General features: G+C 40.1%; 3 protein-coding genes and 1 long non-coding RNA gene across 4 annotated transcripts; 2 read left to right on the top strand and 2 right to left on the bottom strand.

The window, feature by feature from the left end:
* The first annotated feature begins 27,635 nt into the window (after positions 1–27,635).
* On the top strand, positions 27,636–103,125 carry clybl (citrate lyase beta like). Its single transcript, XM_047370838.1, has 8 exons — positions 27,636–27,731; positions 69,956–70,169; positions 87,639–87,827; positions 93,460–93,561; positions 94,455–94,548; positions 96,188–96,355; positions 100,298–100,422; positions 101,555–103,125. The coding sequence occupies exons 1-8, from the start codon at positions 27,652–27,654 to the stop codon at positions 101,648–101,650; spliced, it is 1,068 nt and encodes a 355-aa protein (XP_047226794.1). The 5' UTR covers positions 27,636–27,651; the 3' UTR covers positions 101,651–103,125.
* On the bottom strand, positions 98,180–108,476 carry LOC124871492. The gene is made up of 4 exons (XR_007039028.1): positions 108,347–108,476; positions 106,679–106,801; positions 105,249–105,318; positions 98,180–98,502 (listed from the first exon to the last, which is right to left on the bottom strand). It is a non-coding gene; the product is annotated as an uncharacterized LOC124871492 (long non-coding RNA).
* A 14,899-nt stretch (positions 108,477–123,375) lies between these two features.
* Positions 123,376–127,733, bottom strand: zic5 (zic family member 5 (odd-paired homolog, Drosophila)). Its single transcript, XM_047370836.1, has 2 exons — positions 126,332–127,733; positions 123,376–125,031 (listed from the first exon to the last, which is right to left on the bottom strand). The coding sequence occupies exons 1-2, from the start codon at positions 127,371–127,373 to the stop codon at positions 124,583–124,585; spliced, it is 1,491 nt and encodes a 496-aa protein (XP_047226792.1). The 5' UTR covers positions 127,374–127,733; the 3' UTR covers positions 123,376–124,582.
* A 4,147-nt stretch (positions 127,734–131,880) lies between these two features.
* zic2a (zic family member 2 (odd-paired homolog, Drosophila), a) lies at positions 131,881–135,852 on the top strand. Its single transcript, XM_047370837.1, has 3 exons — positions 131,881–133,348; positions 134,446–134,609; positions 134,775–135,852. Exons 1-3 carry the CDS (start codon positions 132,370–132,372, stop codon positions 134,967–134,969), a joined length of 1,338 nt encoding a protein of 445 aa, XP_047226793.1. The 5' UTR covers positions 131,881–132,369; the 3' UTR covers positions 134,970–135,852.
* Positions 135,853–144,179: the final 8,327 nt, after the last annotated feature.

The raw sequence follows: 144,179 nt of genomic DNA, 5'->3' as shown, positions 1-144,179 counted from the left end.
TATCCTCAAAACATGCTTGTAGTCTATCTAACTGGTTGGGCTCATCAGGATTTATGAATAAGTAAAGCTGAGTATAATCAGCGTAACAGTGAAAATGTATCCCATGCTGCCTAATAATTTGACCTATAAGAAGCATATATATATAGTAAAGAGAATTGGCCCAAGTACTGAGCCCTGTGGTACTCCACAATTAACCCTGGAGTTTAAAGATGATTTATCATTTACATGAACAAACTGGAATCTGTCAGACAGATAAGATTTAAACCAGCTGTCTGTAATTTTTCAAGTCATCTCGATCAAGCGAAGGTTTCTTAAGTAAAGGTTTAATTACAGCTAACTTAAAAGCCTGTGGTACATATCCATTTACTAAAGATAGATTAATCATATCTAAAATGGGACTGGTAATCAGAGGGAACACTTCCTTAAATAATTTGGTTGGGATTGGGTCTAACATACAAGTTGAAGGTTTAGATTAAGCTAATATTTCTGATAACTCAGGAAGCTTCACAGGATCAAAACAGTCAAACACAAATCAGGTTCTGCAGTTATTTCCAATGTTGTCTCACTTGCTGAGGATGAAGTAATCATCTTCGGGAGTATGTCAAAGATTTTATTTTTAATAGAATCAATTTTATTTAAGAAGAATCCCATAAAGTCATGGCTGCTAAGAGCTAAGGGAATGGATGGCTCAACAGAGTTATGACTCTGTGTAAGTTTAGCAACTGTACTAAAGAGAAACCTAGGATTATTCTTGTTCTCTTCTATTAATGATGAGAAATAAGCTGTTCTAGCTTGGCAAAGTGCCTTTTTGTACAACAGTAGGCTATTTTTCCAGATTAAGTAGGAATCCTCTAGGTGTGTAGAGCGCCATTTTCTCTCCAATTTTCTAACATTATGCTTTAAAGTACGCAGCTCTGAATTAAACCAAGGAGCTAGCCTCCTATTAATGATTACCTTCTTTTTCAAGGGGGCTGCATTGTCTAATGCATCATGCAATGATGAAGAAACACTATGAACAAAATAATCAATTTGTGAAGGGGCAGAAACAGAATTATTGCCCTCCACTGTGCTTTTCAGTGATAATGAGGAAATTAAAAGTGGAACAGATTCTTTAAAGGTTGTTACAACATCGCCTGATAATGATCTACTATAATGAAATTTTCTTTCAGGTGTGGAGTACTCGGTTAAATTAAACTCAAAGGTTATTAAGAAATGGTCAGACAGGACAGGGTTATGAGAGAATATTGTTATGTCTTTACACTCAATGCCATATGTCAGCACAAGGTCCAGAGAATGAAGACAAAGGTGGGTAGGTTTGTTAATGTTTGATCAAAGCCAATTGAGTCTAAGATAGCATTAAACGCTATATTTAGGCTATCACTTTCAGTATCTACATGAATGTTAAATTCCCCCACTATAATAACTTTATCTGTATTTAACACTAAATCAGATAAAAGGTCTGAAAACTGATCTAAAAATTGAGAGTAAGGGCCTGGTGGACGGTACAAAACAACAAACAGAAGAGGTTTTATTGCTTTGCAATTTGGATGAGGAAAACTAAGGATTAAATATTCAAAAGAGTTGTAGCTATTGATTGGTCTGGGGCTAATCAATAAATCCGACTGAAAGATGGTTGCTACTCCTCCTCCTCGCCCAGTAATTTGAGGAATGTGAAAATTTTAATAATTAGTAGGAGTTGACTCATTTATAGTAACATAATCCTCTTGCTGCAGCCAGGTTTCTGTTAGGCAAAGTAAATCAATCTGATTGTCACAAATCAGGTCACTAACTAGCAATGTCTTTGAAGAGAGAGATCTTATGTTCAGTAAGACACATTTAATTGTTTTATTTTTCTTTTCGGTCTGAGTTGTGTTTATTTTTATTAGATTTTCCTGATTTCCTCCTTTTAGATTATTTTTTAATCTATTTAATTTTGGCCGTGGGCGAGACACTGTCTTAATAGGGTAATGGGTGGGTAGCAGTACAGAAGCTGCAGAGAGGAGTGTTAAACTACGACCCTGCTTCCTGGTCTGAACCCTGGGTTGTCAGAGTTTTGGAGAACTAATAAATTCGGCCAGATTCCTAGAAAGAAGAGCAGCTCCATCCAAAGTGGGATGGATGCCGTCTCTCCGGATCAGACCAGGTTTTCCCCAAAATGTTCGCCAGTTATCAATGTAACCCACATTGTTTTCTGGACACCACCTAGACAGCCAGTGGTTGAATGACAGCATGCGGCTAAACATGTCGTCACTGGTCCGATCGGGGAGGGGACCAGAGAAAATTACGGAGTCCGACATTGTTTTGGCAAATTTACACACCGAAGCAACACTAACTTTGGTGACCTCCGATTGACGTAACCGGGTGTCATTACCGCCAGCGTGAATAACAATCTTACTGTATTTGCGCTTATCCTTGGCCAGCAGTTTGAGGTATGATTTGATGTCGCCCGTTCTGGCCCCTGGCAGACATTTGACTATGGTCGCTGGTGTCTCTAGAGGCACGTTTCTGACTATGGAGCTGCCAATTACCAGGGTTGGCTTCTCAGCGGGTGTGTCGCTGAGCGGGGAAAATCTGTTAGAAACACAGACGGTTTGGTGGTGACCTGTGGGCTGGGATCTAGGACTATGCTTTCTACGTACCGTCACCCAGCCGGCCTGAGGCCCCGGCTGCGCGGGCTCTGCTGGAGGACTGCTACGGGGAGCTACCCTCGGTGGCTCCGCGCTGGCTAAGGGGCCTCGGCTTTCTGCTGGTTTTTCAACAGCGCGGAGCCGGGCCTCCAATTCCGACACCCTCACCTCCAAAGCTACAAAAATGCTACATTTATTACACGTCCCATTATCACTAAAGGAGGCAGAGGAGTAACTGAACATCTGACTCAGAGAGCAGGAGAGAGGAAAAGACTCAGAGAGAGAAACAGCAGAACGGGTAGCCATGGTGGAGCTAACGTAAGCTAGCGACCCCTTACCACTACTAGAAAAACCGTGTAAACACAGAGAGTCCCCAAACGTTAAAAGTAGAAACAGAAAGTAAGTGTTTTAACGTGCTTATGTATTGGAACAAGTAAGAGATATCACAGTAGAGAGAAATCAGATCAAACGAGAGAGCTTCACACACCAAACAATTCACCAACAGCGAAAACAGGAAGTGACGTTACCCAGAGCAACAGAGCATCCAATCAGGTCCAGCCAGTAACTGTTGCAGTTACTGTTAAGGTTTTTTCTAACTATCAAAAACAACTAAAAACTCCTAATAAAAATCAATCTATAAACAGCAAAGTCCTAAATATATCTTAGTTTTAGCTACTAATAATAATGCATTTATATTTCCACACTACTAATAATAAGGCATTTATATTTCCACAGTCTCTATGTCTCCAGGTCCTCGCCGCCGTCACCGGCTGATCAGGCCTCTGAGTAGCGGGTCCTGGACTCCTCCTGAACTTTATGCCTGCACGGGACGACCTCCTGGTCGCCCGCCTGAACTCTGTGCCCGCACGGGTCGACCTCGTGGTCGCCTGCCTGAACTCTGTGCCCGCACAGGTCGACTTCATGGTTGCCCGCCTGAACTCTGTTCCCGTACGGGACGACCTCATGGTTGCCCACCTGAACTTTGTGCCTGCTCGGGACGGCCTCATGGACACCCGCCTGAACTTTATTTTTGTTTCATTAAAAACACTCAGTGAAAAAGGAAGAAGTGCTGGAAACGAAAGGTTTGACTTGAGAGACATGAAACAGGATGGATACGTAGGCTGGGAGGCAGGCGCAGACGAAGACCAGAGGGACCGATGACTGAGTCGATAGTGTAGGGGCCAATGAAACGAGGAGACAGTTTTTTGGACATAGCCTTCAAAGGGATGTCTCAGGAGGACAACCAAACCTTTAGGCCAGGATGGTACGTCGGAGCAGGCCGCCATCTGAGGTCAGCATACTTCTTATTCTGGTCTGCTGTACGAAGGAGATCTCTGGTAGCATTTCCCCAGATATGTTTACAACGGCGTATGTAGTGCCGAACGGATGCTACGGCTATGTTCTTTTCATCTGCGGGGAATAGGGGAGGTTGATAACCAATAGATACCTCAAAAGGAGAGAGGCCAGTTGCAGATGAGATTTGTGAGTTGACTGCATATTCGACCCAGGGGAGATAAATACACCAATCAAGAGGTTCAGATGCGGTCATGCATCTGAGGATGGACTCCATCTGTTGGTTCATGCGTTCTGTCTGTCCATTTGAATGTGGGTGGTACCCAGACGTCAGGGAAACTTTGGCTCCAAGGGCCAAACAAAACTGTTTCCAAACACGAGAGATAAATTGGGGGCCTCGATCTGACAAAATGTCCTGATGTATGCCATGAAGGCGAAAAACATGCTGAACCAACAGCTGGGCAGTTTGGAAAGCAGAAGGAATTTTTTTCAGTGGTACAAGGTGGCAGGACTTAGAAAAACGGTCAACAATTGTAAGGATGACCGTATTTCCCTTAGAAATAGGTAAACCAGTTACAAAGTCAAGGGCTATGTGAGACCAAGGGCGTTTGGGTGTACTGAGAGGCTGGAGTAACCCATAGGGAGGCTGGTTGACCGATTTATGTCTGGCACAGACTGAACAAGCCTACTCTTTTAACATCCTTGTGAAGGGATGGCCACCAAAATCGCCTGGAAATGAGTGAGATGGTTCTGCTAACCCCTGGGTGACCTGAGAATTTGGCTGTATGAAACCAGCGGATGAGCCTAAATCTAACAGAGGTATGAACATACTTCCTGTTGGGAGGACCAGTATCTGGGTTCGTTTCGTTGGGCATTGTCTATAAGGTCCTCCCTGTGTTGAGCTAGAGAGGTGAGTCCTAACTGAACTCCGTACTAATCGGGATCTTTTTCTTTCCCTCATTCGGTTATCTAATTTGACGGCTAACTTGATTAACCCATTCAAGGTCTTAGGCTCGTCGACTAATGCTAACTCATCCTTTAATGGTTCATTTAAGGACTGGAAGAAAGCGGCTCTAAGAGCGCATTCATTCCATCCAGAAGCTGCAGCCAGGGTGCGAAAATCTATGGAGAACTTAGCTACTGACTGGTCTCTCTGTTTAATAGACCATAAACTTTGAGCGTTGGCGGTTAAGTCTTTCTCACTGGAGAAAATCTGTCGAAACTCCTCAAACTCGGAAAATGTGCAACCAAAATCCAAACAGTTTTAAAAACGGGCCTCTGCCCATCTTAAGGCTTTTCCAGAGAGTAACCCTAGTACAAAAGAAATATTAACACAATCATGTGGAAAGGATTGTGGGGAGCGATTGAAAACTAGAGTGCATTGGGGAAGGAAACCCTTACAATCTTCTTTCTCACCAGACAATTTTTCAAGATTCGGGGAAGTGACCACACGTGAGTGCGGTAGTTGCTGAGAAACCGGAGAGGCTGAAGCACCCTCTACTGCCGGGGCGGAGAAATTACTCAAGGTGTGCTGAAACAAGGAGGCTAGTTGTTCGATCTGCTGATTGGTCTGTTTCTGTTGTTCAAAAAGAGAACGGAGGGAAGAATCATGAGTTATGATTTGGTGTTGTTGTTCAGATAGAGTTCTCCTGAACGCTTCTGCTGGGTCAGGTTGGCCAGAGTGTTCTGTCATAATGTTTTTAACGGAGTTGACCCACATGCAGAAAGCAATTCAGGAGACAGAGTTTTACGGTGAAGTGTTTATTTACAGAGCAGTGTAGTGAACAAGGAAACTGGAACCGGGATACCAACCGTAAAACTAAACAGGATGGTAAGCAGGGAAAACTCAGGGTCAAAACTAATGAACAATAATTCTGCAATTACTGGGTTGATGGAATGATCCGCCAGAGGGTGGAGAGCAGAGAGACCAAATGGTTGTTTACCCGTGAGACAGATGATGGTGGATAATGGTGTGCCAGGATGATAAGTTGGAACAGGGGTTTCAGATGTAGGTGCAGTAGAAGGAGGAGGGTGGACAGGGTTCTTGAATGGAGATCCAAGGAGTGAAGAATTCAGGAGGCTGCCAACCTGTGTGGTCCAACGAGGTAACGAGAGGCTTGAGTCTTTGTTCATGGAGCTGGATCGCTTCTTTCCAGAAGTGGTTAATCCAGGCAGAGTTCCACGCAGAAGGCAAGGTCAGATTCAGGTAATCCACTAAGGGGAACACTCTAGCAGTGAGTTGCTGGCAGCCTCCTCCTTATATACTCCTCAGCAGGTAATCAAGGGAATAGAGAACACCTGTCACCTCTCCTCCAGGTTCCACGCCATCTAGGGGCTAAGCACAGTAAAAACACCAAACAAACAGACAATGCACAGATCCTGACACCATGAAACACACTAAGAGCTACTAACCACAAATGTAGAGTGGGTCAATGACTAATTCAGGGAGTCACAAAAGAAAAACCAGGACACCACCTCGCTTGCCTCAGTTAAGGTCAAAGATTACAATTAAACAATAATAAAGAGAAGAGAGAGAAGTTACATTCCTGAAAGGGTTTCAAGGCAAAAACAAAAAAAACAACCTTCTGCTGATCAAAAAGAACACAAAGACCAGTCTGAGATTTCCCCCAAAAAATCCTAATGATTCCCAAGACTTTTAGGAGAATATTTTGTAAATTTACAAATGCGTTACTTTTGGGAAGGTGTGTGGCTAACTACATCTGGCATAAAACACAGCATTTCAGAAATGGAACTTCATCCCTTTAGTCAAAAATGGTGGTGGTAGCATGATGGTCTGCGGATGGTTTACTGCCTCCGGACCTAGAAGACTGGCCATTATTGATAGACACATGAAGTCTTCCCTTTAGCAGAAATTCCTGAAGGATAATGATGGCATTTACACTCACCGGCCACTTTATTAGGTACACCTGTCCAACTGCTCGTTAACGCAAATTTCTAATCAGCCAATCACATGGCAGCAACTTAATGCATTTAGGCATGTAGACATGGTCAAGATGATCTGCTGCAGTTCAAACCGAGCATCAGAATGGGGAAGAAAGGTGATTTAAGTGACTTTGAACGTGGCATGGTTGTTGGTGCCAGACGGGCTGGTCTGAGTTTCAGAAACTGCTGATCTTCTGGGATTTTCACATACTACCATCTCTAGGGTTTACAGAGAATGGTCCGAAAAAGAGAAAATGAAAGCATGGATCCATCCTGCCTTGTATCAACGGTTCAGGCTGGTGGTGGTGGTGTAATGGTGTGGGGGATATTATCTTGGCACACTTTGGGCCCCTTAGTACCAATTGAGCATCGTGTCAACACCACAGCCTACCTGAGTATTTTTGATCACCATGTCCATCCCTTTATGACCACAGTGTACCCATCTTCTGATGGTTACTTCCAGCAGGATAACGCGCCATGTCATAAAGCACGAATCATCTCAGACTGGTTTCTTGAACATGACAATGAGTTCACTGTACTCAAATGGCCTCCACAGTCACCAGAACTCAATCCAATAGAGCACCTTTGGTATGTGGTGGAATGGGAGATTCGCATCATGGATGTGCAGCTGACTAATCTGCAGCATCTGTGTGATGCTATCATGTCAATATGCCGCAAAGGATTAAGGCAGTTCTAAAGGCAAAAGGGGGTCCAACCTGGTAATAGCAAGGTGTACCTAATAAAGTGGCCGTGAGTGTAGTTTGTGACCGTAAGCTGAAGTGCACCCTGTGGGTTGATTTGGATTAATTTTTACCTTCATTAAATAAAATCATTTGGAAAATGCATTTGGTATTTATTGAGATTATCCTTGTTATTAAAAATGTGGAAAGGTGACAAAGCACTGAAAACAAGAAGCACTTTTTTACATCACTGTATGTCAGTTTTTACAGTGTCCTTTTCTGTTACTACTACTACTACTACTGCTACCTTTTCTCCTCACATTTGACCAAAGACTTTCTCCACTATGTTGTCAGCTAACAGCAGTGTTATAGTAGAAGCCTTCAGTACAGTATCTCATCGCGTGTCCTCACTAAAAAACGTCACGTAGGTATAATTCAAAAGGATGGCTGCTGGATCAGCAAAAGGTCACTAATTGTCACTAGTCAAATGCAGTTATAATACAGCTCACTTAGGTCACGGCTAAACACTCCATGCAGACGGTGTCACCTACAGGTTAGGAGTCTGCTGCATTTAAGGCTTGCATTTCATGCTCCATTAATTCTGTGCCCAGAGTTAAACATCTCATACCAAGTGAACAGGGCAGTGGAAAAGGACAGGACAGCCGTCTGTTGGGGCCCCACCAGGTGTTCTGAAGGGTCTCTGAGTGTTAAAAGCTGCAAAATCCTAGGAAGACATGGAAAGGATTAGATAATTGTTCCTTCTCATGCATGGTCTCAGTTGCTGCAGTTACATGACTAATTGTGCAACAGTCATACAACTGACTTCGGTTTGAAAGAAAAAAAAACTAAAACCTGCTTAAATGCATGATTACAATCTGCTGGAATAAATGGAAAGCTGCTTTGAATTATTTTTGCGCATGCATTTTGCTTCCTGAGAAGTTGCCTTCGGAAGCGTGTAGTGAAGTGTTTTGCAGTTTTCTGGGTTGATGGCTGTTTGACATGAAAGGTCTCAGGAAATTGAAAGTGACGACTCAGCATGGAACGCGCATGGAAGTCACTTCTCAGAAATGTGACCTTTTTCTGGATGTTAAGTCAGGGGTGGGCTAAAAAAAAGCGGAGGGGGGAGAAGGGTAGAGTAGAGGGGAACAAACTGATTTGAAGAGAGTTATACAATAGTGAATGGCACGGTTCAAGCCCATAAAAGAACACCCCGGAAGGCATATCGTTTTAAAGGCACCCTCATGTTGGAAAGGAGACCAGTGGTGTGTTGCTGAGGCAAACTGGGAATGACTTCTGGTGTCCACAACATGTGTAGAATAACCAGCATGGTTCCACCAACCAGTGCCTAACCAGATCTGGAGTGTTTTTCTGCTGCCAAAATGAATTCTGTAAGAAGTCCACCGAACAGCCCCACCCCCCACCCCCATCCTCCTCACCACCACCACACGTACACTTCAACTTTAGGGTCAGTTCATCACACTAACTTAGGTACTCTTGCTGTCCAAGATGCTAGATGTCCAGCTACTAAGTAAAAACAATACTGAACAATATGAACACATTCTAAGTGCAGGTGCAGCTCTGTACATTTAATTAAAAGGTTTGTTTATTTTAGAAATTCAATTTAAAATATGAAATTTATATTATGTGGTTTCACACTACAAAGAGGGATATTTTTCAGGCATGTATTTCTGTTAGATTTGATTATTAGGGAATAAAGTTAAAGAAAACCAGATACAGAATGGTTTTGGCAATGATATGGCCTACACAATTATTAGGGAGACTACTTACCCTCTACAAGAAGGGTTAGCCACAATGGGTTATTGTCAAAGAAGATGACTATTCACAGAGTGCTGTATCTAAAGAATATAATAAAACATTTAGTTGAAGGAAAAAGTGTGACCCTTAGAGGCTTGTGAGGCAAAGCCCATTCAGGAATTTGGGAAGATTCACTTGGTGATGATGCTGGAAGTTGTCATAGTTTCAACAGCCACCCACACAGACGCTTCCAGGACATGATTTACAGCAATGCCATCCCTTGCGTTAACCCAGTGCTAAGCCAAGGACAGTGTCAGTAGCAACTTATTAAGGTAAAGGAAAAAAAGGTCTGAACTGTTGCTCTAAAAATCTGTATGGAGATGCTGCTTTCATGTTCCAGCCTGACCTGGCACTTGCCTACAGTGCCACAGTACCAAGACCTGCATTAATAACCATGATATAACTGCACTGAGTGGCCAGCAAACTGGTCTGACCTAAACACCAGATAATCTATTGGATATTGTCAAGAGGAAGATGAGAGACACCAGGGCAACAATGCAGACAAGCTATTAAGTCAACACCTCAGCAGAGCCCCAGGGTGATCTCCTCCATGCTATATTGATGCAGTAATTTATGTAAAAAGAGGCCAGACCACATACTTAGTACATATTCTGTATAGTACATGAAAAAAGGTTTTTTATAGTCTTAGGTCAGTCAGTGAGTCATTTTCTATACCACTTCTTCCATAGTGGGTCGCGGGGAAGCTGGTGCCTATCTCCAGCAGTTTATGGGTGGGAGGCGGGGTACACCCTGGATAGGTCGCCAGTCCATCGCAGGGCAACACACAAACAACCATGCATAGTCTTAGGTAATAATCTCATTTTCTGATAAATTAAATTTGGGGTTTTAAATAGCTATCAGCCCCAGTAATCAGAATACGGCCACATTCAGTTACAATCATACAATTAGCCACTAGAGGGGGAGCAATCATTACAAATCACAGAAGAATTCAAGGAGTGCTAAAGACCAAACTATATATGAGCATACCGATAACAATGTCATTCCTTTTTTTCCATCAGCTCATCTAGTAGTGATGTGTATTTGTTTTTTTGTTAATTGTGTTGCGTGCTTGTGTGTGTTTCCGTGTGATGCATCTATGTGCGTGTGTATGTATGTAGACTGTTGGACATACCGCAGGGGACTCCTGCATTGTCAGGGGACCTCATGTGGCTCATGTCTGGTCTCATCATCACCACCCCACCCATCCCACCACCCTGCACCCCTACACATCAGCCGCCACCGCCTGCCCTGCTCAGACCCGTCTGCTGTTTCAATGCATTCGCGTGAATCCTCCCTGTTCACACTTTGCTTCGTGTTTGTCACCCTAATCACTGATGAACTGTTTTTTTGTTTTTCACCAGATACTTTCTATGTTCCTTTCCTGAGCCTTAAGTTTATCATAGGTAAGATAAAAGGAGGAACAATGTGTTTATGGTAATTTTAACACTACAGTTTGTTGCTGCAGACCTTTTAAAAATGTCCACAATGCTTCCTACTTCATCCTGAGATAATCTTGATTTAGGATGTCACTGTTTTGACACCAGCTCTGATTGTTAAAAACACACACACACACAGACACACACACACACACACACACACACCAGGTCTCTATGGCTGGAGCAGTTTGAACTGCTCAACACTTCACACCCATCAACATTCACAAAAGGCCACCTTTCTAACTTCTTGGTACATCTACTCATCAGGTTTAAATTTCTAATTAGCTTCCACATTTATTGGGGACTTTACTTGTGCACAACAAAGAATGCTAAGGTCAAAAATAGAAAAAATGGAGAGTCTCCTTAGCTTTTTTGGACAAGCTACTGAAAAAGTAACGTGTTCTGAAATTTGAAGACCAGTTTCTGTATTTCTGTATTTCAGTTCCACTCCTGAACATAATCATTTGGGGAAACAACATGCAACAACATTTCTTTAATATGCAAAATTGTTCGTGTGCTAAACTTCTAAAATGATCAACAAGATTTCCTGCATAATAGTCATACAATCAACGTCACATTCATAGGCATCACTGGTAAAGACATTTCAACCTAAAAAAAACCTCACAAATGACAGAAACACAGAGATGGCAATTAGAGAAGTTTATTAGCTGATGCTTGTTTTCTTTTGGCGTTCGGACCCCGGTGGAAGACATGGATGCTGATAATAACATAAGCTTGAATGAACATCTTAGGGTTAGAATTAGAGAAGTCTTCCCCCTAGGATGCTTATACTGATGGTGGAGTGGAGGCCCAAGGAGATCAGGAAGTCGGAAGGAGCTCAAAGCCTGATGGTGGAGATGGGGTGGAGGAGGGTCGAAGCTCAGCTGAAGAGCAGGAGATTCTGCATATGCAGGTCTTTTAAAGTAAAGCCTTGAGGGATGATTGGCTGAAGAGGAATGAGGACCAGAACCCTGATTGGTTGGAGCGGAGAACATGCTGGAGTAGTTAGATGGAGCCGGAAGTGGAGGTGAGTCTTCCAAGTTGAATTTCTGAACTCCATGTAAAAAGCTTTGAAGTAATGGTATTATTTTTTGCAAAAGCACAGTAACAAAATGAAAAGACATTTGTCTCTGTTCTAACCATAGAGATTGTATTGTCTTCCTCAACTTTCTTACTGGGCATGATGGCAAGATAAACTTGTTTTCTTGTTTGGCTTCATTTGTCATAGTTCCTGTTGTTTTAAACTTTTTATTATTCCTCTGACTGTAGGTATGGTCAAGCTGAATATTTAGTTTTAAATATTACTTAAAAATCAACACATATCAGCCTTATTTGAAAAGCCTGCTCTCTTTATGTTTCTTTAGACTGACTAAGAGAAATTGGCCTATTTGTGGAAGCATGTGCATACCGAGGAAAACAGAAACTCCTGCATAATTATTTTTAAAGCTTCTAGACACACATACGCAAAGCAGTAAAGTATAATAAAAAAAATTATAGTAAAATGGTATTTTATATGAATTGTTAAGGGTGTTGCAGCCCCAGCAATGATTGCTTGACCTTACTTCTTTTTCATTGAATAAATGTCTACAATTTCGAGGTTGGGGTTTTAAAAATGTTCAGTGTGAGTTTTGCTATTGCAATAGAAGTTTAATTTATTTTAGGTCTTTTTAAAGATTTTTACCAGGCCAAAATAATGTTTTAAAAACATTGCAATATAAATTAAATAAAAAATGTCCTTATTAATTTGGCTGATTACGCTGCATTATTCTGAGTTATAGTGAAAAGGCCTCAGTACAGAAATAATGCATTCCAAAGAAAGATAACTGACTTATGCATCATATTATGTCATCAAAATAATGTTTCCTCAGCCCCACTGTGTGCAGGACATAAGAAAATATACAAAACAAAATAGGAAAAAACACAATTTATATGATGGAGAGAATATGGTTTGTAAGGAATGTAGGGGGATGTGAGGATTGTACAGAATGAGCACAAATTAAGACTTTATGAACAATTTTAAATTTGAAATGATCTGCATTATTGTTAATATACCCAAATTACTGTCCAGATTCAGATAAAATCGGCTAACTATATACACAAACTTGTAGGAAAAATGTAGAAAAAATCCTTTCCTATAGGCTCTGCATTTTCAGACCAATTTTAGCTCATTCCCCTCCTCTCTTGCCAGCTACAGAGCAGCATGACTGGGAATTCAGTGATGAGCTCAGCATGACCAGTTCAGGATCTGAAATCTGTTCACAGGAGATTGTACAAAACCGTCTTCTAGTTTTGGTGAAGTTTGAGGTGTTGTTTTTTTCTTCTTTACTCTTGATGTTCTTAAAAAAAATCAGAAAGGCAGCTGAGCAGCACCATCTTCAGGATTTGCTTTGACATAGTGTTTAAAGCCTTGAATTCCGATTTAGTTACGTTTCTGTCTTTTGCTTGACTCATATTTTTTTTATAGTTTCTATTGAAGTTAATCTTCAGCTTAGCCTGGGTTTGGGATTTTCTGTTATGCCCACTTTGAGTCAGAAAATCTCAATCTGTATTACGTGAAAAAACACATCATGACACACTCTATTTACATTCATATTTTTAAAATCCCCAAAGAAAAGGACATCCTTAAAAGCAATCTTTACAGATGTAACCTCATTCACATAGGGTCACATAAATATTGTGTAGTATCTGTTCCTCCTTCTGGTATCTGTTCCTCTTTACTGGTGTTATGCCATCATGCATTTTACTGGCACCAGCCAGTTTCTCAGTTTCTGAAGGAAAGAAAAGTGGTTTTAGACCACAATCTTTGCTCTGGCAGTTTTTCGCGCCATCTGACGCAGTGCACATATTTTGGATGTCATGTCTGCTGTTGTATTATTGTTTCTTATTCACCAGGCAAGGACTAATTATTTCAACAGCTCTCTTCACTGGGGAGCAGACTGACAGTTGCCATCATTGAAGTGATCAGTCTGTTTAGTGCGCTGGGCCCAGGCTTATTTGATGTATATTAACAATAATTGCTGCCATCGCCATAATGATGTTTAGTAAACCTTTGTGTTAGTTTCCAGGAGGATGCCCAAGAGGAATTTCTCTGCTACTCAGTTCGCAAAGACGCCTTCAGAGTCAGGGCAGATGGGAGGACTGCTTTCTTCTGTAGATCAGTGGAAAAAAACAACCTAATCATCATTACAACCTTCTCACAACTCACAGTGTTTCTTTCTTCTTCTTTCATGTATTAGCTAAAAACGTTGTGGCATTTGTTTCTTTCACAAAAGGAAATTTGATTTGGTGGACAAAGAGGTTATCGTGAGTAAGTTAGTAGAGTTAATAAATGGGCTGTAAAAATGTGTCTTATGCTGAAAAGTATTTACCTGCTTACAGATTTATACTGTTTTTGCCTTTTTGACACATTTAAGTATTACAGATCATCAAACATAGGAAAAAAAAATATCCCAAAACAAAGCTGCCTTATCTGAAAATATCACTTAGCCTTCCCAGCCTGCAACGTCTTAAATCATGAATTAGTCACACGTAGGTCTAACTGTTGCCTGACCTGTGCCAATCAAACAACATAAACAGGACTTGTCTCAAAAAACGAAGTAGGCTAGAAAACACATCATGCCCCAATCTAAAGAAACTAATAAACAGATATCTGTCACTCTTGAAATGGTTACAAAGTCATTTATAAGGCTTTGGTACTCCAGCAATCTATCATAAGAGGCATTATCCACAAATGGATAAAATATGAAACAGCAGTGAACCTTCCCATGAGTGGCCTACCTAAATTACACCTAGAGCACACTGACGACTGATCCAGGACATCACAAACGAACCCAAAGCCTTGGAAATGGCTTTGTAACCCTTTCCAGATTGATAGAGGTCATTGACCTCTTGAATTCTTCAGATCGGGGCATGATGTGTTGATTTTGAGATCTTTTAGCCTACTTCGTGTTGCCAAAGTGATTTCTGGGTTGTGACTACTGAAACTGAGACAAAAAATGAAGTTAATTACAGTTAATGGGTAATTATAGTTTGAAATATGGCCAGGTTGATTTGGACAGATTCCCCTTAATAAATAAAATCATCATTTCAAAAAAACCTTTTTTACTAAAGTTAATTTTGTGTGGTTTGAAAGTTTGTTTGCTGATCTGTGAGATTTAAGTGTGACAAAATGCAAAAACAGAAAACATCTGTAAGGGGTTCCTTTTTCATAGCAATACACATCTTATTCTTTTAAATCTTTCTATAAAGAAGATAACATAGGGTTCATAACATGGGGTCAGACAGAATACAAATGATAAGTTGAAGAAAAAGGTGCCTAAATGTAAAATCCAATATTCGTTTGTTTACTATTTACAAAATGTGAACCCTAATTACTAAGGTTATCAGTATGAATGTTACATGATAATGCTACATTACAAGATATAAGATAAAACAGAGAATTTCTTTTTTAATATTATATTCAAACATGTATTTGGGCTGTTAACTAAGAGCAAAAGTTGGAAATTAGGGCTATTACTCACTGATTTATTCGCAAGCAGTGACAGTGTTCGCGAAAGGTTAAATATATGACCATATTTACAGATCTTTCAAACCATAAAGGTTTTCCTTAGTGTCTACAACAAGTGAACCTGTCAACCTGTCTAGCTTGAATTCAAGTTCTTTTTGAGGCCCAAAGGCCAGCAGGGTTGCAAAGTTGACCGTGAACAAGCTATTCTACTTTCCTTTCAGTGAGGTTAGGCCAGGCTTCATGTTTTGTTCAAAGCCAAACACAGAAAAAAATCAAACACTCACTGATCTATAAAGAGAAAGTTATAGTCTGCAAGAAATGTTTCCCAGCTCAGACACAAACAGCAATAGTAATTAATTCAGCTTTAAATAGTCTGCTAACATCACTATGAACGTTTTACTTTGTATGCGAAGCATATATCAACTTGTAACGCAGGACAAAGGGGGCCTTAAGAAAACGCTTCTACCTCTGGTCCTGAGAACAAACTATGTGGACTGATTAAACCAAGCCTTAAAGACCAATAAAATCATTTTAACCTTTACTTCTCATCAACAACACTTATCTGCCACATTTTGTTCCTATTTTTGTAAGACAAAAGGCACAGCTCAACAATTTGCAGCTGCTGCCACTGAGTTCGATTCACTTACTAAACCACAATTTGTGAGTTTCTTTCCAATCTGGCAAACACTGAGGTGGGCAGCGTCTCAACTTCCAGCATCGAGCAGCGATTCCAGCAGGTTTTTCTTTTTTTTGAATCTGCCAGATTCTACAAGTGAATGAGAGGCAGATGTGCAGTGACAGCACCACGCTCATTAGGCCGAATCAGTGTCACATTGCGACAAGCGGCCAACTTGAGGCTTCTCTCGTCAGTCAGTTGCTGCTTCACTCCATTCGACCAACACCAGCTTGGACTCTCCCACAACTAATTTGACATCATTAACTGTTCTGGTTTTCCACTTTGGTCTGAAACAGAAACTTTAAGATCAGGTTTAGAGATGGGGGGCATTGGCAAAGCAATTAAGTTTACAATACCCCACCTGTTTTCACTTGATTGTCAATATGAACTCATTCTTGACTTTCAATTTTGACCCACATGCTCTCCCTGACACTGAGCATTCTCAATCCCAGCTGCATGGTCAGTTTCATCTCCTACAGGGCAGCATCCCCTGGCCGAAGTGTTTATATCTATTTCAGTCCAGTTGAGACCAGACCAAGCCGCTGCTGTGGCTCCAGAGAATTCCCCGTCCAACAATTACTGTTGGTTCTACCATGCTCATATGCTTTAGTATCTCCTGTGTCCAAACTGCTTAGCATCTGACGGGTCGCTCGGAGCCATTAAAGGCCAGTTCGCAATTATAGATGTGTGGCTGCTGGACACCAAAACAGATGTGCTTTGATCTATTTATGGCGGGGTGGAGCGGCTGGGGTAGGGTGGGGGAGGTTGGGTCATTACGGCCTACTTGCATGCGTGGGTCAAATCTTGCAGCTCTGATAGTCCTTGTCTTTCAGTTCGCTTGACATGCACTTGTGGATTATAATAAGCAAAACTTTAGTGGTTTATGTACATACGGAGGAACACTATCAGCAGCTGCTCTGTGTGTCTCTGTGTGTGTATGTGTTCACAATCTTGCCCACACACAAAAATGCATAAGCTCGCGAAAATATTCACACCTCTTGAACTTTTCCACACAATAAAAGAACAGATAAAAAGTATCTTATGCTACTGCCAACACCAACTATTTTGATACCTTTAAATAAAATCCAGACCAGCATTTGCCTTCAAAAATCACCTAATTGGTGAATAAACTCCATCTGTGTGTAATTTATTATAAATATCTGGGCTCAGAGGCGGATTTTGATATGGTCTATTTCGCCAGTTGCCCACAGTGGCATGAGAAAAGAGGCACATGAGCATCAGATGAAAAAAACTTATCTGTAAGTTCTTTCACCAAACAGTTTTCTACTGCTTTATACGTGCATAGTAAGTGGGAGGTTTGCTTCCCGGGGTGTTGCCGTCCCCTGATTGCTGCTAAAAACAGTGAGACTAGCTTCTATGCTTTGTGCAGGGCTGGACAGCATTTATACCAACAACAGGATCATTTTGTTTAAATTTATTTGAAGCAAAGGTGGCAAAGGAAGAGAGTCGTCCAGGGTACCATTCATTTGAGAACCACCACTGTGTGGCCTACATGCAAAGTGGTAGGTGTGGTGGAAAACTAGCACTGCCCATCACTATGAACACCATGTCCATTTTAAAACATGGTGGTATTGGTATCATGATGGTCACTGTTGATGAGGAGATGGATGAAGCTAAATACAGGGAAATCTCAGAAAAAAATAAAATACATTTCACATTTGTTCTGTTGTTCAAAATTTTGTAAAAAAAAAATGCAGAAACAATTTAGGCAGAATACTTAAGGGGCAGCACGTTAGCACAGTTGGTAGCACTGTTGCCTTGCAGCAAGAAGGTCCTGGATTCAATTCTTGGCCAGGGAACGTTCTGCATGGAGTTTGCGGGAACCACAAGAAATGTGGTGAAAACTCCACACATCAAAATTCAGGCAAAAGTGTTGCACTAAATAAAAGGGAACTAATTCAAGCCCCATCTGTTTAACCATCAAAACACACCAAAGGGCAAAATAGTTAGTGTTCTGGCGCATTCTTAACGCCTTGTCTCCTTTTTTCCTTCTTTTGCAGATTAAAGTGCCTTGGGTGGTGAAAAATGGAAAACAAATGTTCTGTTGACAGCTTTCTTATGCCTAGGGTGTGTTAGTATTTATATCATAAAGGTGCCAACACATTCTGGTTTTACAGGCTGACCACTGCTGTGGGGAAGACGCAAGGGGGATGGGGGATTGGGGGGGGGGGGGGGGGGTGTCTCATTTTGGTAATTACGCATTAATAGGCCTGTGACAAATTAGCTAACAACTAAGTCTGCTGTGGCATTCCTTTTTATTTTAAAATAATTTATTATTTACAGGAGTAAGATACCAATGAATGAAACTTGCTGATCCTAGGTTTGGTCCATAGTGTTACCATATTGCAGGTACTGTTGAAGTTGCAGAGTTCAACATTCAGACTCAACAAAGCTGCCAATTTTTGAGGATGCTTGAAGTGAGACAGAGGTACAGGTGGATTCAGTATTTTAAAAACATAGAGCTGAGCAACCTGGGTAGTCAATGCTTTGTGGTTTACTTTAAGAGACAGACTAATGATGCTGTAAAGTTGCATATCAATATTTACTCTCTAACACAGGCCTAATGTAGAAAGTGTACTCTGAATACTGTGAACTGATGGCTGTGATGCAAACACATGTGGAAAACATCATCCTGAAATATTAGGTGTCTTGCTCATGACTGATGGAAGCATACGGACGTGGAAAGTCTGGCACCCTGTCTCCCTTTTAACATGGCTAAAACCAGGAAGTTAACTTTTGGACACAGGGAATTGTAGGACAAATTAACACTTGGCTTGTCTCGTTAATAATAGTTAGCCCTGTAATTAACCACAACAATTAACAAATCCTACTGGCTTTAATGGTGGCAGCTGGAACACGATTAAGGTGGATAAGACATATTATTTTTCAAGACCAAAGTAAAATAGCAAAATACTTTCAATTGTTTGACATTTATTGCTAGCCTTTGGTTTTATGCTTGTTCAAGCTAGTCAGTTGAGTCAATCTTTGATAGCAGCAGTAACACCTTGGACGAAATGTGGCATAAGTGGCAAAAAAAGTCATGCAAACACCAAGTCCTCAGCTTGCTATAGAACATTACTGTACTATCACAGGCAAAGTGCATAGAAAAAGCCTGTCCTTGACTTTGTCCTATAAGCACGCCTGTCCTGAGGTGAAACGTGTGTACACAGCTTTAGGCCTTCTCTGATGTAAATGTTTCTCATTGCAGCAGTGTTGTGTTACAAGGCCACTATCCCATTGGGCTCAGTGTCAGTGCACCAAAGCACCATGAGAACATTGTTAAACAAGCTCATATCCTGAAACCTATAAATCTCATCACTGTTGTGATTTTTCTATTCTTTTTTTGTTTTGCTTTCTATATTGTTTTGTTGGAAATAATCAGGATGAAACCACCATAGGAAAATAATTTATTTATTGCCAAATTACACACATGGTCAGTGAAATATGCAAAATCAAATCCCCAATAAAAAAAAGACCAGGAAGTTAATTTTCAGAGCTCTGGCTCTTTCTGCTCATTAATTTAGTTAAATGAAGTGAAAGAGGGAGAATCAGAGTGAACCAAGCAGGGAGAAAAAAAAACCTTAAAAGCATTTCCTGTGACTTGACTAGCATGCAGAGATGTCTCGATACATGTTTTCTCCTTTAGATTTTCTTGTCTTATTCTACACTAATACTTTCATGCTGTCATATTTTTCTTATCCTTATAAACTTTTTCAAATGTTCTTTGTTGCACTGCCCTTTTCCTCCCTGCCTGTTTTGATTGTTGTGTCAGTAACCTGGCGGCAGACTGGGTCAAGGGGCACAGTCTGATCTTGAGGTCCACCAGCCTTGGGCTGTGAAGGCTAATGCCTCCCGACACACTCAGCTCCATCAGTCCTAGCAGCATCATTTTAGTAATGCAGAAGTCATCAGGGCCCGGGATTGCGTGAGGGCTTTGAACTGGAAACCCAAACAGCCTTAACTCCATTGAAATCCTGTTGAAGAATACAAAAATTAATGAATGGATTAGGCTGGTGCTTTGTCTCATTGAAAGACAATATTTCAGAAGAAATCTCTCAAAGAAAATGAGTCATTGGATTTTAGAAAAAAATTAAGAACTAATTTTGAAATCTGCAAATTCCAGTTCAAAGGCCAAAGTTTAATCTGAAGCGCTGGGCCTCTTTAACTGGTGTGCTGGTCTTATCCAACCAGACTCCGCTTCTTTTATGGGCACTCAAGTGAATTGTTGCTTAACCCGCGCAGTGACCCTGCCACATGCTATCTGCACCCTTCTACACCCGATGCACTGCTACACTATTCTCCTCGTGGGCAAGGGTTTTGCTGTGCATCAGACACAGCCACTCGCTTGCAAAGGGGAAATCCATGAATCTCGTGTTAGGGCAGAGGAAAACAGCCAGCCGCAGTGCTTACTCATCTGTTAAAAACAGAGTGATCTGCAAAGTTTGTACGAGAGGGTTTTTGACGGTGCCCTGCTGCTTTGTCAGCGCAGCACATGCTGCAGGCACTGGCATCCCCTATTGCCTTCCAGGTCATTGGCCAGGCTCAGCGGGGGGTGGGCTTCTAGCCCCATGAATCGTCCCTGATTCACAGCTGGATCCGTAACAAGGTATCATAGCAAATGAGTCGGTAAAACATCACTGGTTTGAAGAGCATGAAAAATTGTCATGATATCATTTGTAATTCCTGATTTAGGTCGCAGTTAGTGGAGAGAGACAGAAAATGAGAAGGAAAAGGCAGAGTAATGAATGGTTTTTTTATTCCACTTTGCCATCTACACCCATCTGTGCTTCTTCTTGCCACAACCCTACAGCCTGAATCCAAACAGAAAGGGCAGGGAGGGAGGTGCGTCTAAACTAATGTAAAGAGGCAATACTTATATCATGATTCTCAGCCAAATGGCTTATAGGTGTTGCCCTTATAAGATGAGATCTTCATGACACACTGTCCAATTTCAAATGTGAATTTTTCTCCTCACTGCTCTTGACTCCTGAGCAGTCATGGTGTGTCAGATTGGGTTCATCTTGGTGCGTTGCGGTGAAGCCCGTGATGTTTGGAAAGGTTGTCTGGGGTAAATTAGGAAAGAAGTTTGTCACATGTTGTCATGTCTTGGAGACATGGCTACTACTGAGCCTGTCATTCTAGGAATGATAGTTTTGCACAGTTCTTCTCTTTATTCAAGAAGCCATATTAGACTTTATTGGTTATTGTTTTGTTGTTATATGTGCTTTAAATGCTCAAAATAAAAGACAATAGACTGCCTATCATTTCTTTGTAAAAAAGGTTTATTTCTATAATGTTCGTTTTTATTGAATTCATACAGTTGCTTTCAAAATAATTCACATCTCTATAACTTTTTTGCTTTTTTGCATTGCTTATGTGAGAGACCATTACAAAGTACCGAGTAATAATAAAGTGAATTGAGAATTATACATTGTTTTCCACAGCAAAGAGGTCAGAGATGAAGTTGTACAGAAATTTGAAGACGTATTAGATTTTTGAAATTTCAGCCTTAAAGCATGATGGTGGCAGCATCATGCTGTTGGGAAGCTTTTCTTAAGTAGGGGCGTGAGAGATGGTCAGAGGTGATGGGAAGATGGATGGAGCTAATATAAAGACATGGCTGAACACCTTAAGGCTTCAAAACACTTGAGACTGGGGTGTTAGTTCACCTTTTTGGACAAAGACCCTAAACATACAGCCAAAGCTACAATAAGTGTTAAAGTGTTACAATGTAACACTCAAAGTCTTCCACTTTGTAATTTTGTGCTACTTTGTGCTTATCTATCGAATAACAGACATTGACATTTCTGGTTGTAATGTGACAAATTGTGAAAAGGTTCAAGTGGTATTAATACTCTTCCAAAGCACTGCAGGTCAGAATAAATATTAAATAAACAAATGATTAGAAAATAATTTATACATTTTGCCTACAATTGCATTTTGCAATGTCATCAAAATATCAAACCTGTATGATGCAATAAATCCAGCCTTATGATCTTTAATCTTTTCATGTTCAGAGTACAATTTGCTGTGAGGCTATATGCGGGATTCATGGAGGTGAAGAATGGACAAACATCAGTTCTCTCTAAAACCACAATGGAGACCTTGGATCTAAATGTCATGGTTTCATAAAGGATACACTGACATTTGTGTGATGGGATTTAGCCATGGGTTAATATAGCCATTGCTGGCACACTGCATTGATGTCCATCTCACTTAGGCTGTGAAGTCTATCTCACCATTTTTTTTTTGGTGCCCTCACAGAGGTTCTGTTCAAAGGGCTGAATTGGCTTCTGTGTCGGTTTTAAACCAATTATTTTATCAGAAAAAAAAGCTTGTTTGATATGTAGGTTTGTTTTATATGATGTTAATGTGCCTCAGGAGCTGTTCAGATCATTCTTTTTTGGGGGGCGGGGGTGGGAGAGGTTGGTGGGGGGCTGCTGGGGTGGGTTGGGGGGGTAACAGGCGATCAGCATCAAAATCAGAGCCATGTAAATCTAATCAATTATACAGTTTTTTCAGATAAAATGTTGGTAAATCAAAACACATTTTCCAAAAGTCACAGTATAATGAGAAATTTAAATTGTTTATTATAAATGCCAGGGTGAGGTGGTGTCTTGCCATCCATAAATTTTGTTATCCTTTCATATTCTTTTTATCTCTGACTACAGCTTTGGCACTCGCTCAAGATTTTTAATGAACTCAGACTTCTGAGGCATCAAGGCCTAGTGATGCATTGTACATTTGGATGGGGGGACTACAGAGGGGGGCAAAGGCAAAAAAGCTTACTCTTTTGACATAATATTTTATATTCTGTTGCCTTTTGGGGGGTCATTAGGTGATTGCGATGTAAAACAACATAACTGACTGACAAGAATAAACATGTATTCAGCATATATCTCAAATTAACTGCCAGTCTGATGAGCCTGTGAGCAGGCCCGTGTGTATGTGCATGTGTCTAGGGTTGACTTGGATCAAATAATTTTCTGTGCTTCACGAGGATACAGAGGACCCCCCCGCTCTGGCGCGACCTGGTGTCGACTGCTTTTCTCGGGCTCAGAGGTTCCTAGGGGAGACCAGAATGGAAGTTGAGCATCTTGCTGTGATCCAAAGAAAGTGTGCCAAATGCTATCAAAACTGGATTAGTGCACAACAATTGTGTTCAATGAACAGAAGGGGGAGGGAAAGAAGTAGTTTCCAAGTAACCCATGGATGGAATTCTCCTTCTTTGATGCATTTTTCTTTATCTCATGCAAAAGTTGATTTGAACCCTTCCTCACTTTATTTATTTGTGCAAATATCCTCATGACACCAAGATTTTGTTTAGATTTACTTCATAAAAATCATCAGTAAAAGTTTAAATTTATTTTTTGCTTTAACCTGGAATGATATAAATTTATAAGAAACTATCATGCTTTGCCATGTTTTCTGGTATCAAGAAATACAAGGAACACCTGAAACATATATAAGTATATAAATATAAAATACATATATAAAATCCACAACCCCCATTCTGAAATGTTGCTGCACACTGGCTGACCAGCTGGCTGAAAGGGGGACACTATCCTTCTCCCTTTCATAAAAGAAAGACAAATTAGGCAGTATGAATATCTTGTCAAGTCTAAATATTAAATATTAAGCTAACACTGCTTTAAAATGACGATAGGCAAGGAACAAACAGAATGTCTGATAAATTAGCAACTGCAGGCTCTATAAGAGCAGATAGTGCAAGTAATTAGTCAATTAAAATAATCTTGTAGTGTTTGTGTTATTCTAAAAATACCAGAACTGCAAAAAGGGATAATACGCAGTCTTATAAAATTGCCTACATAAAAAGTTATGTATTGAATGATTTCTCCGAAGTCTATGTTTTTTTTTTTTTAACCTAGTCCTGTCCGGCAGAGTAACACTCAGAATTGTTGTCTGAGTGACAAGAAGATGCCAAAAAGACTTACTTTCACAAGTGGAGCATTGAAGCTAATGCCTTAATGCCCCGCTTGATATTTATAAAAGAAACTTTAGTAGGCTTTGGGATTATTTCAATTGTTACGTACATGGAGACAAAAACGAAAAGGAAAAAATAAGAAGGACGAAAGACACAGGTGGGGCAAAAAGGAAAAAGGGATAGGAAAAGAATGGAGGAGAGAAATAATGATGAAGAGATTATAAGATAACACCCTGCTTGCTTCTACACCTGCAGAAACATACATAATAACAGCTGTTTTTACCAAAAGTGCATGGAACATGGTGCAAGATGTAATTAAATGCGGTTCAATATAGAGCATTAGTATATCTGTTAACACCTGAATCTAAACACCTGTGGGTCTGAGTGTGAGCGCGCTTGTGTATACAAGGTTTGTCCATAAAAATATGCGATAGCGAGTGTAAGGAGCAACAGACCTGCCCCATGGACCTGGGACAGATACGGAGGAGATCCGAGCCATAGACATCCAAAGGCCCCCTAGAGCACAGGAACCCCAGGAGAACCATTGCGGGACTACCACACCCCCCCAGAGAAGAGCAGGGGAGAATCCCAGGGGAACCACCCAGCAGCCACAGTGCAGAAGCCCCATGGAGCTGCAGCGATGAGCCCACAGGCCCCCGGCAGCCGTCTACGCCAGAGCAGATCCAGCCATGGACCCAGAGACCCGAGACCCCGGGACATATCACTCTCCAAGCAGAGGCCCGACAGAGCCCAGGGGTCCAGGCCCCAGCAAGCAGCCACCAGGAGTGAGCCAGCACAAAGCAAAGCACTCAGCCCTGGACACAGAGAACCACAAGTACACCAATGGGCAGAGACACCAACCACCGCCAGTCCCCAACGACCGCCACCAAGAGCCGCCACAGGATGAAACAATGCCAACCCCCCAATGAATTCTGATCTGAACCCCATGAGCTCCAACATGAATTTCCCCACAGGGCCACCCCAAACCAGGACACAGATATCAAACACATGCCCCCGAACCCAAACGCCATGAATCCCCTCCCCACAGGGGCACACCCCACAGGTGACATCCATCCCCGAAAAGCTGACGTAGCCAGACTCACACAGTGCAAGCTCCACACACAGACCCGCTCCAAGCAACCCCGCCGCATCCTGTTCCCCACCACACAGCGCGCCGCGACAGCAAGGCAAGGGCCCCGTGCAACGCCACCCCAGCCTCTGCCCACAAGCGCCATAGGGCAGACGCCACCAAGCACTGTGCCCACAATGGAACTCCCGACCCCACACCAAGACGGGACAAACTCACCCAGCAAGAGGTCCCTGGTCAGCGGGGCCGGTGTCCCCCACCACACCTCCTACACAAACACACCACATCACCACCACTGCAACGATAGCCCAGAGAGAAACATTATCCAGCTCAGCTCTACCATCGCCACTCAGCCAATTCAAATGCCTAGTCTTTGTACCTTAACGAAAACAACAAAAAATATTTTAGAGATCCATCCATCCACCAGCAACATGCTAGATAATGTTATACAGTTATATATACATAGCCCTGACGTCTGTGGTCATGAAATCCTTTGAGCGGCTGGTGTTGAAGCACCTGAAAGACATCACAGGCCCCCTGCTGGACCCCCTGCAATTTGCTTACCGAGCAAACAGGTCGGCAGATGATGCTGTTAACTTAGGTCTACACTTCATCCTGCAACACCTCGACTGTCCAGGGACGTACGCCAGGATCCTGTTTGTAGACTTCAGCTCGGCCTTCAACACCATCATACTAGACATCCTCCACCAGAAGCTCACCCAGCTCAACGTCCCAGCCTCCACCTGTCAGTGGATCAACAGCTTCCTGACGGACCGACAGCAGCAGGTGAGACTGGGGAGCATCTTCTCCCGATCCAGATCAATAAGTACTGGTGCCCCCAGGGGTGTGTTCTATCCCCAATCCTCTTCTCCCTGTACACAAATGACTGCACCTCATCGGACTCGTCCGTGAAACTCCTTAAGTTTGCAGATGACACCACTGTCATTGGACTGATCCAGGACGGTGATGAGTCTGCATACAGACAGCAGGTGGATTGGCTGGTCCACTGGTGCAGTCAGAACTACCTTGAACTGAACCCACTCAAGACTGTGGAAATGGTGGTGGACTTTCAGAGAACACCACCCCCATACACCCCCCTCACCATCCTCAACAACACTATCGGCCGTGGACCACTTCAGGTTCTTAGGAACAACCATCTCTGAGGACCTGAGATGGTCTTCACACATAGACACTGTTCGAAAGAAGGCCCAGCAGAGACTGTACTTCCTGAGGCAACTCAAGAAGTTCAACCTTCCACAGGAGCTGCTGGTCATCTTCTATACTGGCATCATTCAGTCTGTCTTGTCTTCATCCATCTCAGTGTGGTTTGGCTCATCCACAAAACAGGACAGGTCCAGACTGCAACGAATAATCAGGGCTGACCTTCCCTCCATCCAGGACTTATACAGGTCTAGGGTCAGTAAAAGAGCTGCTAAAATCTCTGCAGACCCCACACACCCTGCACATAAACTGTTTAGAGTTTTACCTTCAGGCCGCCGCTACAGAGCACTGTTCACTAAAACCAGCCGCCACATAGACAGTTTCTTCCCCCAGGCTGTTTCTCTGTTGAACATTCAATAAAGTACAAAACAACACCATACAGATGTTGCAAATGCACCTTTTTATTATATATATGTGTATATTGTACATTGTAAATTTGTATATTCTTTAATGCAAAAACAGAACAAAAGAGCAAAGTGTATGTATGAACTTGGCAATAAAGCTGATTCTGATTCTGATATATATATATATATATATATATATATATATATATGCGCCATGTCATGATACTATTATAGTTTTTACTTTTTTATTGTTTATTATATTTATTGTTTAAAAATGATAAAATGACAATATATCTAAAGATTTAATTAATTACTGGCAATATCAACAGTTTTTTTATTTTCTTTTATAGTTTTCATTTGTGACAATAAAACACTGTTTTTGTATGCATGACAATCATGTCCATTTGGACAGCTATTTACGTTAAAATTAATTATTTTTTATATAAAATAACTGATTTCCCTAAGTTCTGAAAATGAAAAAAATAATCTAATAAAATGTAACTGGTCTTTCAGTCTGAATGCTTTACATTAAGTCAGTCACCACGCCTTTGCAAAATCAGGCCACAAAAATTGCCCTTGAACGTCATCTGAAGTCATTTCAAGCCAATCCCCTGAAGACCTCATCACAGGAAATCCTGTGTGTCATTTGTGCACAACACCAGGACCTGGCTGATGGTGGTGGTAGTAATTCACCACTGCTGTGAGAGATAACTCCTGGGGTGACATGCCTTGTCCACAAATATCTGAGCAGTTTAAAAAATATATATTTTCCGGGTTTATCTCAGGGCAAAGCAGACAAAGAGAAGGAGACCAATTTATAAGATAAATAAGATATACATTGCCCCATAACTTTTAAATGTCTTGATTTACTGTATTTATTTTAGAACACAACCATTATTAAATGCTTCCTCTTAACAGTCTGTGGCTGCCAGCGAGCTCTGTAGTTCTTCTCTATTTACCGCACCATGTGCTCGGTGAAGTCTAAGCCCCGCCCCTCTTCTTACTTTGTCCAATTACATGACTAATGCAGCACGCGGGGAGTACCCTTTGAGGCCAATGGCTGCATTCTGTCTAATACGTCACAGGAAAAACATGGCGGCGCACATTGTCAGAGCTGGGAGACGTCTTGCTCCGCAGTAAGTCTGTTTCTGAATGTTTACATACTGCTCTTTATGCTACGTGTAGGAGATCACACTGACAACATTTCTGGCTCTTATTATGTGACGCTAGCAGCGGTCGTTTGAATGTTACTTGCTTTGTTCGCTCCGTAGAAGTGTAGAGTAGGGTTGAACTTGATTTAACAATGGCTACAAAGGTTTTGTAGCAAACATTGGAAAACGTTGCGCTACAACTCATACATTTTGTGAAATGATTTGTGTGTGTGTGTGTCTCAAACTAAAACAAGGTCAACACCATTAAAAAAAACAAGCTGGAGAAAATATGTTGCAATACTCAACTTTGGCCATGGTAATATTTAACAGGTTTATTGTGTGAGATAAACAAGTAGCAACATAAATGTCATCACTGTGAGACTTTATAATTCAGTGACTAATATGTTTGCAGAGGTGGGGAGAGCAGCCATCAATTGCACTTAAATAAGAGGAGCACTACTTCCACATATTTTTACACAAGTAGAAGTAAAAAGTAGTCATTCAAATCGTACTCAAGTAAGAGTAAACAGGTATTTGGCCGAACGTTTACTCAAGTACTGAGTAATTGATCATAACATCTCATTTAATTCGTGAAAAATATGTTATCCGACAGACAAAAGTATATAACCGTGTAAATTCTGGTATTTTAAGGATTAAAATAAAAATAAATAAATAATACAAATAAATAAGGCAGTTGAATTTTTGCAGACAAATTTCTGCAGGTGAATTTGTGCATTTGAAATCTTTCAGGTGAATTCTAAGTACAAAATTTAAGTACAAAAAAAAATAACACATAATTGCACAGGATAAAAATTCGGCATTATAAATTCAATGTCTAAAAAATGTCTGATTCTAATGAGACTATTTTACTTCCATACATATACAGTGCCTTGCGAAATAACTTGGCTCCCTTGAACTTTTCAACCTCTTGCCACATTTCAGGCTTCAAACATAAAGATATAAAATTCAAATTTTTTGTGAAGAATCAACAACAAGTGGGACAAAATCATGAAGTGGAATGAAATTTATTGGATGCGCCAAACGTTTTTTAACAAATAAAAAACTGAAAAGTAGGGCGTGCAATATTATTCGGCCCCCTTCCATTAATACTTTGTAGCGCCACCATTTGCTGCAATTACAGCTGCAAGTCGCTAGGGGTATGTCTCTATCAGTTTTGCACATTGAGAGAACAATTCTCTCTTTTGTGTCGTGTGAGGAGTGACCTTAAGGCTTCAACTCTAATTACAACAACCTGCGTGTGTTTTAATATTCTAGAGGTGGTCCTGGTATGGTCAGCTACATTGTGACATGTGGGTCTAATTGTGGGTGCATACATTTCCAGAGGCACAAAACTGACTGTCTCACTAAATTAAAGTGTGAAGCTCCTTTCACACCAGTCTGGTAGGTCTATCTATGAGTGTTTAGCAGTGTTCTTGCACTGTGTCACCCAAAGAGGTTGCAAAATACCATTATTCTCTCCTTAATTAGTCATCTTCTTTTAACTTGGCACTTCATACTTTCTGAGAGTGTATGATATGAAGTTGGATCAACTTGTTAAGATATTTTCATTTCCAGACGTGCACTACAGTTTTCCCTTAAGCAGAAAACTTTAGAAAGGGGGTTCACGCAAAATGTTGCCATGCATTTCTAAGAGCCAGTAGTTCAGTGATTAAATGCAGACCTCTCAGAAGGAATGCGTGTGTTTGTTTTATGGACAGCCTAGAGCTCTCGTCGCAGCGTTGGCGGCAGACTGCTCTTTGTCACAAACACCCTCCTGTCAAAGATGCAACAGCATCCTGGAGGAAGCATTGGCTGCCACTATGAAGTCGACAAGTGATGAAAGTAGCCTAGAGGTTGTCAATTAAGAAAGCCGAGGCCTGGACCTTATAAGTTAATGGGCAGTTTCCCCTCTCAGGGCCTGCCAGTGCTTTATAGAACAGCCTATAAAAAGCCTAAGTGTAATGCACCCCTATAACGTTTTCAATTAAGAGAAGGCGTAAAGCGGTGCAGACACTTGGTATTCATGCTACAATGGTAATGCAGCGGCATTGGGCTCAAACTGGTAGGCGAATTTTCGATCACCCTTGTTGTTTTAAGTGGCGGCTACTGTGCAGAATTTTACGTTGATGGCACTTCATGCTGACTGGAAGCTTTATAGACTTTCTGGTGTCTTTTCATCAAAATTTTTTAGCTTTGTCAAATGGATGCTCAGCTTAAAGCTTAAAAGCTATGTCCTCTCCAGAGATCAATCTTAGGATATATTTGTAATGTTTATACCGTGGTAACGTAGTTAATAAGTCATTATAAATTCATCAGTAAGTTTATGGTAATATCCGTCATGGTAATAGTATGGTAATCTTTATAGGTACACTACAGAAAATTGATTGTTGGTATTTTGCTACTTCCATACAATAAAAAACTCTTTTTAAACACTATTAACTCCTGTTTAACCAAACTACCCTTTAACCATCTGGCGGTCCCTGTGGCCGAGATTTTCTTGGCTTCCGGTAGAAAAATAAATGAGTGTTGAATAAACACCCGGGTGTTGACACCTCATTTCCTCATTGATTGGTGGTGGAAGCTGGGCTTAAGGTGTGTGGCCATAATCCAATTAAACAAGAAAACAACCACTGGGACTTTGTAACCAAATTCTGCAGCAAGTTGGCCAAATAACTTTAACCCTTGTGTCTTCTTGACTATCATGCTGTTTATTCTTTAATGGTTTGTGCAGCTTGCAAACATGTATTAGCTTTTGTTTGTTTGTTTCTTTCTTTCTTTCTTGAAGCCAAACCTTAGAGGTCTTTTCTTCCTTTTACAATTAAATCAAATTTTGAGCAAACTAATTAATAAACTGGCCCATTACCCGCTGTCGACCCAGCTAAGCTTGGCTTCAAAATCCGTTACAGAGCATTAAGTTAACACATGTTGCTGTGCAAAAACAAAGTCCCAGCGATTGGTGTGGCAACCAGCTGAGTAAACAGGGCTGAGACAGCAAGAAAGGAGGCCTACACTTGTCCCAGCACCAGCTAAGGTGGATACATGAGGCCAGCAGATGGATATGGTAACCTGTATCCCACAGAAGAAGAAAGGGAACAAAAACAACTAAAAACGAGCGCTTCTCCTGGAACTCTAGCGCCTTTGATCAACAGCACATCTTTGGGCCGCGGTGTAGGACTTCTTACGACCCCGGAGAGCACATGGAGCTGCATCTGTATAAACATGGCGAGGGAGGAATGTGTGAACAATTGCAACAGAAGAATTTTGTTCTCGAAACATGGGGTGGACTTGGCTAACGAGTGGTTTATGTGGTTAAGGATTTGAACATGGGGGTTGGATCAAATGAGGAGCTGGGGAAACAGTTTCTGTTTTTAATGGCAACACAAGTGGGAAACCTATGTTTTTGCTTATAGATGTGAGCCAGTATGAGCTCTGGGATTAAGTTATCATTTTTAAGAATTATGCAATGTTTTGTTATGTTTTTATTGCATGTATCAATTTATTCAAACGACTGACTCTTTATGCCTTTACAAATTGTTGGTAGGTTAGAATTGGTGGAGTTTAAGTAGGCAATGTTTAAAGGTAACTGTTAAAGCAGATGTGATTAATTTGACCAATTTAGCGATCAGATTAGTGAATCGAATGCTAAATATTTCTGATTCTGTCCTGTCCTTTGCCCTAGTTTGTTTTAGGATTCTGACAGCCACGCTCTTTTCTTATTGCCATGTGGATGATGGGTAGTTTTAGGACGATGAGGGGTACTTTACCCAGAATTTCCTGTCTGATACACAGAACACTAATGAGAGGCCTTTTTTATAGCTAAGTATTTAACCAAGCTCAGCATGGTACGTATGTTCATGTGTGGCTTTTTTAAATGTGTGTGTGTGTGTGTGTGTGTGTTTTGTTGTTCCATTTGCTATTATACCCTAAGCATGTTAAATGTGTGTGTTTGGCGAGGTTATGTCTAATGCATTTCTCCAAGGCTGCAGTTCTTATTTGGACCCCTTGGTGTCAGTGTTGTCAGTAGGCCTTTGGATGAGAAGTAGGTGGGCAGATTATTTTTTATCAAAAGCTTCATCTTATCAGTATCTTGAATTCAATAATTGGTCAAGGAAACATTACTATATCTCAAAGTACTTTTCCATATGCACCTCCTGTTGAGAACAAGTTTTAGTAATGTCAGTAAATAATGCTCTTAATACTGGAACTTGAAGCTGGATGCATTATTATACACTTTACCTAAATTAATCCAATAGAAATACACTGAAACAAGCAAAAAAAGTTGATAAGTGTTTTAGTTACTTTTATTACTTTAAACATATTCAGATGTTTTTGTTGTTTAATAATTAGACTGGAAACCATTTAATTATTTAGGTCTTTCATTAATTGCATGATTGTACGCTTCACATTCATTGAATGAGCATTTGCTAATATAATTCTAAATTGATGATCAGTGTGTATGTTTTTAAAATGAAGCCCTGAAGCTGACTGCTAAGTGATGAAATAAAATAATTTATTTCCACCACAAGTTATGTTATGGACTTTCTCAGTGTGTGTATAATTTGCAGAAATTTGCAAATCTGTCCAGCAGACCTGGACAGATTTGCCTCTTTGGCTCTATGTTATCCATAAAGCTGGTGTGTTATACTATACTATACTATACTATACTATACTATACTATACTATACTATACTATACTATACTATACTATACTATACTATACTATACTATACTATACTATACTGTACTGTACTATACTATACTATACCGTACTATACTATACCGTACTGTACTATACTATACTATACTATACTATACTATACTATACTATACTATACTATACTATACTGTGCTAGATTATACTGTTCTATACTATACTGTACCGTACTATACTATACCGTACTATACTATACTGTACTATACTATACTGTACTGTACTATACTGTACTGTACTATACTATACCGTACTATACTATACACTGCACTATAAAATCACCATAATTAGCTACATTTACATCAGTTCTTATCTATCTATCTATCTATCTATCTATCTATCTATCTATCTATCTATCTATCTATCTATCTATCTATCTATCTATCTATCTATCTATCTATCTATCTATCTATCTATCTATCTATCTATCTATCTATCTATCTATCTATCTATCTATCTATCTATCTATCTATCTATCTATCTATCTATCTATCTATCTATCTATCTATCTATCTATCTATCTATCTATCTATCTATCTATCATCTATCTTCTAATGTATATTTTTTTTTTAAATTTTTTGCTCTGTTAAAGAAAAAAAAAAATTTCAGATATTTTAACAAAACCTCTGAAGCCATGTCAGTAGTTTGAGATCATGAAAGCATCTGGCTGGTTCTCTCTGCATGCAGAGGTAGAACATTCTTGGCATGGACAAAGCATAGCTTAAGATTCTCCCAGAACAGTCGTTTTCTCTTTGACATCCTTTACGATTTCCTCCCGATCATTAACCTCTTCAGGCCGCGATTGAAGGTACAAGTTGACGGTTGGGACAACACTGAGTGAGACAGATGTAGGACAACTTGTAAAATTAGCACCTTTGTCATTATGGTTTCTAGTATGCAAAGCAATAGTTGCCATGCACAAAGTAGGCAGCTATATTGTAGGTTTTATTAATGTGTTTTCTAAGTCTACACAAATACACCTAAAACAAGTTTTTTTTAAATTTCCATTTCCATTCCACTTTTATTTATTTTTTTACAATAAACTCATTTGCATGAGTTTATTGTAGGTCAAAAATGAGGTCAAAAATGCAAATAAGAAAAAAAAAAGTTTGTTTTGCAAAGTATTTGTTGGTGTGTACAGGACCTAAATGCCCTAAAGACTCGGTCCAGGAAGATTAGCAGTTGGTAGTGTTACATCTTCAAAATAAGCTGCAAAGAATGAGGGTAAAGGCCTCAAATGGACATCAAGTTATGAAGTAATTGATGTGAGATCCCTGTGATTGAGACCACAGAGAACAATGGAAATTGAGATTCTTTTATATTCCAATGTTATAATCTTTGGAAGAGTTCAGGTATCTGACCTTTCTGCATTCATAATTAATGGGATTTTCAGACATTACATTTACATTTTGCTTGCTTACAAAGCTTTCCTCTCCTTTAAAATATAGCTACATATTATATCAAATCTCAATTATTATCTCAGTATACATGTGCAGTTTTGCAGTGGCAAAGGACTGCTTGGATCCAATATTTGTGAGGCTTTTATATTTCATGTGCAATGCATTCTGGCTCTTCATGCCTGGAAAACCTGGAACAGATTTTAATGACTGCAATGCTGATGTTCACGGAAACTGATGGGGTCACTGTGAAAAAGAAAAGAAAGAGAGATTTCGGTTCATCACTGCGCTGTATGACAATATCGGAGTTGCATTTTTTTGTAAAATTTTGCAGCCCTACTTTAAAACATCCCTTAGAATGATTTAATCAACTTTTCTCATTTCCCTGCTTCTTCTAAATGTAATAAAAAAAATTCTGTTGAAGTTTTGCTGTTTTTTTTTAATGAAAACAATCAATTTGTTCTTTAGTTCTAAGAAACAACTATACAATTAACAAAAAATGTAATTCATCCTCATTTATGATAACTAAATAAGGTTTTTTGATTGGAATTATTCTTCCCTTCCCACCATTTAGATAATATCTTGAGTAGTTTTTTGGTAGAAAAGCAACAGACTTTGTAGATAAGGCGAAGGTTAGTATAAAATTCTCACAGTATTGAAGCCTTGAGTAAAAATACCACAGTTTTGCGGTATTTACATGAAGTTCAAAATAAAAATACATGTTCAACATGATTTTATTTATAACAGAGAATCAACAATTATTCTTACTGCTGCACAAATACTGACAGATATTGATCATTACAGTTATAAAAATGTTAACATTTGTTATTTTGATCTTGATGCATAGACTTAAGCAGAAATATAGGATAAAGACTGGGTAATTTGCCAGCTGCTTAACAGACATGCTGTTGTTAGCTTGCCAACTGTAGCTTCAAAACAATGTTACCTTGGTAAGAGTGTGGGGTGATTCTCATTTTAGGGCGTTCTTACTCCTAGAGTTCATTTGCTTTGGCCCGAATCAGTTGAGAAGTTTAACTTGTAACTTTTTCCCGGGATTCGGTTCCTTTTGACACAAAGGAAACACCAGGTGACCCAAAACCTGACACTACAAACCACTTGAGAACCTTCAGTCACTGTTGGTCGGATATGCCCGGGGTGGGAGAACCAAATGTAAGTACAGGAAGCAGATGCTGTTTTCTGAGCTAGTCGAAAACATGGAGAATTTAATTACATCATAAGTGTGATTAAATGATTCGCTATACCTAATAATTTTGAGAGGACATCTTAACTTTGCATAGGGCTTTATGCTTTACGAAAATAATGCACATTTTTTGTTTATTAGTTTGTTAACTGCATCCCACAATGCGTATCAGGTCACAGGAAGGTGTTTGGATCAAGCTTGCTGCGTTCACCTGCTAGCTGTGTTGGGTTGAGGTCAGCTCACATTCACACCAGCTCCTCCAAGGGGTCTTGAGACGGTTGTTTTGGTCCAGACCCTAGTGCGATTGCTGTGTTCACATCTACACAAATGAACCGCACCTAGAGGGGAAACGAACCAGAGTTTGCTTTAAACAAACTAAACACGTAAGGTGTGAAAACTCCTTTAGTTTCTATCCAATGACTGTCCTTGTTTTTTGTTTCCAGATAGCTGAATTTGTTGTTCTTGTAAGCGAGGGTAAAGTGTAGTAGCCTTCCTTCAGCCAGCTTACTGGCAGTGCACAGCAAAGGCATACTGGTAATGGGCTGTTGGTGAATTTGTCTCAGTTTTTATACCAAACATGAAGAAGTTCTGTAATATCTGAGGGACGTTGTAGCTGTTCTCCTGTACTGACCAGCAGTATTATGGCTCCAAAAGCCTCCTGTGAAAAGAGGTCAGACATGATGTGTCTTTCTGAACCAACAAAAGAATAAAATACCATTTCTGATTTGTCTGGACAAAGTGCAATAGCTGGCTACTTTGTTTTGCTATTTTGCTGAATTTGGGACTTGTTTATAACTTCTCATCTTGGCGCTGGCTGCAGACAGGCAGCCTCCTGTTAGCGCTGCACTTCATTAGAACCAGGTTTCAGTGGTACCACACACATTCAAACAGCAGGGCCATCTCCCTAGCATCAAAGGCTGTTTTATACAAAGGGCTGTGTCTGTGTCTGTCCTCCCATCAGTGTTTGCTAATGATGCATGCTGCACACATTTTTAACTTAGACACCCTCGCTCTCCCCGTCATTCATTCAATATACTCACAGTCCAAACGTCTGAAACCATTTCTCTCTCTTTTTTATCTCTTTTGGTTTCTCCCCCCTTCTGCCATTTTGTGGTGTTTGTTTGGCTGCTGGGTTTTGTTTGTTTATTGTTTCCAGATGGCAGACACAGACTTCATTTGTGTGGCTTTCAAGTTTCCCAGAGAGTGTTTTTACTGCCTTGGCTTGAGCGCTTATCCTGTTTCCTCTCGCGGGCTTTATGATGGGCCCTTTTTAAATGTAGCAACTGGAAACAACTGTCAAATCCAGTCTGCGTTTGGGAGAGCAGGAGAAAGTGTCCCTCTTTTTGGGCTCTCTCCGGCTAACCTTGTTTTGTTACTGATACAGCAGTTTATGCTCAGATGATGATGCTTTTTCCCACTTTGCACACCATGATCCCTCAGAGAAATTAAACTCATGAATAAGCAGTCTTTTTTAAGACTCTTAAATTCCTCTTTAAATACTGTCTATTTCTTTACTCCAGTTCTGCAAAATTCATTGGTTTTTTTTTGGTTTTTTTTTCTCAAGCCATGGCTATGTTAATCTGGGCATCATTAAGGTCTATGACATCACGTATTTACAGGAATCCAGGAGGGCAACTGGCCCAGTAAACGTGGGGGAGGACCAGTGCACGTCTTTACTCATCGGATGCGGTTTTTAGATGGCGCACTAATCAAAGCTTTATAAAACCCACCCCTCCTCCTTAAGGAGGCCGTTTCTCCTGGCCGCCACTGATGAGTGATTAGTCCGGCATTCCAACCTGCCTAATCTCATTTCTGACACTGATTTTTAACTCAGAGCACCAGTCGTCATGGTCATTAATGTGTTGAGCCAAACATGGAAAACTGGTCACTGAAAGGAAAAATAAACAGCTTCTTATTTTTGAAAGGGACTACCATAAATAGGTGTCGCTTTTTCATAGTTTGCTTGGAAAAAACGCGCTGTCATGTTTCTCTGTGTCTGTAAAAGGAAGAAAGAAGCAGTTCCTCAAGTTATGATGCCAATGGTAGCATAGTCATGATGGTGACCTGTTTGTGACCCCACACTAAGGGATCTGAGCTAAAGTGTGAGGGGATAGGACTTTAATGTCCACGTAATCACTGGGGTTTGTGTTTTACCACCACTGAGTGCCTGGCTGGTCGGCTAATCTCATCAGGGTTTGGGCTCTGGTGCTGGGGTGAGGGAGAGGACAGCCTAGCATGACCCACATCTCCGTGCCAGGACGGTTACAACTCTCCAAGCTCTGCTGTGGCAGTTCCGCTGAGAGTTTACTACAAGGCCAATTGCCAGGGTGTTTACTACTGAACAGTCTGGCTCACCGAGATAATGCCCGTGCTAATGCTCTCTGAGGACGCTCACTGTCTCAGACAGTCTGATTTTTAACATTTCAGATCATTTTTTTCATATGGCTTAGATGGGCAGTTTAAAGTTTTGGAAAAGAAAACCAACAAAACGCTAAGGAACATACCTGAAGTTCGTGATTTTGTCAAGACAGAAATGCTGTTTAAGTAAAAAAAAGAAAAAAAAAGCCAATGAGAAGTTAAGTCTAATTTCTTGTGAACAATTATAAAATCTTCAGTTTTAAAATTTTTTAAAACATTTGCACCTATTTGTACAGTAGTTGTTTACAATTTGACTTATATTTCAGCAGTTGTTTAACATATAAGCTTTTAAATGGCTATTTATGAACTGATTGTTAACGGTTTGCAGAATTAACAACAGCTTGTGGTCGTGACCTCTGCAGTCAGTCCACATTTGGACCAAAACGGGTTTTTTTTCATTCGTCATTGGTTGAGTGGTTGTAAGTTGTTTTAATAAGCTAAACTGTGCGTTTTATTTGCATTTGATGTAATAGACCACCATAGAGTAGCGTATAATTGTTAAGTGGAAGCAAAGTATGTTTTTAAAAAAAAAAGTTAAAAATAAAATCTGGAAAGTCAGACCCATTTGTTCTGATACCCAAAATTAGGTACAGCCCAACCAGTTGCCTTCAGGGGCCGCATGATTAATAAATAAAGTCTACATGTATTTAATTTAATCTCCTCATAAATGCAGCTGCTCTGTGAAGGCCTCAGATGTTTGTTACATTAGTGAACTAACAGCATAATGAAGAACCAAGTAACACAGCAGACAGGTCAAAGATAAAGTTATGAAGAAGTTTAATGCTGCGTTAAGTTATGACACAATGTCCAAAGCTTTGAAAATCTCACATATAGGGCTGTTTAAATGATCAGTCATCTGAAAATTAGAGCCATGTAGGGGACACAGCAAAGGTGTGGAAGAAGGTGCTCTTTTGACCAAAATTTTGCTCTACATGCAAAATGCAAACTGTAGTAGAAAACTAAGACTGCACATTTCACCAGGAGGAAACATGGTGCTGGCAGCAACATGCTGTGGGGATGGAGGGATCGGGACGCTTTTCAGAATTGCTGAGAATGTAGATGGAGCTAAATATGTTCCAGCAGGCCAGCAACTCTAAACATTCAGCCAGAGTAACATTGGGAAGGTTAAGCTCTCTCCATCTAATCTGACTGAGCTTGGGCAAAACATATCTGTCTTTAGATGTTTATAACTGAGCCATAAGCCATTCCCCAAATAACTTGCAGCTTTAATGGAAGCGAAAGGCGGTTCTACCAAATATTTACTCATGGGGGCTGAATACAATGTCAGCCACATATCTTTCTTTTGTAAAGAAATTATGTTGAAAATCATACATCATTTTTCTTCCATGTCACAGTTATGAACTACTCTTTTGTCCATCCTAATAAAATCCCAATCACACACATTGAATTTTGTGGTTGTTTTGCACAAAAAGTGACAAAGTTCCTCATATGAATACTTTTACAATACATTGTAGTGTCACATTACTCCTGATTGCGACAGCTCAATTAAAATAATGCAACGCTGTATGGAGGACATGTACTGAGTGCTTGCATTGTAATCTCTCTCAAGTGCCAGTAATTCCCATTAGCAGTCAGGGAGTCTCACTAAGGTGGGGTTTATGTTGAATTTTACAGAAGAGCATGCTGCGTTTAGATGTCTCATAAACTTTCAGCTCATGTATCTGTTACAAATTGTTGGCTGGATTGTAATTCATCTTTCTTTAGCAGAGGCACCACCATAATCAGTAATAGGAGACTGTTTGATTTTCGTGCCATGAATGTCAAAACTAGGAGATGAAATGGCGGCTGCTTGCTCACTCTTATACATGCAGATATGTAACTTTAATTTTACAGTATGCTGTAATTGATCAGACTTTTAATCTTGTAATTTCTGAGGCTGGTGGAGCCGTAGAAATACAGGAAATAAGCAATAACAACAGGTTTAAAAGGATGTTAAAATGTGGGGTTGTTTGGGCTTTTCTATCCCAAAATACCCTGATTTATATGTGTTGGTGAACTTATACCATTTCACCTACGAAGGCTCTGACAACTGATGGCATTTCCCCTGCCTCAATTTACCATCCAACCAAAACAAACACATGGACCCATGTCCTCCAGCACACACTCACACAGGAACAACACTAGCAGCTGTTTGCTTACTAACGGATATTTCTGTGGCATTTCAATCCCCTCAAATCTATGCTTTTGCATGTATGCTGTTAAAGCAGTTTCTTTTCATGCAAGTGATTAAGAGTTTCCTGTTTTGATGAGAAAACATTTGGTTTTCTGTTTTATTTCTGGTAAAATTATGTTGCAAAAATGGTGACTGCAGCAGCCCTTTTAGACCTTTTATTGATGTCTCAACTGCTTTGCTGGGCTTCTGTCCACAGAATAGTCAAATATATCAAAAGTAATCACAGTAAAATGGTCTTACAAATCACCAACAATCATCAACTTGAGGTCCGACAGATACTTTCCAATAGCTGCCTAGTATTATTTCTCAGAGATTGCGAGGGAAACTGGATATTTAAGAATCAGACGCAGGCTTTGATCTCTGCTAATAATTAAAGCAATAATCTTGCATATCCATCTGCGAACACCTGTTCAGATCAAAGAAACCATTAAGGATTCAAAATTCTCACCCCAGCATAATTACCGCCTGGTGGCTGATGTGGCAATAAATGAGTGCTTATTATCTCCTTTGCTTTTCTTAACTCTGCCCACAGACTGATGTACATCTGGAAAGGTGATATAAGATTAGCTTTAATACTTACTGATCATGGGTGCAGAATGGCTTTAAAAATTGTAACGTCAGCTTGACTGCCCACAGAAATCTGGTCAGTGTTATGTTCTTGTTAATATTTGAAACGAAAAGAAGTTGTGAGAGGGGAAAAATGTACAAAATTGGAATTTATGACCAGACCGCGAGAGTAGTCTTTGTTCTTGGAAGAAACAATAATATATGCTGCTTCATGGTTTATTGGGGGTTCATCAAATTCAAAGTAGCTTCTATCATCAGTGTTTCTCCCCCTAAATTGCTCACAATTGCCTTATCTGTTTAGCTGCTAACCTGTTATGAGAACATTTATTTATTCAATAGATTAAAAACATAACTTTGCTCTGTGATGTTAAAAACTTGAACACAGTCGCAGACATACAAACACAAGCAGCATGACAGGTTTTTTCATCTTTGATGTACAGGAACTGACAAACAAACTCCCTCCTATGAAAAGATTACAAAAAACTACAATAAAAGAATTTGTTCACAAGAGGTGGTCCATGTTCCCTGTGTTTGAAATAAAGTCTGTTATGAATTAGTAGTTTATACTTTGATCTTCTAGATGTAGGACCAATACCAATCTTTATAACAGAACCCATTTAAAGATGCCTCGCAAGTTGAGGAAAAGCATTTGCTACTGGAACATATTAAGGGGGAATGGTACATGATGGACAAAATCAGATGGCAGTTTGACCACAAACAAATTGCCGTGCCTTTTAGTCTCATCTTCGCCGATGCGGCACTTCCACAGGCTTTTGTCCTCCGTTTAAGGCACAGCTGTCAGGGTAGGTGCTATTCTCGCTCCTCGCCCGAAAACCTCAGGCCACGCGCCACTGCTCCCCAAACACTAAATAGGAGCATTAGACACACTGTGTTAAGGGCGGCTGGTGTTTGGGTTGTGGCTTTGGGTGCTTGTCTTGTCTTATGGCCAGAGACGTGCATTATCACAAGGACACTCTCACAGCTGCTCGCCACACTACAGAAGTTATTCTCTGCTCCGTGCCCCTCTATTAGGAAACAGATTGTAGTAAATGTCCATTGTCCTGCTGCTCACTTCTGTCGCGTGTCTTGGTTATTGACTTCTATTCAATGGTTTCAGGTTTTCCTGCTTGACAGATCTGCACAGGGTAAATGCCCACAAGGTCTATCTACTCATATGCAGTGTTGCAGCTTTGATTACGCACCACTGGCATCACACCTCAGCAGGGTATAAGCAAACAGGAAAATTAATTCACAGCTAAATGCTATTATATTCAGTCTGAGGGGGAAGGAAGAGGGAAAGTCAAACACAGATTTGCACCAGTGAATAGGCCTAGCATTAAAAATGGGGGAGGGAATGCAGGCAGTAAAGGTAGCGTGCAAATCCAATGAGCTTACACAACCAATTTAGCCATAACAACATGATCACTAACATGTAAAGTAAGTGCTGAAAAGCTGTATCCTGAAGTTAGCATGTCTCAACATCAACCTTAATATTTAGCAGATGATCTCAAATCCACTTGGCAGCAGTGCTGCCCAGCTTCAACCTCTGGCATCGCATGAACAGGCAGCCTGTTTCAGCAGCCATCACTCAGCCCAAAGTTTTTATTGGCCGTAAGCTGAGGACTTAGAGACGCGGGATGCGCGCTGGCATTGATCGTCACAACCAGAGGAGAAGGTACAAACTCGTCATCCCATCCATCATTATGGGGAAATGCGAGATCCCTTCCCAACAGAGTGAATGAATTGGCTGTACTTACCCGGCTTTAGAGAGGCAACAGAAAGAGCAACTTAATTATCCTGACTAAGATGTGTCTATCGCGCAAACAAACATAAACATGGACCGTTTTGATTTTCTCCGGGCCGACACAACCAAGGAGAGCGATAAAAAGAGAGGAGGGGGTCTGCCAGTGTTTGTGAATGATAGATGGTGTAGCTCTGGGCATTTAACTACCAAAAAGACACTGCGGTAAGGACATTGACCTGTTAGCATGAAGCCATATTATCTACAGTGGGAGTTATCGCGATAATGGTGCATTCCTCCCCCGATACCCCTCTGCTAATGCTGCAGTAGCCTGCGATGTTTTCCACACTGTTACCACCAGAGACAATAAAATGCTGGACTTATTGTATCCCAAATACCAAGGAGGTATACAGTTTATCGTCTCTCCCTCCCCTTCGGAGCTCAGATTACAACCTGGTTAATCTCTGGCCTGTGGATAAACCCTTTCTACACAGAGAACCAGCTGCGACATACATAGTAAAGAGATGGTCCGAGGAGACTGCAGAAGCTCTGACGCACTGTTTCAGCTCCACTGTGTGGAAAGAGCTCTGTGCTCCTCATGGGAAGGACATTGACAGCATCACAGACTGCATCACGGACTACATTAACTTCTGGATAGACTTTACTGTGCCTCTAATGACGGTATGGTGTTTCTCCAATAACAAGCCCTGAATCAACCCAGAAATAAAGGCTTTCCTCAAGGAGAAGAAGAGAGCCTTTAGATCAGGAAACAAGGAGGAGCCAAGAGCTGTGCAGAAGGAACTGAGAAGAGCGATCAGGGATGAAAAAAACATCTACATGAAGAAGGTGGGGCACCAGCTGCAGCAGAACAACATCAGTGGGGGTTGAAAGAGCCAAACAATTTCAGGTCACATACCAAATGCCCTGGGTGTAAGAGATTGATGGTGGGAGAATGATCTGAACTAGTTTTTCAACAGGCTTGATCAGACACCCACCCTTCCGCCAGCCCAGTCTCCCCTGCTGCAAACCCGCTTATCTTCGGCCTAGCATCAGTGTGGATAATGCCATCATCTACCCCTTGCACCAAGCTCTGACTGACATGGAGAAGCCTGGAATCACAGGGAGTTGTGAGGAGTGGACCAACTCCTGTCCCAGTTGATACAGGAATACCTCACTTGCCTCCCAAAGTATTTGAGGATACGGGGCTGTGTCTCTGACAGGCTGGTCTGCTGTACAGGGGTCCTGCAAGAAACTGTCCTGGCACCGTTTCTGTTCACTCTTTACACTGCAGACTCCATCAAATGTTCTCTGATGACTCTACCACAGAAAGCCTCATCACAGTGTACAGACAGTAGACACAGGACTTTGTGGACTAGTGCCAGTGGAACCACCTCCTAATTAACGCAGGAAAAACCAGGGAGCTGGTGGTCCATTTCCGCAGACACAGACCCATCACATTGACACAATTGAGCATCAGTGGAACTGACATTGAGATAGTGGACTCTTATAAGTACCTGGGTGTTCCCCTTAACAATAAACTGGACTAGAGTCAAAACACTGACTCTTTACAGGAAGAGTCAGAGCAGATTCTCCCTGCTAGGAGACTGAGATCTATTTGAGCGCAGGGGCCTTTAGTGTGTAGTATGATGCAGTAGTTTATCTACTGCTAAGAGGAAGCAGATAACTCATCAGAAAGGCTGCATATGTCCTAGGATGCCCTCTTGTCTGCAGTAGGTGGGAGACAGAAAGACTAGCAAAAATAACATCACTGTTGAACAATGTCTCCCACCCCATGTATGAAGCTGGAGAGCTCCTTCAGTGACAGACTGCTACATCCTAGGTGCACAAAGGAGTGTTATTGCAGATCCCTCCTCCCAGCAGCTGTTAGACTATATAACCATCACTGCTCTCAACAAACTCAATAAGTGTTTAAATCCCTGCTGTATTTTGCACAGTTTTCCAATTTCTTGTAAATAGTCATTTGTTGTTTTTTATACACAAATATAGATTCATGTTTTGTACAAATGTCTTTTATATATATATATTATATATATATATATATATATATTATGTCTTTTATATATATATAATATATATATATATATATATATATATATATTATATATATTTACCTTTGTGTGTATCTGCATGCTTTCATTTGCCTTTCACTGTGCTGCTGGTACACCTGAATTTCCTCATTGTGGGACAATAATTGATAATTCTATTCTATCCTAACTAACTGAATGTAAGGGAACCTGCTAAAATAACTTAAAAATGGTTTCAGGAACATACAATAAATGTTTCTCTCTAAGCACCGGGTGCCCAAGGACACCTTTTCTTAGGGACATTTCAGGTTGGCCACCCTTTGCCTTTATTTAGCCCAGACAATTTTACTTTTCGACCCGTAGGTCCTGCCCAAATTGAGCTTGACTGACACTTTCCGATCACTCAGGACGCATCTTGCCAGATGTGAGCTCTTGTCTTCAACTTTATTTGATATTTTTAACAGGGGTGGGATCTGAGAGCATCTGCAGAGAGTGAGCCTAATTTACAGAGTTGACTCCACAATCTACTGGTTCATAAGATTCTTTTCTTACTGTTCCAGTGTCTCCTAAACCAGGACAATCTCAAATTCTTTGTACATGCCTGGAATGATTAGAGATATTTTGACTGTTAAAGGGTTAGCCACTGAGCACAAAGAGGGTGGGGATAAAAATATCGGTAATTGGTGTTGGTAAAATCCGAATTTATGGAGATTCAAGTGCAATTGTATTGATCAATCTGAAATTAGAAAGTTTGCAGAAAATGTTTGTCATGCATGTTCAGACATTTTTCTTTTAAAACCATCCACCAACTTAGTTCAACATTGACAAGTCTGTTATTTAACCTTTTGAGTACTTTGAATCATCAGGTTTTCAGAGAAATAACATCATCCTATCAGTTTATTTGGTTGAGGGTTTTTTTTTTAGCTGATTTGACTTTCAGCTGCAGCTATTGCATCATTTTGGATATTCTGATATGAAGTTAAGCATGAAAGTACTTGGGCATGACTTTGAGCAATGCAAATAGAATGGCCCCCAATGGTTTGGTATGCACCCAGCTGGCATTTAAAAGGTGATAATTGGAAAATGCAAGATGAAGTCATAGTCGAAGTGGGGACTTTGTGTAAAACAGAATTAGCCATAGAGAATAGAATAAAAAGGGACAGGAAGACATGTACAAGGGGATATGAAAAGAAAAGATCAAAACCCTACATTTTACATTTTGATCTTCTGTGTTGTAGTACAAAACTGCACACAAGCAATGGAATCCTTATTACTTTCCCTTAGTTTAGGCAAAAAACATTCTTTAGAAGCTCTTGCACATTATATGACCAAGTTGAATCTCTTTTTCTCTGAGAGTGAAGAACAGCGATAAGAAAAAGTCAAATTGTAATGTCAGCGCCATGGTGTTTTCTTAACATTCTGGAAAACTTTACGTCTTTAGATATAACATGTCTTCCTAATGTGTCAAAATTATGAAAAGTTTAAAAGCTTTTGAAATTTATTCAAACCACTACTTTATGAAATGCAAAATTGTGTAGGAATATCCAATATCAATTTACCCAAATCTGGGTTGAGGCTGATGCTTATCTCCAGGAGTCAGTGGGCAAGGGTTTTCAACAGAGATCAATGAAAGACTGGAGTTAGTGGTGCTTTTAAAAATGTGCCCTCTAAATTACACTTCCAAGTCAAAAGTCTAGACATTGTCTGCACTCCTTGGTGTGTGTTTTGTTAAAACTAATAAAAATGGAGGGTTAAAGTGGACCCGCTATACCTCTGATACACCAAGGGAGGTTATGAGAGTCAAAACATTTCTCATGTGTAAGGATAAGCTATGAAACAGTCATGCCAAAATGGCTTTAAAGGAAAGAGAAGATCAACATATATTGTATTTGTTGTTCTCAAATTAGATTTATAGCAAGCCACATGTCCAAGGAGGCTTGTTCCTTAAATAATCTACTTGATTTATCCAACTAGTTGAGATTGCACATATATGAATTAGGGCTGTCAAAATAATCGATATTTTGATACTAGAAGAATGAATTCTTGAATTATTACTAATTTCAAAATCGATATAATATATTGATATGATATAAACCGATCAATTTTAATTTGCCCAAATTGTCACACTTCTTCTGGCAGCGGCACTGCAATAACAGAGCTATTCAGCACCTCCCCTCCATACGGTGGATCACCTGACAAAAATAATTAGATGCAGCTGGAAATTTTAAATTCTGTTAAGATGGCAAGTACATCCTGAAAAAAACATATGCTAATATTGTTATCTGACAAGGGAAAAACAACAGCATTGTTCTGAGGTACTTTCCCTATGAGCAAGATGGACAGGAAACAAACAAAATTCTGAAGGATACCATATGCTAGCTACAAGCTAATGCTACTTCACTGATGTTTGGGAGCCACTTATAAAGGTCAGTAAAGAACCTATATCCACAACAGTGAAGTAGTAAACCTCCCAGACAACATAAGTTAACGCTATCTGTTTAAATATTAACTTCATGGACAGTCCAATGACGGCTACAGTGCACCAATGCACTTCTCTGTCGGTCTGAGCTCCCCCATGAAGAGTTGCTTCCCACATGCCGAGTTTGAACCACACAATGCTATACCATGCGTTGCTCTAATCTCGCAATGCTCCATCCTACTGCAGTACGAATTAACTCAGGAATATATTAATAAGCTGACGGCTCAGTTGGCTGCTAAATAGTAAAGCACCGAAAAAAAATCAATGCCCCGACCCCTCCTGTTGCTAATGAAATAACACATGGTGGAGCCAGTCGGAAGCTGACAATTTAGATGCATTCACACCGTCCGCTGGTCCACTTGCTTGGTCAGGACCAAGGGCGGACTTTGTTTGTTTGGTGTGGTTTTCGTTCACATTGTACTTTTTGCAAGTGAACTGTAAACAAAGCCACGCGTGTGACAAGTATTGCTTCCATTGGACAGAAATTACTAGGCCGGGACAGAGAACAGACCCGGAAATGGAGGAAAACTATCATAGGAGTAATGCTCCTATGATAGGAATTTCCTGGTGTGAATACACCATAAATGTTACAGTGTATTCACACCAGGAAAGTCCTTTGGTCCGGTTGTTTGGTCCGGACCAAAAGCTAACTTTATTTTTTTCATTTGGTGCGGTTTGTTTTCACATTGTACTTTTTGCAAGTGAACTATTACTTTTAAACAAAGCCACACGGGTGACGATCATTGTTCCCATTGGACAGAAATGACGGGGGCGGGGCACAGCACAGACCTGGAAATTTAGGAAAACATCTGTAGACGTGCTGCGTGCAGCACCTCTGATCTGCATATTTATGTCGTTATTACAGCTGCAATATTATTGTGAGAGTCAAGAGCAGCTCATTCAACACAGACTTTGAGACGTTCCATTTATAATGTTGGAACCCCGTCGGAGAATGCGTGCTTGAACGCCGACGTTCTCTACGTGCCTTGTCCCACAACAAGCCAGTAGCGTTGCTAAGCAACACACAGTTTATCAGGTATGATTACCTTACAACACACACCTTTGCTACCGGCTACGGTGGCTTTTTATGTCCAAAGAGACGTATGCTTTTTGTAGTTGGTTCGGAACAGGGCTGGTTTGTATTCAGACCATAAGCGAACCGCACCAGAGTCCGTTTGGAAGCGGACCGAGACCACCTCAAAAAGTGGGTCTCGGTCCGGTTGTTTGGTCCGGACTAGGTTTCGCTTGAGTGTATTCACACCTGCACAAAAGGTCCGGACCAAGGGGGGAAACGAACTCTGGTCCGTTTAAAGCGGACCAAAAGTGGCAAGTGTGAATGCACCCTTACATAATAAAGGACTGCTAAAGTAAGGACATTTAACTACTATTGCTGCTAGTAGCAACCATCTTATATGCAGACGTCGGGAATGTTCATGTTGCTCCGACTTTCCGACTAGTAATTCCGACTTGGGGAGGCGTTTCAGTTCAAATTTCCTACTCAGAGGTCAGAAATTCTGACTTCCGAGTAAAAATGGAAAGCAGCATTATTACAGCTGCAAAATTGTTATGTCAAGAGCAGCTCAGTCAATGCAGGTTTTGCAATGTTCTATTTCAAATTTTGGGACAGCGTCATTGAATCTGTGCTGTAAGTCGAAGGAGACACTGTGCCCTCCATGCCCTGGTCCACAGCAATCTGGCAGCAGTGTTGCTAAGCAAAGATGCAGATCAGGTATGACTTCAATGCATTCAATATTAACACATACAGTAGCTACGGTGGCTCATTAAGTCCAAAAAGGCATATGTTTCCTGTAGTTTGGTTGGATCGAGGTCGGTCCATATTCACATCAGAAGCGAGCTGCACCATAGTCTGTTTTGAAGCAGAGACCACTTCAAAAAGTGGGCCCCGGCTTGTTGTTTGGTCTGGACCAGGTTCGTGTTACTGTATTCAAGCCTGCACAAAAGGTCTGGACCAAGCACAAAAACGAACTCTGGTCCGTTTAAAGCGGACCAAACGTGGAAATTTATTTGTATCGACATCAAATGCCCCTTTTCCACTGGCTCGATTTGGCCCGAGTCGGCCCCACTCGGCTCGCTTCGCAAGCATTTCCATTACTGTTATTTCGGTACCGGTACCTACTTAGCAGGACTAAGCGAGGCCGAGTCGGTACTGTACGTGACGTGAAAAATGGCTGCTCACTGATTGGCCGTGGGCGCGGCCAGCCGTAAGCGTCAACCAGTGTAAAAAAACAACCGTAATTTTCAAACGTGCATTCAAGGGAGAGAGAGAAACATATGATGGAATGCGGACAGTTATCAGGAAAAGCCACCCCTTGGAGCAACGACAAGGTGCAAGCTTTTCTGGTGATCATAGGAGACTGCAGTATTCAGCGGCAGCTGGATGGGACAACAAGAAATGAAAAGGTGTTTGCTGATGTAGCCGATCAAATTGCCTGCCAAGGTTTTTACCGCACATCGCGGCAGTGCTTCATTCGCGGTCATGCAGCACGACACATGATGCTCTAAAGCCGCGCCTCCAAGAGGTGTTCCCTTCAGCGGAGTGAAAGCGGGTCTATGGAAATGCCACACAACGTGCGGAGCCCTGCGGAGCTGTTCCGGGCTGGCCAAATTGAGCCAGCGGAAAGGGGGCAAAATTGACAGTCAATGTAACCCTAAAGCACTGAGTGGCACACTATAGATAAGCAATTATTTAAATAATTGCACGACTGAATCAAAGGTACATTCGTAAATAACGGATATTAAAACTTATACTAAGGGTAATCTTGTCTACTGTTTTGCAAAAGAGCAAAAATGATACTTTTAAATAATATATTTTTTCTAAAGCAGGGCTGAATTGTCCACTAATGATTGGTTAGGAAGATAATACATTGTCATATTGTAATTAATCATATTTTTTGTTCTCAACTAGAATAAACCATGGTCCTTTAAAAAATGTTGCTGCTGCACCAAAAGGGCATCAAGTATTTTTCTTAGTATCAGTATCAAAATTTTGGTATCGTGACATCCCTGTGGATATGCAAATTGTTAAAGTGGTTGGGGCAAGGGGCTCTGCACACCGTTGCCTTGCAGCAAGAAGGTTGTTGGTTAAAATCCCTGCTGGGTGGTTTGATGTGTGGAATTTGCATGACCTCTACACGTAGTTTTTTTGTTGTTTTTTTTTATGTACTCCGACTTCCTTCTACGGCCCAAACACATGAATACCAGGTTAATTGGTCTCTGTAAATCGCTGTTTGGTGTGAGTTATGTGTACATGGTTTTTTGCCCCTTTTTGTTGCCCTGCGATGGACTAGCAACCTGTCCATCATGTATCAAGTCTCTTGTCCATTGCCTGCTAGAGATGGGCTCTAGCCTGGTGCCATCCCAACCCACTTGACAACCTGTCTATGGTGAATAGATTCTTAGAAAAAGATCCAGTCAGGCAAGAATTTTCTAATAAAATGCACTTTTGACCTGGGCAATTCAGAGCCTCTCCACAAAAGCATATATTTAGTCAGTTTCTTACAGTAGAGCACACAGCAAAAAACACCAAACAAATAAAAAACATTTTGAATAGCTGCTTGATCATTTTAGGTTGGGTGCCATTTTGCCTATATTTACATGCACAAAAATATACTTTACTGGCATACAATCCCTAAATTCATCAAAGAGCATGTCCTATCGTTGAAGCTCTTTTGAATTTTAATTTTCTTTTTGGGTTTTTACACTCCCACAGAAAGTTTAATGGTGTGTGATTTAAAAAAAAAATGTTTTTATTTATTGTGTTGCTGCGTATGCTGTGTAATATCAATATTAAAAATATGCATTTAAAGATGTCAAAAAGTGCCCAGTAATTTTAGGAAGGATTTTTAAATTGTTACTTATGGTACATACTTTATTCCACCAAACTACCTTAACTGCTCTTGAAATCTCATCTTTACTAAATTAGACTTCTGAGAGAACTTTGAAATGCATGCACCTACCAATTTATTAAATCTGACACAGCATTCCTTCACTTGTCAGGAAGGAAGTTAAGTAGGAAGGTCAAGAGGCCTATACAGGAGCTCTTCCCTTTACAAGCCAAAATTCAAAGCATTTCTACACTTTACTCCGTGTGTTAGCCTGACCTAGTGTAAGCTTTTGCATCCGGTCTCTATTTCTGTGTTCTTTTCCAAGGGAATGTGACAGTGATAAGACTCTTTTGAAGTTCAGCTTTACTACAAAGGGGGAAGGGAGGGGTGTTGGTAGAGGAGGGCTACCCTGCAACCACCTGCTAAACTGTCCAGAAACCTAAAATTCCACTTTTGCTACGAGATTGACATTTAAGGTCTTTGGATGTTGTGAAAGTATAAAAGAGAAGCCTACTGTCTCTGTAACGTCTATAGAAATGTTCACTTCAACAGTTTGAGTCACTCTTTGATCATTAGGCTTCAGTCCAGTCAAAACAGTCTGCAGCACGACACCCATCATGCCCTGTGTCAATCAGCAGGCATTTCCAGTAACAATATGCCAACACCCATTCTGTGCTGTTCAGGAAAGGGTTTGTGAACTTCAAATGGAATCTTCTTAATGACGTCCTGTACGTGATATCTTCCCTGCTCGTTAAATGTGTTGCAGTAATGGACCAGTTTTTTGCACTGTTATTTGGCAGGCAGTGACATGGTTAGATTGAAGTAGACCTGACCTTACAGAGTGTTGTAGCCCCAGAAACAACCCTGAACAGCTCCAAAGAAAGTACTGGTCATGAATTTGCTGAACTGATCAGGATAAAGGCAATAATGAGAGGAGTGCTGCTCTTTTAAACATCCTCGATAATCTGCATACGCCACAAAGGCTGACTAAACTAACTGTAACCACTTCAGTTTAATTTATTGTTCTCGGTGTTTTGGGCTCACAAGTCCATAATAACACAACAACCTGCTCAGCACTTAGAATTGAGCTTAATTTAGAATTGGGCTTAACCATATTAAATTGAGTCCATTTCCATTGGCTGTGATTCTAATCCCCTCTTCAGCCTGTTGATTTTTATGAAATATGAAAATGTTTGACGCCTGATTAAACTCAAAACTCTTAAGCAGCCTATAGATGGTAGGATGTATTTACTGGAGTCACAAAAACACATTTCCATGCAGAAGATGATGAGGTGATTAGGGAAAATGACTTTTATTTATCAATTGTTAAAGCAGATAGAAAGAGGTTCAGAGGGGTACATGTCAATACAAATGATGCAGAGAATTCCCATGTCAGACAGATCCTTTTTAAAAATGTATGCATGAAAAGTCCAAAACTGTAAGTACATTAAATCACAAAGAGCCGAAATGACCAGCACCAGATCCATCTCTGTGTTCCAGGATGCTTGTGTAAAAAGGACCCCAGTAAATAATTTGTCTATTGCCTGCTAAAATAAAGATTTTTTTTTTTTTCTGAAAATATAATTTGAAATTACTCTAGTGTCTTTGTTTCCATATATTATAGAAACCCATTATTCTTATGTGTTCCTAAAATGAGTTGGTGCAAAACAAAAATTCAAAAGGGACTTTGAGCAAAGTTTCCATGATCCTCCCAGTAAGGGAAGGAACCCACCCACACCCCACCCTTAGTGGAGCAACAGGGCAACGCAGGGGCTCGCTTTTTCCCTATCACTTTCCACACTGTGGTTGGGTTTGTGTTTTTGTTTCTGAGTGTTTCATCTATTCACACTCTACAACTGTTAATGTTGCACTTCTGCACCACCACGAGACTGATGTATGACAACTTATACCGATTTTGATGATCACATAGTGCTGCTTAAAAATGTAATGTTTAATTATATCAAATTACTAGGAAAAACGGCAGGGGTGCATGCAATGTTTCTGTCAAAGTGTCTGCATTTTTTAATTTAATTATAAATATTTTAAGAAAAGTTAAAAAGCTATTCCCATGCATTTGTTTTTAAGAGAAGAAAGTCATGTCCAAATAGGAAGTACCGTTTAGGTTTGTATAATGTTTTAATTGTTAAAGCAAAAGAACCAGCTGGATTTGGAGCTCTAGGTATTTCTAAAATGCAAGACAAACAAGTTAGTAACTGAAATTTGTAAATAATGCTACCACTGTGTATGAAAAAAAGGTCTAGAGAGTAAATGTTTTGTGTGTTATTGCTGTGGCTTGTCAAGTATGAGTATTGATGACAGCTTTGGTTATTTATGAAAGCTTTCTAACAATAATACATGCAAGACGCTTCAAAAAAGCTGTCTGACTGGGCGAAAGATGAAATCAGCTGTAGACAAGCCCTGAATCAATCCTCTTGTCAGATTTAGGAGTGTGAAATAAACTTCAGCTTTTAATCAACCATTTTAAAGTCCCTGGATGATTTGTATTCTTGTATGCATTTTATTTGTAAAACAATTCTGATTTGGAGCAATTTTAAAACCCATGAAATGCTGCAAGTGTTTGCTGAGCTCCTTCTCTTTCATGGCTGTGTTATGCAGAAAGATGGAACAGAAATTCTCTTCATGAGGCTCACAACACCCGCCGAACCCAGACACTGACAATCTCACAGTTCTACTGCAGCTTCCTCCATGCATTACTGCTTTTTCTGCAGGAAATGTGCTGCTCATTTCATGATGAGGCGATCTGATGTGGACAAACTACTATATAAGATTTAAACAGACTTTGCATTAGTTAATTAACAAATTATTTGTGTTACATATGGAACCATCCAACATGTATGAAAACTGTCAACCTACATAGTATACTGCAGTTTTAAAAAATTCAAAATACCATAAAGATTAGGAAAAATCTAGATATTGCAGTTAAGGGTTACTGGAAAATGCCAAAGCCAAACTTATTAATACTGGGGCCCACAGACTGACTAGAGGGGCTTTCAGCTTACAGTCGCCTTTATGTGGACTTTGCAGAGTGACTGGGAGTTTCTATGGGGGGTGCTGGCCTATATAATACTTCCTTGGTTTTGGCAGTCAGATTTTGAAGAAACTTCCTGGTGTGTCAGGATCAGTCAGGCCTAAGCCAGTCTTAATTAAAGGCTTGGGGCTGGGCAGAAGTTGAGGGCAAAAGGCATCCCTGTTGGGTAAAAGAATGAAGCATCTGTCATTATAACACTATAGGGAGCATCAGCTTTATTACCTCAAATTCCTCCTTAAAGTGCCTGCCCATTCAGTACTGACACACAGGAATGGTGATTTATCTATATCTTTTCTTGCACTTTTTGATTACCAGTTTTTGCTAAAAATTGTTTTATAAAAACAAGGTAGGCTCTTATTTTAAAACATATATTTAGGTTCACACTCAGGAGATTTCCTTAACTTGAAAAAAGAAAATTCACAAAGAAGATTATTGCACCACCTTATGATCCTTCCTAATTTGTAAAACCTTTCTTTGGTAATTTTTAAAACTCACAATGAGACATGTGAGCATCGTAGTACATTTTAAACAGATACATAGTAAATTGCATTTAATTGCAATAAACATTTGGACTTTCCAATTTGAATTAACTTTGCAAGCACATGTAGTTATTGTGTTCAACCACTTGGGGGCAGAGGTAACTTACTTGGAAAGGTGTGAGGTAGATTTAGGCTGGAGTGTGACTGTTTTGGTTTCGGTTTATTAATTAAATGGAATATGATCCAAAACTTCCCCCTATGCTTGTTTATGACTCACACACCACAAGAGAGAAAACAGGACAAATGTCACAGATGTCCTGTTTTTGTTTTTGTCCAAACCTCAGTCAGATAACACCTCATCATGTTTTGGTCTTCTGAGGGGATCTTTGCAGTTCACCCGTCAGCCAGATTTCTTTTCCCCAGGTCTGAGGAAGGATTGGGCTGTGGTTTAAGTCGGGCTTGAGTGTGTGTAAAATCACAGTTGACACAGTGCATTTCACATGGCAGGCCAAATATTTAAATGATCTCATCTTAGTTATATTATCAGTTGTGCACATGTCCATCACAGAATCAAATCCTGGAATAAATAGTTACATTTGTCAAGTAGTGTTTTTGGCCGTTTAGCCATGGCAGTAAATTTCCTTTTCTTAATTTACAAAGTTAGTAAATGCTTTACATCTTAACCTACCAACAAATTCCCGTACACCTGCAGAGGCTACCAGTAGAGATGCACTGGTCAGAGTTTTAGGCTGATACCAATTTCCAATTTTCTTTTTCGTTCTGACCTGCTGATTCTCATTTTGACCTATTCCGATTTTTATTCTGAAGGAATATGGCACATAATAGAAAATAAAATGCAGCAGGTTCTTTGATAGAAATCCAACAGAAAATTATCCCGGTTCATACATAAAAGCACATATCCCTTTTATTAGATTTTTATAAAACTAAATAAAACATAAATCAAAGTACATGTTGTTGATTGATACATTTTTACACAAATAAATGCTGGGAGTTCTTAGTTTTGAAAAATTGAGTGAATAGGTGGGGGAAAAAAATCTTATTTTGCAGTATTTGGCCTACTAATAAGTGCCGATCGAGGAAAACTTGTCAGAATCCAATCTCTAGCCGACTGGTTAATACATCCCTATGTAGCAGCCATTATTCTTATGTATTATTCATTGCAGTAGCTTTCTTGACAAAAATGGATATGCTCATAAACCCTTAAGAATGCAGCCATAATTGTTTTACATACACTCATCTTACAGCAACCTTATCCACTGTGTCAATTTGAGGCAGTGCTATTTATGAGCAGTGCGAAGTGTTCTCACCTGCAGAACTAATGCTGCTAATGCATTCATATCAAGGAGGGTTATGTAACAGCGTTGAGATGGAAAGTGCAGCCACCTTGCCAGTCATAATGCATTCAGGCTCCACGGTGTCAGATGGCCCCGGTGATCCAGGGGGCTCAAGATGGCATCGCTGTTCAGCGGTCTGGATATGTGTGTCTGGGCAGGCGCGAATATGCGTCTGCGTTGCCGTGTTTGTTAAGATTAGCCCAGGATATGTGCGTCCATATGGTTGGCGACACATTTGAGTCTGTCTGGCCTCGTGCCAAATGTGTGTAATGATTATATTGTGTTTGTTCATATGTGTTACTGTTTTAACATTGAAGCCTTGCCAACCTTATGTGTGGTTTTTGTTGTGGAGTTTTGTGTCCAAGTAGGCGCCATTAGGCCATATGACCGGTGTGGGATCATATGACATACACTTTATCCCTCTGCATCTTGTTGGGGGGGATGAATTTGTTGATCCGTGAGAGAGTGTCAGGAGGAGATGGTCCATTGCATGCTGGTTTCTTTGGTTTGCCATTGTTTGAGAGGCTGCTTAAAAGTAAACACCAGTCAATCCTCTCCAGCTCCCTGTCTCTTCCTCTCTCCCCCTGACACAGAATCAGTGACATGAGTTGTGCGGCGGGCTTTCCGCCTCTCATCTGCCTCTTCTCTCCAGTGCACTGTAATCCTGACACTGAAACCCACCCCTCAGAGAACAAGTGTCAACATTCGAAATGAGTGTGCAGTCCCCCCCCCCCAGGTTAGAGAGTGCTAATGCTGATTGAGGTGGCAATTAACTAAACACTGATCACAGTGATTGTTCTTGTGCTGCTGCCTCACAGCCTTGTTAAAGAGATACGCAACCAATCTCAACATGGCTGGGACTGCGCACATGACAGATAAGCACACATAGGGAAATTTACCTTTGTGAAGCTATAGTGTAAGCTTGCTCACCAGATGTTCTGCAAACCCTCTCTGCTGTATATTTGACTTGCTAATATCAGCAGGCTGTTTATAGTTTTTGTTGAAGCTTTAATCTTTAACAGACCTTTCATCATTTATATGTAGAATAATGCTTACTCCTCATATTTAAACAAAAGATAAATCTTTATTCCAAGCGTACCAAGCAAATCCTTTGGAAACAAGAATGGGGTTTTTACCCAAGGGAACGGAATGGGCCGCTACTCTGAATTCACAGCACACTGTTAAATGCATATTTGCTAATGCACCCCTGGTTGACCAGGCTGACTATTAAAAAATAAGTAAAGATGTTTGTTTTGGAGATACAACCTGAAGTATTGACCATGTTGCTACCCCCGCTGTCAGGCTGTGGAACAAGCTAAAGATATTTGCATGAAATAAATGAGAATTTCTCTCATGCACAACCCTGCTGTGGCCAAAGGTTTACTGTCACATATCCATGCTCCATCTGGCTCATTCCTAATGTTCGCATTACACGATCACTGCTTATGCATTGCTATAAGTAATCTTTGTCAAAAAGCTCTATTTTTTGTCATTTCACTCATTACATTCATTTAATCAATTTATATTGCAGTACTTCACAGCATATCTTATTCCAGGGCACTTTACATGAAAGGCATTTTATTTTTAATTATATAGAATCCAGATCAGTTCGAATTAGTTTCAAATACTTCTTATCCCATTAAACCAGGAGTAATTTCAATGGGAAAGAAAAACAAAGAGAGTACACAAAGTTAATGGCAGTAATAGTTTCATCCTTGGCTCTGACAATGAAAGATGCTCAACTTAACACAGAAGCGCAGGACCAGCAGATCCTTCTACAGAGAGATAGTACAGAAAGAAAGGAAAGTTACTGCAATAATTTAAAATAATGCTAAAATGAACAGAAGCTACATGATATGTAGGGTAGATTTTTGACAATGATTAGGATAGAGCTGTCAAAACAATTAAAGGTAGACAGTGGTGCCTTTTCTGCTATGTTCTTTAGTTAACAAAAAGTTTAAGGGGTCAAGTGCCTTGTATTCTTAGTATGCACGTGGTAGCTTGGGAACAACGGATTTCCACGAGAAAGATGTTGTTCTGCCAACATTTTCCCTGCCCCTCCACTACCAGCACAAGCCCCTCACCCCACAGCCCAGGGCCGTGACGCTGCATGGCCGGCATAATGAAGCCATATAAGCCTGTTATTTGCTGCTTTACGGCTTGTTTTATGAAGGTGAGTTGACAAGCAGCTCCCAGAATGGTTCCTGCCACTTTAACACACAGCATTACCAAGAGAAAAGGAGCGGTGAGGAGGGAGGGCAGGGCAGGCTGGAGAATGTGCCGAGGCCTTTATGTTGTCCCTGCCAGGGCTTTGATGGGTAGAGGTCTGGCTGCAGGCTATCTCTGGGACATTTTATGTCTTCCACCTTTTGTCACCACAACATTATTGACGTTTGACCTATGTTACTGTTCCCACCTCCTTTTCACTAATCAATTCCCACATCGATCCATTAATCAGACAGGGTGATGGCCAGTGAAAGGGCCCACGGGTATGTGTGAAGAATCGTGGGATAGGCCTCGGGCTGCTTCAGAGGAGGGCGTTTATTTGTAGTGACCTGTTAGGATTGTGACTCAACAAGTGATCATGGCCTTTATTTTAAAGCTAAGAAAATGGCCTTGCAGAAAGATGCATTTTTTTTCTCATTTACAGTTGAAATCTTTTTACCTATATTAATGTTAGGAATATTTGTTTTTACAATTTTATGCTAGTGCTTAATATTTAAAGTTATGGCAAGCCAAAGGTATTTACAAGTATTTAAGCAGATAAATACTTGTTAAACACAAAATATTTAGTTCTGGTAATAGCAAAATATTCCTAATATATAGCAATATTAAGCTACATTGAGCTAGAAATCAATCTGCAGGATGAATATATGACCCTTCTATTAAATGATTTAGGCAACAGAGCCACTGCACTACAACAGGAAAACACACCTTACATGGCCACAGAAGGAGTTGTTATACCACTCACAGAACCAGCTGAATATCTTTGAGCTTGGCTGATGAAAACATCTAGGCTTAAACAACAGTGCAAATTGGCTAGGAGTCTCTCAGGCAGGCAGGGTGTCAGTTCTGGCCCAGGTCATTGGACGGCTGGTTGGTTTCGGTCTCTGGATCACAGGATTCTGAAGGTAATGAGGGTAAACTCCCCTAAATAATTTGCTAATGACAGATGCGCAATCAATAAAATACAAATCTTGAGGAAAATTTAAGTAAAATAGTAGGATGTAGTGTAACGAACATTGCAAAAATACAAACAAACTTTATCCCAACCGGGTCTCAAAAGGTTAATCAGTCCTCGCTGACCCAGTTGGGAAAAAATCTTTCTTGATAGTTTCTAAAGTTCAGTCTAAAGTTCGAAGTTGTCATGAGGAAGTGATCACCCAATCAGAGATGGACTTGGAGAAATATAAGACCTATATCAAGTTAGACAGCCACAGAAAAGTGGATGGTACTATCATTTTTCCAAATCTCCTTCTGTATACTCAAGGGAAATATATCTAAGTTGTAAAAACTGCAAGCAATCTTTCACTGTAACCAAACTATTTCCTTAGCTGGGCTGTTTCTGCATACAGAGTTGCAAACATGCAACTATTCAGTTGGATAAAAGACAGGTTCATATTTATGATTTGACACCATTAACAAGCAATATTAAAAGTTATTTTTCTGCACCATTTAAAATTTTTCAGTTTCTAAATTAGCAAAATAAGAAGATTTATATAAGAAGGACTGACTTGTATTAGTTGTTTTGAGCATAACTAATGGGGTTATTTGGCTTGCCATATTTTTAGACCTCGGGATACCACCTCAGTGGAATGAGACATTATTTTCACTAGACCAGTGGTTATCAACCCCTGGTCCTAAGGACCCACAGTCCTTCACGTTAGACAGACAGACAGACAGACAGACAGACAGACAGACAGACAGACAGACAGACAGACAGACAGACAGACAGACAGACAGACAGACAGACAGGCAGGCAGGCAGGCAGGCAGGCAGGCAGGCAGGCAGGCAGGCAGGCAGGCAGGCAGGCAGGCAGACAGGCAGGCAGGCAGGCAGGCAGGCAGACAGACAGACAGACAGACAGACAGACAGACAGAGACTTTCCCAGTGGAGAAGTCATCAGGGTGTAAATTGCTATAAGGAATGTTTTTAGAAAATCCTTAACTATATCTTGTAAGCTACTGGCTTTAATATCAGCAACAGTGGATCACTAGAACAAGGATGCTCTTTGAGTGAGAGAAAACATTTTTGTTCGTCTGACTGTTTCCATGGAGTTTGGGCAGAAGCATAATTGTGCCTAGGCCACAAACAGAAATGGCTCAGACACACAGACGTCCAGCAAATCAAAACGGAAACTGCAGGAGCGGAACCCGCCGTCCTTTGATTAGTCTTGGTTGGGATTTGGTTTGGTGTGTGCAGACTAAAGGCATCACCCCATCCCTTCTCTACTCTTGCCAAGTTGTTTGCCAAAATGGCGAAAGATTTTGGAAAGAAAAGTTTGACAGTTAAAAGCTGTGGGCTGCTTTTTGCCCACCCGCTCCTCAGTTTGACCGGGGTCCAGCCCACAATCACTCAGCTCTTGTGGGTTTAGTGAATTGAGAAGACACTTCTTGTGTAGATTTTTCAATTCTTCAACATGTCATTTGGCTGGGAGTGTTATTGTCCTCTGCCTCTTTTTTCCCTGCTCCTTCTGCTGAGACGAGTTGTGTCATCCCCTCGTGATCAGCACTTTTGTTGCCTTTGTTTTTGGCCCTACCTCTGAAGTCCATCTTGTCTTTTATGTGGCTGCCTTTCATGCATAAGGGAACAGTTGTGGCCTGTTGTGGGGCTGTTCCACTGCATTTCCACCAGTGGGGTTTCCTTTCATTCATTTCAAACAACTACAATAGGCTCTGAGGGCCTAAATGACCAATGTGGAGTGCACAATTCTTCAGAGTCTGCTCATTTTGTTTTGCCAGAGTCAATAAAAATGCTAAGTTGAAAGCTAACCCCCTTATGCCCTCTTGGAATAGAGTGGCTGGCTTGACCTTTCAAAGGCCCCTCTTTATTAACTTTTAATGATGAATTCATTTTGTTTTTGCTTTAAACTTTAGCTGAAGATTAGTATTCTCCACACATTTGGTGTTGAATTTTGATTAATTTTCTTTACAACACAGAACTGAATGTAGCTGCAGTCATAAAAAGACACAGTAGCATTTGGCCTTTTGCATTGTGACTTTTACCTTTCCTGTGATTCAGATTAAGACGTATTTATTCTTCAAAGAAAGGAGTGGGTTCAACTGATTTCATGCGAAAGAATGAAAAAAGGGAAGAAAAAGATGGCTTTGACAGAGGCCTTGCATTAAAGCATTGTATGCCAATTTGTGAGCTGGGATTACAGGTAGACTTTGGCTGGTGAAGATAACTGCCATGCCTTCAACCTTATTGTATAGATTAAGGCCTAAAACCTGAACTAATGAGACTGGAAAGAAGAGAGAGGACATGGATTGGAGGATAAGGAAAGGGCTTAGTTGATTGTAAGGGCCATTGTTGCTAGATTTGGCTTGCTGAGAACAGTGTATGACTATTTGTATAATTTGAGTAAGTAGAACGAAATTTCAAACAAAAGGAAAATAGCCAGATTTGGGTGTCAGGAGCTTGCATGATCATTTTTATCATGTTACAATTCAGGCAGGGAGCCAGTTATTGGTACCAAGGCATACCTTGTATTAAAAAAAAAAGTGGTTTCTAAACCATTGACATACTCCACTGAATGTTTTTTTTTTTCACTTTAGAGTAATTTTTTTGCAGACCTGGGCTATTTAAGGCCTCTAAGCCACAGTCAGGCCTTATGATTTTCCAGACTGATCTGCAGCGGTCAATGGAAAAACCAGAAATTTAAAATTCATTAAAGTATTAATTCCACATTCTAATCCAAATACACTGCTTTATTTAAAAAAGAAAAACAACATTTTTTACTTTGAAGGCGAATGTGTCCCTGCTTTGGCACTTGTATTAAAAACCTCATATTTGTGCCAACGTCAGCCTATATTAAAAAGACATACTGACTAATTTTCGACTATGATGATTATTGCTTACATTGGGTAGAGTCTCGCTGCATTAGATGCCAACACCTACACAGATGATAGTGGCTAAAGAGTCATAGAGAGTGTTGATGGAAAAAACATCACAATCAAGTTTCCTCATATAATGCAGCCCTACTTCTAAGTAGGCTACTTATTGACTTAATTCAAATGTAAAGTTGCTCCTTTTGAGGAGAACAAATTAGTGTTCTGATGGATTACGACTTGAATTAACAGTGCTGGACTAAACGTTGAAGTACAAGAACCTGCAAATCTTTTTTTTTTCTTTGTTTTTTCTAGGAAGAGAATAATACTAAGATTGTATTATTTAAGTTTTCAGTAATGCATGTCGCATTTTATTGTTCTGTTGCAATGACTACTGTTACCAGCAGCCAATAAAAATCATATACGCATTTTTGAAGTTATTGAGATCTGGCCTTCCAGGACCATACCTACTCTTGTTGCCGTATGGGGAAATAAACTGCTGGAGCTGTTTTAATAAGATGCCAGAGAAAGTGCTTTGATGACCAGAGTTTTCTCTGGATGTATGAAGCATTGACATACCGCTACCCCTCCCTCACCTGTTGCTGTGCACCACTGGCTAGCTTGCTGGAAGAGGGCTACTACATTCGCTTACAAGAGAGACAAACTCAGCTGTATAAAAACATTTCTTAATCTGGTAAACACAAATTTTCATGAGGTGGAAACTAAAACTGCTGTTGGTAATCTACAAATCCCATGATGGTTGAGCGCCCCCTCCCTAACCTAACTAATTAACCAGCTAATATCAGCCTGTTAGACTCCCAGTTTTTTCCTTTTTAAAGAGAGCTGAAGTGCCAATATGATAGAAGAATCACCACAACAAGTGCTGGATAGCTAACATTCTTATAATCGGTATATTATCATTGCTGAAATGGTAAGAACTGTTGCTTTTCTGTTTTAAATTAAAGCGAACTTATCGTGCTATGCAGTTTTTTGTTGTAAATGTTTGTGTGAATCCCAGCCCATACCTAATAGTAACACAAATAAACACCATCTAATGTTATGGAGGCGCTCATGTTTATAGGTCTGAGCAAAATTTGTTTTTGTTGTAATATTTTGTTAAAAAATACAGGTCTAGCAGTTCATTAATAAAAATGTAGCATATCCGGCATGCTATTGTCTCTTCTGCTTCTCCCACTGTAAAGAGCCTAGCCATTGTAAACACTACAGCCTCCAGCTGGTCTAATCTGGAGGGGAATGGATTGCTCACCCCGGGCTTCCAACTTGCTGGAGGGCAAGCAACGGAAGCAGGGGGCAAAGAAGTAGAAAAGAAGTGTTTGATTCTGTCCTCTGGCCTGTCTTGGATGTCTCTGGTTAATTTTTCAACATTTCCATACCATCACTTGTGTTTTCAGTTCTGAGGCAGTGTAGTGAAAGGGGGTGGGGGAGCTGAGGAAGAGACATACACATTACACCATCATGCTGGGAGGTGGAGCAGATGTGGGGGAATGTTTCAGCTTTCTTTTTTGCAGTAAAAAGCAAAGTATCAGACAGGCAGGTAGACGTGTAGCTTGGTAAATATTGATGACTTCTTGACCATTTTATTTCCTCCCTGCTGACAGCTTTCTGTGAACGCGGGGCTTGTTGGTGCTTCAGAAACATCGATTTCCTCCCTGTTCTTTATTCATCTTTTAATCTTTCACCAAATTTAATCTGGATTCTTAAGCACCACAGACCACCGAGCGGGGTACATGCATTAAGAAGAACCTTATTATTGTGGGGTGGAAACACAGATCTTTAATTTTTAGCATTTTAGACACAGCTTCTGCCTGCACCGCCATGCTGGAGATAATTGTGAAAATCTACATATTGAGAGGGAGGCTGTCTTGAGAGTCTGTTTTCGAGTGGGCCTCTTGTTATCTGCAGTAATTCATGTAGTTGGATGAATATTAGCACCTGAATTAGGCGATTATGCTGCCATGTAGACTCTAGGAGAGTTACAAGAAATAGTGTTCTTCATGTCATGATAATAAAGCAATTACTACAAGCTGTCTATAATACAAAATCATAATAGAAAATCATTATAATCAGTGGCTGGGATCTTTATAGTGCGATGCATTAATTATGAATTTTGAAAATCTGGCTCAGCATACATCAAGACTATTCCAGGTAAATTCTAATTTATACATTTTGACATTAACCTCTCTCGAACCATTACTACCCCAGAAGTATTTTTGACATCTCAGTAAACGAGCAGAAACAGTCAACAGTCTTCATGGTACTGTGCAATAGTTGCAACTGGCCTAAGCTAATGTTTAGCAGTTGGATCTGGCATGATTTGGCACGAGATACTCAGGGTATGATCAGGGTTTCTGGAATTTCATTTGGGAATTTTTTAGTTCTGGTTAAGTAAAGAAAGAAACATGCTTTATGGAGACCGTCCTTCTGTGATTTATTCTTTCATTCATTAATTCCTTTTTTCTTTCCTTCCTCTGTCCTTCCTTTCTTTCTTCCTTCCTTCATTTGTTCTTTTCTTCCCTCTTTCCTTACTTTTGTTCGATTGTTCCTTCATCCGTTCCATTCTTCCCTCAATGTATCCTTCCTTTCTTGCCGGCTTTATTCCTGCTGCTGCACAATACATTGATTATTACAGCTATAGTAATGATGTCTATAACATCATGATGTCTATAACAATATGTATTGTTAATTTGATTTCAATGCATCAGCTTAAGCTAAATGTTTGAATAAACACATGCTAAATTTCATAGTTTTCAAGTAAACATGCCTATTCAGTAGAATAGGTGTGTTTGATAATATGGGTTTTACTACTGTGTACACTCGGGGAATGACTACCTGATGTTAGCCGGTTAAGCTGATGAGTAAATGGATTTGAGAGTCAGCCTGCAGTCATTTACATGTCAGACATGTTACTTGTAGCTTACCAGGTGTAGTGTGGCTTCGATAAGATTGATGGGTGGCACTCATTTATTGCCCACGCCATAACTGGTCTAATGACTGCTAATAGTTCCAAATAACAACATTTGACTTTGTTGTAGGTGAGGGAAAAGTATGGAAGCCTTCTTGTAGTTATGTGCATCGACAAGAGGAGGAGAAAACTCCAGTCACTGAGGCACTTTTACTCACATCTCATTAAAAGCCATTTAAACTGTAGGAACAGTGTGTTGTTATACTTTTGTTGTTTTGAACCAGTTACAATATAACACATTAAAAAATCTATTCTTAGTTTAAGAAGACTGGGACTTTTAAGAACCGTAGTAAATATTGCAGTTTTGTTGATGTTGTTCACCATAATTCTTCTTATTCAAACAGATACAACACCCTGCAGTCTGTGAAGATAATTAAACATTGCTAGTTTTACTTATAGCTTTGCAGTAATTAAAATAAGTACATCCTAATTTCCAGTTTGCTTTTATTAAGTCAGGGCCATCTCTACATGTATTTGCCAGTTGGAAATTCCTCCTCATTATCTTCTTTTTTGAAATAACTAAGTCTGTCAATACTCTCAACTGCAGACTTTCAAACTGATATAAATCATTTTCCGAGCTGCTTTTTAATAGTATTGACAGCTCAGGATTAAATGGTGAGTATTTTCAAACATAAGAAGTTTGATATAATTAACTGGTATGAGATAAGATACACAGTCCAGTTATGTGTGTTGTAAGGTGGATGTCTTGTACCCAGGCTGTACAGATATGTTGCAACAAGAGTGTCAGATCATCAGAGGCATTTCTGCTGTACTGAAGATCAGTTGGTCGTTTGTTACCTGGGAACCACTCATCCTGTGTTGAATTTTTACCACCATCCTCCTCCATTTTCTGTGGCGCTTTGTCTGCTGCGGTCTGTCTGTTAATAAGAACCAGTCCCTTCCAGCAATAAATAACCCCACTAACTATACAGCTACATCTGATCTCAGACTAGTAAACATTGCCACTGCGGCCAGATCGAACCACTTTACAGCTGCAGTACAGCCACACAGCCCCGTGTTATGATAACCTGTGATGTAAAAAAAAAAAAAAAAAGGAAGCAAATAATAAGATAAGGCACCTCTGAAACGAGTCCTGGGGTCTCCCCGACTCTACTCACCTACTGGAGAGAAGAACTGCATACCTTCTAGGGCTCCTTATCAGTTTCCATTCACACTTCTGATAGGATCATTGAAGTGATAAAACAGCTGACCAGCAGTTGGTTTACAAGTCAAAATTGTGTTGAATTACCTCCCTCACATATAGTTTTTAGGAAGCATGAACTTTTATCATGATCCATGTTTGTGTTTTGTTTCCTTTTTATAGATTAATGTTATATTTGTCCGTTACAAACCTTTACCAACATTTAAACAGTTTAATTGTCAAATATTTTTCTAGAAAGTCATTGTGAGTAAATGATAGAAAACCAACATATAAACTCTATGTTTATATTTCTGATAACCTAGAAAATTTCAGCCAGATGGTATTATGTAAACACTCTCTGTACATTTTAGAAGCGCCATGGTCACGTTATGGCTCATTCCAAATGCATGCAGTGTTGCAAGGTAGATTGTGTTTGGGAGGCTTGTTTGTAGTATTGCCTCTATTAAAGAAGAGGGGTAATGAGACCTTGCATGACATCTCATAATAGTTTACTCTTCATTGTCAAATTCAAGTCTGTCTCGCAAAGTGGTCTCCATTTGCTGTCAGCCCCTGACTTTTTGTTGAAATAAATGTAAGCTATTTTAAATTCCAGATTTTAAGGTGAGTCCTTGAAGTTTGACACCATGTTTAAGACTCTTTTAAAGTAGGAAAGGAAGTAGTTATTGAGCTGCCCTGTTGTGATGACCAAGTCAGTAAGTAAGGCTGCTCATGGGGCTTGCCAAAAACAAAAGCATTAAGCATACAGTATCTGACACATTTTAAATTGTTATTGCTGCAGCTTGTTGGGTATCCAATAGAAAAAAAAAATGGTAACAGAGTGACAAACAAGATTTTAAGCGTTTGTAATATGTAACTGGCTAACCATTAGTGGCTAGCAATGTTAAAGTTATCATCTGATTAATAGCTTCCCATCAGTGCCAAACTAAAGGGCTGTTTAACTGATTTTATTTTATTTTATCTTTTGAAGAACCTGGGCTTCATTTGATGATTTGTAATTCATACTCTAAAATATTTAAATCTGAACTTGAAATGGAACTGGAAAAATGTACACCAAAACAGTTTTACATTAGTGAATCTGCTTTTGAACACAAACAAGCTATAAATTTTTTATGCTTTTTGGCATTAGCACCACCATTGAAGAAAATATAAAACCTTAAAATATGGATGAGTCAAATCTGGGCAAGATTATTCTACCCTGATTACCAACTCATTGAATCACAGTTTGTTATTTGTGAAATATCTATTTTTGAGAAAACCCTAAACAAAACCAAAACAAAAGTTAGTCATGATGGGCTTTTGGGGTGATATGCAGGGCCATTGTTTCTCCAAACATGGTGTATACAATGACATCAAAACAGTTACATTTTGGAATCATCTGACCAGACTATAGTCTCCCAGTATTTAATTGGCTAGTCCAATTCCCCTGCAACTAACCTCAAACAGGTTTCATTATGATTTTTCTTCACCAGTGGAGTCTTGAGCAGTAAACGTGCAAAGAGGCTCTTGCGGTTTAGTGCATTAGTTTAGTGCATTATTTGTTGTTTTCAAGCGAAAACTTTAACCTGCCATTTGCAGGTCTCTCTGGAGCTCCGTGAGTGCTCCTGGCTCTTGGACAACTCATTTGATTATTCCTTGGACTCTTCTGTCAGAAATCTTATGAGGTTGGCAGTGGCTGGTTTATGGTGAAATTATGTTTTTCCACTGCCAGGTTATAGCTCCAGTGGTGCTCACTGGAACATCCAGATGTTTAGAAATGAAGCTGTAGCCATTGCCATTAGTGTGCTTTCCAATAGTAAGACTTTCTTGAGACAATGTCTCTGCTTTTATCACCACTCTGTGCAATACTGTGGTAATAAGAAATATTTTTATAGGCCACCTTTTATTTTTAAACCAGTCAATATTCAATTGTGCTAGCAGCTGGAATACTTTATAAATGCTGACAGATTTCAATTGCTCTATTGACTTTCTTTGCATCATGTGTTGTTCTATAGATCTTCAACATGTTATTCAAAATTTTTACCCATCACTTCATTTGCAAATTAATTCCCTTTCCTTGTATGTGTAGATCACTTGAGTTGTTGAAGACATCTGGTATGAATTCTAAGTCAATTAGAAATATTTAAGCTAAACAAATGTGTTTAATACATATTTTACCTGTAGTATAGATTATTATTTTTTGTGATTTATTTGTCTAATAGCTTGCATGGTTTTGTCCAAAGTCTATTGTCTCATCTTTGTTGCTTTTCCCCAAGCATTTGGTGGGTAGGCTTTATGCCTGGAAGCACTGAAGTGCTTGAAGCATTCTAAATTGGTTCTAACTGCCTGCTCCAACTGCAACATCTCTGTGTAGATTAGGCTTTATTGGGTCTGGAGGGCATGGGGAGGCGTAGTTGACAGGATTAAGTGGCTATTGAAATCACTTAAGCTCCTTTAGAGAGCAAAAGACAAGAAAAGAGAATAACTCAGCCCCCTTATTTAACATATAGCCCTTCTCGTGCTCACTTTCTTCTACCCAGCTCAGATAAAGAGGGGCACTATCTACCACTAAGAACCCTGTGAGGCCTTCTCATATTCAGAGAGTTATTGGCTGGAGATACTGTTTGCCACTGTAATTAGGTATATCTGATGCTTAACGTGCATTTATTTATCAGGCCCGTTGTTAAAGATCTAGATTGCTTGAGAAAATAACACAGTTGTATGGCTTTGTTTGTGCACATCATGTTATGGAAGCAAATATTGTGTTACATATTTCAAAAACTGAGAGAATTTAGTATGGATGTAGTAATAATGATGACCATATTAAAACCAGAAAATAAAAGCAATAATAAGCTGTTCAGAAGTAACATCAGTAACTGAATATGTCTTTTGTTTTGTTGTCAAGAGCCAAGCCTTGAAAACCAACATTTCCGTGTACTATATGATACTGTAATTACTTGTTACTGTTGGATACCAGCCTCTAAAGACGTCTAATTCGTTCCTAAAAAGTTTGCAAGTCAACATCTCCTCATTACTTTAAAAACAGCTTATGGCAAATTTCCACTGTAACCAAGAAGAGGTGATCTGCAAAGGAAAAGTCTAAGAAACATATGAAACTTATATTACTACTAAAAGGGACAAAGAAGAAAAAAAACTGAAACACTAATAACTAATAAAATAACAGTTCAGCATAGATTATGTATGTGGTAAACCCAGGTGTGTTATGATTAATTTGGAATAAGGCCAAATTAGGTCTAATGCTAACAACCAGCCAAACAACCAGTCTATAATGCAAACAAAAAGGGAGAGTAAAATAAAATAAAACGTAATGCTTAAAAATCACTCCCTAAAATAGAAATCAATAAAATTTTGGATATTTGATTCTTGAGGCTGTGTTACTGAGCCATCACAGTGAACAACCGACTACCAACAAAACCCAAGTATGGACTCACAAGATGGCGGGCAGATTTAAAGCGTGGTGATGTCACAGTCGGAACAAGCAGCTCAGGGTTAGCATTGCAGAGCTTTAGCGTTAGGAGGCATAATAAACAACAATCATCTTGCCTGTTTCTAGCACTATGCTGACTGGGTAAATCTAACACATGAACATGCTTTGACCTAAACACCTTGTATCCAAGACACCTGAATCAAATAACTAAATTACCTACTCAACAAACCATCAACTTCTACAGAAGCTGTGTTGAAGCTGCGACACATCTAAAAGTTGCAGGACTATGACCCTTAAAGACTTCAGTTTGACATCTGTGATCTAAGCCATTCCTTTGTATCTGTGGTCATTGCACTGCAGGGTTGTTGCAATGCAGGAAGGTGAACCTCCGCCCCAGTCTCACGTTTTTTGTAGGCTCCATCTATTTCCCATCAACTTTGACCAGCTTTCCTGCATCGTGCTGTGGAACAGCCGTCCCACAGCATGATGCTGCCACCAGAGTGTTTCACTTTGGGACATGTGTGCTCAAGGTGATGTGCAGTGTTTTCCCCATACAAAGTGTTTTGCATGGAGATCAAAATTTCCTACCTTTGGTATCTTCTGACTAGAGTCTGCGACATGTTTGTTGTGTCAAGTGTATACCTTATGACAAACTGCAAGCAAAACATCCTATGCCTTTCTTTCAACAATGGCTTTCCTTTTGCCACTTTTATATAACACCATATTTGTAGAGTCAACAACTAATAGTTGTACCGTGGACAGATTTTCCCACCTGATCTGTGGATTTCTGCTGCTCCTCCAAAGTTATCATGGGCCTCTTAATTGCTTCTCCGAATAATGCTCTCCTTCCCTGACCTTACAGTTTATGTGGACAGCCATGTCTTGGTAGATATGCCGTTTTCATTTTCTGGTGATGGATTGAATGGTGCTCTGTGATGTTCAGAACATTGTTTTAAAATCTATCTAAAAATCTAATCTTTGTGGTTGTAACATGATGAAATCCAGAACACTTTATGCCTGATTTTGCTTTAAGTGTGCACTATTCAAAAAGGTATGCACATGCCCATGTGCCAGTGTGCACTTACGTTTGTATATATCTGTGTTGACAGGAAGAACGGCTGGCTCCTGCCTGCAGTCTGGCAGTTGTATACTCAAGCATGCTGTCATCACCATCAGTCTCCAGGCTCCTCGCTGCGCTACATCCCCCGTAGGGCAGTTCTCTACTGCCCGGGCAATGATGAACGAAAATTGAAGAAACTAGCCTTGCTGGATGTTGACTGCGCCGTGTTAGACTGTGAGGATGGCGTGGCCCTCACCAAAAAGGTACACAAATGCTCCTATTGTGCCTTGCATACATGAAAATCAGCTTTCTAGGGGAACACACAAACACGCTTTGTTTTGTGATCCTGGCTGATTTTAATTCCACCTCCCTCTGCCAGACAGGTGCTTGCTCTTAATCACTGAAAGGAAAACTACCTAAGTGAGATGTTTAAACGAGCACATTTCACCAAGCCCTGGGTGCCCCCCCCCCCATCAGCCTTTTAAAGCAAGGTGACCACATCCCACTGAGTGAGCAGTGGGAAAGCACCAGATGCAGCAGGTTAAAAGCCTCCTCCTCCTGCCCACTCAACCGCCCCATTGGCCCGGCTGAACTGCCCATGAAATCGTGATTGGAGCGCAGGATAAAGAGAGAGCCCAGGCAAAAAGTTAAACAACAAAGGTTTTTAAGTCATGATAATAAAGATGATTGATATGGCTGGAGGCTGTTCCTGTAGTAGACAAAGACAATAAGCTGATGGCCTGTGTGACTGACAGACCAGAAACTGTGACCCTGCACTCGTACTGGTGGATCTCAGAGTTTCTGTCTTTATAATGTGTTGAAGGGGGGAATGTGGAGAAGAATGCAGCACAAAAGGCACCATGCAGGCTAGTGGAAAAACTCTGTAGCTTGACTCTTGCCAAACATGTTCAGCTCCAAACTCCCTTTTTCTCATATCAACCCACACAGCCAAATACTGTATATCTGACTGAATTTGATGCAATTATTGTGTATTTTGAAAAAGATGTGAATCATTCTTTTCCCTCCTTTTTGTTTATTTTTTTATTCTTTTAAAAAGCCTTATTTTATTTCAGCAATTAGCTGGTGGGTTGCACTTGTCATCCTGGTATGTGCTGTTATGATTGAAGACAAAAATTACATTAGCTACTGGATAGAACCATTCCTTTAAAATGAAAAATAATGTTCCTCAGCAGGCTTACTACTTTTTCTTCCACATGCAGCACTCTGAGTAATGCACATCAAAATACCAACAATAACTTCAGGAAAATTGCATTCTATGTTGGTGGTTTTTCTGCCTAATAATCCCATTACTTCCTCCTTTTCTCATTTTTAAACATCAGTACAGCAAACGTTGGTCATCACGTTGCTCTACAACATGTTAGCTTTCCTCTCAGAGTGGAATGCTTCTAGGCTAAGGTACGTTGTCTTTGTTGTGCTATAATTTGCTCAATAAATAAATTTGCCCTCCCCGCTGCCTTTCTTTCAATCGTTTCACGTTATTGACATCTTTTTTATTCTGGAAGTATTCGATATCAGTAGTTGTTAGTGTATAGCTTTTCCTAAAATCAGTACCGTGTTTGTGCTTCATATTTGTTGTCAGAGATTTACATTTCGAGACATTTATCTTTCTTAGGCAGTACATCTTTGCTGAAGATTTGTGGAGCATTTACAGGCAGGAAACAGTTGCCACTTTTCACATTTTCTTCATTTTGACACTTGTGAAATATTTGGTTTGTAGCCATTCATTATTTTTTCAAATATTTATGGTTAAAAAAGTGACTTGAAAAGTCAATTAAGGCAAATATAAAATTTTAGAGCCAGAACACCAAAACAAATTTTAAACATAAATACAACAAATAAGCCGTTTCATTGTTTTTGAAAGCAGTTAATGAATTTTAAAATGTACTTTTCTCACCTAAAAATGGATTATACATTTCAACTGGAACTGCAGGGCGCAACTGTGATTTTGGTACATCCCCGGGGTTATCCTCACACACAAGCTTATATTATTTGTCCAGGGTTGTGTATTGGCTCCCACTTTGTGATCTCGTACCTTGAACCTGTTGTATTTATATGGTCCTGTGAGCTTCACCTGCAGTGCTTCCAGAAATTATTCACACCCGTTTACCTTTCTACATTTCCACACATTTACATCATGTAGATACTGTTTTACCTGTCAAATGTGTATTTTTTTTGCATAAATGACAATATATTGCATAAAAGACAGTTAGCCTTGTTTTGTTGTGTTTTGGCACCTCAGTGACACATCCAAAATCTTCTAGCCAGGTTAAAGCAACCATGTCAGGAACCACTGTAGTTTCTGAATCCATCATTTACCCCCTACTGTTTTCACTGTATTGTATTAAAAAGTACTTCCTGGTTGGAATATAGTACTTTCTCATTTCCCTTGGACCTTCACGATTGATCTTTGTGGTGGGAGGGTACTAAATATCTCTATTTGAAAGAATATTCTCAGCCTTATGTTTCAGTCTTCCCTCTTTAAACTCATCTACATGTTTTCTGTTAACTTTAACTGTAATAGACTTAAAATCAAAGAATTTGGGTTTTGTCCATCTGTGGAGAAAAAGGGAGCTAATCCCCCAATCAAAATATTTTCGTTGGGTTTTTAAGCTGTTATGGCAGATTTGTAGCATTTATGCTACAAGACCACAAAAACCAGTATCCCCCAAGAATGTGGATAGTTAAGATGCTTTCTGTTTGAAAGAAATTATGACGTTTTGCTACTGTATGTGCGTGTGCAGTTCTCTTTATGTACACTGGGATCTGGGTTGATTTATCAAACATTTGATGATGTTATGTGTTTCCTCCGTGTTTGGAGAGATCTTAACTTGGTTTCAGAGTGTAACCGCTGTAACATAATCACAAGCTACATCTTTGATACACCAGTTCCGGATCCAAATCAGAGGTGCTGTATATCTCTCTTCGGCCGCAAATACATTGAATGCGCATGTCTGCGTCCATAAAATAAATTGAAACCTTAAAATTACATTTTCGCATGAAGTTTAAAGTTTATAAATGTCACAAATGTTGACACTGTGATACAATCTGTTATGTTTTCTGTTGGAAATGACTGCTTTATCATTTTTATGGGGAGAGGAGGCTTTTTTTTTCTTTTTTTTAACCTTTCTCATATGACACATTGAGGTTCAATAGCAATATAGTATTGGGGGTATGAAGGTATGAAGTTTGCTAACTTAGTTTAGAAATCCATTAGTTTTAATGGCTAAATACAACAAAAAAGAACCCATCCCACTAATTTCCTCATTCCCTGTGTTCTCCTCATTCTGTGTTTAGTATATTGTGCTTTTTTCTGTCCAGTCAGGTAACTTTGAAAATCAAGAAAGTTTGGCTCATGTTGCTTTTTAGTTGGATTGATTGGATGGATTTACTAAATTGTGATGACAAAATCATCCACCAAATCAATTGTAAAGTATAAGCAACACTTTACTCATATCCACTGTTTTTAAATATCCTTTTATCTTTCCTGTGCTGACACAACTCTTGCTACAAGCTTTGTAAACATACCCCATAATGTCTTTTATCAAGTCAATGGGTCCTAATGATCTGTAAATGAATGGGAGATTTAGCTATTACAATCTGTGTTGCTGTGTGTGTCTTTGCACTGACAGTTTCTACAGTGTCTAACCTCATTGCAATTATATTCACCATGACAACCACATAGCCTGCTCTGTGGGTTCGCCAAGACATGCAAGGCCCTCAACAATGACTCAAAGTCTCGTAATGCATGTCTAATGGGAGAAAAGCACAGGCTGGGCTTTTTAAATGTCATCTTGAAGCAGGGTTTAGGTGAAAGCCACAATGGGCTGGGTGAAGTGTGAACTTAGTCACCGTGTATGCATGGATGGGCCTTAAATAGGGCTGCTGCTGCTGACCATTTTATTATGTGTTATACGCCACCTTCACCTTAAAAGGAGACAAATATGTTTGTGACTAAAAAAGTACATAATCAGCCCTACCTCCTCGTTTGGAAATTGAAAACTGGGAATTTGTCCGTTTAATTGCCGCTTTGACTTGTGAAATGTCTGTACTTCACTTTGGCAGAAATGGTTAGTCTTTAAGAGTGTAGAGTGGTAAGACGGAATAGCAGCCACCCAGAGTTTACTAACTGTCACCATAGACCTGACAGGAGGAGGAGGAGGAGGAACAGGAGGGAAGGCAAGACAAGGCTGACTGCTCTAACACTTTTACACATCTCATCATATCTGTATGATCAGTGGGGTGGAGGAATAAGGAGGGCAGGTTGAAACCTTGGAGCGTAACTGACGGCTCCACCTGTCCTCTCTCCTCCTCTCTCCCTTACGGTCTTGTTCTCTATATAGCCTGTCTCCCCCTCTTCAGTGTCCTTAGGGTTATGATTGTTTATCTCTCCCTCCCCCATGTTCCCTCTCTGTCTAGTAGTGCCCTTTGGTCCAGTATTCCTCCTGGTGTTTCTCTTTCCCCTTATCTTTTCCCCACATGAGTCCCTCCATCCTCGATGACTCCCCCCCTGCCTCCCTGCCGCAGAGAGTCTCTCCTAATCCCTGGAAGTTTGGAACTAATGAACTAACTGCTGCGCCGCTGCCACGGAGCTTGGTCCCAAACTATACTGTACTTCACACTCGATTTCCTCTCCAGATGGCATAGTGGCGCGGCCGACACAACAGGGAGCACCTCTCATACACCAGCGTGCGCCTGCACACACACACAAGACTGGCACAACACAATCATGCAGACACGTCTGAATGTGCTAATGTTCGTGCATGTAGCCATACATGAAGGCGTTTGTACAAAAAAGCAGAATCAGTAAGAATAAAATGGAGAAAAAAAGAACTGCACATAGTTCAGTTTCAGTACATTCAGACAGACAACACCCTGAACCCAACATCCACCTGGGTTTTCACCCCAGGTCTTCTACATTTCCTCCGAGACCCTAAGTTACTGGGTAGATATGGCAAATTAACTCCGCTGAAGTGTGAAACGTAGCTGCTTAGTGAAGTGTCAGTGCTCCAGCAGTGGGCACTCAGCAGCTTTTAAGGCTTTCAAACCAGGAAGTGTGCTTTAGTTGAAATAATGCAGATTTTTGATCCAGTAAATAGCAAAACATCAACCCAGGAATAAAATTAACAAATGACGGAAGCAGGATTTTGTAAAATAATTGAAGGAGTTTACAAAAAAACCTCTTAGCAGACGGTGCGAATATTTAGGATTCAGGGCGACCGATTGCTGATATTTTAAGCCAGTACTGTTTATTTTATTTAGCTAATGTGTTAGTGATCATCCTGCCATTTTTTTAACATTAAGTTTCTGCAGTAGTCGGCTGAGGTGAGCTGAGTGAACCAGTAGCTTCTTTTTTCTTCAGTGGTTCTACCCTTTCACAGTCAACAAAATTGACAACCCATAAGAAATGTGCTTCTTTTTAGTCCAGTTATATTTACATATCAATTTGACTTTATTCTCTTTCTGCCATTTTCACCTGGTACAACAGTATTCTTATTTAGATGATGTTTGCACCACATAAACCGTTGAGTTTCATTCTTATTCTTATCTAATGATCATGATAATTCTTATCATTATCATTTTTTTAAGGATAATGCTCAATGATAAATTCTCCCTCCCTAATTGGCACCCCTGGTTGTGCAAAAAGCTTGATTGTTGGCATGAGTTATCTCTAACTCTAACAGTTGCTATAAAACAAATGTATCTTAAACATTTTAATGTATACTTTTTTAACTTCGTTAACTATCAACTACTTCCTGTTTCTTTGGGGTATGAATAGGAGGTGACGCAGACACCCATTTCTCTTCATGTATAGTACGATGTAATTCATTTAAAAGAGCAAAGAAGTTCATATTATTGGCAAACATAATCTAACATATTGTTAAGGTTGCAGTAATGTTTAAAAAAATAAAATGAACACTAGCAGTGGTTTTTAAGTAAACAAGCAGAAGATTCTTTCTGTTTTACTGCGATTTCAAAACAACAATAGAGTGATGGGTGGCTCTCCTTTAGTCTGCACCCCAAGACTGATTTTCACAAACAGAAATATTTTCAAAGAGCTGAGTTTCTCTTTGCTGTAACCAAGGGGAAAGTATTGTAACCTTCAATCAAGCCAGCTGACTGGCAGGGGTCAGCAACAGGTGGAAGGGGAGCAAGCTATTACTTTTCCTCATGCATGCCATTAGAGACTTTAAAGTATAGGGTTGGTATGATGAAAAATTCTAGTGTTTCTGAAACCATAAGTGTTTAAGCCTTTGCTGTAACTTGATATTGGTAAATAACCCATGCTGAAGCTACAGCCAGAGTAATAGTTAAAATGTTTAAAATTTAAAACTGAAGCATATTATTCTATGGAAGTTATATCAATGTGATATATCATTTATTTATTCAACACACAGCTTTACTAAGGGTGCTAAAAAAATGTAACAAAGACAAGTATACACATGAATAAAATTGGAGAACGCTCAATCAACCATACATTTTCTGCACTTCATGCTCAATATTCTGCATAACAGTACGTTCCTCCTCAACCGGACTGTTACGGGAACGGCTCCTTTCGCCACGGATTCCAGCATTAGAGAGGAGGCTGTGGGTGGGAGGGGAGGTTAAAAGTGGGGTTTTTTGTGATTCCACATGCCCAATTGGACCATTTACCAGAGGTCTGGAGCGGGTCCTCTCTTGCTTCCATTAAAAGCGGTTGAATGACAAACAGGTCATTGTTGCATGGATTACATTATTACAGTCTATTACCTTTGTCTGATTGTCAGTCAGCATGAGCCTTGCTGTATGCATGAATTGTGTCTGACACCAGAGATTTTCAATTTAACATAAATTATGCAGTCAACTGTCAACTGCAGCAAGACCTCGATTCAGTGTTCAATGTGCTTTTCCAAAAGAACACAAGAAGCTTTGCTCCCTTCAATAAAACAGCTTTAAACATGTAAAGTCTTAATGGATAGTGCTGTTGGGAGGCAACATTGCCCAATTGAAATATGAATAGTGCACATTTAGTTTAGCTATCTGTTATATTTGTAGACATGTACAGTGCTTTGCAAAAGTATTCATGCCACCTTTTTACACTTTGTCACATTACAGCCATAATGATCAGTGGTTTTATTGGCATTTTAGTTGATAGAACAACACAAAGTAGCATGGAACTATTTACTGCAGTGTCATACTATGGGGAGGCTTTTCTTCTGCATGAAGTTGATGGGAAGATGGATGGAGCTAAATACAATCCTCAAAGAAAACCTGTTAGAGGCTGTAAAAAATGTAAGACCGGGACAGAGGTTCACCTTCCAGTTGGACAACAACCCCAAACCTCCAAGGAAAGATACCAATATGGTTTGGATCAAAGCTTGTTAATGTGTTAGAATGACCAAAGGAGAGTCTGGAGCTAAATCCAGGTGTGAACCTGTGGCAAGACTAGAAAAATGATGTTCAAAGATGCTCTCCACCCAATTTGACTGAGCTTAATCTGTTTTGACTTGGCATAAATTAGAGTCTATTAATGTGCAAAAGTATTGACTCAGGGCCACAGAAAACTAATGTATGCCAGACTTTGCAGATTTGTATTTTCTGAAAAAGTTCAAATTCATGTATCATTTCCATCCACTTTACAACTATTCATTACTTTATGTTGATCTGTTACATAAAATTCCCTCAAAATACATTGAGGTTTGGAATTTCATCATGACAAAAATCCCAAAATCTTCAAAGGGTTTGAATACTTTTTCAAGGCACTGTAAATGTATTCACATTTTCCTGTGTTTGCTCTCCTGCCCGGCACCTCACATGACCACAGAGACTTGAGGAAAACTCCCAGTTAAACTGCCAAGCTTTACAAATGGGATGTGATCTGCTCAGCCAGAAAATGGACTCCATGCTGGTCAGATCAGAAAGACCTTCCAATTCAAGTTTTACTGTCTGTCAAAATGTACGTGTGATTTTAGGTGTCATGTAACAACTGGAGGCCTTAAGGGGAGAGTACCATGGTCAAGCAAGAGGTCATGGGGTACAGATGAGTGATGACAAAGCTTGTCTGATGATGTGTTTCTTTTGAATATGGAGCAATTTAAATATTAGTATTTTCTTTGATTATTTTTATTCTTAATTACTTGTTAATTACATAGCAACGTTTGAACTTTTGAAGTGTGTTTATATAGCAGCAGTAGAAAGAAAAGGAATAAAAGGTGAGGACCTAGGTCCTTTCAAACTCTCTTATTATCCTGTTACACCCCTGTGTTTTCCCTGGCAGCCATAACCTGCACCATTCCATGGTAGTGGGATTCTCAGTGCACTCAACACCAGGGAGCAACCTCAGCTGGAGACTGGGTGGCGGGGAGGGTTACAAGACGAAGGGAGCATCAAAGAATGAGGAGAGGGTTAGAACAGATGTGGGTGACAGAAGACTGCAAACTATGCAAACATCTCCTGTTTTAAGAAATAAGAGATACGTGCTACCTCGCGGAAGATGTTTACAGAATAATTAAAGCTGCTATTGCTGGCAACGATGGGTCCATCAACATATTTACCATACAGATTAAGAATAGGATATCATCAAAGTTCACATGATATGAACATTTTCAGCTTGAGTTGTTATAAATTGCTCAAGTCAGCTAAAACACATGGTGTTTGCTGGACCAGCTTGTTGGCCACAGATGATTTATTTACTTTTTAACAAGCTGACGGTGGTATGAGATCTTTCTTTCACAGGTTAGGGAGCTATTACTGATAACAGCTTCGCAGAACTTCATTTCAAAACACCCAAAACAACCCTTTAAAAATGCTTTAGCATTCCTCTTAGCACATCCCTTGAGATTGTTCTTGTGGATATTTAGTTTTTTGTGAAATACAGTGAATTTCTACAAATGAGCGGAAATGAAATACTAAATATAGGACATCTGATAAGTAATTTCCTGAAAAACTGCCCATTACAGATAGTGTTAAACTATAGTCAAAGAGCTTTAATTATATACTCTCATGCTAACTAGTATACTAACCGTTTGTTTTAACTGGTGTTTTTCTACCTTAACCTGTCAGTGTTTTCTAACTTTGATAAGCAGATATCATGATTTACAAATTTCACCTCCTCTATCCGATTATCCGTGTCTCCTTGTCTCTCCATGACAGGAAACACGTAACGCAGTGTGCATCCAACTGACATAATGAAGGTCTGAATCTCCTCCTGCTACATCTCAGTTATCAGCGTAGCCTGAATTAGACAGTCATCTCACTCTGGCTTTCTGGAGTGCAGCATGTCATATGTCAGAATGCATTCCCTTTGACTTGAAGCCTGCTAACGTGCACACACACGCATACACGCACTCTCCCTGACACACATGCACTGACAAAGAAAAACAAATGTGTACACAGCAACACTTCAGGCAGGCAGTCTTCACTTGTAAAAGTCTACGGCTCATTTTAAATGGCAATGTGAGTTGCGCAGCAGGGTGCAAACTGCCAGTTCTTAAAAGGTACAAAAATAGAGTGAAAAAACAACTACTCTTCCTGTGAATCTAGACTTTCAAACTCTTTAAATTTAAACAAATATGTTTTTTTTTTTTTTTCAGTTTTGGTACATGCAATTGTGTCACAAAGGCAAATTTTCAAAAAGAGTGACTGGATATTGGTTCTCAGAGGGAGCACTAACCAACCACTTCCACAACATGGATGACATGAGCGAGACAACTCACTGATTCATCTCAGCAGGATTTACAGCAAGGACATTAGTATGGCATTTGGAATGGATGAGTGTGGTCAAATGGTAATCAAGAGAGGCAAGGTGACGACATTCAAAAGTGCTGAAGCACAAATTCCTGAGAACATCTATGGTGGTTAGGACAGTCACAAATATCTTGGGGTCCCGCAGGCAAATGGCAACCATAGAGAGGCCGCAGGGAAACCAGAAACAAGTGTATACCAAACCAAGCCTTGGCTGTAGTAGGACGTATTAACGTTTGTGTTGTTCATAATGTTTATTAATGCACAATGTCTCTCTTCAGCAAATAAAATAAATGAAACCTTGGGTTGTCTCAGATGGAAATAAGTTTAACTTACCACTGATATTCTCTTGCTGTTAAGGTAACTTCTGTTTCAAAGACAATTTCTGCTTATCAAAACAAAACACACTTCCTGTTATGTTTACTCAGAAATGCAACATTCGCTCTCATGCACTTAGTACACTTAGCCTCATTTGTTGACCCCTGTTGTAAGTTACAGCCTACATTGGAACATGTTTACTGTGTAGACTTGAGAACACAGGTTTTAATGTAGATTCAGGACATGGTTAACTGATTATCTTGAAAATCCTCTACTCAGAGTGAGGATAAGAGAACTCCCCAAACTCTGTATAGTGCAGTATGCAGTGAAAGAGTAGACACACAAATTAACAAATATGAACTACCCCGATACAAAGAGAAAATAAAAAAGCACTTTGCTTTATTTATTCAGAAATTCTACATTGGTGGGGTGGGATTTTATCTCCGTGTTATCTTCCTTTCAACATAAATGTATGTTTTTCTTTCGGAGGGGTGTAAACATTACACAAAAACAATTTTCAAAATAATATAAAACACTAAAGGTTAAAAACTAAAGCAGGCAATAAAGACAGAAGTAGAAATCCCAAACCACAACAGCATCTAGAAGTAGAAATAATTAGCACTGACGAGGAAGCGGTGAAGTTGTGGAAAATGAATGCCTCAGTTTTGACAGTGATTATCTGAGCCCCAGGGCTTCAAACCCTTCAAACTGCAAAAGCTGCTCCAAGCGATTTTAGGCAAAAACAGGAGAGATGTGTGTAGAAAACAGTGGTCCTAGTAACACCTAAGATACTCCTTAGGACCCTCAAGCAGTGTGGACCCAACCTTGAAGGTCTACGGCCCAAATGGAAAAGCTAATAAACTGAATAAACCTTGATTCTGCCATTGCTTAAGGTCCCCTGTGTTAGACGTTCATAGTGCAAAACACAAATTCGAAAACTAGAATCATTATGAGAATTCAGACAGACATTGAAGTTCACCAACAGGCAATTGCTTCTCCACCTAAAAAGTTGATTTTCTTATTAGCTGCTAAAAGGTCTATATTGTCTCCCCTACTTTGTATTCAGTATATGTTGTATTTCTAACTGCAAGGAGAAATTATTTAAATTCAATGTGTCAACTAAGTGAACTTGCACACATAGGCTCTCCATAGGCAATGCTTGTTTCAAGCAGCTTGACAGGAGGGCGAGACATCCATGATCTGATGCTGAAGAGGAAGCTAGTCCTGCTGTGGACTGTACACATATCGGTTTGAACGTTCCAGTCTGATGTGGTCTCTAGAAGGCAGTAGCCATGCTGTGTCACATATACATTGCACTCCGTAGGATCCTGAGCGCCAAGGCTCAGGCTGTTAAGAAGCTGACCTCGCTCTCCTGGAAGGTCAGGTCTTCTGCACTTGAAAAGCCTCTCGTGTGCATCTATGCTTTCCGCGGCCCCGTCTGCCTGGCTGTCTGCTCACAAGCTTGCTTGCTTGTGTGTCAGCCTCTAATGATGAGAATGATGGAGAGAATCAAAGAGTAGATAGACCTGACGTTGAGACAAGCTCTCCGTGGGAGACCAGGTGATTGGGGAGAGAGCTTTGAAGCAACTTGTTGGATAGCTGTCCATTAATGTAAAATATATTGTTTTCAAAGGGCTTTATTCCAGCTTGGAGTACAGGATACCATTGGGGTCAAGGTATCTGGCAGAATCTCTCTTTTACTTAAGGCAGAAAGGCAGATGAAGGGAAAGATAGTGCATCATCACCTGGCCGTTTCTGGCATCATGGATTCAGCAATTGAGGAAAGCACAAGAGGCCATCCATATGATGAGTCTCAGATTACATTAAACGTGAAAGAAATATTCATGAAGGCTCCCTTTTTGAAGTGGTTGCTTGCATTACTACTGTCTATTTGATCTGTGAATGATATAAACCATGTTAATTGATCTCATCTGGCTCTCTGTTTATCTTGTTTGGTTAAGGATCCTTGTGACTTTGGACGCAGAAAGCAGTCTGTAGTTCTCACAGATCAGTTTTCAACTTTTACCATGAACAGCAGAGGGACAGACTGAATTTCATCCACCACGTAGCAGGTTTATGATTAGTGATTTAAGGGCTTCATAAATGCCCCATCCGTTTTAAGTTACCTCTGTACAGTCGCAGGTCTGTCTTGGCCTTTGAGGCCAGCATTGAGATGGTGAAAAAGAGAGAGCAGCTTGTGTAAAAGTCAAAGATCACAGCGTACTCATCATATGGTGTGACAATCCCTCTCGTCTAGTTCAGTGAGGTAAAATGGAGGCATAGATGACACAGAGCAGTTCAGCCGCCTCCTGACCCCTGTTAAATCTGGGTAAATCTTTGATATGTAGTTTGATACTAAATTTTTTTAAATACTTTTCACAATATCAAATATAGTTCTGCATTCCAGAAGATCAGAGCATAAACTGTTCAGTCCTGTGACTCATGACAGCCTCCCAAGCAGTCAGATAAAACTAAACTCGAGTTTACTCTCATTCTCTGAAGTTTTTACAAGAGGCTGTGAACAATAGTCGCTCCATGTTGTTTCCCTCCATTGATTTTGTTCTATGCCAAGTATTGCATCACTTCAAGGATCATAGACTGATGTAAACCAATAAACACATAAAAAAAGTCTCAAGTTTTTTATAGCAGAGTTCTGGTTCAGGAAAGATAATCCCAATCTGAGCATTTTTAATAGAAACACATGTCTGTCTGTCTTGCCTCTAATGTGAGCTGACAACTTTTAGGTTACTGTTTCCTCATGCTGCTAAACTCAGACCATATTTTTCCCACAGAGGTTCTTTCCTCTCCCTGACAGGACTTTTTCTCTCTACTCCATAATGTTTTCTCTTAATTCCTGCAGGCACAGCATCTGGTTTGAGTAAAGCTGCTTGTGCCACTTGGTTCCGCCAAGAAATTGGGTGTGTAGCTTTCCTTTCATTTTTTTCTTTTCACCATCATAGACTCTGTTTCACTCACAAAAAATATAAGTTTACAAAAACACATAAGACTGCATCCTGTGTTTTGTTTTTTTTCCATAAGAAATTATGTTATTGCATATTAAACTTCTATAAGAGTAATTTTTTATATAGTTATTACAAAGTTCTTGCAAACTTAGGTAGCCACTCTTGTTGATGCAAATGGATAAATGCAGGAATAAGATATATAAACAACACTTAAAGAAAAAAAGCAATACATATAAAATTTAAATAAAGAAAAAGCTATACAGTCAAGGTGCAGATCACACAGTCCATCGTGATTAATAATTTCTCTGGAAGACATTAGGTTAACTGTTTGAAAGTAGCTTTGAGATGTAACAAACTTGCAACCTAAGAAGGATTTAAAGTAGGATTCTAATGTAATCTTACTTTATAGATGTTATTTCTGCTCCAGTTCAGACCAGCATTGTTACTCTGATGCCCAGCAGCATCAGGACTCCCATTCTCCCAACAGCTTTGCCACATTAATATTGAACAATGCAAGGATTGTACAAGTCATGCTTTTTTACACATAATTAGTGTGCTCTTTACTTATGCGTGTACAATTTTACTACAGTAATGTAACTGTCAACACATTATTCTAAGAACTCATTCAAAACTAAAATTGTAATAGCATTCATGTAAATGATATTTCTGCTCTGCACATGTGCATCAGCATTCGGTCTTCTATTTTTCACAAGTGTCACCAGAGCATTTGATTTAAGCTTAGTAAAATGCATTAACAGTGAATGGAAGTAGCTGAAAGTTTCACATTTCTGGACATTATTGGTCCACGTTTACTTGTGATAGTTTAACTGCACCTGAGTAATGTGGCTGTTAAAATATTTTCCCAAACACACCAGTTGCCACACCAATCAAACTCTGAGTCACGTTAAGGTAATTCTACATGTATGATGGATGAAAGGGAAGTTAAACGTTACGAAATTCAACAGTAGCTGCAGTAAAACATTTCTTCATTGGACTTAGAGATAGAAGAGAAAAAAGGTTAAACCAAATAACATGGCAAAATACAAGGGGAATGTTTGTAGCACTTTTAATTTTGACTGTAAATTTTGAAATGAATTATATGTGAAGTGTAAATATTTTTTCACCAATTTCCTTGACTAACACAAAACGAATATTTTTTTTTTTTTTACCACTTACAGCCTTCCTGTCTCTAACATTAATTTAACATAAAAGCAGTGGTATACTTTTATCATAGTAAAGCATAGTTCTAAAGCATAGTAAAAACACAATAGCGGTTAACAAAATAATGTTTGCCTTAGACCGGTTACCTTTGCATGGAGATCTGGATGACTCGTCTGTAGATGTCGTTTAAGATGAGTTGTATTTTTATAGGAGATCGTCGTCCCGCATAGTTTGCACAACATCTTGTTTTTATCTACGTCAAATGTGAAATGTGTCCATACATCTGCTCTCCTCTTTCTTCCTGACCTTGTCAAATTTCCTATTACTTATAAAAAATATTCACAGGGTTGACTCTTCCTCCAGGGATTTAGATCAAATTTGTGCCCAAATGCTACGGTGATTAGCTTAATGCTGATTGAATGGTTACCCAGTTGTCCCACCTTTCCTTGTGCGCTAAAGTATTTATGATTGGATCTCTCCCCAACTTGTCCTTCCACAAAACTAGATTAGTTCTGATTGGATGTCGTCTCCTTCAACATTTTCATCTCGTTTTTATGCGTTGACGAAAGTGTCGATTCATTTCATTGTAGTTTTTATCTAGTTATCGTCTGGTTTTTGTCATGAAATAAAGGGTCGTTGACGAAACCTATAACAAAAATCATTTGTCAACAAAATTAACACTAGTTTGGAGAGGGCAGTTATTGAATTCACAATATGTCTATATCAGAAAATAACATATAAAAAGTAAAACGAATTTGTGCACTTTATGGTAAAAAAAACAACCAATGGTGTCCTCACTGGTCTGGCTGACTGCCGGCTCTGTCCTTACCATGTCATGAATCGTTTTTTGTCCTCCTTCCTCAGCTGTGGGTTGTTCCTTCTCTTAAATCTAAGATCCTAGTCCTATTAAAATCCGTGGGTAAAGTATTTACAATGGAGAGACTGTTTTTGGGGAGAAAAAAACATCCTTACTTGTTTATTTCCATGTTAAATAAAAATATTTTCTTCCCATGTTTCCCCTTCATTTCTGTATTTTTGAGATGGTTCTTCTTCCCCAAACCTTATCAATGTTGCTGCCATCCTGTGATATTTTGAGATAAGGAAAGTCGCTGGATACACAAACATGAGTCACAATTCAATGACATTTTGGTACAGAAAATCTTTACTTTTGCCATGGTAAAGAGAGTTCTAAGCTGGGTAATTTACAGTTTAGTTTAATCTGTGTTCCAATCTTGACCAGTGCTCATGAAGTATTGTGAGTGATCAAAACGATGTTTGAACTCATTTTGGTCACTCACAAGAAGCTGAATAGAGTTTTCCTGCTTATACTTTTGCTGCTTTGACCCGTTCCATTCTAGTTTTTCAAAGTATATGTTACGTTTTTCTCTTTTCATTTATCATTAAACCTTTTGATAGCTTTAGGCCTCGCAGCTAATATGTTAGCTCCCAAACACTAGACCTCTATGTAATATGTAACCTGTTTCAGCATAATAAAGACACATAGGCAAGTATTTTATTTTACTTGCTTTCTGACTTCCAAATAAATGGCTTTCAAATCTGACTCCACAATGTAGTATAAGATTTGGGCTTTTAATGATTTATTTGAGCTGTTCTTTTTCCAGGGTAAAATTCTATCACAAAAAGAAACACTTAAGGTAATTTTAAAAACAGAAATTGGGTATACAAGTTGGAATGTAAATACACAATATTGTGGATATTCTCAAATCTACACAGGGTCATATTTATACACATTTACCCCCACAAATATGTGACCAAATGTTTATTTTGCAAACTGCTGAAGGAAACATTTAGTGCAGAGAAACATTTAGTTACAAAAACAAGATCCTGGCATATATTTAGTTAGGACATAGGTTATTTTAACACTTTTAAGCTAAGTACATACATTTTCAATTGGGTTGAGGTCACTGTCCTGCTAAAAGATTTATGGTAACCTGCCTAATTCCTTTTAAAACCAGTTTTGTTGTGTGTTTGAGGTAATTATCTTGTTGAAATCTTCAGCTGCGTCCAAGTTTCAGCAATGTAGGTTTTGATTTGAGGTAAAGTCTTCCTTTATTAGTATATCCATCTTGTGCAATATGCAACATTGGCTGGTTGACTTCAAGCTGCTTCGTGGCCTTTCACATTTAGATTGCAAAATGGCATCATCTGACAGTGAAACTATTGTCTAAAAGGCATTTAGCTTGTCCATCTGGGCAGCTGCGAATATCAATCGAGTTTAAAAGTTCAAAGGTTGACTTTGGAGCAGGTGCTTCTTTCTTGGCCTGCACCCTCTCAGAGGGTGCAAAAGCAGAGGATGCAAAAACTCAGTTAACTGTGGGCAGTGATACAGGTGTTCTGGCATTCATGCTGATGGTGCAAGTATGTAAACTTCTCAGCTGAACCTTTTTCTCTGTACTTTTGGATTATAGCTTCAAATGTACTTGTCTCAGAACACTTGTGTTTTCAAGGTCAAAGGAATACTATTTCCTGTCTGGACTTTAGCACTATAAGGAGCTGTGACTTAATAGACTTTATGTTTATGTTGAAAACAGCTACGGTCTTTTAGAAATACACAATTTAGTATTATACCCAGTGTTTGATGAGGAGGCAGCATTTTCATTGTTTACATGCTTTGCATTGCAGTATAGTGTCCTTTAAAAAGCGCATTGTACCATCCGAATGAGAACCTACTGGATGTAGCTGTGCTTTAGATTAAACATTCAACATCTGAGTCATTTAATCTGTATGTGTATTTTCCATATAAATGTACTGCATTCGCACAGTGTAAACAAAACCAGGAACAGCAACACTTTTTTGCTTTATTTACTGAAAACTTGTGTTTGCACATAGCCATATTTTTATACAATGGAAATTCATACTCGGTGTCATTTGATTTATTCACACAGTCTGCCATATTATAAGAAATTATTACACAGAATGTTTCCTTAACATTGATTGTTTTTCAATCAGAAATATAAAAATGCATTTAACCAAGCTTTTCAGAATAATGACTCTTTTGAGTCAGAAATGGAAATCTTCTGCCAATAAACTGACAGCTTATTTCCTCCTTTTGACCCATTATTAATACTGTATAGACATGCTAAGAAGGAATAAAAAAACAAGTTTATTTTCACGGTAGGTGGTCTCAAATGTTTTATTATGTATTTGATGTGTAAACTCTTTGATCACTAATTTTACTTCATACCTAAATTATTATTTTTATACTTGTGCTCAATGTAATTTCCACAACTACATTTCTATTAAGGACATTTCAATTTGATTACATTCCTTTCGTGTTTTTTAATTATAATTTGATGAATATAAATGATTAGTCTTTGAATGTTAAGTGATTGCTGAAGTACACAAATCGTCATTTAAAATGACCACAATTTGATCACAGTCGCTTCCACAATGAATGTAATAATTTCACACAATTAAAATGATTGAGCACGTTTTGTGTTAATTTCAACCTGCAAAAACAGGTAAGAGGTTCTGAAAATAATCATTGTGTGTGTGTGTGTGTGTGTCTTTTTTGCCTCTGTTTGGTAGGCTGAAGCCAGAGAGACCATAGCACGGATGTTGGGAGAGCTGAATTTGGGCCGGACTGAGAAGTGTGTTAGAGTAAACTCAGTTTCCAGTGGCCTAGCTGAGGCCGACCTCCACATTGTTCTGCAAGCAAATGTTCTTCCTCCTGCCATTATGCTGCCCAAGGTGGAGGACATTCAGCAGGTCAAATGGGTGAGCTACAAATACAGCGCCATGTGGACCCACTATCCAAAATGTATTTAGTATTTCCAGAGTTCAAATTTGAAATTCTGAAATAGAAGTCTTAAAACTTAACTTTGTTTTATTTTTATAATACTTTGTAAAAAGAAATTAAAGGATTCTTTTTTGAAAACTCCTTGGGATATTTCTTTGGATTGGTCCCAGCTGCCTCCACTGCTCAGCTCTCTGTACAGCAGACTGCTAGGAACCAACTTAATACAACTATAAAACTGATATGCATTCATTTTTTTATTATTGGATAAATTAGAATATTTGACACAAAGCATAAACCTTCTTGCATTGATTTTATGTATGGGTGTATTACAGCTTTCGTATGCATTCCCTGGAGAATGTAGTTCTTTACCTCAACTCTGAGAGTTCCAGCATTTCCAAATGCATCTCTCAGGACAAGCTGACTTTTAAGCTGAATAGGATAAACCAGAGCAACTTTGCTGTACTCTTTTCCGCCTGAAAGATCTGCAGATATGTATGTCCTGGAAAATACTGTCCAATTTTAAATAGCTTCATCCTGTTTTGTGTTTCCTCTAACTTCCTCTAAAAATAGCTAACATTGAGTCCTCTTCACTCAGTAGTAGAATCTACACCGAAAAATGTTTTCGCCACAACCCACAAGTACTTATTATGGCGCGTTTACTCATCGAAAAAGGTTCTATTTTGGAAATATGGCAGTTGCTTTTCTGCTCACGGATTTATATGACTGACCATGTCCTGGCCAATCAATGAACAGCAGTCTGTTCATGTCAGCCCTGCTAAGCCCCAACAGGACCTGCTGCTGAGCAGGTACCAAAAAAACCTGGAAAAGCCAGTAACGGAACAGACTGAGTGGAGTGGAGTTGGCCAAAGTAGAACCCATGGAAAAGGGGCACTTTGGCGATAGGTTAACCTTCCTTACCATCCTCCTTTTTTGCTATAAATTCATCACTTCATACAGTCAGAGCCCCAGGAAAACAAATACTGCTCTAAAAAAAAGTGCCCATAATCAAAACTACAGCAGTTGCATTAATAGTAGTTCAGTCTTATTTTGAAACACAAACAGAGCTATTATTGATGCTCACATGGAACCACTACTGAAAAACTACTTCAAACAATCATGACCACACTATAAAAGTTTTGGGTCAACAGTTAGAGTTTATCATTGTTATACCACAATGTCTAAATACTACCAATGTCATATCCTTGAGGATGTTGATAAATGACGCCATAATTTCCCATCCCTGCTTCAATTAAGTGTTCTCCTCTTTGAAGAGTGACAAGACGAAATCTGGCTCTGTGTTGTATTTATACTTCTGTGACACAGGAAGTCATGGATAATCAAGTATAATTTCTTAGACACACAGGTCAGCTTAAAAAATTTTAATATAAATTACGTAAATGCCTTTGATACATTTATTTTGTAGGAATAATCGGGGGGGGAGGGTTAGGTCATTTTGCTGAAACAAAATATTTCCCAACATCAAATTTTTTTTCCTCTCTAAATTAATTTAACACAATCAAAGGTTGTATTTTTGAAGGTTTTGTGGTGTGAGATGACGCCATTGCATAAAAGATGAATGTTATTTAAGGGCTTTCTACACATCTTAATAATGATTTTTAATAATTCTGGAGGACACTGTACCTAACTTTGATATAGGTATTAAAATAATTTTTTCTTGAAAATATTATTAATAAATCACATTTCTGGGCATTTTCTTCTGTCCTCAGTACCTGGACCTGTGCATTAGTTCAGAACCGTTTGTTTGGCCCTGACCGTGCCTCTTGGTTTTAATGAAGAAAGACCTGCTGTACGGATGTCAAGTTCGCAAAGGTCAGGAAGAGGGAGATCATTAAAGCCGGCCTTTTCATCAGCTCCTTATGCTTCACTTACCAGAAAATTAAACAATACATATTAGTTTTCTTCGCTGTTTATGTGATTATAGTTTAAAGACAATAAAAATGATGTCATATTTCTGAATACTTGAGCCTGTATTGTTTTTAGCATGGATTTTTACAGACAAGTGCTACATTTAGCTTTTTCTTAAGTGGCTAATATAGCCTTTTAAAAACTTCAGTTAAATCGGTTGTGAAAGGCATGTGTCTGATCTGGCTTCGAAACCATAGCGCGCGCACACACTAATATGTACGCATGCATGGTCTAGCGGCAGGCGGAGGAAGTTTTTAACTAGTGATTTTAATTAGAACACGTCAATTTCCTGCTGCCTTTTCTTTCTTCTCAGTATAATTGCTGACAGGTGTTCGCTTATTCACTGCTCCAGCTTTTCATCCTGGACTACTTCTATTCTCTTTAAAAAGATACGTTGTCATGCATTTGGTCTTTAAAATATTTTTTCTTTACTATTGCATGCAAAAATAAATATCTTAGTTGGCCAGTTTAAAGCTGTACAACCCAGATAACTGCCGGCTCTCTTTTTCCCCTTGTGTGACACTAATGCACGTAATTGTAAGTTTATTCATGTCAACCTCTTGTTTAGTCTATTCTCCTTAGGAGAGCTGGCTACAACCTTACTGCACTCTTGTTTTGATTTATTTGTGTGTTTCTGCACCAGCAGGTGTATGCACGCTCCAGAAACTAAGACAAGTTCTGCACTGGCCTTTGATTCTGACATGCATGCTCATCCAATCTCACCTTGGTCCCTCACAGCTCTTTCTGTCTGTGCCTTGCCCAGACTTTTCCCCTTGTGTGTTTGCATTGGAAGCATGTCTGATTCTCTCCGCTCTTGTTAGGCTGGGCAGTAAATCCCTCACTTGTTTATTTTTCGCCCTTATTTTATTGATATTGGCACCGGAGCCTCCAGACTGATTTGTCTCTAAAAGATGGACTTGCTTGTTTGTCTTTGTGCTGAGCTCTTTTGCTCGGCCTTTCCGCTCTCCTCCAGCCCCTTGTGTGACTGACAGGCCTTATTGGGCTGTAACAGGCGTAAACCCCCCTTCACACACGCACTCTTTTGTTCGAGGACAATTCTCACACAGATTCGGAGCCATGCACATTCTTTGCCCACCACACTATTTGGTGTGCACTGGGGACCAAAAGAATCGCACCCTGTCCCGCTCCTCCTCCTCCTCCTCTACTCCTCCTCCCGTCTCCTCCCCTCATCCCTTTTCTCCGCTTCCCCTCTGTGAAATGAACACTTCAGCAGGCCGGAAACATTTAATCTGGCCCCCTTTTGAAGAAAATTAATTGAAACTTGTCCCACTATAGCCTCCTTTCTCGAGCCCCGTCTCTCCCTCCTCTTTTCATGATTGCGAGTCGAAAATTGTCAGAGGGCTTGTTTGCATCGTGGATCTGAATGGCAAGAAAAGGTGTTATTTCTTCCCTTTTAGCAATTCTTTTATTTTTCTTTTCAATTCACTGAATAGCACCTTAAAGGGTCTTAGTTTTGATAGCCATCGACAGCTAATGGTTGCCATGCGTGTCAGAGTAACAATAAACAGGCACTATTGGGCCTCTTATGCTGGTAAATCAGACCCTTAAAGTCTACAATAGCTGAAGAGGAGAGTTTTGAGGACAGACAGAAACATTGAATCATAGAGGGTTTTTTTTTTTTGTCCAGTGGAGCCATCACCTGTTTTCCTTCAGTAGGATCTAAACCACTGGCTCGACCAGCCGCGATGTCTGCTGGATTTCCCAACAACGGGGCCACATCTATCTGGTCTCCTCTGTCACAGAAATGGGTTTATCTACACCCTCTTTTCACACTCCGATCCCCACCCCACCCCAACCCCTTCCTGTGTTGGCAAGGGAGGGGGGCATATTATGCTAAAACCCCCAGCGTTAGTTTTTATGTTGCCATAGCAGCCTTGCTCCCACAGGGTTGTGACCTCAGATGATTACAGTACAAAGCCTATTGGGTCTTGAAAACCTCTTTGAAGATGAAAAGTCTTTGATGGTTTGTATTTATGCAAATCTCCCAGATATGATTTATCCAACTGAGATTGAATGGAGAGATGATTAAAATTGCCCCTATTTTTTCGAACCCCTTCAATGGAGGTCCAGTCTTTCAGTTTTCAGAATGAAAGTGGTGAGTGTGAGGGCTATTGTGTTCCTCATTTGGACAAAAGGTCATGATGTACCTGAGGTTATTTATAATGTTTAGTGTTTTTTTTTATTTATTTCTGATGTCTTAAAGAAGGAGCAGAAGGAGAGGACGGGGGAACTCAGAGGTAGACATTTCTTCTCTGAGCTTTCGTTCTCTCTTCTTTCTGTCTTTTTTTTTTTGTCTTTTTGTCTGGCTTTGAAAGGAAATATCTGACGGAGGGGGCTTTTGTGTGTTTCCAGATGATAGATTTAGGAATTTGGGCAACCCCACTGGCAGTCCAGGGCTAGCTGTGAACTGGTCTGTTGGAAAAAATCGGAATGCTTTGGTCTTCAAAGAATTAAACTAGGGTTTTAAAACCCTACTTAGGTGAGCTTGCATATTAGCAGGAGTCGTGCAGAATAAAGGCCTCAGCAAAGTGTTGCATCGCTCTCTGATTGTTGCTGTGGTCTCCCCTGTTCCCCGCCACAGAGGAGGTGCGCAAAAACAGAATAATGCAGTGGTAAAAACATGCTCAAAGACAACCCAAATCTTGTTTCTTCTTCCTTTTTCTGCACTTTGTTTCTTCTGTGTGTATGTATGCGTTGGTGTGTGTGTGTGTGTGTGTGTGTGTGGGGGGGGGGGAGCATTTACATGTCTGCATGCTCTCTCAGGGGAGCACTAGCTGTAGTTGAGGAGAACCTCTGAAAGAAGGTAGAGCAGAATACTTCAGACGAAAGGGGGAACCCTGGTGTTAATGTAAAATATTTTATTTCTTTGCTTTTGTTGCTGCTCTCCTTGTCTTGCTCTCTGCACCATGTGAACCTTCACAGATGTGTTTCTGAGAAAAGGCTCAAACTGGAATGGCACAGGTGATCAAGGTGTCGAGATTTCCATCAAAACGGGATTTTAGCATATTAAGACTTTTTCCCCAACTCTGTCATTCTTACCCTACTGGGGGTTTTGAAAACAGTTGCTGTAATCCTTCACAGTCATTCCTATAGAATAACTCATAAAATTTTAAATGGACCATATTTCCACCAACAAGGTAGTGCATAGAAAATGTTTTACAAATAAAAATCAGATACAGTGTGACATGTATTTGTATCCGGCCACCTTTACTCTGCTCCCCCTAAATAAACTCCACTTCCCGGTTTCTTAGCTCCCTTTGGCAGTTTGTACAATTTGTATTGACCCCTTTTACTCTGCAAACCATAACTAAAAACCAGCGACAAATCTCCTAATTGACTTTTGTTGTTTGTAGGACTTGTGGATTTGTTTGTAAATATTTATGAATTGATGAAAGTAAACTGATTTTTGCAACTGAATGTTAAAAAGAGCAGCAAGTTACAATAAAATAAATTGCCTAATGGAAAATATTGTCCGCTGAGGTTAAGTTAATTGTGTAACTAAAAAGGCATTTTCCTATTTATTTGGATTGTGTAAACATGATTGGCCGAACCACTGCAAGAAAATTTATTAATTGTGATTGCTGAGAGCTTTAATGTCTCCCAGTCACAGAAACTGCGGCTGTTGTTAATGAGTCAAACATGAGACGTTGCCCATGTGCTCAGTTTGTTGACAGGTTTCAGCACAACTTGAAAGGACGGACGCTGACAGAACCCATTCGCCTCGTCACCTTTGTGGAAACCGCTGTGGGCCTGCTCAATTTTAAGGTAAATAAAAGGAAAACTGCAAACGTAAGAGATTTTGCTTTTTGTTTATTGTTGGCTTCAGATTAAAGACTCCATCAGCATGAAGAGAACTTGACACATCCAGAAAGAAAAGGATCTGAAGCTCCTCGACCGCCTCTCAAAATGAGCCTTTAGACTGTTTCTTTCCATCCTCAAACGTCTTGACATTGTTTAATTAGTGCCAACTTCATATCCTCATAGTGAGAAAGTTCTTTAGGATATTTCAGTTAGAATCAGTCAGATTTCTCTAACAGTGCAGCATGACCTTCAGCTTCTTGGAGGGGTAAAGAGAGCAGATTTGAGGAGCAACCAGCTGGCAGTCTTTCTTTTGGTTCGTCTGTCAGTTCTTCAGTCTATTTCTCTGACTGTGTTTGTGATCATGTGTATGCGCATGTGTTGTTGGAGGGGGGGCTTTCTTGAGCAAACCCCTTATTTTCGCCCAGACTGAACACCAGGTAACAAACTTGCTGTGGCACAGCTAGAGGTGAAATTAATTTGGAGTTAAAATTAAAGCAAAGCATGGGAAACATCTTATTTTGTCTTTATTACAGACAATCCTGATATTTGTTCTTCTGCTCATGGCTGTGGATGCTGGTCTTACCAGCTTATATTTGTAAAACTTATGACTTTTCTATTATGTTTTGGTCCAAGTTTTTGGTGAACCTTCAGCACATTGCTGGCCAAAACAATAAATAAACAAGCAGTTTCCTAGATCACACAATAAGTCATATTTCCTACTTGTACTGTTAAAGATGTTTGCACAAATTAAATGTTGTCTTTCAACTTAAAATACCATTGATAGTTGAACAAATGGAGAAAAAGCTAGTCCAGCAGCTGTCTGCCTCTGTTATGCTGATTTATTTGCTCTCTTTCAGGCCGTGTGTGAGGAAATCCGCCAACTCGCTCCCAGAGCCGGGCTCCACCATGACTGCGTGGTGTTTGGCTCTGATGACTTCTGTGCCAGCATAGGTGTGTGCTTAAATTTCTACTCTCTTAAATAGCAGCAAATCAAACATTTGCTGTTACTGCTTTTACAGTGCCTTGCAAAACGATTCAAATCTCTTGAACCTTTTCACATTTTTGACTTTACAACTATAAACAACGATGTATTTTATTTGGATTTTAAGTGATTGAACAACACAAAGTAGTGCCTCAAGTTGTTGAACTAAACAAAGATAAGTGGTTTTCCAAGATATTTTTAAACAATGTGTTACTCAGTGGCCCAGTTGGTAGTACCGTTGCCTTGCAGCAATAATGCCCTGGGTTCGAACCACAGCCTGGGGTGTTTCTTAATGAAGTTTTCCTGTTTCCCCATGGTTCCTGGTACTCCAACTTCCGACTGCAGTCCACAAACATGCCTGTTTTTGTATTTTGTTTATTTGTCTCTGTAAATTGCCCTTAGATATGATAGTGTGCGTGCATGGTTGTTTGTCCGGTTTGTCTCTGTGTTGCCCTATGATAGACTGGCGATCTGTCTAGGGTGTCACCCAATGAACTATAAATCGGTCTGTTCTGTTAAGGCCTCAGAGGTTTGTCAGAGAACTAAATAATCAGCATCATGAAGACCAATGAATACCTCAGACATGACAGGGGTACCATTGTGGAGAAGTTTAAAGCAGGGTTAGATTTTAAAACAAACATGCCACGACATTACCTACCACCTAAGCTGACAGGCTGGGTAAGGAGAGCATTAATCAGAGAAGCATCCAGAAGGCCCTCGGTAACTCTGGAGCTGCACAGATCCACAGCTCAGGTGGACAAAATCTGTTTACAGGATAACTGTTAGTCATGCACTAAACTGATATTTCCTTTAAGGAGAGTGAAGGAAAACTAACACTGCACACATAAAAGTGATAGATACATGGTGGTGGCAGCATCGTGCTGTGTTATGCTTCTCTTCAGGAGGTACAGGAAAGCCGGTCAGAGTATGAAGGGAAGATGGATTGAGCTCAATTCAGGGCAATCCTGGAAGAAGCAAGCCTGATAGAAGCTGAAAAAACAATTTAAGACTGAGGCTGAAGTTCACCTTCAGATCAAAGCAAAGTTATGTGTTGAAATGTGTTGGATCTAGACCTAAGAATCTTTGGCATGACTTAAATTGTTCTTCACAGAAGGCTCTCAATTCAGTCGGACCAAGCTTAAGCTATTTTGCAAAGGAGAAAGGGCAAAAGTGATCACTCTCTAAATGTCTAAAGCTGGTAGAGATGTACCCTAAAACACTTGCAGCTGTTACTGCAGTGATATGTGGGTCTAGTAAAAGTTGACTCGGTGGGTGGTTGAATAGAAATGCATGCCACACTTTTCAGAGTTACAATTGTAAATACGATGTATAATTTCCCTTTCACTTTAAAGTTATCGCTTTATGTTGATGCATCACTTAATTCCTTTAAAAATACATAAAAGTTTGTTGTTATAACCAAACAAAATGTAAACATTTTAAAAGGTAAGTAATTATTTTGTATGGAAGTCAGTCTTTATTGAATTTCACTTCCTGGTGTTGGGTCAGATGAAAAACTCTTCTTCTAGTACAGAGTAACTATAGTGGTTATTTATAAGCCCTCACTGCTCTAACCCAGCTTTCCTGTATTTGTCTGCTGGTCCTCTTTAGGTGCCACGCGGACTACAGATGCCAGGGAGCTGCTGTATGCAAGGCAGAAGGTGGTTGTGACCACCAAAGCTTTTGGGCTGCAGGCCATCGACCTGGTTTACATCGACTATAAAGATGTGGAAGGACTGAGGCTACAGGCCAGGGAGGGGGCTCTCATGGGCTTCACGGGTACAATTTCCATCTCGCTTTCTGACTGTAATCATGATGAATATCCTCCAGGTGCCCCTTTGATAACTGTGCTTGGTTCCCATTGTTATCCGTTTTTGTATGAATTGCATGCCATATAATCCTTGCTCCATCGTGTGGGAGAACATTACAAAGGTCTCATCTGCTAAAGACATCCAAGATGTCCTACTGTTTAGATTTGTACTTTTGTAATGACAGCATCACCTTAAAATGATCTGTGTTTTACAGTGGAAAGTTTAGTGTCTGCATCCAGTCTCAGTGAATATACATACTGTAATTAAGATGTAAGATGTATTATTATTAGTACTCAGTATCAGTACTGAGGAGGATTCTGTTTAGAGTCTGTATTCTAGTCAGAGGCGTTTTTTTAAGGTGTGGCATTCCACCCAGAGCAGCATGTCCTGGGGGACAGCATTAGCACTCAAAACAATGTAAAAGTTGTCAATTGCACAGTTGCACACTTAACAAATTTGCTTTCGCTTAGTTGCAGATCCGTTCATTGGGTAGCAGCACCCACTCTAGTGCACCCTATAAGCACTATGAAAATATAGCTATTTACTGCAGCTGGCAGTTACATCAGTGCTATGTTCAAGGGCGATTTCACTCTGTTTTTTAAAGAATCTGACCTACATTTCATCATCCCGAGTTTAAAATGCCAAACTTCTTTGTAAAGCACAAGACTCGTATTGAAGGATCAGTATTTTTTATTTTGCTAATAAGTTACTTATTAAAAGGTTTGCAGGTTCTTTTTCATTACAGTGTTCATGGGGGAGTGGTAGCACGTTTGGTTGTAGGTGTAGACAGGGGTACAGACGGAGGGGATCGCCAAGGGCTGCGTTCTTGTACAACCGCCACTGATCCCAGTAATTCTCACAGTGTTTTCTAGAATTATTATTGGACCTCATCTAATTATTGTGTCCATCAACAAATCTAAAACAAATGTATCTCCGTTAGGAATACTTCCAAGTAAAGTAAGAAGAGAATTAGCTGAATCTCATGATTTTCTTTGTTTTTCTTAGAATGGTCTGTAAAGGTTGAGTGTTTTAGCCGAGCAGGATCGAGCATTGGTTGCACTGACAAAGAAACATGGCAAAGAAGAGACACTGAATCAATGACCTGCACTTCATTGGGCACTTATGAAGACACAAAGAATGCCTGCATGTGATGTTACATCAGTGTGTAGGTTGCGCTCCTTGCTGTTTTCCCACTTAAACTCATCCAGGTAAAATTGTTTGCCATTTCCGCCCCTCACGTGTCCTGCAGATTCATATGCGTGTGTGTTATTTTGTTGTCTATCCTGTTTTTGCATCTTCAGAGCTACAGTCAGCACATGATTCCTTAAGCTTAGGCAAGAATAGACTAAAAATCTTGTTGTTAAATATTCATATTTGTTTGAGTCTGAAAGATTTGCAGTTCATCTCTTGGTGCACGACGGATTAAGATGGAAAGGCTGAGGGTAAACAGCTGGTTGATGAATTAAATGGTGCGATTTGAAAGGGAGCAGAAGCATTTAAAGTGCTGGATTAGTGCCCTACAAGCCGTGGGCACTCTGTATAATCTTGGTTAGCAGCTATTACTGGCCCATGTGTGCTTAAGCAATAATACGGTACAGCCAAAAGCTCTACCTGTGCAGTAATTGACCTTGGCACAACGTACTGTAAGCTGGGAACAGCACCCATTAAGCACAGGGTACAGAACACCAGTACTTCGTACTGGGGAGCTTAGTAGTGTAAAGGCAGAATTGTTTTGAACCAATGTGCGCACTAGAAGATATTTAAATACAAAACATTTGACAGGAGTCTTTAATAATATTCTAGTTAAATATTTTATAGACATCCTATTTTATGTGGTCTGAGCTGTGAGTTTGCATTGAAAATGTTCAAGAAATAGAAAAACTATTCCCCTGCTCATAGGGACCACATTTCACTTCAGTCTCCAGGATCCTGTCCATCATTCGCCTGAGAGCACTTTGCTAAATAGCCATCCTCCAATAAGGTGCCAGCCCCACATGGCAGCCTGGGATTGGCTGCAGGGCGTGAATGATGCATTTTAGGCGAACCAATGGATTGTAACCACGGGCACCTGAGTCACCCAGCCAGCCCTGTTGGAACCATCGTTCTCTTGTTGTCCTAAACAGATACACACACACACAGACAGGCTGACAAAAATAAACGCTTTCTTAAGGTACATTTAAGCCCGTCAGGTTTAGTATGGATATCGTCCTTTCATGACATGTGAAAGCATGTGGCAGAAGAGGACATAAACACTTTTTTTATTTCTTCCTGACAGAGAACAACACAGACTCAGACATACAGTAATCACATAGTCAGATGTTGTGTTTTAACATGTTTACATCTATTTCACATTAACACACAACTCATAAACAGTGATTAAAAATAAAATCAAAGTTAACAAGTAATTTTTGCTGTGTGTTTTTTTTTCCCCGAGGTTAACTCTGGTGAGCAGAGCTGCATGAAGCAACTGGGTTCTCTCCTCCCTCTTTTCTTCTCCTCTCTCCTAGACGACTTTTTTTTTTTTACCCTACTCGCTCGTGCAGCCCGCCTGCACAGCCACCTTGAAGGATTTGTAGCTAGCGACAGAGCTAAGCCCTAAAGTGTCGGGTTCCCGCTGGCTGCCGCTGAGCCGCTGCTCTCGCCAGACATGTTCATTACCCTCAACTTTATCACTACAAGTTTGATCTGCAAATGTACACGGGATTATGTCTGCAGCCTTCGGCCACATTTAACAGAGAATATGGCTGTGTGGGTGTGTGTGTGTGTGTGTGTGTGGGTGTTTTGTGTCTGTGTGTGTGTGGAGGTGGGTTGTGGTGATTGTGACCAACAGAGACATAACTCCTTGTTAGTCTTCAATTTCACCTTTTTAGTTACAGATTTTTATTTTGCTTTGGTGAATTCATAAGTTCTGGTGGTTTCGTGACCATCTGGTCCACCTCAGTCGCTTAGGACATGCAGACAGAGACAAGTCAGCCATGGGTATTTCCACCTTCTCTCTCGTTGACTTCCCCTTCTCTTTTTTTTACCCATAGCTGTACATTGTTGTGTTAAAATAAAAAGGGAATGGTGCACACAGTGCAAGTGGGCCAAAACAAGATTACTGTTTCTGTTAAAGCAGATATACCTTTCAGATTATGAGTTTTAAATACTCTGGGTCAAATCATACCCCGATTTTGCACTCGCCTATTGCCATTTTGTCCCCTTTTACTTTGATTTCCTCGCATAAACAAACAGGTTTGCACTTTTTAATGCTTTATTTCACTTGGTAGATAGGTTCGTTTGATTAATTATGCAAATAAATAATCATAAAAAAATAATAAACACCTTATATTCATAGATCGTGTTTCTAATCTTCATATAGACCACTTCACTGTTTAAATATGACCTCTGATTAGGGCTGCACAACATCAAAAAAACACGATACTGTTGCTGAGTATTGCGATGCCAAGGCAGTTGATGTATTTGGCCTGTGGAAAACACTTTATCTGCATGTGTACTTTTTAAAATATTATATCCTACTATATTTTACAAACAAGCAGTCCTTTGCGATTGCAGTATTGCACACATAACTATTGTGATTAAAACTGCAATTTGATTTACTGTGGAGATCCACCCTCGATCAAACCAAAATAACTGAGGGACCGCCTGCTGGTAGATAACGTTTATCAAAGTCATATAACTGCGTTAATGAGCAGGTGACAGAGAATGATAGTTGTCAAAGCAGGTACCGATTGATGCATGGTGAGGTATGAAACGTCCCCTGGAACATGGCTCCTTTTTGTACCTGAAAGATTCAGCTTTAATGAAAACAGCTGCAAAAGAGGGCAAAATGACCAGCATTGTGGTGGGAAAAACATCCGTCTCCAACTGAAAGAGCTAAATGCCCTGATGTGTGTGTGTTTTTCTGTAGGTAAGCAGGTCATTCACCCTGGGCAGATCCAGGCTGTGCAGGAGGAGTTCTCCCCGAGTCCAGACAGGGTCCAGTGGGCCGAGGAGCTCATTGCTGCTTTTGACCAGCATCAGAAAGAAGGAAAGGTAACGATAGATGTAGATTCGTATCGTTTCAGGTAGAAGTTGGAATTCTATCTGATGGTTGTGTTTCGCCCTTAAATGCCAAACTGAATTTTAATATTATTTGTTTTTAGGCATGGGACAGTTACTGGTAGGAATACCAAGACCTATAGTTTAAAGTTCTGAAACGCTGACATGATCAGTTTTTGTGTCTGGTAAAATGTCAAGTCCATTCGCTACCTGAGCAGATAGTCTGACTAATTAACCAGGAAATGTCAGGTTGTTGCACTCCTAGTGCTACTTTATGATGAGCAGCATGACTAAAAGGTTCTGTGACATAAGTATGTGAAGCTACTAGTTAAATCAGGGTGTCTTTATTCTATATTTTGCTTTGGTCTGTGTAACAAAATCAAATAACGATAAAGAAAAATGCTCTGCCTAGTTATTGTACATATAATAATGTATTATTATTATTTTAACAGCGGTAGGAATAATTGCTTTTCAGGTATATATAAAAGCTGGTATGAAATATTTTGTTACATACATTATATTTTTTTTTTTTTGCTTAAATAGCCCAATACCATGAAACTGCAGGTTTTTTTTACATGAGGATATGATGCCGCTATAAAATAACTATCCCATCTGTACCTCCCCAACATCTCTCTGCTGCCCATACACTGCGATGACATGGCTGTTTCTCCGCTCCGATGCTCACACCGGTCCTTTATGTGCTCACCTCCATAGCTCCAAAGACTACATACTGTATGCCCCGGGGTGACTCTCAGGACAGTGAGGGGAGGGGAATTGGGCCAATTAAGTGTACAATATTATTGTCCCTAATTTAGTGCATGGTTGGAGCCTGTGTGCCGAGCTCTGTGGGCTGTCTGCTGAGGTTATACACAATCTGCCTGCCACCTCTCTCTTCCTGCCAGGGCATTGCCCGAAGGGATTCATATCTTAGCCGTCCCTCAGCCAAGTATTTTGTGTGTGTATGTGTGTGTGTTTTATTTTTTACCGTTCCTTTGTCTTTCCAGTTTCCCGTCCAGGAAAAAGGCATTCTTTTATTCTAACGTTCAAAACTAGACAGAATTTTGAGTTTGCAACTGGTTATATGAATCAAATGTGCGTCTCCAGTGCAATGTTTGTTTCTCTCCAGGGTGCGTTCACCTTCCGTGGCAGCATGATTGACTTGCCCTCGCTGAAGCAGGCTCAGAACATCCTGACCCTCTCTGCATCGGTGTTGAAGACATAATTGGAAGGACCAGAGGTCTGAACCAGGACAGGAAACTGGAAATCTCACAGACAAAATTAGCACTTGAGAAACTTTATAAACCATCTACCCTGATGCAGGGTTACAGTGGAAAACATGGCTTGTATTTGTGTTGCAATTGACAGGAATTTGTGATTACATTCAGTAGATGTACATGTCTGTTTTTACAAGAGTCTTGACTCTTGGCGTGTTTTAAACATTACAGAAACACACAGTGAGTGTGATCAGTGCTTTCCTCTGGAGATAAACCCTGTGCAGCTTTCTGGCAGCATGTTCACCATCATGTCACTCTGCAGCCTGCGTGCCCACACCCACCATCTCTCCCGAGTCATGATAAATGCTCTCCCATCAGCACATCCAGGCAGGGTGCAGGGTGGGGCGGGGGGGGGGCCCAAAGGGTAAACAAACAACACCACACTGCTGTGGTGGGTCTATTCCTCGGGCCCCGTAGCTACAGTCGGGCCTCGGTCGCCTGCCTCGAGCCTGACTCAAGCACTTCAACATCATGTTTGCTTCAAAAACTAAAGAAAAGAAACAAATGTAATTGTTTTGTGTGATTTTTAATTGACGTGTTAGCCACGCGCAGCCTGAAAGTAAAATTTGTGCAGCATCATTTAACTGATTTCCTACATTAGAGCAACCTGTGTTTACACCAGCATTCATCAAAACTGGAACATAAAAAATGAACTCTTTAATGAGCGGAGTGAAGAAGTCACAAATGAAGGCACAAAAGGGGGCTTTGTGGAGCACTTGTCTGACTCGCCGAGGCTGTGAAGTGGGTGTGATGTTCGAGTAGAGACAGATTAGTGGCCATGTTGCTCCAGCAGACCAGGACCGAGGCTTTGTCTCTCTGACTGCGGATGGGAGGATAATTGGGGGGGTGTTGAATGGTTAATAGTGCCATTGGTGACCATGGTAATGAAAGGCGCCATACCACCTCTACCCCACCTCGTCCCCTCTCTCTTTCTTTTTTTTTGTCATGTTTCTTTCCCTTTACTGTATGATGTATTGTGTCTGGGACAGAGCCGATGTCTGTGCCAGGCCCGTCCAGACAAAAAAAAAAAAAAAAAAAAACAGGCAGAAGCAGCCCCTGCTCCAGCAAAGACCTCGACAGTAAGCCGTCGCGTTGGCATTTGGCCACACTGGTTTCTCCAAACTGGTTCACTTTCTGCTGCCATATGAACACATTGGGCCGGTTGGTTTTCAAACTCTCTTATAAAAAACCCTGATATTGGTTAGTATGATAATAGTGTTTGCAGCTGTTTTTGAGACTTTTTGTGGTGATATAAAAAAAACTTTAAAATAATTAATGAATTATTTGACTGTCCTGATTACTTAGAATGTAGATTGTTGCCGTTTTTCTTTAACCTTTGTTTAACTTTGAAATGTTTTCCTCTGACTCTTTGCATTTAAGATTGCTGCAATAAAAATAAAAAAATAAACCTGTTTATTCCAAATGTGCTCGTCATTTTAGGGCAAATAATTTACAAAAGAAAAACTGTTCTGTCTCTCTGGGGTCCGTTAATTAAAAAATAAATAAATGGAATGTTTAGAACGCAAATATGTAAAACTGGATTTCTCCAGGTACATAAAGAGTAAAAGTCCTACATTAAATGCCATGTTCATTTTCAGGAAAGACTGGCAGTATTTATCTGTTCCTTTTTCTTGCTCTGACTGAAAAATGTAGATTTAATTACATTGTGATGAACCTAGAATGCCCAGACAGTCACCCTCCTTCAAGAACCCACCAGAACCGATACCTGTCAAAAGACTTGCTGCTGCCAGCCCACTGTTTAAAATAAGACATATTTATTCATTATTTTAATATTAAATTGGTTAAAATATTAGATTTTAGGTAAGTTATTTATTTTAGTTGTTTTTGTTCTTCATGCAGATCTTAAATTTAAACTATGACAATTTTAGAAAACACTCTAAAAGTAATAAAATGTACACCCAGAAATGTTCTGATCCCGTTTCTGATGCAGTGCTGAAACAGAACCTGGTCAGAAGGAATCGGGGCCCTCCCAATCACAATTTCAGCTCTCCTCACTATCTGTTACAAGGCAATCCTGTCTGCCTTATTGCTTCTGGAGCTGCAACATGATGCCATAAATGTGCCCGACTTTAATTAAACCTTTACTTTTACGTAAAAATAACTTGGCTTCAAGCGGCTGCTTTCAGATTAATTTAAAAGGCGTTTAAAACCTTATTTTCTACAGTAAAGCAACTTTCTGACAGACTCTATTTAGAGTGCTGTAGTGGTGCATGAAAGGCCTTTAAAAAGCCATGTGGCCTCTCATGGCTGTGAATGTCCTACACTGCAAGCCCACCAGAGCGTAACCGAGTGACTTTAGTTTTGCAGGAGCCCAGTTTGACGGGAAAACTTGACCCTGCAAGCTGCTCTGCTCCAACAGGTGCCCCACCCACAGACAGGAAGGAAGACCTCAGAGCAGAGGGGCTGCAACTCAGGCATCACGCAGAGACAAATAAGCTCCTCAAGAGGAAGAAGGGGAAATTATTCTGTCAGGTTTATATTTTGAGAAATGTTCCCATTCATGTTCACCACAACATCTCTGCAGATTAGAGAAATACACCCCCGCTTGGCTCTGCTGCCTAATTCTACATGATATTTCTATCATATAATGATAATAATAACAATAAAACACCTTTCTTCTCTCGACAATCTTATTTAAATACATGTCTCCGGTATTCCCTGAGAGATTAAATTACAATTAACACGATTAGAACCTCGCAGGGAAAGAAAAAAAAAAATGTTACGGGGAATCAATTAGGCAGCGAGCAGCGCTTCATAATGTGCCGGTCGAGATTGCTTTCATAAATAATGAGCGCTTCAGCGCAGGCGGAGAGAGAGGGAGAGAAAAGGCGCGTATGCAAAACACCGTGAGAGGAAAATTAAAAGGAAATGTTTTACATATTTCCCCATTAATCCAAATGGGACCCGTGCGGCAAAGATAGTTTTATTCTAATCCCCCTCCTGCCCGGGGATGCTCAAATAATGACTTGATGTTTTAATAGACTTCTAATGGCAATGTATGACGGACTAATTGCAGCGGCAGATTATTCCGAGGCAATAAAAACGCCGCAGTTATGCGCGTGCGGAGGAGCGGACCGGATCGGGAGGAACTCGTTTCATTTCAGATAATGAAGAATCCAGAAATTCTCTTTACAGGAGTTGTTTTAAAGGCGATTTAAGCACAGGCCAGGCCTCTGAAAAACAACAAAAAGCTTGGTTTAACCACTTATTTGTTTAAACAATTATTTTAAAAGACGGTCAATTATTAAGAGAATGTGGAACTTTGCATTGTTCGAGTTTAACCATTAAAGGATTAGAAAATCGTTCCATGAAAAACGTGAATTTTCAAGTAAATGTGCTTTTAATGTGAGCCATCGGGCCTTTTAACAATATTACATCGGGGTAATTTCTTACCTCACACGGTCAGGTGACAAAGTAACCTGACAATGAACTTTTATAAATTGTATTGTTTCATCCTGGTTATAAGCCCTCTATGAAGCCGCTCTGATGGCGGACGCAGTGCGCTGGCATGGATGTAAAACTCACCGAGGCCCGTCTCTCCTGACGTCCGTCAGCTGGCACATGCGGACCATTACTAAGGAGCTTAACGGTCCCTCTTTCATAGAAAAGACAGGAAAAATACTGATTTAGTCGCTGTAATTTACCTTTACCCTTATTTTTGACAACATAAATGGCGCAATGATCAATTAATTTTGCGCTTATTTGCGTTTTCTTTTTTTAATCATTTGCACAAGAGACTGCAAGTGTTAAAAAACATGATGGGTAGCGATGTCTTTACACCTATCCAGTATCTACCAATGGCCATCTCTGTTCTCGCTGTGTTTAGCCTTCTCACTGATAAAACAATTTTATGAATTTAACCCAAAAAAGAAAACAATATGCCAACATTTTAGCTGGATAAATCTGTATTTCTGAGTGCGAATTATCTTAGGTTAAAAGCTAAATGACACAAATATAACAGCTAAATTGCAGTACGTAGGCTAGATTTTGAAGTTTGCCATTAGTGTTTAAAAAAAACAAAAAAAGAACAATTAGCTTGTTATTCAGGCTTCAAAAGTTGACATGTAAAAATGTTTTATCATAAAACCACAGCTAATGTGTGCTGTCGACTGGCAAAAAAAACAAAAAACTGCCAGGGTTGGGAAGCTCAGCTGGCTAGCAAGTTTGATTTTTAGCATTAGTACCAATGCTAAGCTAGTTAGACCATAAAGGGCAGCTGAAATAGCAAGACACGTTTCAAATCTATCCTATCAAGATTGCATGTAAATCTTTCTCCCAACAACTACCGCTAAGAGGTGCCGTTCATTGGTGACAGCTGTAGGGTCGATGAGTTCGGCTTGCTAGCACGTTTGGCTTTAGCGTTAGCATTGTCGCTAAACTAGCTAAACCTGGATTTAAACTCCCAACACAAAGTCTTTCTCTACCACGATTCTTATGGTAGTTTTCAAGTTTTTATTAAGTTAATATTTTAATTCGTTATACAACCCAGATATACAACTCACGGGACACTGGACAGGACAAATAGGACAGGCTGACTGACGGTTGACTGAAACATCTTCAGTTAAACGCCTTTCAGAAAGTTTAGGATTTGTTACTAAAATGAAACAGATTATGCTTTTTAGGATTTAACCACTATTGAACATAACATTTTTACATTAACATGCTTGAAATATATATATATATAATTTAATGCCTACAATTTAATCAGTTCTTTTTTTACAGTGTGGATGTCCTCCTTTTTCACAGCCATCTGAGACTTGTTAATAAAAAAAAAAGACAAATAATGTCGTTTATCACCAGAAATCTAGGTCTGCATGGCTTGATCACCCTATTATTAAGAGCTGCCCTTTAACTAAAATGAATTAGGAACATTAAAAGATATATGATTTTAAAAAAAAAGAGAGAAAAGCTTAATAAAAACAAAACCAATAAAGGATATTTCTAGGTGACATTACCTTCCCTCACAGCTGCTTTCCTGGGTGGACCCCCCTCTTCCCTCGATTCACTTCTTCTTAACGGGCCCAGATCAAAGGCTGACCGGCCCGCCGGAGACCAGTAAAACCCGCCCGCTTTGTCTGCTGTTGCCAGGGGTGAGGAAGAGGAGGAGGAGGGGTAGCATGATGAGACACAGGCACCAGTCTCTACAACTTTTTTTTTTTAAATTATTATAATTTTATCTCTCTTCTTTTAATCGGATTTGATTTTCATATATGTTATTTTAGCCCTCTTTATTGTCCAAATATCCCGCGTTTTCATTTTAAAATTAGTTCCCTACCATTTACGGTTTGACAGAAATACCACCCACCCCAATGTAACACCATCCACCTGAAATCAAGTCAAATGACACGCATGAACACGGGCCACAGATGAGACGCAGAAGAAGAAAAAGCAATGAAAGGCAGACGTCAGTGGAGGTGTGTGGTCACATGACTGGAAGGGGCGCTCATAGTAACACCTGCCTCTAGCTGCAGATTTGACTGAAAGGAAACGACAATGGAGGGGTGTAGAGTCCTCCTCTGATCAGCGCCCTGCACAAAAAAACTTCGTCCATCAGTGCGCCGCTTTTCTGATTCACGCATGGCAGTTTTTAAGAAGAGTCATGGAAAAAAAAAAAAAAGACGGTTGATGTTGAATCATGTAAGATCTAAATTGACTATTTTCAGTGGATTACTGATGTAGGTATTTCGCTGAGCTCCCATCAGTGTTTGGTCATAATAATTCACATTTTGGTGACAAACCATTCTTTAACATTTTGATCAGAATTTAACCGAAAATGTTGGTTTAATCAATGATTGGATTATGTTTATCTAAACTGCCATCAGACTCACTATTGAGAAAAGGTCTGTGTCGGAGCAAGGAGTTAAGTTTGTATCCAGTTTGTATTATTCATATTATTAATAATTGGTTTTATCATTGTCATTATTTATTGTTTTTGTTGTTATTTGAGGTTGTTGTCAGATGAGCAACATTGTCTCAATAAGTCATGTAAATTATTTTAATTCAAACTTATTTAGGTCTTTAGGTAATTGTTTTTTTAATTGGTTGGAACTATTTTAATTTAAGGATTTTTTTTTTTTTACAGGGGAGCCTCCAGAAAGTGGAGGCAGCCAAAAGCTACAGCAGAATCCCAGAAGTTTTATTAAGTATGTTTTAATATTAAGGAACCCTAAAAAATGGTGATTGGTCCTTCTTAGGATGTTTTGAAACAACCGATAACTCTGTCCTGTTTTTAAGTACCTATAATAAAAATCAGTTGGTTTGATGTGTTAATCCGTGCTCTTTTATCTCCCGCAAACGTTAATGTCCACATTACCATAGCAATGCTCTCAATTTGTTTCAAATAGATGCATATTCCTTCGTTTATTTCAAAACCTAATTTAACAATTGCCTTTGATAAAAATATTTTTGAAAATATTGCTGGCGTATCTGATTTTACTATTGCTGTTGTCACATATAAAGAGGTGGGGGCGAAGATGAGCTGAGCCAGAAGTGTCTCATATTTATTTGCGTGGGTTTATTATTTTGGATTTCAACCTTCACAAATGAAACAACACTCTGATCTCTTTGCATAATCAACCCCCCATGCTTCTGATCCGCACTGGCCTCCCCCCTCGTCCTCCTACCTCTTCGCCGTTGAGCAGGTGGAGGCCGCGCACCTGCACGCACAGCTGCACGCACCTTGTCATCCCCGGCGCTGCTTGACGCGCAAACGAGCGCAGCTCTGGAGTTACTAGAAACTTGCGTTTTCTCCTCTAGAACAGGAGCACATTAAGCAAATGAATTTAAAAAATGCATATTTCTGACATTAATTGTGTTTATTTAAATATCCACATTGGGTAATTGTGGGTTTATCCCGGTGGATCTCTCTGCGCTTCAACATCTAATCCAATTAAACACGATAACCCTGGACTCACGTATTATTCTCCTCCTTTTTATCCCCCCCTTCAACTTGCAGACAAGCACTCTTGGTTTTGTGTCAAAGACAGAGTCAAGAGCCCTCTCTTAATCCCGAGCAAGGACCACAAGTGATTGAAAAGTGAAAGGAAACCCTCATTGGTCCTGGAGCTGGATAGTGTTTTCTTTGTCCTGCACTATATACGGTCAGTCCTTTTAATGTGCTTCTATACAGGGACCCACGTTCCGGCGCGGCTGTCTGAATGAATCTGGCAACATCTCTTGCTCTTTTTCTTATTTAACAGCTAAAACTTGTAATCCAACCCGCCTGTTAATTGGGATTTAGGAATCAATTAAACACGCATAGTGGACCTAATTAGCCCTCTGTTTGAATAGATTAGGCCTATGCCAATAAACATCAATATACTGTATAATGGAATGATTAATTCTTAAACACCTTTAGGATAAATTGGTGTTTCTTTAAGCCACATTTTAACCACAGCTCTGAAATAAATAAAATTTGGAGAAACAAACGAATTGAAACTTCAGCTTACACACAGTTGTGTTTCCACGTTTTGACGTCATACTTTGGAAATTTATGGCAGTATAACCATATTGTCAGAGTGGATGCTGCAAAAAGACAGGAAATTGACATTAATCCGCTCCCTCGCAAACTCAGGGGGGATCGACAGTAAACGGGGATGCGGTTAATGAAGCACTACTTGCCCTTTGATTCTCGGTCACAGTGTGAGGCGGGGGAAGTTTTTAAGAAACTTTCATTTGCTACTTTTCAGACTTGTGTCGTGAAATAAAATCCGGTGGAGAAAAAAAATTCTGGGGTGCAGACTACATTTGAAATGGGTCAGTGAGCTCAAATTTACCGTTTTTTGTTTTTTTTCCAAGAGATGATTTACTTTATTGGACTGCTTCATAAGTCTTTCATGAGGTTACTCCTGCACAGGGTTATTGTAGTTGTTATGCTTATTATCATTCAGATTGGGAGATCTCCCTGTAGGAGCTGTGACAGACGGACAGGGGGCAGGTGAGGGAGGGAGAATTTCAGAGTGAGGAGTCGCACCTCTCCTCAATTGGTGCAACAGGAGCCTTCTTAATGAGGGCACCTATGGGGCCCCTCCTGGATAGAGAAGTGGCCTAACCTCGCCACGGCCCCAGACGGAACTGAAGCACCTGCGCGTCCCCGGTCCCCCTCCTGGTTCCCTCCTGTCACCGCCTTCATCATCAAGAGTTCATACTTACAACTCCTACTTTTGACAAAGGAAATGCTGCGCATGGTTATTTAAAAAATCTAAGGAGGAGCTGGAGAGCAACACCCCACAATGCAATGCAATGAACACACAACTGGCTGCTCTTCTCCCTCAGTCCTGATGGGAATGAGAAAGTAAACAGGTACAGAATCTGTTTTATTCTAATTACATGCAGGTGCAAAAAGTGAAACTCACATACAGATTCATTAAACACTGATAAGTGTTTATTTCTCTTGGATGATTATGATTATGCATTCCAGCTACTGAAAATGCACACATCAGATAATTAGAACATACAAGACAGACAAGGCAAATACAAAAAAGGATTTTAATATAGAAGCATCACCCTACTCTTTAAAGTGTTTATATGTACCACGCAGTAACTGCTCTCCATAATCAGGGCTCCTTTTTGCATGAATTACTGTATTAGTGCTACGTATCATGCAGATGATCGGTGTGGCTCTGCTGACAGGTAAAGGGGGCACGGACTGATTTAATAGCAGCCTTTAACTAGTCCGATGTGTTGGGTCGGGTGTGTCTTATCTTCCTCTTGACGATAACCCACAGATTCTTTGCTTTGGTCAGATAAATTTACTGGCCAATCCAACAAAGTCATACCATGTCCAATAAATCAGGTTGCTTGTATACCTTTCTCTGTTAGCCAGTTTCTTTAGCAATGACCCTTTGTGGTTTACTGTCTTTTAGGAGGGTTTGTGACTTGTCATAATTTGCTCATGAATTTGTAGGACATGGTCATACCATGCCTGTAAGAAAAAAAATAAACTTTTTAAAATGTTTTTATGTTGCATCGTTCATTTTCTGACAACCATCTTAAGATCAAGTTTTCATGACCTTTAACCCAGAAATATCAAAATGAACCTAAATAAATACTTGAAATACATCCCTCTGTGTGTAACAAATCACATGTTTTGAATTACTTTACAGCAAGAAACTTTTTATTGATATGTTTTTATTCATTGAGATGCACCTGTACACCCTGAGTGTTACAGGTTATCCCTTCAGACAGAAATGTGATGAGCTATCAGTTAAGCTATAATAAAATCACCACCTTTCAGATTTAATGGCACAAAAGATGGATAAGCTTTAATATTTCCAGAGATATACTGTCATTAACAATGGCAAGTGTCTGCAAAGGGCCAAAAGGTCCCCGTCCCCAGTGGAGCCAGCCTAATTATACAATTAGTCTTGTGAGCGGGACAGTCCAACGCCAAATGTCCTCTGGGACATAAGTAGACACATTATAGCTGTCATCTGTACCTTCACAGGAAGTGACACAGTGCTTTGTTTGTGTTGTGATTCTTCTTGCTGTGGGCGGTGATTGGTATAAAAGTACTCCATGGTTTTAAACAGTTATGGTTTCATAAACGCAAAATTTTTCGCCATTGTTCTTTGACTTTATAACCCTTTTTAAGAGATGCCGGAGAAAGTGCTGTAGCAACTGGATTTTCTCCACCTGAATAAACCAAAGAGTGATGCAGTGCTGCCCCTCCCACAACTGATGCTGCACACTGGTAGCCAGCTGGCTGTAAGACGTCTTCTACGCGCTCTTGGTTACTTGAAAAATGAAGTTGTCTGTTTAGATATATTTCCTGTTGCAACAAACACTTGGTAGTCATGGTGTTGAAAGTAAAGGAGAGCCACCCGTCTCTCAGAAAGGTAACAATGTTTTAACTTAGCCTGATACAGGAAATAAATCTCAAGAAATTCCAATTAAAAACGAATTAACTGTTTAGTGGACGCTTTTAAGAAAACATCTGGATGTTGTTTTTGAACTTTTGGCTGGTTTTCTCTTAGGTATCATTATGAACCCATTAGGCATTTGCAGCTATGTAATTATAATGAAAAACACACATTTTTATTCATTCTGAAAACACATCGCACTATTGAGGAGCATTAATCTCATCTAATGTTTTGGAAACTGTTTTACAGTTAAATATATTACATACATTTGGCTTTACAGGGTAAAAACTACAGTTGGCAAACTATGAGGAACATATTGGTTAAACAGACAACTGCAGGCTGCAAAATTATCATTCAACAACCCAAGGTTGTCGTAACATGAGAATTTCATATGTTATGCCTAAATTTTACTTTACAGTCTTAACAAAATGTCTTAGAGCCAAATGTGCATTCAGCAGTAAGAGAATTGACTAGTTGTTGAAGGGATGATTGTTTCTGTGGACAACAGTAACACCAAAAGTCATCTCAGCATTCAATCATTTCATGCCTTTAAGCCTCATCTGGGGCCTCACCAGACTGAACCCATGTCTCTTTGAAGCTCTGGGCCAGATGGAGACCTCCGTATCTCAATCCTATTGCCCAGCCAACCATATTTCCTTTCTGGCTTATCCCTGGTCAGTTGGAAACATCAAGACGCCACATTTTCTTCAGGACAGTCAGAGCCATATCAGCCATTGCCAAAGTCAAGTCAGTGAGAGTGAGTAGGTGTGGCGTTTTTGATGTCTGGGGCTCCATGCCGACATCTCCTTGAAGTCAGAGGGAGGTCTCTGCTCCACATGCTTGAGGAGGCTGTGGTGTCTTCACATTGGATGCTTTACCATTACTTTGCTGGCTTATCTAACTGGAATAGAGCTCTTGCAGAGAACTTGGAAACAAAGATTGGTTTGCAACCAACTTTATCACTTTGCCACAATGGGTTTGTTCAACTTTGGTGAAAGTCACATGTTTGCATCCTGAAGAAGAGTTATGCTTTTATCTGTTGTCAGCACATGTGCCCTCTTTTCTTTTTGTCATTTTCCTAACTCATGCTTGAGTTCACCTTCTCCATGTTTCTTCTCCTTATCCAGATATAAGCCTTTTCCCTGTCTCCCTCTTCTGTTCCCCAAAAAACCCATCTTCCCCCTTCCCAGCTGTGTAAGAGGGATTTGTCCCCTCTTTGGATGCTGACCTTTTCTTGCAATGAACCCATATGCATTCAGGGGCCAGCCCTCTGATGTTGCTCTGATGTTGCACACAGTTATTTCCAAATCTGCCTCTGATACCAATCTATGCTGACAATGAAGAGGGTTGATCGAGAGAGAGGGGATGGATAAAAGTGGTAGTTTGGCTCAATGCAGCCACAGTAATTTTTCTCAACCACAGATAAGTTTGAAGATATGAGAGGGGGAAAAGAGAGAAGGATAGAATTGAGTTACAAAACCAAGAACCATGATGATGATGGTAATCCTTTATTTATGAAAAGCTGAAGTGCATTATCGCTCCAGTGTGTAAGCATAATCATGTCAGACATTTATAAAGTTGCAGATTTACAGTGGCTTGCAAAAATCTTCACACCCCTTGAACTTTTCTACAATTTGTTACATAAAAATCACAAAGTCCAGTGTACTTTCTCAGTGTTTTATGGAATAGACAAACAGACAGTAGAGCATAACTCTAAAGTGAAAACAAAATGATGTACAGACTTAAAAAGCTGCTACAAAAAAATCTGAAAAGTGTGCCTTTCATTTGCATTCTGCACCCTTTACTCTGGTGCTCATTAATAAAATCCATTCAAGAGACCATTAAGCAAGCCAAGAGGGTCACGGTGGCTCTAGACAAGCTTCAGAGAGCCACTGCTAAGATGGCAGGATCGTTCATCAAAACAATAAGTGATGCACTCCACATAGTTGGCCTCTATGTAAGAGTGGCAAGAAGAAAGACCTTGTTGAAAGATGAAAAGTCATCAACCATCAAACTGAACGCACCCCACCTTGAAACCTGGTGGAAGCAGCATTATGCTGTCGGGATGGTTTCTTCAGAAGGGACAGGGAAGCTGGTCAGAGTTGATTGGAAGCTGGATGGAGCTAAATACAGGTCCATCCTGGAAGAAAACTTGTTAGAGGCTACAAAGGGTAGGGATTTACTGTACCTTCCCGCAGGACAATGATGCATTTATTCTAAGCAAATTAATGTTACATTGACTATGAAAAATCTAGATCTAAATCGATCTGTGGCAAGACTTGAAAACTGATGTCTATGAGTTATTTTGCAGAGAGGAATGGGACTTGGAACTGTAACTACGGTGAAAGATGGTTCTGCAAAGTATTGACCCAGGGAGACTCAGTGCAAATGTACACCACATTTTTCAGATTTTTCTATGAAAACCATGTATAATATTAATCTGCTTCACAACTGTGCAATGTTGAGCAACAATAGTATTGATTTGGCTATGAATAACTATTAATAAGTGCCAAAGGCAATTATTAACAAAATTAGTACTTTTGATCAAAGTTACAAAGGTGGGCCACCAGCTGATTATCAGGAAATAGTAGCCAAACAACTCAGGCTCTGTCAGTTATTATTTTATGAATACTTGCCTTGTGAGGAAGTATAGAACAATAGATGAAGGAATGAATTCACGCACTGGCATTCTCAAATAACAAGCCCTGCACACATATACAGAATAAAAACAAACCTCTCTCCAAAATAAAAGAATTTATTAACAAAATAATTCAACTTCAAGTTAAAATACTTTAGTCAACAAACTCTTTAACTAGGCTAGTAACATTCAACTAAACTACTGAGTAAAAATGAGCAAGGAAAACTAATTAACTATGGGAAAACATAGTAAAAAGGAATACATAAGAATAATCACAGACCAATAACCAATAAAAAGATTCAGTGATATCAGAGTTCAGTGAGATTGTATGAGTAAAAACGAAGGTTTGTTTTGAGGAACTGGCAATGAGGCTAAATTAACCTTAAAAGCTAACTAAGAACAACAGTTACTAGGTATCCATACAGTTCACAATGCAAAGCAGAAAGGAAAAAAAAAATTTAATAGAATGTTATTTGCTAAATTAGAAATCAGTAACATTTGGACAACTGATTCTTGTTGTTGTATTATCTAGTAATCACAGTAATTGATTGGATGGAGTGATGGACTACAAAGATGATGGTGAAAATTGTTCATGGACTCAGAATGTGGCCGACGGCGTGAGGATGTAACATTCAGAACTGGTGGTTCAACTAACCACAAAAAAGTGCCTGCTGTACTTTTAAGTACCACAAATACAAAACAAATAATGTGTGAATGAGTGCTGGCAGAATGGTATGACTGATCGCCACTTGAACAGAACAAGGTAAGTTTTAAACATGGCAGAAATAATGGTGGCAACCATCTTAGCATTAGGAAAGCTTTAGCATTAGCATGTGGGCAGATGGAGACACATCTTAGAATGTTTATTCAATTCAATTAAATTAAAAAATACTTTATAAATGCCAAAGGGAAATTAAATGTTGTTATAGCTCATATTATGAAGGTTTCCTCAAAGAGCCGTTGTAGATGCTGATGGCTGTGGGCAGGAAGGATCTCCTGTAGCTCTCCGTCTTACAGCACATCTGAAGAAGCCTCTGACTGAAGACACTCTGTTGTTGTAGGACAGTCTCATGAAGAGGATGCTCAGAGTTCTCCATAATGTTCTTCATTTATGAAGAATCCATCTCTCCACAATGATCTCCAGAGGTTCCAGAGGAGTCCCCAGAGCAGAACCAGCCTTCTTTATCAGCTTGTTGAGCTTTTTTAAGTCCCTGGCTCTGATGCTGCTTCCCCAGCAGATGATGGCAGAAGAGATCAGACTTTCCACAACAGACTTATAGAAGATATGCAGCATCTTGCTGCAAACACCAAAGGACCTAAGCTTCCTCAAGAAGTACAGTCTGCTCTGTCCCTTCTTGTAGATGGCTTCACAGTTGCATCTCCACTCCAGTCTGTTGTCCAGGTGAACACCGAGGTATTTATACTCCTCCACCACCTCCACCTCTTCTCCCATGATAGAAATAGTTTTTGACTTATTCCTGTTTCTCTTAAAATCTACAATCATCTCCTTTGTTTTATTCACGTTCAAAATGAGATGATTGTTTCCACACCATGCCACAAAGCGGTCCACCACCTTCCTGTCCTCAGCTTCTTGTCCATCTCTGATCCACCCCACGACTGCAGAATCATCCAAGTATTTCTGCAGATGACAGGAGTCTGTCTTGTACTGGAAGTCTGAGGTGTACAGAGTGAAAAGGAATGGTGAGAGTACAGTCCCCTGTGGTGCTCCTGTGCTGCTGACTACCTGGTTAGACTCACAACCCTTCAGTCTCACAAACTGTGGTCTGTTTGTCAGGTAGTCTTTGATGCAGGAGATTGTTGAGGCCTCCACCTGAGTCTTCTGGAGTTTCTGACAAAGCAAATCAGGTTGGATTGTATTAAATGCACTGGAGAAATCAAAGAATATGATCCTCACAGTGCTACTGGCTTTGTCCAGATGACATATGATTTATAAGAACTACACAGGCATATTTTAGGCAGGTTAGTAAGAGGAGAGGAAGGGAAAACACGAATAAAACGGAATAAGCTCATGTTACCCGACTTTTAGCGCTATGAGCTCCGGCTCTCTCTGCCTAGAAACAACTTATTGTGAACTGTTCTGATCATCAGGAGAGAACCGTGAGTTCAGCAGGTCCAGGTGGCCGCTCTTGGTCTAGTGGGCGAGGGACGCGTCTGCCCGGCCTGGTGAACCCATCAGGTGTGCAAAAATGCAGTCTCAATGCTCTCTTCTTTAGGCTGTGGAGGGGAAACCACTTCATAGATGTAGTTAGGAACAACAACTCTTTTTGGGGAAATTATGATCAGACTCTTTCTGCAGGAACACAGACAGCCCATTTGAAGCGGATATTCATATTTTGGCCTGTGGTACGGTCACTGGAAAGACAAACAGCCGAATGTATTTTACTATAGTGAAATTTTTCTTTAAAGGTGCAAGATCAAGACTTTCATGCGCGTGTCCCCCCCAATGTGGCCTGTGGTGAGCTGTGGGCAAAGAAGAAGAACTTCTGCTGCACAGAGTTTTGCTGCTGTGTGACATTATGGGGAGCTGTCATAAAAAGGGGTAATAGTGTACACACCAGGATTCAGAGGTTTTACCAGTCTCTGTTGTTCTTTGTGTGCAGTTCAGACTTGTTCTCTCACATTGCTCTTCCTACCAGCACTAGTTTGTGTCTATCACATGAATTCCCAATAGTATGTAAAGAGATAAAATGTGTAAAAGTTAGAGGGGTGTGAATTCTTTCGCTTTGCACAGTATGTGATCATATGTAAAGCCTATGTAAATTGTATAGATTTTTATTGCTGAAATGTTGTGTTTATCTGTGTTTAGATCCATGTGTTTTTTTATGCATTTAAGTTGTAAAACATGTGTGGCAATTTCAGAAAAAGGTCATTAAAGTCATAGCAGCTGCCAGAAGTGAAGCTGTTTCTTCTTGTTCTGTCTAGTATCATGTAACCAGCATCATCCCTGGGCACAAATCAGAATACAGATCACTAAAAAGTCCATCTGCTGCACTTTAACGGAGTAGTTGACCATCTCTCTGCACCCACTCTCATTCCTACTTTCCAAGTTTCGCTGAAGCCTACATCCTGCATTTAGAGGCTTTTAGGAAAGCCTTGTCATTCAATAAGAGACGGTTGGGGGAAGCTTGCTCATGCTCATCTGCACTTTAGTTTTCTACTTTCTGGCCGGTGGGCCGTAAACTAGGGCCAAGGTACGGCGGTGGCTGGCTCATGCTGTTGTCCGTGGACGACCTTGCTCCCCTCACCTGCAGCCTTGGAGTGGCTCCCAGTCCTGGGATGGGGCTTTTTGGAGTGGCACCAAGTCTCCGTACCCCCACAGATGTTACTGAGCCACCAGATTTGATGTCAAGTTCTGAGTGATGTATCATGCTCCATTGAACAGCAGTGCAGGACTGTAAAGTAGCCCTATGTTTGTGAAACTCAGTCTTTAACAGAATAAATTAAAAATGGTTTTTAATATAATTTATGATGTCATAGTTATAAGTACAGAACAAAGCTGTTAGTAATGGCAATCACAAACAGAGAAGAGATAAAAACTTTTCTCAGGTTTGAATGAATAAATTATCTAAATAGATTTTTAGGGGGGTGTTTGTGTTACCAGTTTTTGGAGATTTATTTAATTTAGACAATAACTTCTTAATGTGGGTGAACCTTTCCGTCTCTAATTCTATTTGTTTAATATTTTTCTTGCACACCTGTTTTATATTAAAAAAAAAGCCCACTATTTATGAAATGTGTTTTCTGAGGTTGTGATTGACCTAAGTGATTGAATGTCACTTTTTATAGATTACAAGAAAGTTCCACTATGTAGAAAGAAAATATAAAGAATGGGGGAAAGGCTAAAGAATCATGCACAGTACTGTCTGCACAGATGACATCGCATTGTGAAGTCCAGAAAATCCATCAATTATTCAAAATGTCAATTTCACCTATAAATGGGAATGTGGTTTTCTACACAGGAAGACTTTAAAGCTTGTAATTTAGATTCTAAATACAGCAGGCAATACAGAAGGGAAAAACCTATTTAAAAAATGCTTTCCTTCTGTATTTCCTGTTGTATATATGATGTAATTAACAAGCTTTCTAAGTTGTGGGTCTTTTTAGTAATCTTTAAAAGTTGAGCTTCAAGCAATTAGATCAAGCACATCCCAGAAATTTCCATTTCTATGAAAATAGAAGTGAAAATTTGCATCTAGACTTTATTTATAATTCACATCTTGTGCCCCCATACGCCTTAAATATTTAGCAACGTCCCTGGCCTAAAGGTAAATTTCCTTCAATTCAATTTTTTTTTTTTTAATATTAAAGAAAATTTGATTTGCACTTGGTATAACTGAGGTTCCACTGAAAGGAAAAGAAACCTCCTCGAAGTCTTTTTTCTCAGATGTGGAACTATGGCGCAGCTGCTCAGACTGGGCTGCAGAGACACGACATTCCCCCTGTAGACATCCGACAGAAGAAGAGTGGAAAAACAACAAGTCTCCATCCAAAACTTTCTTCAAAAGGCTCAAAAACCCAACAAACTCTCATCTTAAAATGGAAGACCAAATTATCTCCTGCAGGCTGCGGAGCATGGAGGATGAAAAAAAGACTGACTTTGCGTGGAGAAGTCTGCAAAACCTGCGCTTTAATTCCGATGGGTGAGAGAGAAGAACAAGAGAAAGAGAGAGAGAGAAATCAACTTTGAACAAAAGGTGTTTCAGGGGAGAGCTTGTTGCAAAGGCAACTAGCCTGCCTTGTTTTCGGACTTTCTCATGAAATATAACACCCTACCCAGGTAGAGGTGGGAACATTAGAAAGAAAACATTGGCAATACGCCTAGAAGGTAAATATGTGGCCGAGAAAATAAAAAAAAAGGTGTTTATGAAAGAATAAAACACACAGAAAGACAAGCAGGTAATTCTGCATAAACGTCCGCACAGTTTGACGCACAATAATTATCTTAAAAGTGCAAACCCTGCCCTATTATATCATTTTTTTCTCTATCTGGTTCAGCCTGACTTCGTGTGAAACTTTATTGGAAAGGCGTGAAGAGATCATCTTTATTCTGCTAATAGGAGTTGGGTAAATATTGATTAAACTCAGACCCTCTTTCCCGCCTCATTTCCAGGGGTCTTGGCTTCCGTTTAGCACTCGATTTTCTTAGTTTTCACTCAGTAGGAATCAGGAAAAGTGTGACTCGACTGTGTGGCCAAAGATGTCACAAGGTGTTGCAGTGCTGTATGGCATCTGGAGATTTAAGGTGGATGACGTGAGGAGGGACCCCGTCTTTCTGATTCCCATAACTAAATAACTTATTTTGATTTCTTCTCGATGAAATCCTGATTCCCCGGAGAGGAGAGCCGTCCCAGGCTGCAGGTGCTCTCTGATCACGGACTCAGAGGACGCTGTAACTTTTTTTGTCGCCGCTTCACATGTAACTTTCGTGCGCATTGTGTCGGCAGCATTCAGGAGATGGATAAAACTTGTAAACGCTGACAAGTCCGCGTTTGTTTGGGGTCCACGCTCGTCTGAGAAATTATCGCTCAACTCCTTTAAAGGGCGCAATTGAGAAGCAAGCCCCGTTCTCACCGGGACCCCCTCTTTTTTTTTTTTTTTTTTTCAACCCCCTCCTCCTCCCCCCTCTTTGTCCTCTCCAAAGTGGCGTCTGCATGTCTGACTCTTGCCAGTTACTGATTTGCAGGCAGTATATGTTAAGGTGGCCCATGTAAGTGATTTCCACGGACATCCCACTAAAGGAGAACAAATCGCTGACAAAAGGGGCGCCTTTCCCATTCAGCGGCGTCGTTAGGACAACCCAAAAAGTATTCCTCAGATAATAAGTTCTACTTCAAAGCGTTTCTCGCTGAGGGGTGACTGCTTCACTCCTTTTTATTAAGTCCCCCTCCTTTTTAATGCGGCCGCGGAGTGTCTCTGCCTATTTTCCATCGTGTGTATTTTGGAGCGTCTGTTTCCAAACAGGAGCTTCTCTGCGTTTGGGGCCCTTACCTGTTTACAGGGGCGTCTACAGAAGGTTTTTGTGAGGGGCGGCTACTTGGGGGCCCACAAAGAATTTCAGGGTGGGGTGGGGACACAGAAGTCAAAAGCTATGGCAGAGTTTTAAGATTTTTTTTCAGGCTTATGCGGCAGAGAAGCATTAACCTGAGGTATTTTTATTTTTTTTTTAATACACCAACCGAAAAAAAAGTCAATTATGTTTACAATACCATGCGATTGCTAAAAGACTTGTTTTACTTCTTAGGAGAGGTAAATGAGAACAGACAGAGGGCTATTTGTAACCCCATTTACAAACTGTATATTGACACTATTTGAGGCTCTATATCAATTTTAGTGCCGTAAATATTTATCATCCATCGATAATACAATGATTGGTAGTAGTAATACAAGTACTAGAATAACTGTTGGTGATTTTGCCCCTTCGCCATTTTGTACTTTTGTAGTTTTGTTTATGTCTTATCTGACATTTTAGGGTGCGAGATGGCACCGCACATCTTCTACCGACCACATGTCCATTCATACCTGCTTTGACACCCTATAATAAAAGTCAGTCAGTCGGTCAGTCATTTTCTACCGCTTATTCCATAGTGGGTCACGGGAGATGCTCCAAAGTCTATAAATAATATCTATAAGCAGCTGGCTATAGTCAGTGGGCCCAAACAGGGATCAGAACCCAAATTAATGGAAGTACGGTGTAACAGATACTTTTCAGGTAACAATATGCATTTCAATACATTTGTGAGATTTGTGGCATTTTATGACCTTTTATTCATTATCCTGGTTATAATACTTCGTACCTGCGACAGTGAAAAAACTCATATGTGAAGGTTCAAGTACATCTGTATGAAATGGTGTGTTTACAGATGCAAATTTTGAGCAGGAAGGGACAAAATGGCAACATAGGGAAGGAACTGGGCTAAGAATTGACAAGTTAACCTTGAACCAATGAATCTATTGATCCCACTGTGGTGCGTGTGTGGTAACATCTCCAGAATCCAAAATTTAAACCAAAGCACTAAAACTTCAGTCACCATACTCATATTTATTCATTCACCGATTTGTTTTTTATTCTTAGTCTTCAGTTTTTTTCAGTTTAATTATTTCTTCACTCTCGTCATTTAATTATTTCTTTATATAATAATAAAAATAAAAAAAACTGTTACCTGGAATCCTTTATTAGATGTTGTAACTGTCTAACGTTTTAGAGGCTTGGTTTTTATAGTGTTATAGCTCGCCCCACAGTGATAAAATGTGAGCATTATTAGCCATCATTGGATATAACATGGTTATATTTTTCAAAACCGTGCAAGATTTTTGTTAATCAGAAAGTCATTAATATAACATAAGACTGGATTCAATAGATCGGACATGCACAGCACAGCAAATTGAAAAATAAAACTGCTTTCACTGTGCTGAAGCACTTATTCCTTCAAATCTCTGCAAATGCAACTGGAAACTCTCTGTAAATGTGCAGATTCGCTGTGGAGAACGTCTCAGAAAGATTGGAAGTGAACACCGCTCCCCCCTCGGCAAACGGTCCGTGTTGCATTTGAGCCCCTGGAATAAATAGCCCCCTCCTTACCTATGTTGCTATGGCTGAATTTCAAAATTCAGGTACAACTTCATGTTTTCAAGAAAATCTATATCAAAAATCAGCTGATTTGATTGGTCAGAACATGTTTTTTTAGCTTCTGCAAAAGTTAGTGATCACAGTTTAAAAAACAACAAGTGCTCTCCTTTTTTCTTACGCAAATAGTGATTCGGTTATCAAGTGGAAGGTTAAACCCTTTCAAATGAGATAATTAGTTTTGACAAAACTGCTATGAAGCTTCAGCTGACATACCTATGGTTTACTATGCTGTTGTCATATATAGCAAGGACACAGCAGGGCCAGTAGTGAATGTCAGTCATGTAAAGGACAAAAAAAATATATCACAAAACCATATTTACATAATAGATAAATAAAACATTTTTCAACTCTTAGAAGCCCATACTTTCCCCCCTTAATTTCATTTTTCAAATATTATGCTTTTAACCTAACCTCCAGTGATACCACTGCCTCTCTAAAACTGCTGCCTCATATTGCCTGCAAGTTCAAACCTCTTTCTCTTTTTTCTTATATATAGTAAAAAAATCATCAAAATGTTCTAAGAAAACATTTAAAGAAGTTCCTTTGCACCAACAAAGAGCAAATTATTTTGTGCTGTAAATGACTATTTGAGATAGTTTTCAGTCCTCATTGTCCACACTGACCTGAGTCAGGTGTGTCTTAATTCTCACAGGAAGCAGTTTTTTTTAACTTGCTTATTTTTTCTGATGTTTTTGTTACACAGGAACCAAGTTCCTGTAGGGTTGTCTTTTGTTGTTGTAACTCTGTACTGTTTTAAGCTTCCGTGTCAGTGTCATCTACCTGCCGGGGACAACATGCACTTCTGGAGAAAGGGGTGGAGGGACATTCTATCCCATCCTTGCTTTGATTGGTCTTCGTTTAGTGGCAGTTAGCACAACCGGACATATTCAAGTGAGAATGTCTCACTGCCCGATTGCCATAGAAATCCTAACACGGCGTGCAAGACTGTCAAAGCAGCCAGCCTTCCTCCTGAGAAGCTGCAGAAGCTTTGAAGTGCTTGCACAAACCAGCGTTGGTCAATTTTCATTCTATAGACTCTGGACAGGCAACTCTTTGAAAGTGGGATTCTGCGTTTTAATGGAGGAAATGAGAAAGAACCCTATTTCTTTTACCCCCCTTCCCCCTTTATACACTCTATACACGGATCTGCTTATTGTCAGATATCTTTTTATCTTTTATTTTTCCCATGAATGATTCATGCCTCGGCTGCTTTGTGTTGTCACAGCCTTTTCAGGAGCTAGCGCCATTAGGGGGCTATAAGTTTTCCCATTAGCTCAGTGATTAGTTTATATCAGCCCTCCTTGGCCTGTTGGGCCTGTTTCTCGGAATATGTTAAAAAGAATGAGCAGCTACTTCGGCTTTCCTATTTCTGTTGAGACTGATGGTTGGTAGGCTCTTAATTACAGTTAAAAAGGCTTTTTAAATAAGACGGGTACAACCTCCTTAAACCTCATAATAAACCTGAAATAACCATTGTAATCGCTTCAGCAATCATTCCACACTTGCTTACTGTGTTCATCCTGACTGTTTTTATTAAATATACCAAGAGTTTTGTGTGGTAACTTAAATTTGAAACATCAAGACATTCATAACTGATTCATCTCTCTTTTTTGTCCTTAATCCATGCCATCCACTGGCATCATGCACCTCAATATGAAAGACACATCACTACAAAAGGCATGCGAGCGGAGGGACTTTTTTCACATTTCACGGCCTATCCAGGTAGATGGTTTCATCTTTTACAGAGCACAGATTTAAAAAAAAATAAACAATTCCACATAAAGTTGCAAAAAAAGAACCAAAAAAAAAGGGCTCTTTACATCACCAAAACTGATATTATTATTATTATTATTATTAATATTATTCTTTGGTGTTTCTGTAATTCCAGATAACAATACGGACACCAGCCAATAAATTACAATGTACAAAAGAAACCTCTCCGTCATTAAAACTACACAACATTCACAAGCATCAGTACAGTTACATATTTACAAATCTTTACAGAGTCGACATTTTTAGGGTCTCGGGGGACATTTTTTAACTGGACTCTTTACGCTTGTGTGTGTGTGTGTGTGTGCCTTTTTTTTCTTGCATAAAATAGTCTTAAATAGTTCTTAAATATTACAAAAACAAATCCATCCAAAACGTATTTTTATAAATCTGAAAAACGAGAAATGTTCAGACACTGGGTTGATCACTTTAGCCAAAATCAAGTTTTTTTTTTTTTTGCAACTTATTTTCTCCAGTAACTGTTTGTTGTCATTTGTGGGGCTGCAGGCAGTATCCCCCCCCCCGTGAGATGATGTGACATATGGCCATGTAAAGGATGCCATTTTGAATCTAAATGTAAGATTTAATTAACATCTGTGTAGAAATTCTTTTATAGAAAGTCAAATCAGTCCAATTCAGACCGGTTTTAATCAGCATCCTTTGAATATAAAGTCTTATTTAAGGTTCAAATGGCTTATTTTACTATTATTTTACACACACACATATATATATATATATATATATATATATATATATATATATATATATATATATATATATATATATATAAGGTCAGGGGGTCACATCAGTGATATCTCCTTTTATGAGTGAGCCTGCTCTGCACCCGTTTTTCTGCATTTTGACGGTTCTGGAAGCCAACATCTATAAATGGGTCAACTCAATGGCGAGTTGGACAGTCTGGGTTCAGGTTGTAAACAAGCTATCAAAGCATCGTCCTCGGGTCTGAACCTCTGAAAGAGTCCTCTTCGTCCGAATCCGACGTCGGCACGTCGCTGGAGGGGGTGTGGAGGTGGTTGGGTCCCCCGCTCCCCTGGCACACGTACCACTCGTTGAGGTTGGTGACCTGGGGGGAGAGGTTCGCCGAGCGGTTCCGGTGCGCCTCGGAGCCCGGCGAAGGATTATGGTCCGCCACCAGGGGGTTCGTGGAGGAGATGTAGGCGACATTGGTGGAGGGGGGCGGAGGCGGGGATTTGCAGTGCACTTTCATGTGTTTCCGCAGCGAGCTCGGGTGCGTGTAGGACTTGTCGCAGCCGCGCACTTTGCAGTAGTAGGGCTTGTCGCTGGTGTGCACGTGAGAGTGCTTCTTCCGGTCGCTGCTGTTGGCGAATTTTCGGTCGCAGCCGTCGAACTCGCACTTGAAGGGCTTCTCTCCTTTGGACAAACGAGAAACGCACAGAGTCATGATGTGGGTCTGAAAGCTGCCAGAACAACCCAGAAAATGAACGCTGGAACCACTGTAACATAACAAACGTGTTCGAGTTAAATCTTAAAGATAATCTGGTGTAGCCACGACTGAACATATATCCACTGCTCCACACCCACTTATCCCAACAAATAAGCTCCATTTCTCTGTTGAACACGTGTAACGTTGCCTCCAGGCCTACTGGTTTTTCGTGTTTGCATGTGGCTGGAAGAGAGGGGAGGCAGGAGACCACCAGGAGACGCTTGTGCAATGTCGCACAGCATTTTCTCCCCTTTTCTAAGGCATCATCTTATGTTTGTAATACAAGCCTATGATAAGTTGGACTTATATTTGATCAAATTTGATCAGTTTCAGTGTATCATGACTCGAGTTGGTGGAAAACCTTTGTTGTGAGCAATACAAAAAATATTTAATATAAAAAGCTTACGTAAAAACTACAAATCAAAACTCTAAAGGTAATTTATAATAAATAAACAAATAAAAGATCACTTAGTTGAAAGTTAATCTAAAAATATATATAAGAAATAAACTCCGAAGACAGGTGGAGAAAAGACTGAAAAATGAAGACAAATTAGAGAGGTTCGGGACCAAAAAAAGTCACTTCGTAAAAGATGATCTCCAAAAAAATAGGGCAGCATTTGAAAAATGCAACTAGTTTAGGGGTTATCTCGAACAACACAAAACAACATTAATTCTTTCTATGCAGTTGTTTTTCCTCACTGTTGACCCAAACACATATAATTCAATGGCAGAACACACCAATCTCGCGATGTTTATTATATATATATATATATACACTTTTGGTGGCTGTACACATGTACTATTCACAACAAATACCATCTCAAGGCACGTTTTAAATTCTTATCCAGTCATAGAAGCAGCTTTACATTCAGCTACATGCATTCTATGTCGACTCTGGTCTATCTGCACTGCTTTAGCGTAAAACGTCTTACGCTCGAGGACAATTACATTTACGCGTGCAGTAGTATGTACGTAAGCACGTTTTACAAATCATATGCTCTAATCCTTTGACGCCTACTCCGGGCGCCTGGGTGAATAAGTCGGGGAAAAAAGTTAATATTAACGAAAGGATGTGATAAATGTTTATTTTTCTAAAAATACTGTTGCATTGACAGCTTGTGCGCAATTATGCACGATCGCACTACTCTTTTGTTTCCGATGTGAACTAAAAGGAAACATTCCTCTTGGATCAGTAGTTTTAGACACATAGAAGCATGTTTTACAGACCTGTGTGAGTTCTCTTGTGGATCTTGAGGTTTTCTGACCTGGCGAACACTTTCCCGCATCCTGGGAACGGACACGGGAAGGGTTTCTCCCCGGTGTGAACTCGGATGTGGTTTATCAGTTTGTACTTTGCCTTGAAAGCCTTCCCCTCCCGCGGACATTCCTCCCAGAAGCAGACGTGCGTGCTCTGCTCGGGTCCGCCGACGTGCTCCACCGTGACGTGGTTGACCAGTTCGTGCATGGTGCTGTAGGTCTTGGAGCAGGGCTTCTTCTGGTTCTGATCCTGGTCGATCCACTTGCAGATGAGCTCCTGCTTGATGGGCTGCCGCATGTATCTCAGAAACGCCCCCGCCGCTCCGTGAGGAGCTGCGGCGGCAGCGGCGATGTTCATGTTGAGGTTCATGGTGTTATAGCTGTGCAGGGAGGACGCTCCGTAGTGCTCCGGCCTGTGGCCGAAGTGCTCCGGCCGGCCGTACACGTCCCCCGGGATGCCCAGGCGCATCTGCCCATTGAGGGCATGGTGGTGGCCACCTGGGGACGCCTGCTCGTGAAGTCCAGTGAAAAGTGAATGGGCCCCACTCTCCGTGTGCCCATAAGCACCTGTTGGGGAGATGAACATGCCATGGTGATGAGGGGAGGAGGCGGAACTATGCTGGTCGCCAAGTGCATGCATAGCAGAGGCTGAGAGTTCTCTCCTGAGGATGAAGTCCCTGCTGCTTGAGTAGCCTGAGTGGGGGTGAGCCACGGGGAAACCCTGAGCAGGAGTGAAAGATGCCGCGGTCTGGGCTTCGGGATGGCTCTGAATGTGCTGAGTGGGGCTAAGTTTGAGAGCATTTGTCTGTGCCATGTGCTCGGGTCCAAATGGAGTGAGTGCCACTCCGGGGTCGTTGCCCAGCTCCCCAGGGTGGAGGTGGGCATGGTGGGAGAGAGGGTGATGCCCCCCTAGCCCCGGGAAGCCTGTCATATTCTGATGAGGAAGGGGCTGAGTTGATGCCAAATCCGCTAATCTTATCGCCGGGTTCCTCTTGCTTAAAGGGGGTTCCATAACTTACACACACAAGTCCATCCGCGCTCACCGCAGCTGTTTTTGCGCTCTAAAACATGAGGAAAATATGTACATAAGGGCCCTATGAGTTCTTTTGTCCGGCTTCTAACTCTGCTTGCTCCTTTCCCCACTCTGTCCTCAAGCGATTGGCAGAACATACAACAGTTGGAGGACACAGTGGGGAATACAGTTTAGAAATGGCACTGCGGGTATTGGACGGATTTCGGTGACTGGCAGTTAGGAGAACGAAGCGATTGGCTGTCGTTCAGCGCAGGGGCTCAGCAGGGTTCCGCCCCCTCACTCTCCTAATCGCTGTTGACTCCAAAAAGTTGTACTCACAAAGTTACCGAGCGGATCTGGTTTGTGCGTCTCTCTCCCTCTCTCTTTCCCTCTGTGTGTGTGTGTGTGTGTGTGTGTGTGTGTGTGTGTGTGTTTACTGGTGCAGGTCATCGAAATATCAGTTTACGCGTCAAGTGCGTTCCAGTTCACCCCCGAGGTCTAGTGTTTGCAAATGCCTCACTATTATTCTGCCATATAAATATATTTTAAAAGAAATAAACATAAATAAATAATTAAACAGATCAATAAATTAGCCAGATGCTTGTATTTGTATGAGATGTGCAAAAGATGACAAATAGGCTCTAAGGGGGGAGCACACACAGCAGGAGAGCATTGTTTATTTATTCGATATTCAGCTATTTTTGATAAACAAGAACGTGTGGCAAAAAAAAAAAAAAAAAAAAAAAGAAATATGTAAGGAATAATAAACTAATCAAAAATATAAAATATATAAAAAAAAAACATGTTATTAAATGAACAAATAAATAACAGGGAGAAACAAACACATTATAGAGTTCAATGAAGATGAATGAAATATAAACATATTAAATAAATTATAATAAATTGTTGAAAAGAATGGAAGACATTTATCCACTCCAGGTTTTGGTATTTATTTAACCCTGCCACTTCTTGTGTTTTTAGTCGTTACTTACACATTTTTACCAAATGTAATAAATACCCTCAATATTCTAGCTTCTAAACTTGTTAAATGTAATAAAGTGTTTATTAACCTCTTCTCACAAGTAGAAGTAAGAAAAAGCATACAACTGTTATACACTTCTATATATTTATATATAGCAATATATACATATATATTTATACAATGTGACTCAGTTTATTATATATTAATGTGGTTACATTTGCAAAACCTTCGCATACTTTCTGTACTCCTTTATTTATATTTTTACTGCCTCTGAAAAAATCTCGTCAATTTAACCTTTTGCACCTTTTGTAACAGATTTGTTAAAGAAAGTTTTGCTTTTTTTCCTTTAACTCCAACTTGTACTTTGACAGTATATGTCCCTGTTTTAAGTCCACATATCCCCCTATTCCAGTGGTGTCATTTCTCATTTCTACACTGCAGTAACAAACCTTACACTGTTGCAACTGCAAGGTGTGTGGGAGCTGAGAAGGAGCTGTAAATTGCAAAATGCTCAAAAAGTGGCAACCAGTAAGCAAATGACTCGAATTTCATCAATTTCTATGAAAATGTTTGATATAATTTAAGCTTGTTGCATGAGCATCACGGGCTGAAAATGATTTATGAACTTCATAAAAAGCATAACGTGAATATTTACTATGCCATAGTGCAATAAATAAATAAAGTGTATAATCTGTTCAGTTTATAACTAAGCATTTGTGCTTATTTATTACAAGCTGCTCTTTAATTTCACTAAAACTATGACTATACTATGTTGATATTTTTTCTTAGAATTTTGAAGTTGCTAAAAATAATAGTAGAGTGTAATAAAAAATACATTATAAATAAATTAATTGTATCAGCTCCAAAGAGCACTTTGCTTCAGGTAACCCATAAAATACACAGGAGCAGCTCGAGCATTGTTCATGATTTTGCTGCAAGCTTTATTTCCCAAAACCCAGTAAATGTAGAAGTAATCAATAAACACACTCAAAAATCTGATTTTGGCTATAAAATTCATCAAGACTAGACTTGCTTCCGATTCACGCACACGAATGTTGGTTTACGCATGGCTACACGCTGGTGTAAAATTTCCAAAACCTCTCTTTTACTTCCTCCCTAACAGAAATTAAAGTACAAAAGTTTGCAATCTGAGTTAATTTCTAGTGACTTATGGTTCCTTTATCACCGAAAAGCTGACGATGTCTCGGGCTGAAGCAGGAGAGGAGTGGGTGGGGACACCAGAGACCCTCTCTTTACCTCTAAAACAAAGACGCTTTGTCATAAACTGGGTTATTTTCCCAAAAGGAGTCAGGGGGTGGCATATGTGGTCTTAACGGGTCAGAGGTCAAACATCCATGAAACACAAGGTCGCCGAAGCCACACAAGTAACCTTCCAGCGTGTCACCATATTGATACTGTCGGAGTAACAGAGAGGAGAAACCTTCCTTATAATAACGCAGCCGGAGCGCTCCTTATGTGATCAAGATTGTAGGTTTTATTGACGGCGTTTCCTGCACGCAGCGCTGAGGCTGTCAATGCGTTCTGTGAGCTCTCACTTCACATTCTGACTCATATTTTCAGTGATTTATGTGCTACATCTGCAGGCCGGGTCCCAACGTGTAATATAGTGCCTCTAAAAACCTGTTGAAATACTGCTCTTTGGGGGGATTTTCCTATGAGCCAGCCCCTCTTGTTATTTCCCCTCAAATGGAAGAGCGCTACAGCCTTTACCGATTGATTTTTCTCTCCTTTTTCTTATTTTTTTAATTTTCTTTATGCTTTTCTCTCTGTCTGGGGAATGCTCCCTGGTTTCCCCACAAAAATAAAGAACTTCTTATAGGGGTCGGCAGACGTGACTTTGAACTTGGATCAGCTCCTGCGTTTCCTGTGGTGCGGGTTGAAATAGACTTGGGAGAATGGCGCATACACAGCGACCCATTCTTCCACCATAACTTGGAGCCAGGAGACACACAATTTTAAAGAAAAAAAAAAGTAAAAAAAAAAAAGAAGAGGAAAAAGTCTTTCCCTAGGCATTCACCGTTATTTGTCGCCCAGAATGCGTAGAGCCGAGACTGGCAGAGGACTCCTCTGCGGTACAAGAGAGTCTGCGTGGATTTTTATGTGGTGAAAATGTAAGTAAACTTCCTTTTTGGCTTTGGGAGCGAATGAGCTGCTTATGATGTATGGCTTTTCTGTTAACTGTTTCGGCTCAGACTGGAAAGTTGCCATGAAAACGTGAGCTTTGAAAAAATGGGCCAGAAATAATTTTCAACCAGTTTTAGGGTGGAACAAAAACAACACAAACCAAATCTTTCAGCCAAAAACAGCTTCAGATTTACAGATCACAGAGGATTGACTTTGATCTTTTCACTGTTCAGCACCATGTCATGCAACTTCATTTGTTTGTGGTGACTGTGAGAACCACAGAGGGAGCAGAAGCAGCATTGTACAGAACCATTAAAGCACCAGTAACAAGCACTGGAGGTTTGTAGGGTGAAAACTGGAGAACCACAACATACTCAGTTGTGGTTGTTGGGAAACCACCGGGCTCCATATGGCGCTACACATGCTCTTTTCAGCTAAATCTATCTGCAGCGTCATCATTATGCCCTCAGCATTATAATGCCACCACCATGTTTCACCGTGGGGATGGTGTGTTAAGGGTCAAACTTCAAATGTGGTGTCATCTTAATTATGGATTGACAATGTTTTTACTTAAGCTTTACAAATGTGTGCTGCGTTGTGTGGCATTGTCACATAAAATTCAAATAAAACACTGAAGTATGTGGCTGTAACATGATAAAGTAAAGAAATAGCTCTATCTATCTATCTATCTATCTATCTATCTATCTATCTATCTATCTATCTATCTATCTATCTATCTATCTATCTATCTATCTATCTATCTATCTATCTATCTATCTATCTATCTATCTATCTATCTATCTATCTATCTATCTATCTATCTATCTATCTATCTATCTATCTATCTATCTATCTATCTATCTATCTATCTATCTATCTATCTATCTATCTATCTATCTATCTATCTGTCTATCTATCTATCTATCTGTCTATCTATCTATCTATCTATCTGTCTATCTATCTATCTATCTATCTGTCTATCTATCTATCTGACTTTTTAAACTTTAACTACGCTCATAAATACACAAAGCTGCTGCGCCAAATGTAGACAGGAAAAGTAAATTAGTATTTTTTTAATCAAATAAATGATTTCTCATTCACTGCCATTACCAGAGCGTAACATCCAGAAAATATCAACAAAAAGAAAAAAAAAACGCGGACTCGTCTCTTGTGTCGTGATCCGCTAAGCCTGTTTAGAGAAACAGAAAAAAAGAAAATCTTCTCTCCTAAAAAGTAGGCGGTAATCGTTTGCTTGGAAAAATGGCGTTGCGCTATTAAGTCGCTAGAGCGCTACCTGCCATTGGAGGGGCACCTGGGATTGATGAGGCGCGGTAGCCAATGGGACTGCGCGGAAGGAGCGAACGGGCTTCAGTTAAAGGGTGCAGAAGAGGAGGTAGAGCCAGTCCACAGAGAAACAGGGACCCTCCGCCGATAAATCGCTCACTCCTAGCCAGAGAAATAAATCCGTTCCCAAACTGGATCGCGGTGATTTTTTTTATTTATTCTTGCGATGCTCCAACCACTCTCGCTCTGCGTGCGCAGAAGACGCCTAGTAAGATAATTGTTTTGTTTGTATTTTTGAATTCTTATTTTCATTAAAGCATCAAAGTAGGAGGAAAGGACACAGGGGAAGACTTCACTTTCGTGTGGATTTTTCGATTCCAAGTAATTTCAAAATTCTTGTATTGCTAGTTAAGTTTGTATTTGTTGGTTATGAGCTGAGAAACGCGTTCCTTTCATGCCTGATATGGTGTTTCCAAAGCTGGAAGTTGCATCTTTGCGTGTCAACATTTGATTTGTTTTTTCTTGTTTTACTGTAATTGAAAAAAAAAAAAGATATCTGTACTGGTTTTGAAAAGCAAAACAATAATGTTACTGGATGCTGGCCACCAGTTCCCCGGACTGGGAGTGGGCTCGTTTGCCAGGCATCACTCTGCGAGCGAGATGCAGGACAGAGACTTGAGTTTGGCGCAGAACAGCTTTGTAGACTCCGCACACATGGGTGCGTTCAAGCTAAACCACGATCTCTCCCCGGGACAGAGCTCTGCCTTCACCACCCAGGCGCCGGGCTACCCCGCTGCGGCTCTGGGGGCCCACGCCGCCCATGTCACGTCGTACGCGAGCTCCCCCTTCAACTCCACCAGGGACTTTCTCTTTCGCAGCCGCGGCTTCGGTGAATCCTCTCCAGCGAGCGGCCAGCACGCTATTTTTGGCCCCACTACGGGATCCCTTCATCACTCCCACACAGACACTCAGAGCCACATTCTCTTCCCCGGGATCCACGACCAGCACGGCTCCCACGGTTCCCCGAACGTCCTAAACGGCCAAATGAGACTCGGACTGCCGGGTGAAGTTTTCGGGCGCTCCGAGCAGTACCACCAGGTCTCCAGCCCGAGGACCGACCCGTACTCTGCCGCGCAGCTCCACAACCAGTACGGCTCCATGAATATGAACATGGGTATGAACATGGCAGCCCACCACCACCATCACCCCGGTGCCTTTTTCCGCTACATGAGGCAGCAGTGCATCAAGCAGGAGCTCATCTGCAAGTGGATCGACCCGGAGCAGCTGAGCAACCCCAAGAAGTGCTGCAACAAAACTTTCAGCACCATGCATGAGCTGGTCACGCATGTCTCCGTGGAACACGTCGGTGGTCCGGAGCAGACCAACCACATCTGCTTCTGGGAGGACTGTCCCCGGGAGAGCAAGCCGTTCAAGGCGAAATACAAACTGGTGAACCACATTCGGGTGCACACGGGGGAGAAGCCCTTCCCGTGCCCCTTTCCCGGTTGCGGCAAGGTCTTCGCCCGCTCAGAAAACTTGAAAATTCACAAGAGAACGCACACAGGTAGGCCCTAATTTTAATCTTGGAGGGGGGGAGAGGGGGGGGGGGGGGGGGGGGGGATTAGAGATTTAAATATATAGTAAACCTTCACGATTTACCTTCAAATTGATTTAAACAATTAGGATCTGTGTAATTGTTATTGTCCCGCATGTGCTTTTATTTCCATGCCATCTAAATGCGTCTCGCTACCAGCAAATCACAATAGAATCTGATTAAGAGCGAGTATTTTGGGCTACTAAAGTAGACAGTAATTAAAGTAACAAAGCAGATTTAGACCCGAAGCAGGGATCGTTCATTTTACCATTACATGTGCTCTCGTTGGGCTCCTTTATAACTGTACTATTGGGTGTTAAAACAATGTTTCTAGTTGCACTGAAAGCAGAACTGCTACTGTTTACTTTGATTTAAGGTTCGTAGAAGTGGGTCAGTGATAACAGTAGGAGCGCTTTGCGTGCGCAGCTGAGCAGCCCGGGCTTGTGTAGTAAATCGCATCAGCTCGTTCACGAACGCTCTTTAATGGCGCTTATCTCCTCCACTGCGCTCCTCTGCTCACAGGATCGCGTTTTATCCGGGCTTTATTAATTAAATATTTCTATCTTGACTTGTGCGTCTCGTTTCTGTTGTAGGCAGCAGCAAATGAGAGCCTTTTGTTTGCGCCCCTTCTGATGAGCTGAGGTGCTAGACGGGGCCTTTATCAGGCACTTTTTTTCGCATTTAAGCGCATTTTCGTGGGACAAACATGAAATCGATCATGTGCTAATTAGATTTTTATTGTCTTTGCTCCAAATGGTATGCCTCCCATGTAAGGCCCACCGAGGACGGCCTTCACACCCCTTTCCTAAATCACCATGTGCATTATTTACGGTGAACAAGTCTTCAAACTCTCCCCTCCTCCTCCTCCTCCTTTATCCAGACTTATTTTAAATCAGCTGCTTTAACTTTAAAAAAATCACTGATGGAAAGCAAAACATGCACTGAGCTTAACTTTTGCGTTTGGACTTTACGCACGCGTTTTACGCACACAAATGCAACCCCTGAGGCGATATCATTCAAAATATATCTGACTCATATTAATCTGGTTGCTGTTTTTTATTCTGCAGGAGAGAAACCGTTCCAGTGCGAGTTTGAGGGCTGTGACAGAAGATTCGCAAATAGCAGCGACCGAAAGAAACACATGCATGTTCACACGTCGGACAAGCCGTATTTGTGCAAAATGTGCGACAAGTCCTACACACACCCCAGCTCTCTACGAAAACACATGAAGGTAAATATCTTGCTCTTAGTACAGTGTGTGTGGAGCAATATTGCTCATCATATTTTTGGTTGTATAGAGTCACTTTTTTGCAGCTGTTTGCAAATGCCTACATCTGCTTTTTTTTTTTTTTTTGCTTCACATGTTTGAATTCTTTTTGTTCTTTTATCCAACCAGGTCCACGAATCCACTCCATCTGCGTCAGATTCATCGCCAGCTGCAAGCTCCGGCTACGAGTCGTCTACACCCCCGGGCCTGGTGTCCCCCACCACCGAGACCCAAAGCAACACCACTCTGTCCCCAGCCTCAGCTGTGCACAACACCACCAGCCACAGTGGCCTGTCCTCCAATTTCAGTGAATGGTATGTGTAGGACTGAGCGAAGCCACACACACTGCACTTCGCAGCACTGGGCCATTCCACAGGATATTCTTGTTATTTGGACACACAAAAAAAACATTTATTTTTTATTTTATTATCCACCAGGCAGGATGATACTGACCAGCAGAGGGAAATGTGTATAATAAACCTGGGGATGTGTGTTTCATACTGTAAATAGGAACTTAAAAAAAATCCACGTTCCCATTTGGTTGTGGTAGTTTTGTCAAGTCTTTTGGTGTATAGATGTTCATTCGGGTAGCTGTTTCTCTAACTGGAATCTTAGTGCACATATTACCATTAAAATCTGTACTATAATCTTGACTATTGTGATCCTGAGGCAAACTGATTGTACTATACTAAAACATCTATAAACTGGAGAGAGTGCCAAAGTTAACCGTCTAACTCCCAACAGACCACAATAATCCTGATCGTGAATGTATATTTTAGTTTGCTGGGGCTTAACTTGTGATGTTTTTGTGCTTTGCAAGTTTGAATTGTGAAAAAAAAAAGAGAAAACCCTTTCTGGAAAGATTGTGAGGTCAAATAAACGTTGTGCCGTTTTTTTTTTTTGGTTGTCTTTTTTTTTTTTGGTCTGTACCCACACATCCTTTCCCTTATTTTGTAAATATCAGCTGCCATATTTATCCATTTGTAATTAAATTATGGTATTTACTTGCTACAGATGAAACAGTATTTATAAAAAGAATGTTTCTTTACCTATAAATATGTACAATGACGAGCTGAAAACACGGGCAGTTGTTTCGTTTTGTGCTAACTTTTGTTCAAAGTTTTAAGAGGTGTTTCCTTCTTTTAATTGTGATAAGAATTTTACTGCTTACAAATAATAATAAAAAGGTGTTGCAAGTGCTGAATAATCCCTTTGTCATGTTTTTTTGAAAATGTTGCTGGCTGCTAGTGTTTGGTGTTGGAGCTGCATGTTGTTTGGCAGCTGCTTTGGAATTAATTAGGGCCTCTAAACAACGTTCAGTCAGTTTTAGGGTTCAACTCAAACATGCAGGTTTGCAGAGCGTGCATGCTGATGAGCTCTATGCTTTTTAGGTTGCATTTAGGGTGCATGCTCTTTCAAAGCTAACTCAGAGAAAAACTCTGCTTGCTTTAGGACATATGCTGAGCTTTTTTTTCTATCATTTAAAATGAAGCCAACCCAAGCAGATTTTTTCCCCCCACTTTTACACTTGTGCAGTCACTTTTTTGCAGCTGTTTGCTGCAAAAAACCCACTTGTGCATCCTGGTGAGTTTGTATGACCAAACCAGTGATTTCAGTTGGTGTGATTATGTAAAATCTCAGCTCCTTATAGACTTCCCTACACTAGAGTACACTTGATCTTTGATGAGAAACAGCCATGAACTTGAACTTGGGTGAGCTGCGTCTGTGGCCTGGATAGCAGATTGTCCTCTGACTTTGACTGGACTGTATTATAAGTAGGATCATGTATATAGTTGCATTTGAATGGGAGTGTATGGTTGGATTGGATTGTTAGAAGATTAATTAACCTCAACTTAATTTTGACGGAATTAGATTCTCTATGGCTGCACATGAATTAGATGTTTGTAAAGTTCCCTGAAATTGCATCTGTTGTAGTTGCTATTAAGTAAAATACAACTGGACTGAATCAAACCTGTTGGGTTGGCCATATTTTCAAAAGTTCTGGTTATTTATTCCGCTTCTGTGCGTGTTTGAAATTGAAGGTGTGGATTTTTTTTGTAGCTGCTGTTATTCAGCATAATAGCAGAAGAAAATGTTTTTTCTTTCTTCGATGGCTCTTTAGAGAGTAGTCAAAGTAGGCCGAAATTAAGATTATATAAAAAGAGAAGAACGGAAATAACATTTTGTCACTTTGATGCTGTTATGTTTGATATTTTGCGTTTGTTCTGTAGGAATAAGTGGTTTGCGTTCTTGTTGCACACGCAGACTTGGGGGACTTGTTATCCATTGCGGGTCGGTTCTCTGCAGCAGCAAGTGGCACTCTGCCTCACGGAGATGCTTGACTGCAGGCGACGCTGTCTCTTGTTGTACAAGCTGCTCACATTACTTGGCTCACAGAGCGCATGTACAACAAATAAAACGGGTTGGTAAGGATCTCCAGGAAGATACTCCGATCCCAAAGAAATTTAAGCCAATAAAAATGTATACATTTTTATTTATTTGCCAGTCTAAAATGGGGAGGAACCCATTTTTTTTTCTGTTTTATTGTTTTCCACCAAAATGTCCTTTTGCTTAGTGAAAAAGGAAAGTGCGTAACTAAAACTATTTCTCGCAAGTGGCGTATTTGTGAAATATTGGTTTGTACGCAGAATAATTAGCAGTTGAAAATCGTCTGCTTTAGTGGCTGGTCCGCTAACCTCTTCGGCTGAGCGAAGGTATGACCCGTGGAGAGTGGGAAAGGTCAGCTCCACAACAGTGCGTCGATGTCGGTTCCTGTTCGGCTCCTGCTGCGCTGATATTGATCCGCAGAAAAAGGAAGAACTTTTTTTTGTTTCCTTATACTTTTCACTGCTCTTTGAACACTGTTGTTTTTACTGTAAGGATGCTATACTGTAAATAAGGAGGAAGCAACTGCCTCACAAAATCAACTTATAACTTACATAAATTATTAATAAAACTTTAACATTAAAAGTTGAGTATTTTTTGAGTGATGAGGTTACATTACACCTAAACCACATGTAATAAAATGAAATACAAAAAAACGTTTCATTAGGTTTTATTTCTCATCTAGTTAAACGAAAAAGCTAAACATAATTTTAAACTATCGGATACAAAGATCAAAACAAACGAGCATCCTGATTGTTTGTGATATTTATGTTCCATGTCAAAGTATGACAGATGCGTTCAATGAAACCAGCAGGAAAGAACGATGAAACGCAACTTAATCACCGCCACATGTGTCACTGGCTGCGCACCTATCATACGTCAGAGGCGATGAGCGTTACGCCTGCCTAATGTGGGTGACGAAGAGGAAGCAGGAGTCATTAAAGACCCTAGAATTATAGGGAAACATTTCTGATCAACCTGACAGGGGCAGCTTATTTATTTATTTATTTGGAAACAGTTTTTTTTTTTTTGTATTTGGGCTCCCTACTTCTTGAAGTCTATATTTTTAAAAGTAATGTAGGAAGTACACACACACACACACACACACACACACACACACACACACACACACACACACACACACACACACACACACACACACACATATATATATCAAGCGATGCCCTACAGAGACGTGTTGGTTTGCGCAGATGCAACTTTGCAGCGTCACTGATAAGTTTGACGCATACACAAACACTTCTCCATCACATCTAGCTTTAATCAACTGTTGCGCATCTGTTTCAAAAGCATCACCAAGTAATTATGATTTAAGACTTTCTGTTTTTCCTCATATTGTCTGTATGAAATAAGCGGGTGCAGGCTAAACCTGTCTGTTTCTTTATAAATCTGTTAGTTAATATGCGCCAAGGTCAAACAGATGATTTTATAGACTCAGTTTTTTTCAAATAGCCATAATGTGTCGTTTAAATATACGAAGTATGCAGTCCTAGGGATATCGGGTGTGCCTTTATCTTGATTTGATAGTTCGAGTAGAAATGAGCCAGTGATCTGTTTGTGCAGATGAAACGTGAATGTGCACAGTGTGAAGGTGGTATAGGTGACTGAGTGACACGTTGTGGTATGGAAGCTTTTATGTTGGGAAAATAAAACCAAAGGTTAGGCCACTGCAAGATGCCAGGGTGGTTATTAGATAAAAAGAGTGGATCATATAAAATGAAATACGCGAAGATTACGCCGGTCTTTTTTTTTTTTTTTTTAAACTAAAAACAGGTGCTTATAAAACACATTTTAACGAAACAATAAATATATTTTAAAAAGAAACAAAACGACGCACTCAAAGTTGAACCTATTTCTGCTAAACTCACTCTTTCCTAAGCTTCAAGCCCAAAAAATACTTTGTGTGCTGCCTCATTGTCTTCCCAAAAACCTATCCAAGCTATCAGTTAGTCAGACGGACTCAAACCAACTACATATTTAGGTTTTCTTTTTGCCTACCTGCGGAGGCGGCCCTCGTAAATTCATGTCTCCTCAGCCAAATTAATTTTCACAATGCGAAGCTTCTCAAATCCCTCTCTCGTCTCTCCCAGCAAGCAACAACAGAGGCGTTGAAGGCGAAATTGTAGCTGTGCATGTTTATAGAGAAAACTTTTAAAACAAACGCCATATCCTTTTATTGAATTTGACTGTGCCCCAATGAAATGAATACGTGTGGAGAGGAATATCTATATATAGATTAGCTGTCACCTGATTTTCCTTTATAATAACCGGCAGCAAGAAAAGAATAACATAGTATACATATAAAGCTCAATGATTTATTCGGTCATTCAGATGTAAAAATAATATTATATAGCAGTAGTTATGGTGAATATAGGTTTTATTAGCATTATTATGTTATTTTACAACTAAAGCTTAGAAAGAGTTGTTTGTGGGGTCTTCAGGTCCAGGTCCAGAAATACACAAACGAGACTAAAAATCCCAATAACGTACGAAAAATACAATAAAATTATATCAACATCTAAAAGCATAAATACATACATATATATATATAAGGATGAGGAAAAGCATAATAAAAAAGGATGAGAAAAGCATAATAAAAAGGAATCCGTTTATATGCAGATATTTAAGCCAGTGTACCCTCAGTCTGGATGAGTTATGGCAGGATTGATGAGTGCAGCACTACTCTGCACAACACCATCCAAACATTGCATACAGTTCAAATCTTAAGTTTTTTAGAAGAACTGCGCAAAGTCGTGCATGTTGCATCGTTTTAACATGTAGATTCTGGATGCTAGATTTGTCCTGTCTCCCTCTTTGCCTGCCACTTTTACTTATAGGTGTGAAATTGAAGAAAATTATGACAATATATAAAAATGTATATGAACTTTCTTTTTTTTTTTTTTTTTCTTTCTTTCTTTCTTTCTTTCTTTCTTTCTTTCTTTCTTTCTTTCTTTCTTTCTTTCTTTCTTTCTGTCTGTCTGTCTGTCTGTCTGTCTGTGTGATGCTGCTCATGTGTTTGCACTGAAGTCCATGTACAGTCTGCCTTCCTGTGCAGCGCAGCTCCCATGGCCTTTCATCTGAGGTTCAGCGGCCGCCTTTTTCTTTCTCACACAGATGAATGTGTTTGAGTGAAAGAGCCGGAATGGCTGTCACTTCTCCTGGCACGGCGGAGAAACAAACAAACCCCCTCCCCTCTTTCCCCACCACCCCTCCTCACTCCTTGAAGGAAGCTGGCGCAGGCGCCTCCCATCGGACACAAACACCACAGAGTCAGAAGCACAAATAGCCTCAAAAGCTAAACGCTCTCCCTTTCATGCAGAACATTTGGCTCAACTGGTCCTCTCATGCACACAGAGAAACACAAAGTGGAGAGGTGCAGAGTAAATGACAGACTCAAGCTCGACTGAGGTGTGCTCATTGTTGTGGATTCCCCCCACAAAAAGGAAGAAAAAAAAAGTGTTAGAATTTCACTAATCCCTCAAAAACCCAGCATCCTTCCCTGCTGGTGCTTTTGCAGCACGGTTCTCAATATGGCTCCCATACAGAACCTTGCAGTTCTGTTTATTCACCTCAGTAGGTAATGTGCTGTTAGGAAAAGATATTTCCAGGTACCTGCTTTTTCTGCTCCAGCCAATGTGCTTCAAAACAGGCGCAGGTGTACCATCAGAGTACAATGAGCTGCATGCAGAACAAAAAGAAAGAGACATGCACCGGATAATGTTACTGATTTTCTCCTCATGCATTCACAGCTTATGGACTTCTTTACACACAGAAAAAAGAGGAACATGTGACAGGATATGAGTCTGCAGAGATAACATTTATGAAAGTATACAACCTTCATCTCCCTAGACATACTAAGGACTTCCTCCTCTATTCCGCAAGGCCAGGGCAATTTCCAATTTCCCACCACCTGTATACATGCCGTTTTACCTTGATTCCTTTGATGTTCACACAGGCCAGGCCTGGGCCCCCCGGGGGGAACTCTGGAGAGAGGTGATTGGGTGGTGTGTGTTTTCTGGTTTATGAGAATGCTGTATCGTAGCCAAAACTTGTGACACTTTACAGGTTCTATTGTTATTTCTTTAAGGAAAATGCCAGAAAAAAGTCTACCAGAAGCTTTTGATTAAAGGGAAAGTTCAGAATCTTCCAAGAGAGGTTCTGTTATAAGGGTATGTGCAGTTAATGTGTTACTTGGATTAGATAACTCTCATGGTGTTTTCAATTAGGATAAATCTAGATTAGTTGGTCCCAGAGGCTGAGGCTGACAGATAGTCTGCAAGGGGTCAAGACCAAAGAGGACTTCTACCATCTTGACATAACTCCAGTGACAAAAACACCCCTGCAGGTACTGCAACATTGTTTTATATAAACCTTTAAAATGTCACATTTGCATTGGACAATAATTGGCAGAGAAACCTATATTTGCTGGCTACACAGTGGCGCAGTTAGTAACACTGTTTCCTTGCAGCAAGAAGGTCCTGGGTTCAACTCCTGGCCGCATGGAGTTTGCACATTCTCCCCGTGCATGCGTGGGTTCTCTCCAGGTACTCCAGCTTCCTCCCACAGTCAAAAAACATGACTGTTAGGTTAATTGGTTTGCCCTTAGGTGTGTGTGTGGTTGATTGCTCTGTGTGTGTCTGTTTTGCCCTGCGATGGACTGGCGACCTGTCCAGGGTGTACCCCGCTTCCCGCCCATATACTGCTGGAGATAAGCACCAGCTTCCACTATGGAAGAAGTGGTAAAATACTGACTGACTGACCTATACTTGCAAGGGAAATTGGAGGCTGTGCGCCATTGATGATCTTCCCATCCAACATGTACCCACTGTCTCCAGTCACAGTCTGACCCTGCCCAATGCAATGTGGGATTGGCAATGGCCTTTGCCCCTTCAATTTAGTGAACAGCCACCTCAAGAATTTAAAAACTTTGCAATTTCACCTACCACTACTTTAAAACTTTTTAATTCAAATATCTCATCTGTATCAAATGTAAAAAAATGCTCGCTCAACCTCTTACCAATAAGAGTCTCTGGATCACAGATACAGACACTGCAAGCTTCTTGGCAGAGTCACTCATTGATACTCAGCTCTGCATTAACTTCTACAGCAAGGAGAGCTTGGTGAGAAGGTGACGGCTGAGGCATATGGGTCGCCATCACTGTCTGAGAAAACGAAAGAATTGCAAAATTGCAAACAGACACAAAGCAAAGCTGTGGGGCTGATTTTTCAGAAGGACCTAACCAGAAAACGGAAATTAAACTAGAGCACTCCTGTTAGAGATTTCATTCATTAGACTTCACAAGACTCCAGCTCTGCTGAATAGTGGTGTGATGGATAAAAAAAACTGTTTCAAGTTGATTTAGGGACTATTGTGTTTTTTATACACCATGTTTTTTCTAAGAACATACAGTATATTAGAAATCCATGTGTTAAGGAGCAGTAACTGACTGCTTGTGTGGCTTTTTGTGTTGAATATTTTCTTCTTGTCAACTCAAACTCTTAATTCATCGGTGTGCTACTTGCTGTTTTAATGTTCTGTAGAGTTTCAGAAAACTTATTGTCCTTCAGTCGTTCACAAATGTCAAAAAAACTTTCATCAGACTAAATAGACCACCCCCTCATTAGGTGCCAACTCTTTTTATTTTTCATCCCGGTGATGCTGTATCTGCTCTGATGTAAAAGTAAAGTGGTTCAAAAAGCAAAAACTAAAGAAATGTTTAAGAGAACCCTATTTCATTCATTTGTACATTGTGATGCTTTCCTGTTAGGTAGTTACTCTGACCAGACACACTTTACATTTTTAGTTCTCAGAAAGCATTTCACCCAGGAAGATCACTGATGTCCCACCTCCTCTTATCTCCATTTCCCCAAATAATCCTCATCTGCTGTCTAAATATCCTACCAAAACAAACGCCATAATGGTTTAAAGATTTATGTAATAACATCTGCATAAACCACTACGGCATTTTTTAAATGATTGTTGTTTTAAGATGATAAACCTCTGCTTTTGTCTTGGCCTCTGGGTCCAATTAATATGGATTTATGGAAAATAAAGATGCCAAAGCAGTTATCAGCTGCAGGTAAGGTATTAGCTGCCTAATACCTTTTAATTGAACCTCACTTCAGAAGTCCTGAATTGTCAGTTTAACACAATGTAAGACAGAGTTGTAGCTTTTCAGACATTACTCAAGTGTCAAGAGTCTCTAAGGAGGACTGAACAATCCCTGAATGCTAAACCACAAATTACATGAATAAGTTCAATAGTCTGAAACAAGAACACCTTTTTTGTTTTTTAAAACAACCACCAAGAGCAGAGACGGCAGACATAGATTGTGTGTGTGAGAAAAGAGCCTAATGTGACTCTAATCTTGTCTCATGTTAAAGTTTGATCAGATATGATTCCGTGCTTTGTATTTTTATTAGAAAAGACAGTGCTGATAACCCATAAATTCCTCAAATTAAACACACAGTATTGGATTTGTTTCCTCTCGCAGCGACAGCTCAGAGGGCCCTGGTAAATATGTCATCCCGACATAAAAATCTGATCTTTAAGTGACTGAAGCTCAACTCTTCTTGCTGATCTCTCTGTTTGAACATCTATTGTGACAGATAAAAAAAAAGTTTCAGAGGGACTGTTGTTTGTAAGTAAAAACAATTCATGCTTGTGAGCCAAGGTGTCCCGGTGCCCCTCCGCTGTCACTCACGTTCAACTTGAGAGCGATAAGGCAACAAAAGTCCCTGCTGATATTTAAATAGATTTATATGACATGACACAGAAACGAGTTGAATATGCCCCCCTACTAGTTCCACTATGCGCTCACACAAACAGACACACACTAGCCTCCCAACCTTCTACCCTCTTGCATGGGTTTTCTTGTCTTTTCTGATTTTGCTCACTGATTTTTATTCACTCCCCCCATCCCCAAATTACATGAGACGACTCCTGACATGAGATCAATCCAAATGAAGACAGTTTCCAGAAAAATTTCCGCCGCTTTGAGATGATTTAATTTCTCATGTGCTGTGATGTGACTGTGTTGAATGTTGAATGTTTTAAAACACATCAGTGGTAAAAGGCTGTCTGACTTCCACAGGTTTTGCCTAATGAGACAGAAATGAAAAAGGACAGGG

Source organism: Girardinichthys multiradiatus, chromosome 7 (assembly GCF_021462225.1).
Source record: "Girardinichthys multiradiatus isolate DD_20200921_A chromosome 7, DD_fGirMul_XY1, whole genome shotgun sequence".
Classification (NCBI taxonomy): domain Eukaryota; kingdom Metazoa; phylum Chordata; class Actinopteri; order Cyprinodontiformes; family Goodeidae; genus Girardinichthys; species Girardinichthys multiradiatus.
The sequence above is the reverse complement of the archived record's forward strand: the minus strand, read 5'-3'. Positions and strand labels throughout refer to the sequence as shown.

Bases quoted from the DNA above. Each gene is read 5' to 3' on its own strand.
- clybl (XM_047370838.1), top strand. From the start codon at position 27,652: ATGGCTGCATTCTGTCTAATACGTCACAGGAAAAACATGGCGGCGCAC. The intron at 27,732-69,955 runs GTAAGTCTGTTT...CTGTGTTGACAG, and splicing joins GGGAGACGTCTTGCTCCGCA to GAAGAACGGCTGGCTCCTGC. The intron at 87,828-93,459 runs GTGAGCTACAAA...CCATGTGCTCAG, and splicing joins ACATTCAGCAGGTCAAATGG to TTTGTTGACAGGTTTCAGCA.
- zic5 (XM_047370836.1), bottom strand. From the start codon at position 127,373: ATGGAACCCCCTTTAAGCAAGAGGAACCCGGCGATAAGATTAGCGGAT. The intron at 125,032-126,331 runs GTCTGTAAAACA...GTTTGTCCAAAG, and splicing joins CCACAAGAGAACTCACACAG to GAGAGAAGCCCTTCAAGTGC.
- zic2a (XM_047370837.1), top strand. From the start codon at position 132,370: ATGTTACTGGATGCTGGCCACCAGTTCCCCGGACTGGGAGTGGGCTCG. The intron at 133,349-134,445 runs GTAGGCCCTAAT...TTTATTCTGCAG, and splicing joins TCACAAGAGAACGCACACAG to GAGAGAAACCGTTCCAGTGC. The intron at 134,610-134,774 runs GTAAATATCTTG...TTATCCAACCAG, and splicing joins CTCTACGAAAACACATGAAG to GTCCACGAATCCACTCCATC.